The sequence below is a fragment of the Pleuronectes platessa genome, chromosome 6 (genome assembly GCF_947347685.1).
Source record: "Pleuronectes platessa chromosome 6, fPlePla1.1, whole genome shotgun sequence".
NCBI lineage: Eukaryota > Metazoa > Chordata > Actinopteri > Pleuronectiformes > Pleuronectidae > Pleuronectes > Pleuronectes platessa.
The window spans coordinates 2,910,922-3,052,592 of NC_070631.1; the positions used below are offsets into that span (position 1 = coordinate 2,910,922).

Sequence of the window (141,671 nt, forward strand, 5' to 3'; positions counted from 1 at the left end):
CCATTGTTTCCAGCACGTTGAACATTCCCTCATCTTATCAGCCACCCGTCCAGGAGGGAAATGGAACATTCCGCCCGCTCAGACCTGATGTTCCCGACGCAGCCCCTCCTAGGCTAGCTGTTCGTATAATTAGCGGTAATTAATGAACAGAAAGCGAAGACTCGTTTGTATTTTAAATGATCTTAAATGATCCCATTAGCACTTGTCATAGTCCTGTACACCAAACAGCGTGAGTTCAATTAGATTTTTTATATTTTTGTCATATTAAAGTGCTTTTCGAGATGCCACATTTGAAGTCCTCCAGTTAGTTGTGCTTTCCCCTCCCAGTATCTGCAGGACGCCGTGAGCTCTCAGGCCCTGATGTGCACGGGAATTGCAGATATTCATATTTAGTGGCCGTTTTCTTCTCGCACCCTTTTTGCGAGTAGTCTCTCATTTCCGTACCGAAATGGCCAGACTCCACCGCCGGCCGCCTGCCTCTTATCCCTAACTGTGCGTGCCTGACAGCGTGCATACAATAAAATATGTGCCCTGTCTCGTACGTTTCATTTCCCCGGTGCTGAGCGGACAAGGGAGGAGGACGGAGAGGAGGAATAAAGTGCCATAATGAATCTAAAAGGCATAATTCACTCTGATCAAACGCACTCAGGGATGAGTCATGCTCCGGTGAACCCTCCTGACCACTGATGGCTCTGCAGCCGAGAGACGAGGACGAGGCGCGATTGACGAGCGCACATAAATTCTAATTATTCCCAATGTATGCGATTCCTGCAAATGGCCGTCCTCACAGTGGTGGCCGCTGACGGCTTTCTCTAACAAACCTCCCCCCCCCCACCCCACCCCTCCACCTCCTCCTCCTCCTCTTCCCTCTCAAAATGTCCCCTTAGACTTTTTTATGAAGAGCTCAGGCTGTAAACCTGGGACAGGAGCCGTGGAGCAGGAGGGATGGAAGCAGCGGGTCGGGAGGAGAAGCACCCCGGCTCCAGCCCCGGTGCCGGGGAACAGGAAGGCACCGTGATCAATTAATCCCGGCAGTAATTGGATGAGTGTGTATGTAATGCGGTAATGCCGTAATGAAAGTCATCCATTGTGCACGTTCCCCCCTCCCTGGCCGGTGAACCATCCCCCTCATCATCCTCTGGATCTCAGGTGCTTAGCCATGCAAATCTGCCTGACAGCCCAGTACATCTCTGTCTGCCTAATTGGACAGTATAGAGTTGTTTATGGGTATTGCAGACATTTAGGACTCAGTTGGGGGCTGCTCAAAAATCATTAGCGAACGGCCCCTGTTACTGGACTGTCAACTTCACTTCACCGCCGTCAAAGAGCCGCGATGAAATAAAGAAAGAATGTTTATCTCTGTCAACAAGGGGGAGTGGGGGGGGGGGGGGGGGGCGGGGGGGAGGCTCCTTTTTTTTTTAAATGGAGCAGTAGAGTTGCTGAACATTCAAACATGTGACGGAGGGAGAGTGGATTCCAGCAGCTTGTTATATCACCGTGTTGTGATGTGGAAGCTCGGTTAATTAGAAAGAACAAGTCGGTCCGTACGTTAGCTCGGATGAAAGGTGAGAGTTTCTAGATTCTGATATCTAGATTCACTGAGCTACACCCGCTTGTAATCAGGGGTTTAGTGGAGTGAAGACTTAAAGGTGAAGAGATCGATCGTGTTCATATCAACGACCGAGCAAAACATCCGGTTTCCCTTTGTTTTAAAAAGAGATTCAGCCTCTTTGAAGTCATGATATTGAACAATTCTTTATCATCAACTTGACCTATGTGACATATTATCCAAAATATCCTTTAAACCTCTTTTAATTTTATCGGTCACTCGTTAGGGATCATGATTATTCTCTGAAGAAAAGCCCTCAAAGGGAAGTGGACTTACTCTTGTCAGGTGGAAACAAATATGAATATGAATATTGAAGTATAAGCTCACAGTGCAGATGCTAGCATGCGGATGTTCAGGTGTAACCAGGTCAACTGGACGATTCGCACGCTAGCGTTCGCTCACTGGCACTAAAATCTAATTGAAGCCGAGCGTGAGGAGACTTTGCTTCAGGGAAGTCATTTAGAATTTATCCTCTCGGGAGCTTGGATATGTGTTGTTGCATATTTCATAACAATCGGTTATGATGCATCCTCTGAGGACCATGAAGCCACAAAAGGGAGATAAACAGTTGTTGTGGGGCTAATTTCTGTTTGTAGAAAAGTAGCAACAAACTATTATCTCCATATATGAAATAAGCAAACACATGAAAACCGATGACTGACCCTCAGTGTTTATTTATTAACGTTCATCAGCTCTAAGTCATTTCAAAGACAAACAGTCGGTCAGTGGTTGAGTCGTCAGACCCAGTCCTCCCAGTTTGTTTTAACGTTCATCGTCTGGATGCATATGCGCCGGACGATTGATCCGTGCGACCACAGGAGAACTGGTGACAGCACAAGGTTGAATCCAGCTCACTGTAACTCTTCCTTACACCCCCCCCACCTCATTCCCTCTCCCCCTCGTTCTCTCCCCCCCAGCTCCCTTCCATCTTTATAGCTGAGCCAATCAATGGCAAACCAGTGTCTATTGTCTGCTCTGTGCTCAGGTCCCTGCCCTCCCACTGCACCCCCCATTACAGAAATGTTTCTTCCCATCAGTGCCTTTACTTATCACTTCCCGGGTGACATTGAACTTCCTATGCCCCGGCCGCCGAGACACATCTCTGAACTCACACACTTACTCTTCATCCCCACTAACAATTTAGTAATGAAGTATTGATTTCCAGATTCCACTCTTATGGATGATATTAGATTTTGTTTGATAAACTGTGCCGGGGCGTCTAATCTGCACTGTCCCTTTTTTCCCACTGTCGGTAAAACAAAGTGCCACTGGAGAGATAATGACCGGAGAACATCGATGAACTCATTTCATCAATTTGTAACACTTGACAATGAGAAAGGGCAGACATCCCTCACGCTGCAATGTCACAGTTTATTGCTCTGGGTACAGTCTTATTGGAAGCCCGACATCTTGAGCTGCGTTCAGCACTAATTTATGGGCCCCAATGTGCCAGTTACTTTTAAAGGAAATGTTTGGATACTGGGAGGATATTAGTGTTGCACCTGGGTTGTCTGATTCCCGGGGCCACCGGGGATTCACGTGTCACGTTAGAAAATATACGGACGGAGCCAGAGACCGTGAGGCTGTTTGTGAGCGAGGTGAGAAAAATACTGTCGGACATAAATCATATCTGAGATGTTGCACGTGAATCACGTCGGCATGAATCCGTCCGGTTCTTCTTTCTTAATCTGTTTTCTGAGATTATTAAATCCACCATTAAAAAGTAAAGATGAGGAATTAGAATCAGTTGATTTGTTTCTCGCATTAGAAATGAGTGAAAACATCTCTGTTGAATTGGGAGCAAATGATGGTGTTAACCCGTCAGTGGAGATAAACGAGATAACCAGTCAAACCAGTTGATCAGGTTAAACTCTCCTAAAGCCGTTTTGATTAAAGCTACGTCCATACAACTGCGTTTTTCACTTTGACGAAGCACCAACTGTGCAACAGATTCATCCAACTCCACCTGATTTAGTCCCTGGGAGATTTATCCTCAAAGCTGATTGGTTTTCTTGCTCAAGTTAAAAATATTTAAACTCAAACGAGGGAAGAGAAAGAAGCAAATATCGTGTCAATGTGCGTCTTTGCATTGACTTTGAGTGTTTATATTTTGGTATAGATTTTTATCATATACCTGTAAAACTAGAATCTATCTCCAATAGTCCTGTTAAATCAAATCCAGCAAATTAAAGATATGATCCCTTAATTTGTCTGATTTCTTTATTCAAAATCTATAATTTATTCCTGGGAAAATGGTGAAAATGGTTAAATATGTCTCAGACCATGTAAAAGAAAGAGAGGACGTCTTTCTGGGTTTTTCCATAGATATATATATAAAGGCTAGATGTCTCGTCAACCTTGCCGGCCAACGGATTAAATAAAAAAATATATATATTATTGATGTATATTTGTAAAGGGAAATAGATAATGTTCTATTTTAGAAAATAATCCAATTTTTGCATGACACTGCAAAAGGTATGCAGTGTCATAACTACATCTCTGATGTTTATGAGAATCCAAACTGGCTAAAAATCGGTTGAAAATTGAGCAAGTTATGGTTATTTAAAAAGTACATGTACCACTACCAACACAATGTTATGGGTGAGCGAGCCGCCTGATCCAAGATGGCCGCCATGTGCGGACGTTCGACTCCGTTGGCCGAGCGATCTAGCCTTTATATATATATCTATGTCCCTCACATCAGATCCTTCCAACAAGTTTCATATTCACAACAAACCAACAGCGCTGAAAACATAACTTCCCTGATGGAGGAGATAACTGACACATCAGCCTGAGCTTCACTTCATGTTTGGCACTAATTAGAAAGTGTCATTAACCATCTTGTGTCCCACCAGCTGAAGATTAGCATGTTAGCCTCGACGTGCTACATGTCCACCGTGCAGCCTCAGAGCTTCAGCCTCCTTCAGATCACCAGGCCTCCGCTGCCTTTATGAAACCGATTCATCCTGCTTCAGTTTATTAGTCTCGTTCAAGGAAGTCCTGCTGAGGCCCCTTTATGAAGCATGTGCCCCTCTGGTCGTCCACCACACCAGATCCGTCTTTGTTGTTCAATAAAAGTCTCGGTAACACTTTCACCTCCTCACAGCTCGGAACCAGCAGATTACACACGGAGAAGCTTCGCCCGGGTTCCGATGATCGATGCAGAGAAACAACACAATCGTTGCTTTGAGATTACAAAAACAAAATCCCTTTTAAATGCACATATATACGCTGCGTCTCCCGGCTGCTCTTAACTACCGTGTTTCCTCCTGCGCGGACGATTTATCTGCTGCAAAGTCAAATTATTTATTTCCCTCTCATTCATCCTGTTAGAGTGAGGGACCTGAGGAACAACAGCCAATTTAGATTGAAAATCCCAGTTCAGCTCGGGGTAATCTGATTTCTCTGCTCCCCAGAAATCTACATGTATAGTGCTTATCAACTGGGTTACTGGCAGGTAGGAGGAATAACCCAATTTGAGGTTACTTGTTTCTCTGTGTGTAGTATTCAGTGTCACATTGCATTAGAGGAGGAGGGCTATTGCTTTGTGGAATTGATGCGTAGCTTCCTCGCTCCTCCTCTCCCCCAGATGGAGCCGCTCGTTCACTCCCGTGGTTTTAACGTCCCACAACCACATGGAATAACAAAATAATCCAATGTAAATGCACTGCAATCAGATAATGGCTTTAATGGATGCATTTAAAGAAAAGGAAAACCGGCCCCGAGTGCATCACCACTTCTTACTTTCTACATTTCTCTGATCCGAAGGCAGCGGCGTTCAGTCTCCACCAGTGACAGGTCTGAGATGGGTTTACTGGGCCAGGAGGCCACCTCCTCTATGTGCTGCCACAATAACAGGGGCTGCTCCCACACCTCCCACTGCTCCCACCCGCCCCATTTGCAGATATTAAACAGGGTCGAGTACGGGCTGTGGTAACGGATGACCACCATCCACACAGCCCTAATCACCACAGAGGTCAACCCCCCCCCTCCTCAAGGTGATTATTGATAAAGGATGACACGCCAATGGAGTCGCAGGAGGAATCATACTCAGGGGCCAATCACGCAGATACTCCAGAGAGGGGGGGGGGGGGGCCCTCGGTTAATGTATAAATACTGTGGCTGGACACGATGCTCTCACCTACTGAGTGACTATAAAAGAAACGGAGTGGAAACCATCAGGGAGGCAGGGAGCCATGTCAGCTGCCTTTAGACACAGACCTCCTAATATCTTCTAAAGGAAACAATCATCTTTCCTGATGATCCAAAATGTCCTGTAGCAGCCAAGGTCAAACACACACACAGACACACACACACAGACACACACTAGTAAATGCATCATGTGTTAAACTGTGCATTGTGTGTCTTATTTGTCCCTTTTCATCTACTTCAGGGTTCATTGTGGTTTCAAGGTGTTGGTAGAAGAGGTGGATAAATAAGAAACATATCAAACATATAAACATAAACACATAATAATATATGAACATACAACAACATATAATACAGACAGTTCCTTCTTAACTTGCAACTTGTACAACTCATAAATGTATTGATATAATAAAATGTGTAGGTTTATATTGTGTCTTTATTTTAATTGGTGTTTAAACACACACACACACACACATGCAATACAGTCAACACAATAGGATACAGCATTGTGAGTTTAAGAGAATATTGATAAAGCAAAAAACTACTTTATTCAAATCTCACTGGTGTTGAATTTGAAAACGCAATTTACATGACAATAATGTTTGTGTGTTTCAATATTAAGTGTGTAAATAAAAAAAAGCACCATTTGAGTTTTCAGTTGATTATTATCAGATAGCGCAGCACGCATTGAAGATTAAAAAATGTATAAGCATTTAATATATTAGTATTAAAGTATTAAAGTATTAAAACCTACTGTTAAGTTATTATATAGTTTATTAAATGGTTGTTCATAACTTAATTTGAGTTCCCATTTTCAGAGGAATAAATGTCCAACAATGTTTGATATCATTTAAAAAAAACAGTTCACGTCTGTAACACTGAACATATATTATTCTATATATTATGTTACTCTGTAGTATTAATCATAACTGTGGAGCATTTATAAATCAGGGATGAATGCTTCACGATCACTTTAGAGTTGTAAACATTTCAGATTTGTTTTAAATTTAAAGACAGTGATCGAAACCAGAGCGTCCTGCAGATGAGATCCTGTGTGATGTCACGGAAACTCTTATAATTGGAGATAAATTTACTGTTTGACGAGATCAAAGCTTCGTTGGCGTCATTGTCGACATATTTACTGCCCTGTAGCTTGTTGATCGGGGGGGTGGTGGTGGGTGGGGGGGTGGGGGGGACCCGTTGCTTAGGAGGTAGCATGTCCTACCAATCACTCTCCTCTTCTAAAGGGGCTCCAATGGCACCTGAGGGGGAATCTCATGGCTGTCATCCCAGAAAGGCTGCCGCACTGATGCCTGCTCACCATCTGCTCCCCATATGAGCAGGAGCAGGCGATTGTCTCCGGGCCGGCGCCTCCATCACTCCGTCACTGATCTAATACACTTGCACTCCGGCTTCAGGGCCGTGGACGACATTCAGGTGGAATCGGCGCGGCCCCCTCTATTTGCTTTTGCTGCAGATAACACAGTAAGCGATTGTGTGTGTGCGGTGCGGTGGAGGTCGAGTGTGCGTTTGAAAATGTGTATCACAGCCCGGCCCCGTCTCAGCACGGACCTGGCATCAGACAGTGACAGAGGCAGAACAGTGGGACCCTGTCAGTGGTGCACTTCCTGTAAATAACCCCTCCACGCCTTTGGTTTTATCATCCCCTGCAAATGATTCCAGGCCCCTCCAGAGCCCACGAGAAATAGCATTATTTTTATGGGCACGGAGAAGAAGAAGAAGAAGAAGAAGAAGAAGAAGAAGAAGAAGAAGAAGAAGAAGAAGAAGGTGAAGAAGAAAAAAAGAGGAGAGGAGATAAAAAAGAGGAGCCGGGGAGAGAAAAAGGGAGATGGGGCTAAAAAAAGGTCCTTCAGGGAACATGGTGTAAATGAAGTTCCAGGAATGACACAGGCGAGCAATGAGGCGTGGATGGAGAATATACGCCGCACATCATCGGATAGAGATGCCGGTGGAAATGGCTTCATTGAAGTGTCAGCCCTCATCCATCAATCAATCATCCGCGAGAAACAATAACACTGCGGCGATGGGGCAGCTTTTATGGGGCTTACTCATGGGTATCAGAAACAGCACTTAAGTGTGCTTCTGACACTGGGAGAAAAACAGAGGTGAGGCGCTCGGGCTTATTCCACATGCAGGTGCAGAGCAGATAGGGAGGGACTAAGTATACAGTGCCCCCCCCACACCCCCCCCCCCCCCTATTGAAAATAGGCTAGTTCTTACTGCCCTTCCTCAACATAGCCAAGATGGCTACCGTTGAGGGCGTAAGCCGGACATAAAGATGGACGATGCAGCTCGTCTTCCTCCAAATATCCAGAAATGAAGCCAAAATATGCGACCAATTGTGTAGCAGTAATTTTTCATCCCAAATATCTAATTACGACCAAACGACTAAAGCTAAAATGACAGAAACTATCTCTGAAACAGTTGTATTTGATGTGTATTTTGATTTTGTTGTTTGGTCCAATCCGCTAACATGGAGGAGGCGTAGTTAAAGAACTACAGCCACCAGGGGGCGATCAAGACGACTGAAGGACAGCCGTCATGTCGTCCGTCTTTATTTACATCCTGTGGTAAAGGTTTGGGAGTTCAACATTTCATAATCCTCGTCAGGAATCCTGAAGGTATATTTACGGCTCATTTCGAAGCCTCGTACCAGTTAAACCAGTTATTACACATCGTCCAGCTGCCAACGTGCTTTCTCATTGTGGGAACTGTTGTGTTCCTCTGTAATTTCTGAGATAATGTACGTTGTGATTTTATGCCAAACAAATAAAACTGAATTGAATGTTGTGTACTCTTTATTTCAATGTCACTTTAGATCTTTCCTCTAAAAAGTGGCTTTAAAAATCCTCTAGATCAGTAAACAGGTGGTGGATTCACTGATGGTAAAGATTATTCTGGGATATCACCTATTGATCTGTATTTAAAATACATTTAACGTTTTAAGAAAGGATTTTAAAGCAGTAACAGATGACGTGAGTCTAATCTCAGCAGGTGAATCCTTCTAGGGTTTGTGGGCCTGTTATCCTTTGGTCCCCATGAGGCCCTGGGAACCAGCAGAGAGAAACCATCAGCTGATCCCAGTCTCAATGGGAGTCAGTAGATCCTTCACACACAGAGAAGAAAGAAGAGTCATCAATACGGTTTTAGAATCAATGTGGAAATTAACATGAGGCCAGAATGATAATTTTTAATTTTCTAGAACCTGTAATAATCCTATAGAAGCATTTTGGTGCAAGGGAACTGGAGTAATATCTGTAAAGAGGGAATTATAGAAATCTAGATATAATAGAATCTACTCTAGAATCCTACTAGAAACTATATACTAGCTATTTATATATATATGTGTGTTTTAAGGAAGGAGTTTTTAATGCATCACTAAATTAAAAACATGCTGCAACTCACAAACTGCAAAATGGAGTATAAGGGCCATATGCGTATATATATATAATCAGCCAAATGCTAAATGGTACAACAGTCTCTTCCGCCGCACGTGAGCCTTTTGATTTCCCCAAACCAAGTCTCTTGACGGCTTCTCGGCAACATGAAACATGACACGTCATCCATTATTCTGTACATGTGCCTTGCTATCTCCGCCCGCTCCATATGGCCCCTGCTGTCTCCAGACACCCAAATCCCTTTCCTCGGGCCAGGGGCTGTTTTTGTGGGAACCATTACATCGCTCCTCTCCCTCAGAGGACCGGGGTGACGATGATGAGCCATCACAGCCGGAGCAGACGCTCGGCCTCGGATTGTGACGGGATCCTCCACAATTGACCACGTCCGCTTTGTTTGGCCCAATTGCTAATTCATGCAAGTTGACATTCTGGAGGCGACAATTATGAGTGATGAAAAAGAAGGAGAACACGAGAGGGGGGGGGGGGGGGGGCAGTTCAGGGGAAGGAGGAAGCATCAAGTTGAGTTTATCCTGAATTAATCCACAATAGAATCTGCTCTTAAAACCAAACCTCGCTGAACAGGTGAATGGATTTCAGACCAAGCTTGAAATGGAATTTGTTGTATTGAATTGTGATTCCTCTGAATCGTTATCAACATGAAAACTAATGTGATGAAAGACACTTGATAAAGAGACTCGGGTGTTTTGTGCAGAAGTGATTTCGGACAAAAACAAATCCCACGTGAGTTCTTATGAAACCGTGCACAGTTGGAAATAAGGCGAATCAAGGAAAAAGAAATAAGTTTTAAGATAGATAAGAAATCTGTTTTCTCAACTTGTAAACTTCTAAATCTATAACTTCATCTTGATGTTATTGGATTAATCGTTATGTCCATACAACCCAGAGAGAGATGAGGAGGATTCTAACAGCGAGAGGACGAGTCTGCAAAGAACAAAAAACCTAAAGGTAAAAAAGGAAAATACACAAATTAGATGAGCGAGAAAAAGAAAAACACAGAATAAGAAGTGAACATTTCAGAGTGAATCTTCGTCGGGAGCTTTCTGACGTGAGGCCTCCTGGACTCGGGGATCGGGGGGGAAACAGGACGCACGTCATAAGCTGTTGTCGACTTGCGTTCTCTGCCGCGCGTTTGCACTAAGTTTTGCCACAGAGTGGGGGGGAATGTGAGGGTGATGCTAAGTGAAATGCTCATTTTGCGTTTGTGATTACCAAGGCCCATGGGCGATATGCACTAATGTGAGCTAATGCAATAGATTACACAGCGCTGGCCCAGGGGAACAGACAGCAAGCAGATGTGGTCTACTCCGAGACGGGAGGAGGGCCGGGCAAGGAGAGGGGATCTAACTTCATCGTCTTCAATGTGCTGAGGATTGTCCGCTGCAGTTTATTGTTTACAGAATGCTGCGGCCGTGATAGGCTGCGTCAGACTTCTCCTTTTATAGAAACGAGGGGAGTCAGCGTCTCTGCTGAGGTGGAAGCTTTCACCAAACTTCTCCGAGGAGCCTTTGTTATTTCTGTTTCAGGTCCAGGAGCTCGCTGAGTCACTGGAGGAGGAGAAGCTGCTGTTTGAAACTTTCAGCCATGATGAGGTTACAGCAGGTCAACACCTGAGTGACATCATGGATCTGGGTGTGATCAGCAGACTCATCACTGAGCTGAAGAAGATTTGATCACATTGTGCGAGGAGGTGTCTTTTTTTAAATCGTGTAATTGATTGAAATCTGGTTTATTTCTCACCGGAGCTTCATTATTCTGATTTCACTCTGGACACGTGTAGTTCTGATGAAGCTTCACTGCAGCACAGTGAAGTTCTGCTCCTCAGACTGAACACGTGAGGCTGGGATCTACACTTTGTAAATGCTGCCATCTAGTGGCCGACCTGAGTCATCAGTGGGGACAGGAAATATAAAAAATATATATATAGTTGTGTATCATGTTAATTCAAGTTTATACTAATGACAATCTCAGTAATTAAAATACTTTTGTTAAAAATAGATAATAACATTCATGTTGTGATAAAAATACTTTGACGAGATAGACTTGTAAAGAGCATCAATCTGAAACAGTCTGATAAAGTGATGAAGACGCTGAAATCTTGAATAGGAGATGTTGTTAAAAACATAATAATCCTTTAAACCTACATCGTCTCAACACAGTTTGCTTAGATTTGAACATTTTTACATAGAAAGTGTTTTTATAGCTTATTTGGTGAAAACCTGAACTCAGCACATCAGGAAACTTTCTCCCCAACAACCTGAACAGAGCTCAGTTAATCTGCATTTTGCTTTCATGCACCAAGTGCTTGTGATGTATGCTTAAAAACAGTCCTATAAGTTTTTGTAGAATGTCATTGCTTTTAACAAGACCTTCTAATTTTCCAAAAACTATATCATATCCAGATAAGGGGGTGGATCCAAGAATTGTTTTCACTTTCTTTAACAAAGTGATATCGAAAATTTTCGTTGATTCCTCAAGAGAATAATTCATGGATCTTTGTGGGGAAAAACTAATCAGACATGTTTAGGGAACTGATATTTATGAGTGTGAGCTATTAAGTGCAGATCCAAATAAAAATGTGGATGTAGTGAATTTAAATGTGGTTTTAATAAGTTGACTTTTGGACAATTCCAGTGTCTCAAGGTGACCTTCAGGTTAAAACATAAATAAATGAAATAAAAATAAAACACAAAGCGCCACATCACACAAAAAGAAAACCAGTGCACTAACTCATTGTGTGCAGGTAAATAACACATCAAACCACCGAGCTCCTCGCATGTCACTTTATTATTGAAAGGTGTCATACAAATCTCAAACAATATTTTAATTTGAATATAAGTACACATGTAATGTGGATACCAAAACAAAAAAAACAAATAACTTAACCTAAGCCTTTCAAAGTGGCAAAAATACTAAATTACACAACAGATAATAAACCTGAGACTTTTTTTTGTTCACAGTGTTCACATCGAGCCAGCGTCACTGGTTTTGTGTTTTTCCCCCAAAATGCACCAGGTCACATGTAAAAGGCCACGATCAGCCAGAGCCGACACACAACCTCACTTTCCAGACACCGAGGAAACACACAGCACGAGTCTTTAAACACACAAACAGAAATCCACGAGGTCTGGTTCATTTTGCAGCTCATAGATTTGAGGCCAAAGCAGCTGAGAGACATTTGCCATTTCAAAAAAAAAAAGAAGGGGATAAACAATAACCTCGATATCGGTTCTGTGTTTTCAAACCGGGCTCATGAATATCAAGTATATGAAAGAAGCACAGTGTAATGGTTTGTGCCTCAGCAGGAGCTGCTCTTTGTCACCGGACCAGCTCGAGGTCTCGAGTGGTCGACAAATACTGTGACGGACGACAAACTCGTGTCCAGCAGCAAGACACAACAAGAAGAACAGTGTGGAGAGCACAATGTGAGGTAGACCACTCCAGCGAACACAGAAGGACTCGTTACTCTGGCCGGTTTGTAAACCACTGGGCCGAAGCCATCAAGCTATTGGACAGAAGGTCCCCCACCCACCAGTGCTTTGGGAAAGGAAACAGAGAAACAGGACAGTGCTTAACCACCGCTTGGACGTCGACAAACTGAGCAGCAAATACTTCACACAGATCTTTCTTCTTAGGTTTTCACTTCATACAAGTTGTACCGATATACTGACGTCATCCCACGTGACACATTTTACTGTTATGTCATAGACACTTACAGGTACCTGGACTTTAGTGTGGGTCAAAAACAACAGAGGTTCAGAGAAAGAAACTATCACAGTGCACACCAGTGGAAGAATAACTTTAAAGAGAGAGATACTCTGCACTTTTTCATTCAAAAAGTACAACAAAACAACAACAAAACAAGACGTACACTAAACGCCTGAGCCCTGAAATGTCAACACAACATAAATGTTCTGCTATTGAAAGAAATATTAAATTAGAGGAGCCACTTTCTGAGCACAGACGTCTCTTCTTTAAATCTGTACATTGAAAACATTCTCTCCGAAAATAAGGTAGCAGCACAGTTCAATCTAAAGAGAGAGGAAAACAATCTGTTGTTTTCAATCATCACTTGATTCATTCACCAGGTTTAACTTTTCAAAGATCCCCCCCAAAAAAACACAGAGCCCCACTGTGTGCAGATCAATAGATTCTTCTTCAGCCCTGTACCTCGGTGCCACTTCAGCTGCTTTTGTCCGAAGCCCCGTAGCGCTGGTGAGGGAACGGGCCGGCGGGGTCTCTCCTCTGCAGGATGGGCAGAGTGGGTAAGTGTTGGTACAGCACCGTTCTGCCGCCTGAGAAAGAAAACCGCTCAGTTAGTGCCAGAGCCACCCTTAAAAAGTAAAGTGTGGCTTCCTAAAGGAGATCTCAGACTCCTGGATCTCCCCTGAAGCTGCTGATCTAACACATACCTGCTCTCTGGTTGGTCAGGCCCGCGTGATTGGGGTTAGCGGCCGAGCTGTGGTAGAGGGAGGCCAGGTCGCTGGGCGTGTAGGGTCGAAGCAGGTTCATCATGTTCCACTCGGCTTCCAAAGCTCCTCCCATGGCCGACGCCGTGTTCTTCACGTGACCCAGCGTCTCAGGAGCCGTGGACGGGGCCATGGTTCTCACACCTCTCCCTGAGATGATCACTCTGCTGGATCCATCCCCGAGCGGCGCTCTGAAGCCGGGCTTCTCCCCGACGTCAGCCTCCCGGCCGCTGGGTACCGAGTACTTCAGTCTCTTGCTGGAAGATTCTCCAAAATCCATCTGGGGGAGGCTCCCGAACCGGCTGGACAGACACAGCCTGGCGGCTTCCGAGTGCCACATGGCATCACTCCGCACCGGGTAGCTCCTCTCACCGACTCCCACTCGGTCCGGGGGGCCCGGTCGCTCCATCGCGTACTTGCTGCCTGTGGTGGGTTTCCTCATGTGCTCGGGGAACCTGGGGGACTCCTGACTGGGGTGCGGGTCAGAACTCTGTCTGTAGCGCTGAGTCTCCGGGGGGACGTTGCTGAGGGGTGCGAGGGCCGGGGAGAGCTTCACACCTTGAGGCGGGTTAACAGGCGGCGTCTTCTCCTGTGGTTTGGCGGGTTGGGGCGGGGGGGATTTGGTTCGACGGGGGTGGCGCCTGTCAATCATCGGGAGCGGGACGACGTCTTTGCCGTCGAGCGCGGGGGGGCAGCCCGTGTAACGCTTCTGTTTCACGCTGCCTCCGTATCCAGTCTTCTTGGCGGTGTCCGACTTGTCCTTGTGAGTCAGCCTCTTGTGCATGATCAGAACCTCGGGGTACATGGTTCTATACGCACAGAAAGAACAGGCGATTGGATTTAATGCATCTCTGGGTTCTACACCGGCAGGGATGGAGAGAGTCGCTCTTAAGCACAGATTTAATGGAGCCTCGGAGTTTTCCTCTTTTATATCTTCCCTCTCCATCTTCATGTTAACAGGTAGAGGACACTTCACCGGCACGTCTTCAGCCGGCGAGTAAGAAGACTTTGCAATCAGCTTCTCGTACTCGGCGTTCAACTGGGCGAGGGGTTTTCCCAGTTTGCTAACCACGCTATCGTATTTGTCGTCCGGTGTTGCTGCGGCGCTCGGAACCCAGAGTTTGGATTCGTTCCCGTGTTTCCCGTTGGAGGGAGACGGCGCCGAGGGCACGTGTCTGCTGGCGAGCTCCACGTCAGGTTTGTTCTTGTGGCGGCGCTCCAGGTGATACTTCAGAGACGTCTTCTGGGCTGCAGCGTAGTCACAGTAAACACACTTGAAAGGTTTTTCACCTGAAACAAAACAGAAAAGAATCACAGAATTAGAAACACTGGACACAATAAAGTAAATTCTCTTATTTATATTAAAGCCGAATGTGTCTGTACCCGTGTGAGTCCTCAGATGAACTGTGAGGTAATAGCTGGATCGGAATGACTTGCCGCAGTAACTGCATTCTTTAGATCTGACCTTTGATCGATCGAACCCGTCTTCACCTTTGAAAACAGAAAAACACACAAATGACTCCACAGAATAATAAACACAAATCACAGATGTGTTACCATCCTTCATCAGCAGAGGGAGCCCTTGGAACCAGAGCTTTTCTGCATGAAACACTTCAACATCAAATCAATGTGTGTGTGTGTGTGAATTGTTCCTAAAGTTTACCTGCAGCTTCCTCCACGCCCTCCTCGGACCCGTCCTCCACGTGGTCCAGGGAGCCCACCCTCGACAGCTTCCCCTCCAGGGAGGAAGTGGGGCTCTCCTCGCCACCTCGCTCTCGCTTGTGCACCCTGGAGTGGAGAACTAACTGGTGGTACGTCCTGAAGGTTCTCCGACATTCCTCACAAGTGGTCGGCCTCTCTTTGTCCTTATCTTTTTGCATGAGAGACCTCCGGCGAGGCGCTGGGCTTTCTGCTGCAGCTCTTCCAAGGACCTCCTTCGCGGCCTTGTCTCCTTGGCCTTCAGACCAGATACTATTCAACTCCTCCTTATCGGAGTTGCAGTCCTCGTTGTCTGTGCTGGCTTCCTGGCCGATGTCTTTCGTATTATTCGGACCCACTGCTATCTTGCCCTTTGTGGCCAGCTGCCAGGCCTGGTAGGTGTTGAAGGGATCGAGCTGGGGAATCCATTTTGATGATCTCTCATTTCGCAAACCATTTCCTGCAGAATGAGGCCGAAGGTTCAAACTGTGAAGAAATGTTTCCTGTTCGGTGAGGGACTCAGTAGTGGCGTCCACGTCCTCCTTGTCTTTATCTCTGCTGTGCTCCATCTCTCTGTTGTGTACTTTACTATGTTCAACCAAACTGTCGTGGTCGGGGAAGAAAAACCCACAAACCATGCACATTTTGTAAACAGTGACCACGGGGTCTGAAGGGTCCTGGACCACGTCATTGACTGTAGCCGGGGTCTCCAGGTCCTGCTGGGCCTTGCTCTTGGCTCCAGGCTTCGCGTGCATCTTCATGTGGTTCTTCAGGAACCACGGCTCTCGAAAACGCCGGCCGCAGACGTTACAGCAGTAAGTGAAGTAGTCCTTGTGCTTCCTCATATGAGCCTCCAGCTCGCTGGCATCTTGTGACACCTGGCCACACACAATGCAGCTGTGCACCTCCTCCTTTTCGGTGGGGGGGTGGCTGCTCGGCTTGGGTCGGGCTCGCTCTCCTGGGATCCTGAATTCAGCTTCCACTCGGAGCACAGTGGGTTCAGAGAAGGTGGTGGGGTGGCGAGCGAGCACGTGGGGTCCCAGCTCGTCCTGATGAGTGAAGGTCTCCTCACAGAACATGCAGGACAGCGGCGAGCTTCCTGCAGGTTGATACCCAGCCTTCTCTGAGCTGATGGCGTGTGGCGTCATGCTGGAGCCACACCCGGGGATGCTTGCATTGTTACTGATCAGAATATCATGGGCGAGTCCATCTGGGCTCTCCATTAACGGCAGCAGCGAGTGAGTCGGCATCGTCCAGTGGGGGCGGAGCTACAATGCTCTATTCACTGTCCAGACTTTTAGGAACCTGGAAAATATGAGAACATGGGAAAAAGAGTGTTCAGGCTTTGCTCGGTGAGAAACTAGAATCAGGTAGCCGCCACCTGACTGGAGATAAATATCTGTTTGAAATACAGCACACAGAATTGACTTCCCTCATACTGAAACAGGAAATGTGTCTTTTTTAGCAATCAACTACACAGACAAGTCATTTCCTCTATATGCAGATCACTGATAAAACACATAAAAACTGCTTTCTTCCTGCTCACACGGTTTATTCCTCTTAATTCTTAGTATGTACGTGTGTAAGCAGCTATATAATCATATACCTTTAATGTGATTAATATAAATATATAGGTTAAAACTGCTATTCCTCTACATATGTTTGTTAACCACACTCTTTAATACAAGGTGTAGATGGTGATAGTTTTCACTGAATACAAAAAACTGCTGAAATCCATAACATAAAACATAATATCTAGCCTTACAGCTATCTGATTCTAAATTCTAATTAAAACTTTAGAAACATTACATGGATTTGGTTTGGGTGCTGTTTTAAAAGCTTTCAACAACAACCACACACCTTCAGCTTCCTTGTTGACTCACACGTTGCACATTTGCCTGGTATGTTTCAGGTGTTTGATCTTATTCTACTCTTGTTGTGTGACCGGTGGCACTACCTCCTGGTGACTTAGTCTTAGCACAGTTTCAGCAGGTATAATAGACTCTGATATTTCTATTATCTACACATGCACACACACAGGTTACACAACTTATTCAGTTACAGAGAAACAGATGACTCACATTCAGGACTACTAGACATCAATCAGTCTAATTAGTGGTTGATTGAATCATCACTTTAACTCTATTGTTTGTTTGTTTATTGCTTTTACAGTTATACGCTGCACTTGCTCTTGATTACTCTCTTGATGTTGTTGATACTTTTACACAAACAAAGTTCCTCATGCATTAATGAAGTTATTTTAAATTGAATTATGCGGTTGGAGAAATTCTAAATCTCTCTAGTTGTTTGATTGAGTCAGGAGCGGAGGAACTGGACGAGCAGGTTCATGACGAAGCCAAAGTGAAGAGTGTGACACCGACAGAGTCAAGCCCATTAGAACTGCTGTAGTTCATTAAAGGTTCGGTTTTCACTGAAAATAAAAACGTGTTAAGATTGTCCAGTCTGGGCTCCTGTAAAAAAAACAACATGGCGGCCTCCGTATAGACGAGCCGCTCCTCTTGTAAATATAAAGTATTTAAATGTGTAAAGAAAACAATAATTCATATAATTTGGATGAGACACACAATTCATATAAATTTCAGTAGGATTATTCCATAATCAATTAAATCCTTTCATTTAAATCCTAAACACTGAACCTTTAAAAGTCATGAGTATATGTTATTTGGTTACCTCTTTGTTAAAGAGATGGTTCACCCCAAAAATGAAAAGGCTCTCATTACATACATTACATATGCTGATGGTGGGTGGGGGGGGGGTTGAAGTGTTTGAGTCCACAAACAAACTTTTGGAGTTTAAACAATGTTGCTTCCACATCCAATACAATTTAAGTAAATAGTGAAATTCTTCAAACATAAAAACAAAAGATAAAAACATAACATTTCTCCACGCTGTTGTTGTCCAAGTTACTTCAGTTGTATTGGATTTGGCTGCAACGCTGTTTATCACTGAAGCTACAGAAGTGATTTGTGGATTCAACCCCCCCTCCTCTCATAGTGGTGAGTGAATAAGTGATTTTTCATTTTAGGGTGAACCATCCCTTTAAAGGCACCTCTCTTATATATATATAAAAAAAACAATCTTATATCACATGACGTCTCTGACTTTTATTAATTGTTTCTTAATTATTGTGACCTCTTTCCTCTGATTGTGTTTGATTTCCATATTGTTTGTTGTTGCTTGTATTGAAAAGTTATTATTATAATTATGAATATTATCAGATGAGTTGTTTTTCCAGCACTTAACACTTGTTATCACTTTGTTTGCTCGGTGTGTCTTTGTGTTGATTTCACCTGAGTTTAATCAAGGTGAGCACATTCTTCATCAATAACTTTATATATATATATATATATATATATATTTATAATATGTGCGGAGCCACCTTGTTACTGCCATTTACACAATTTATTCTTAAGAGTTTCTACTTAACCTCCATTGAGAGCAGCTATTACGCGTGTACGTGCGCTTAATACGCAAAGCGTCGATACCAATCAATAGAAATTACACAAACACTTTGACGCTTGGAATCACGAACTTTTTACTCTACGTTAACTTTATCAGAAGCGTTCATGACAACACACTGCGTGGACCCACCGTGTGTGTCTGTGTGTGTGTGTGTGTTCAGATTCCACTGATGCCACTTTATAGAAGAAGTTGACACCGTGCTAGCGTTAGCGAGTGAAGTTATCAGGGGAAAAAAACAAACGTACGCTTTTTGTTTGTTTGTTTGTTTGTTTGTGAAATGTTAGAAAACTCACCAAACACCACACAACACACCCGCACAGTTTCCGGGAGTGATACCGAGAGACGCGGAGCTCCGGAGCCGCTAACGCCGATGCTAGCGATGCTAACGCCGCTGATCACTCACCTTGTATCGGATCATTTTTTTTTTGTTCGGACTCTTTTTTCGCTCGTGCAGCTGTTGAATCCGGCCGCGCGCGCTCCCGCTCCCTCTCCCTCTCCCTCTCTCTCTCTCTCTCTCTCTCTCTCACACACACACACACGCACACACTCTTAACAACGAATGGGGCGCGTGCACGTGCAGCAGTTACAAACCCTCCCTTCCCCAAATAACAAAAAAAAAAAGAGGGTCACGTGGTCGCGTGGAACAGAAAGGAAAAAAAAAAAAGGGGTGCACGTTAATCTTAATTAATTAATGAATAAATAAATAAACAACCAACAAGCACATGCCTGTGTTTTGTTTGTGTGGTTATTTACTCCCAAACAAACACGTGTAGTTGTGTTTGAACTTGTTATTTTCCCAGTGATGCTGTTGCACACACAGACACACACACACTTCAGTCCACTGACCTGGTTAAAGTCACTGTGTGTAGTTGGAGGCCTGGGGCTACACAACAGCACTGTCTCACATGTAACGCTGCAGCACCTTTAAAGAGAGGCCCCCTCTTCTTCTTCTTCTTCTTCTCCTTCTTCTTCTTCTTCTTCTTCTTCCTCTTCTTCTCCTCCTGCTCTCACGTCATGCACCAGCTACCATGTGGAGGTGGGGGAGGGGGAGACTCGAACTTTTCACAGATACATGAGGGTTGTGTTTTTTTTGCAGAAACTGAGAGGCCGGGTTGAGTCATGAGGACGTTTTCAGGTTGTTCCTTCACAGCCTCCATGGAGCCTGAATAGAAACAAGCTCGAGGAGATTGTTTTAAAGCTACACACTTTGATTTGCCTACACACACACAGACAAACACACACACAGCTGACGAGCTCTGCTACTTTACAGTGGTGTATGTAAATGTGAGGAGGAAGAGGAGGAGAGGGGGGTCTGGTTAAAAGCCCTTTAATTCAAAGAGAAGAGTCATTCCAAACATTACAAAAACCTTATTATAATAACAGGAATTTATGAGTATGGACTGGATGCCGGCTGTGTAGAGCCGGTGGCCTCTGGTGGAAACTCCACAGATCCGGCAGTGATTCGGTGAGATAGAGATCCACCACCTACAGCCGCCTCCACAGGCCTGTGTGTAATTAAACAGCTGCCCCTCCTCCACCCTCACAGCCCTGCACACAGACACCAGGCAGGGAGGGCAGCAGCAGCAGAAAGCCATGCACGGTTCACTCAATGCAGATATTCAGTGGCTGACACACACACACACACACACACTACACACACTCACACACACGCACACAAACTCCCTCTGAATGGCAGCAATGTCTGGAAGAAAGAAAAAAAAAACTTTATCAGTAACCACTCCCAGTGAAGGAACAGTGAACAAAGACTGGTTTGCCAACACCATCTCTCACATTAGACTCTACAGCCTGAACCCCCCCCCCCCCCCTCCTCTCTCTATCTCAGTAATGGCTGCTTTGTGGTGTTATTAAAATGTGTGTTTGCTTTTATACATTTTCTTTTTTTAAATGTTTAAATCCTTTGTCATTACCAAACAGGTTTAGATCCAGTGCTTTGGGACGGAGACACCAGTAGATGTTTATGTTTCAGCAGCTGGAGGCTGTGCATGTGATCACTGTGCCGCTGCCAGATACTAATAAAAGGATCATGTGTCTTTCACACAGTCAACATGAGAGATGATATTGTACTTATTATAAAAAGAAACTGCCACTGATGTTGACTTCTGTGTTTGTGTGTCCGTCTGTTTGATTGACTGTTTGTCAGCAGGATTTAAAATGTATAAAGGTTTTTTATTATTTTGATAGTTTGTAAATACTGTTATTCTGTTCTCTGTATAAAGTAATTTTCTGATGCTGTTACTTTTTTAAATTTTTATAATAACATATTTCTTTATATCTTTACATGTATGTATAAGATCTTTGAATTATGGAAAACTGGGTCAGAGAGGAATCCATTAAATTAAGTTGTGGATCCAGATCTGGGGGCGGACCCAGGATTTGTTTATCTTTCTTTCATGAGAGAACAACTCATGGATCTTGATGAAAATACATATGTAGGTGACTGATATCGATAAGCGGCTGTAACTTGGTGCAGATCCAAATAAAAATCGGTATCTGGTGAATTTAAATTGATTCTTTTAATCGTTTTTAATTAAATCCTTGTGGTGTTGTTTTTAATTGTTGGTTATTCTCAGGTCTCTCTTGAAATATCCAAATGAGACCGCCTGGTTAAATCAAGATTAAATTGAATTATATGGTATCATCGGGGGGGAAATGATATCTTCTCTCTGAGTGACAGTTTATTTCATCGTGAATCTGTCGGTTCTTTTGTTCCCTACCAAACCGAACCAATCGACTCATCCGCCTCCTTGTGCCGCCTCGAGTTGAAAACACTGTTGTCCTCTATGATTCAGTTTTTGTTTTGTGTTGTTCTGTTCTCTCTCTTCACCCCGAGATCCTGTACCACAAACAAGTGGAGTATGTTAATCAAAAGCACCACGTGTGACACATGGAGGCCTCCCGCTCATTTCCCATTGTTCCGGCTCCACAAAGGCTCAGTGAAGGGCGATCAATCTGCAGCGGCAGGGTGATGAAGAGAGACCTGGAGCCGATCAGAAAGAGAAACAATCCCCCTTTTCACCTGGAGGTGCTTCGGCAGTTTGTGTTTCCACCACACAAACCTGTCTTCACACTCGATGATGATGCTGCTGCAGGTATTTAACGGGGCGGCCATCATGTGCAGGAGAACAAGTGACAGCAACAAGTGGGCAAACATTGTTTTTTCCTCCAACTGATTTAATTAACTTTGTCCTATTGTGGGACTTTATGCTAATTTAATTTCTCTCCCAAAATCCCTCCAAACTCATTGTCTCAGATTGTTTTCCTCTCACAACAAATCCCACGTGTGTGTACTCAGCACTGACCAGGAGATTAAGTTGTGTGTGTTTTTGTGAGTAGTTATGTATTCAGTGGACGGGGAAGAGGCTGCGGCGGCTTGTTTTTGTCTTGACGTGTCAGGAGCAGCTGACTGCATTGTTCTCCTCAGGATTCACAGCCGGGCGTCTTTCACAATCCTGGTGTCGCTCCTGAGGGATAATCTTCTTTCTCACCCGGAGCCGGTAATGTTTATTCAATGCAACCAGCTGTTGTGTTGTGGATCATCACGGAAATGTTGTGCTTCTTGGGAGGAGGAGAAATTGAGAAGAGGAAGAGTCCCTTTGTTCTGATGCTGGGATCATTCTGTCACTGTAACCTTCTTTGACTTATAGATCTTCATCCTCCACACTTTGCTTTTCAGAGACGCACACAGTTAATCTGCACATGTTAACAAAAGATATCAACAATAACAAGTAATCTCAAATAGGATGAGAGCAGCACTTATAATGGACTTTATAAAGATTATAATAGATTAAAAAAAAGACATAACATTTTCATATTATTTAGAGACCGACCAATAAAGATAAAGATAATGAATTGAGCTTATAATATTCATATGTTAAAATACTGGCAATGATTCCTGAGACGTCATTATCAAACTCTAATTAATTGATCTATTAAACCTTATTTTGAATAACTATGAATAAAGAGAAAACACAAGTACAAAGATTGAATTCAGGAACTAACTCAAATGCCTCGGTGAAAAACATAAATGCATCGTTTCTGCATTGTTCAAGTTCTCTTACTGGCAGAGGTTTTTATATTTAACTTTGTCTTTGTTTCCTATTTTTATCTTTCTTATATCTACACTTGCACAAATACACCACAGAAGATTCCTTGTATGGGCGAACCTGCTTGGCAATAAAACCAGATTCTTATTCTAAATAGAAAACTGATTTTTTACCTCATGAATTACAAAGTGTTGAGTAAAGTCAATCCCTCATGTGTCCATCTTTCAGGTGTTGTTAAAACACAATCCTCTCACTAATATGAATATCTGGGTATCACCAAGGTATTTTGAATAAACGCACTAAAAGTTGAAGTCACTATTATTCAGACTACACATGTAAGATTCCTTTAAACATGAATAGAGAGAATCTGCATTAGAATCCCTGCCTCACATCTTTCAGAGGCTCAGGTTCTCTTCACTCTGTGGTCCAGCAGCAGAACGGACCTGTTACCACTGAGCAGTGCCGTGATGCACATTAGTCCTGACAGCAGGCCTCCTGTCGAGCCTCCCTGCACACTGCCCCCCCCCCCCCCCCCCCCCCCTCCCTCCCCGCCCATGCCCCACCCTCTCTGGGCCCTGGGCGTTCACACAGCTTCATGCATTGTCCTGGGATGAACTGCAGCAACACGGCGGTGGAGCCGAGCCGCTCTCGTGCAGTGACACAGTCTGCAGGGTTTAATCCATACCTATAGCTGTGTCCTATTTTACAAGACCCTCAGTTCGTTATCGTCTGTGCAGAGAGGAGGGACCGGACCTCATCCAACTGAACTGCTCTCAACGTTTCACATAAAGAAATGTCTCCCCTTTAAAAAGCTCATAAAGGGAAATGCAGCGTTCAACCTCGTCCGCAACCTCAAATATTAAATAAGAAGACGTCAGGAAGTGATTGTGAGGTTCTCTGTAGATTTCTATCTCAGGTTTCTGTTGTGGGTTCGGTTGAAATATTGTGTGAGCACATGCTGTTCACAGGATGTCGGGATAATTGATCTATAGAATCGATATTTCTGTGTCATTAACCCTCTTTTATAAAACCCCTCCTCTTCCCCGAGCCGTGCACTTTGTGTTTGGTGAGAGAACATGTGCTCTGCATCTTCATGTGAAACAAACCATCAGGGGGAAAATACGGCCGACATGAACCGAGCAGCCTTCTTCAACTTCAGTGCCACGGACATTTCTCAGATCACACCTACTAAAGAGAGTAATACGAGCAGATAACCACTCATTGATGACAAAGGAGCAAATGAGCAGGGGGAGTTTTGCCCTCAGGGGCCATGACTCATCCCTTAATGGGGCGGGGGGCGGGGGGGGTCTCAGACGTGGGTATCTGACACACTTCCTTCCAACACACTGAGCCGTCAATCATAGATATTACATCATAAAAGTGAAAGTAAGAATTGAGGTGTGGCTTTGATTTTAAATATACAAGTTCTTTGATCTTGCGTTATATGTTTTATCCCCAAAACACATCTCAGAGAATATTGATGTCCAGGCATCAACCTTCAGTCTGTCAGAGCTACAAATGAGGGTCGATCAGTTTTCTATATTATTTTGAATATTTTTATCCTTTTTTTTTAACATTGTTGACTATGTCCGCAGGGGTGGATCTACGGGTGGGGCCAGAGGGGCACAGCTGGAATCTGATTGGCCCCTGAAGTGCCCCTCTCCTGTCAGTAGTCTTAAAAAACATCCAGTCTCTTCAGGCTCGGTCACACAGACGCAAATATGTCAGTGATGAACCTCCCATTCACTTTCAAACAGTGAGAGGAAGGAGGCGAATAAAACATAAGCTATTGTAGAGGTCAGTAGAAATTGACTTTGGTGAATTTTAACCAAAAACATGTTGGAATGACTTGGATGTGAACTTTTCTGAATCAGTAATTGTGCACGTCGGTCAGATCTTTGTCTCTTTTCTGTCAGATACACAAATAAACACAGAGGACTCACAGTATTTGTGTCACACCCACTGCTCCGGTGCATTTAAGGATTCTGATGTGAGCGCTGATGAGTTATTGTCATATTTAGCTGCCGAACCCGATGAGCGACATTCTTCTCCAGTCGCTGCGACACCCAGATATTAAGTGTGATCGACTTCCACCGATCCATTGTTGTTCGCGCTCATGAAGAATAAATAGACAAATGCTTACATACATATTTATTGTCTTCGAGAAAACTGAAGTTACACATACACGCACACACGAAGGCAAACAAGAGCACATATCACACAGTGAGACTTCAGTTTAATGACACGACACAAAGTGCTGCTAACAAATTAAAAGCTACTTGTCTGTGATTTATGACGACTATGACGTCTGGAGGCACGACAACAACACACATTTCGCAACGACACCATTTTGCCACCGCGGCTGCATTTGTTAACACAAATACTTAAAAATCAGCTTCCTGCAGACACACTAAAGATTGTGGTTTCCCCTTATGATTCTGCATGTGCTTCAGTGTACACGTAGCTTTCGTGGATTAATAAAGTCTATAAGTGCAGTTTGTTAGACGAAGCTCTTATCACATTAACTCCTCCAGGTATGATTATTTTGTTTCTGCTATGAAGCTAAATGACAATATGTTTTATTTTAAACGTTTCAGACTAAATTAATCGGTAAAGGCAAAGCGTGGTTTTGTGTTTTTCGTAAAGTCCCGGCGCCTCAGGTTGCAGGAATCGGAGCGAAGTCACATTAAATGTCTTTGGAAAAGGTTTCACACTCACCCTGCGATACTTGTCGAGACATTTTATATGACCTAATATATATATATATAGATATACATACACGTTCAACCTGCCACTAGTTCCAACTGTTCACTTGCTTTTATCCATTTGTCCTCTAGTCCCTTCCCTCTCCCGCTGCCACGTTCCAAACCGTAACATAGAGTGTCGTTAAAGTGAATAAAGAGCCTGAAGGGGGGGATGAGAAAGAGAGAGGAAGAGAGAGAGAGAGATGGAGATGGAGATGGAGTGAGAGAAACTGTACAAGGAAACTTCATTGTTGGTTCATTTGGTCTTTTCTGCTGCTGCAGCGACGGCCGGCTCAGCCTGGACTCCGGCGTCTGTCGAGTGACGCTTCACACCCTGAGGTTCAGAGGGAGACAAATCAAAGAGGGGTTTCTTTCATTCACATTCTTCTCTGTCTCATCTCGTCTAGTGAAAAGTGATTTCATCCAAAAGTGCTTTTGCAGTTTCCTCTCTTCTCACGTCACTAAACTTAATCGGTGCATAAAATGTGTGTAATTAAGTTTCCCTCAGGACAAAATCAAGTTTATTAACTGTGAGGTTTTAAAAATCAAATTCCACAGGTTTAATGACTGGGTGAGCTGCTGCTGCCATCTTGTGGTCATGAAGCCACATATTGCAATAACAAGCAATTCAAACATATTATAATGATGAGTGTGTTTATGTGCATGTATGTTGCTGTGAGGATGAATCTCCTTACGAAGCCTTTGAAGAAATGGCCGATGGAGTTCCTCTTCTCCAGTTTCTTGGGAGCGTTGGCTGCATCGTCTGCCGCCGGCACAGAAGCTTGTTTGTTTTCTACGACCACCTCCGCTGACTTGGCCGCTGCTTTGGGCTCCTCCTTGGCTTTGACCGTCTGAGCGGCCTCTGCTGCCGCGGCCGCCGGGGCGGGGGGGTCCTTCTTGGGTTCAGCCTGAAAGGTGGAAGACATCATGAGACACAGAGGTTCAAAACGTCTCATGTGCTGCAGTGGTTCAATGCAGATGTGACTCTGAGATGATATCTGAAGTTGCATTAAGGGATGAGGGACGATGAGAAGCACTGATGGGTCATTATGATTCTCAAATATGAAGAAAGGGACTTTTAATACCAGATATAATTAATGAAATCATCTGGTTAATCATGTTTTCACTGCTTCAGTGCTTCTGCTGTGGAGCTTCCTGCACCTTTGTGCTCATGATTCACACTCAGAGATGTTCAGATATTTCAAAAGGAATGAACCGGTTCTTACTTTGGGTTTGAAGAAAGAGAGGAAAGGTGATTTGGAGCCTGTTTTCTTCTTCTCTTCCTGAACAGGCGGCGGCGGCTCTGGCTTCGCGGCGGCCTCCAGGGTGCCGGCTTTTGAGGGATCCACTTTCTGTTTTCAAAGCGGCAGAGGAGAGGAAATACACAGATCATGAGCTATCGACAGATTGAAGGCACGGCCATCATGGAAGCTGACAGAGCAAGAGAGGGGGGGTGATCTGCCACCTGCACGGGAAAGAAGAGGAGAGAAAATACCCCGAGGTCACAGCAGAGGGGGGGCGGAAACAGAAATCATCAGTTCCAGTCCCTGTAAGAAGAAAGAACTCCAAAACATCATGCACAACCAAACAATGTGAAATTCAGAAAAAGAAAAGGGAGAAGTAAGAGATTCTCTTTCTTTAAAGAGGTGATTTTACATTTTGGGAAATAAGAGAATCAATAAAATATGAAGAGACAGCTGCAGCTTAGCTTAGCGACAGGAAATAGATATTCAGGGTCTTTGAAATTTAAAAATCTAAATTTCAAAGCAAATAAGGATATTTCCCAAAATGTCGAACTCTTTTATTTTACCTCGGCTTCTTCCACTGACTCTGGTTCTCCATCTACCACCTGCAGTAAAGGTTGGGTGTTTAAACTTCAGTAAATTACTAATTACAAACTGCAAAGTGAAGTTTTTACCTAAATTAATAAAGAACTATTTTATCATATATTAAATCAGCATCATATCAGAGGTGTCTGCAGAGAGAAGAAGTAAACATAGTTATAATAATCCCGATCACCTCTCGTTGATTTACCTGCTCCTCTACAACTGGCTGTTCCACCTCCTCGGCTTTCTCCTGATCTTCTACCTTATTTTCACTCTGAGCAAATGCAAATTAATCCAAAAGCAAAAGATCCATTTAATTCACAAGATGTTGATTTGATATAATCATAAAAACCCCGCAACATTAGGAACCCTTCTTTACCTGGACCTCTACACCTGCCTCTGCCGCCTCCTCAGGTGTCTCCTGCAGAGTAGGTTTAAATCTGAGTTAACTGAATATGCTTTATCTCACTGGACAGTGTGTCTGTTGTGCAGCACAGACATGATATGCTCATTATGTGAGGAGTTGCTGGTGAGACACACCAGAGTACATGAACACAGTTTTTCCCTGCAGAGCTGCGATGAGAGAGCAGACTCCCTGTTTTACCTGTTCTTCTACACCTGGCTGCAGCTCTACGTGCACTGCGGCCGGTGGAGTGTCTGGGACAGTCTGCAGGACAGGGGACGGGTTAATATCGTTAGTGGACAGGTCAACGAGACAGACAGGAAGCAACAACGACGATTAACCCAGAGCCTCACAATGCATGAAATATTTACATTGAGAACAGCTTAGTGTGTTAGTATGACGATGAAAGACGACCTGCATGAACTGCTTAAAGGAACAGTTTGACATTTAGATATTTAAATCATTAGCCTTAGATGAGAAAACCAAACTATGACATAAACACGTAGAGAGCATACATCTGCGAAGGCTATTTAAATATTTGAACAGTTCTAAAGCTGTTGAGGATAGAATCTATTACTTCTAGTGAATCCATATTATCTCAGCTACACATCTGTGGGAGTCGCAGGTTTCAAGACGTACTTGTACAGTAGCTGAAATAAACCACATTTCAATCCGCTAGATCCAGATTTGAATCTGAAGGCGCTCAGCTGTGCACGCTCAGATATAAATCTACTAATTTTGTCCGATTTTTGCATCTATCCATTTATGACCTATCTAACAAGAGTGATAAAACATTTATAGATCCACCCCTTTGTCCCGATCCATGTCAAAAGTTAGCAAATTCTCTCTTAGCCAATGTTCCATCTTTCTGTCAAATATTGTGGGAATCCGCTCACTAGTTTTTGCGTAATCCAACTGACAATCAAACAAACAATCGTTTCCAGTATTTATGCTAAGCTAAGCTAACTGCTGCCTGGATTCAGCTCAGACATGAGCTAGACTTCGATCTTCTCATCTAACTCCGGGCAAGTCTGCAAAAATGAATAGATTTGTCAAAATGTCAAAGTTGAAATGAAATGAATCACCACGTCGATAATGGGAATGTGTTTCTTCACTGGGGTAGAAACAAAGATCTGAGTCCATTTTCCAGTGACACCTAGTGGTCGCAAGTTGAACTGAGGAGGCCGATGCTTCTTTGCATAGTGTCTGAAGCACATTGTTCGGTCTCTTCCTCCAGAAAACCATTCAACCAGCTGTGGTTCAGTCAGTAGCAGGCTGAGCCGAGGTCGGGGCCGGGGGTCGGGGCCGGGGCCTCGGCTCCACGTGCTGCAGCAGCCTTGTCTTTGGAAGCCTTGACCCCTAGCTTCACCTCAACTTCACATACAGCACGTTTCACACTACGTCATAACCTCACACCCTCATGCTCTCATCTTGTCATCTCCACTTATTTACCTTTGGACGGAAGAATTTGCCGAAAGCAGATTTGGCAGCTTTTCCTTTCGAGGGCTCGGGTTGCTTGGCAGCCGCCTTCGGTTCGTCTTTGGGTGTCGGCTTCGCAGGTTTGGCAGCTGCTTCTCCCCTGATTTCCATCTTCGGTGGCTCTGGAGGAGGAGGAGGTGGGATGGACATTCCTTTGGGTGCTGCAGGCGGCTCGGAGACTTGTGCAGTCTGTGCAAGATGGAGAGAGAACGTTCAAATAGCATTTTAGTCAATTTCAGGCGACGTATAATATCAAATATCAGCAATTAAAAATGTGATTTAGTGCGTAAACAGACAAATGAGAAAATAAGGTGTCAAACTGAACCCAGTGATGTTTTGGAAGTGTTTCAGGATCTCATATAGAAATAAAAAACCAGTTCAGGGTTCTATGCTCACAGTGGTGGCTGCCGCTGGGTGGGTCTCCTGCTGGGACTATTTGGCAACAGAAAGAGGAAGCAGTTAGCGAGTGAAGTTAAACCAAAGCAAATAAAGATCTGCCCCAAATAAAAAAAAAGAAAGAAGCTTGTGTACATGTCGAGTAAAAGCTTGTCCCTTTAAAATGTCACAGAGATATGGTCCAACAGAAAAGAAAGGCTGGTTACAGGGACTTGCACCTGTAGCAGCTGGTGTTCCATAATCAAATGATCATTAACAATATGGGATTAACTGATAAGGTTTAAGGAAATAAAGCAATTAGAGCAAATGAAATAAAAGCAAGCGATCATGTGGTGTAATGTGATCTGTGATGTCATCGGGTCACCTGGTCTTTTGCGGCGTCTGGAGTGGCCGTTTCCTTTTTGGACGTTTTAGTGGGAGTCACCTGCGCATGAAGAAAAAGTTATAGTATGAAAGTTAAAACCTTTAAGTTCCTCAAGTGTTATTATGAGTGTGTGTCAGCATCATGGAGCGTTGTGTTGCCGCTGGTAGTGAAGCCGGAACACTCAGAAACAGAGGATTCAGTTATAACGGGGACAGAATAATAATTATTTGAATAAAACAGAAGCCTCTCCCGGAGGCAGACATGGGCCTCTGTGCTGCGGCCTGACTCAGGCGCACTGAGGCCACTCTGAGCTCCCTGACAGAGCACATACAGTACATGCGCTGTCATTGTGACGGCCATTGTGCTCCGGCGATGGCGTAGGCCTGCCCTCGCTCCCGTCTTCACAAACCTCCACGTCCGACCGCACAGGCCTCCCTTGTGAGCTCACGCTCCGGGGCCGAACAATAGGCCGCCACATTCCCGCATGTTCAAACCCTCGATTATTAGCATGGGCCCCCGGGGGGGAGATGGGGACTCTTTAAACCCCGCAGCAGTCCCAGAGGCAGCGTGATGAAGAGGAGCACAATCGCTGCTTGTTGTTGTTGTTATTATTGTGTTATTGATACCTTTAAACTGCCACTTTCATAAACCCCAACAAACAGACGAGTACAGATGAAACACTGTCTGACGTCGCCACCGGTTGATTTATTATCTCCCATCTCCAGTTTATCAGACTAGTCACCAAACGTCTCAGCTTTGAAACCTTCAGACAATAATTCCAGCAAAATGAATGAGACCTGTGATGTTCCATTAGCTGTGTGGTTCAGTAATAACCGAAGATAACAAGGTTTTCTTCCCAATTCGATTAAAGCAGTTGAACTACGAATCTTTCCCGTTGATTTCACAAGACAAGCAAATCAGAAAATATCAATCTCTTGTTTCCTGAATCACTTACTAGTGTTTTGAAGAAGTTCATAACTGGGTTGTCGTCCGGGTCGCTCTCCTCAGCTTGACTGGCGTCAGTCTCGGGGGGGTTGTCCTCCTCCGGTCCTGCGTCGGCGCTCACACCACAGTCGGGCTCCGGTGGTGATTGGGCCTCTGGCGTTAGGTCGGCTGTCGCTGTCTCCTATACACCATCACACAAAGAATCGGCCTTTGAGGGTGATGCTGCAGCGGCGGAGCTGATGTGCAAGCACAGTGAGTGTCTTAATCGGCAGCACTGAGAGGGGAGCACAATTCCAACCATGCCTCTGCCTACTCGGGGCATTGTCAACAATCAGCCTTTTATTAATGTGTGTGTCCCACCCCTCACTCATTGATATTCAACAATGTGTGAGAGTTATGTCCTGAGAAATGTCAGAAAACTCAAATACCTTGCTGTGTCCTTATAGCGCACACATGTAGAGTACAACACCGACCGGGTTTATTTCTCTTTTTGATACATTTTCATACGAGCAAAGTTTATTTGTCGAGATAATATCAATAAATTAGGGACAAACACAAGAGGAGTTTTCATTTTTATCATTTTATTGCAAAACATTAAACATAAAGCACAACGTCCTGATGAGGTAGATCGGTATTTGTTCAAAACAAAAAAACGACATTCAAAAAAGAATTCCTTTCATAATTTGTTATTGCTGCTCTGTCTTGGGCGCCACGTGGATGCTGATGGTGAAACTGTTTCCCTGAGTCAGGATCTCTAAACCGCCCAGACTGTACGTGGATGACTCAACGACTGACACACAGGCCGACTGCAGCTTCTCACGTAAAGAGTCCAAGTCCAAACCGTCTCTAGCTTCAGCACTTTGTGAGTCAGCTGATGATTCTGTCGAGTCGCTCTCTGGTGAGACCTCCTCTGAAGTCTCAGTCGCCTCCTCCTCGATGAGTTCTTCTTCGATGGTCTCGAGAACGGCCTCGACGCACTCGGCCACGGCTTCCCTCTCGACTGGAACCTCCGGGGAATTGTTTGTTTGATTTTCCTGTGCAGGTTCCTCTGAGATGCTGATAAATTGTTCTGGTATTTCAGTGCTTTCATTTTGAGCCAGAACATCTACAATTTCCTCGACTGTCTTCTCAGGTGGAGCTTCTTCATCAATCACAACCTTCTCCTCTTCCTCCTCGTGGACTGAGTAACTCGGCTCGGACTCCTCTGTGGCTTCCACTGGCGTCACAGACACATCTTCGGGTTCCTCCACTATGTTTTCCTTGACTTCATGCTTCTCCAAAACAGCTTCTGTAGGTTCCAGTGAGATAAGAAGAATTTGTTCTGGTGTATCGATGCTTTCAGTTTGTGCCAAAACATCTTCAGATTCCTCGACTACCTTTTCCGTGACTTCAAGCTTCTCCAGAACAGCTTCTGCAGGTTCCTCTGAGGTAAGTAGAATTTGTTCTGGTGTTTGGATGCTTTCAGTTTGTGACAGAACATCCTCGGGTACGTCAGGTTTTTCCTCTTCTACGTTGCTTTCTGCTTCAAGTTCTTCCGAAGCGTTAAATACTGAGATTTCTTCCTCAGTGGCTGATTCAGGTGTGATCTCCTGTGCAACTTCATCCTCAGTCGTATCTGAGATTACCACGAGCACTTCGGGTTTTGCCGGTGACCCACTCAAGTCTGCACTCACAGGTGGAGCTTCTTCATCAATCACAACCTTCTCCTCTTCCTCCTCGTGGACTGAATAACTCGGCTCGGACTCCTCTGGGGCTTCCACTGGCGTCACAGACACATCTTCAGATTCCTCGACTATGTTTTCCGTGACTTCAAGCTTCTCCAAATCAGCTTGTGTGGGTTCCACTGAGATTAGAGGAATTTGTTCGGATGTCTCGATGCTTTCAGTTTGTGCCAAAACCTCTTCGGGTTCCTCCACTATGTTTTCCGTGACTTCAAGCTTCTCCAAATCAGCTTGTGTAGGTTCCACTGAGATAAGAGGAATTTGTTCGGATGTCTCGATGCTTTCAGTTTGTGCCAAAACCTCTTCAGATTCCTGGACTAACTTTTCCCTGACTTCAAGCAACTCGGAAACAGCTTCAACGACTGATTCTAGTGTGTTCTCCAACATCTGTGTGGTGGCATCTTCTTCAGATGGTCTTGGATGTTCCTGGGCAGGTTCCTCTGAGATGCTGATAATTTGTTCGGGGGTTTCAATGCTTTCATTTTGAGACAGAACTTCTACAATTTCCTCGACTATCTTCTCTGTGACTTCGAGCTTCTCTAGAACAGCTTCAACCACGGCTTCCAGAGTCTTCTCCAACACCTCGGTGGTGGCTTCTTCCTCACAAGCGCTTGGATCTTCTTCTGCAGGTTCCTCTGAGGTAAGTAGAAGTTGTTCTGGTGTTTGGATGTTTTCAGTTTGTGCCGGAACATCCTCGGGTACGTCAGGTTTTTCCTCTTCTACGTTACTTTCTTCTTCAGGTTCTTCTGAAGCGTTGAAAACTGCGGTTTCCTCCTCTGGACTTTCAGGCACCGCATCGAGTTCCTTGGACAAAGCCTCTATAGCTTCTTCATTCAACTGCTCGGCAGATCTCTCGTCTTTGGTTGGGACACTTATCTCGTCCACAGGCTCTTCTGGAACTGTGAGGCTGACTTCGTGTTCTGCTGAGAGGGGCTTGAAGACTGTTGCAGTGATCACCTCCTCTTCCACCAGGTTTTCATGATCTGCTTCAGGCTCCTGAGGGCTGGTGACAGTGACGGCAAAGAGCTGAGCGAGGAGGTCAATTGCTGCCTCTGGTATCACCTCCTCTTCCACCAGGTTTTCATGATGTGCCGCAGGCTCCTGATGGATGGTAACAGTGACGACAAATTGCCGAGCGAGGAGATCAATTGCTGCCTCTGGTATCACCTCATCACCTCCAGGGACAACAGCAGGACTTGGCTCTGATTCGTCAACTGTTTCTGGTCCTTCACTAATCTCAGCGTTGATGATTTCTGGAGTCTCATCTTCAGGGAGTTCCTCGGTGGGGATGAGCTCACTGGGAGAAACCTCCACGGTGGTGATCTCTTCCTCGCCACACTTCTCTGAGGCTTCATCGTCAATCACGGGGCTCGGTTTGTCTTGGTCGCTTGTTTCTGGTGCAACGGCCTCATCAGATGTGACCACGACATGGGCCGATTCCTCCGTAACCTGAATCGTTGTCTCAGTCAGGACAGGAGGTTCTTCTCCAGATGTGTCTTGGTTTTCAGGATTTGTCTCCTCACAGATGGTTCCCAGCACCGCAGTCAGGATCTCTTCGTACAGGGAGGGGGCGCCATTTTCTTCCTGGGGCTCTGGCGTTCCGATCAGCTCCACACCAGCTGACACGTCTCCAGCTGCTTCAGCGTTTTCTTCAGTTATTGCTTCATCCACTGCAAAGTGGTTGATTGAGACAGAAACAGAAGAGAAAACCAGCTCCATGAAATCTGCCACCACTTTAGGATGCTGCACCTCCAGCGACACAGTTTCATCTTCTTCCTCTTCTGTCACGGATCTGTTTGGGTCTGATTCTGGTTCCGTAGCGATTTCTAGCTCAGTTTCCTCGGGTGCATTGAAACTCTCGTCCTCTGCGGAGCACGGGCCGATCTCTATCACCTCCACCAGATCTGCTCTGAACGTAATATTCTCAAACTCATCGTCCTCCATCACCATCACCTCTTCACAGATGATCCCACATGTCGGATAGTCAGAGGCCTCCTCCTCCACAGCCTCCTCAGCAATGACAACACACTGATCCAGGGACTCTCCCGTCGTCACTGACTCTATCACAACTGTATCATCCGCCGGGTCCTCAGGCGACATCGCAGTCGTGTCTTCATCTTCATCGGTTTGCGTCGCGATATCGACTTCGACTTTAGCGTCGGTTTGTGTAGACGTGTCGGCTGTTCCCGGAGGTTCCACCTCCTCCTGGTTCCTGGTGACGATCACTACAGCAGCTTCTTCTTCTCCGAACGGGTTCAACTCCTTTATCGTAGAAATTTACATTTTTGTTTAGATAAAATACATTTGGTTTTTTTGCTTCCGAGACAAAAAAACAACCACCGTGTTCCTGATCTCACTGTGTGTTTAAAGTGAATGGAAACACAACCGTCTTAAATGGAAATCTTAAAAGTTATAAAGTTTGATTTATTGTGCAAGTTGTTAGTGTTCTCCTCAAATCAAACTGTTCCTGTGTCAGTGAGATGTTGATTTAAATCTCTAGATGTTGGATTACATTTTTTACTTTAATGACTTTCACATGCAGTGTTTACTGTGAATGAATTAAACAAGAATTAATAAATATATTATCAACTAATAAATACCTCTTGGTGTAATTCTGTCTTTAATGCAGAATAAATGTTTTGCAATGCATTTTACATGCGTTCATATTTGTGTGGTCTCTCTGTGATGGAATTATTTTGTGGTTTCTTTTTGCAGTATGTTTTTGTGAGTAATATTTTTGCTTAATGTGAAGGTGTCAAGGAAATCTAAGTGATTTCATGCTGTTTGATCAGTTTGGATTGTTTTTTAGATTATTGCAGAACAAAAACTGTTTTTTTTATAAACTTAATGAGTCAAAATAGAAAGATGAAACCCATAAAGACCATTAGTTCATACTGAAAAGGTAATTTTTAACTAAAAAACATCAAATATAAAAGTTTACTCTAAGATTAATTATTTCCTAAAACCTTTGGGCTCTTTAGGTCAAACAGGAATAAACTGAATTGTGTGAGGATTATTATCAGTTGTAGATTAACACACATTTGTTTCAAGTATTGACTCAAAGCAGACGACAGTGACTGTGAAGACAGAGTCACTCAAGGGATTTTAGTATTGAAGCTATCAATGCTTGAAAGTAGAATCAGTTTATTGGGCTGGTTGACAGTAAGGAAGTAGATATCATGTGTTAAACCAGTAGATCTACTCACCGGCTCTGGATCAGCAGCAGCAGGACTTTGGTCCGTTACGTCTTCGTTTGACTTCTCTGGTTGTTCGACCTTCACGACCTCAGCTGGAGGTTCTGGCTTCTTCTTGAACATTTTGCCAAAAGCTGATTTACTCCTCTTGGCTTCCACCACCTTGACGACGGCCTCGATGATTTCAGGAACCACTTGGGCCTCCGCGGGTTCCGAGTCCACGACCACAAAGTCCGGCTCTGTGGATTCCGTGGCGAGGTCCAGGTTGAAGGCCTCGTTCCTCTGGTTGAACTTGGTCTCAGTATTAACTGCAACAAAAAAACAAGGGATCAGTGTATGAAGAAAAGTTTCATGCAGCATCTTTCAAACTATAGAGTTCGATCTGGTTGAAACAGAGTGACGACTCTTTCAATTCACAAACATTCTGAGAGTTGGCTTAATGACTTCCCCTCCTTTCGTGCTGTGCTGAGGAACTTTTATCTATAAATGTATTTTTTAATTAACTGACAAAAATAATTTCATCATAGCTCCTTTAATGAGACCACACTATTTTGTATGGGAAAAAACTGGAACAAATGTTTATGTAGATGTTTAAAAAATAGGAGAACTTGTTACTGATGATTGTTTTTCTTCCTGAATTTGTATTTTTTGCCTGAATTGCAATATTCAAACTTATTGAATAACAACATATGCAAACACCGATGAACCAATTCACAGTTTTTATTGTTTAACATCTCTATTAATCTCTGCACATCCAATATTATACTTGAGCATGTAAACATGGGCTGGTCAACTGGAGAAAGTAGAATCCATATCTCAGGCGTCAACATGAGCTCTTAGACAAACTCAGGCTCCAGTGGGAATGTGACTGTATTTCAGCACTAATCAAACTGTGACAGGTCAAACAGTGGCTCCATGTCAGTGACTGGGGACAACGCCTTCACTGGAAACCTGACGGGACAATCCAGCTGGGAGTCACTGTGTTTGCAGAGTATTAAGGAGACCAGGGGACTGATCCAACATGGACATGGACACATCTTGTGGTTTCGTCTGTCACACGCTGATAAATTAGTTTTTCCCACGAAACAAGAAGCAATTAAATAGAACCGTTCAAGGTTAATCATAATATTTCAGCCTGAGAATCCCCAAATTTTAAGAAAACACATTTTCAGAGCAGACATTGTTGTTATTTATCACTTTTCCTTTATTTAACTTAATGAGAAAAGAAAAGAAAATGTCTCTCACCATTGATATCAATTCCAGTCGATGTGATGTTTGCAGTGACGCCGTTGGCTGATCCATTTTCATGCTTCTCGGGAACTTTTCCATTCTACACAGAAAGTAATACAGGAAAAGAATAAATAACCAGTACAAGCCGTGCACGACACGACACATCGTGTACAAGCAAGATAAGACTGTAAACAAACAACTTAACACACCACAATTTCAGGAAACTTTGGAAAAGCAGCAGACAAAGACTTTCTGTCCCACGTACAGCAGATTAAGAGGCAGCAGAGTTAAAGGAGTTACAGATGCTTTACAGGTAACATGTCAGGCCTGGTGTGGACTAACCTGGGTTACCCCTTTTTGGGTGGACTGCTCGTTTCCCATTTTTATCCCAGTTCAGTTCAGATTCAACTGAAACACACTGAAACAAATAGAAACACAACTTTGTTATGTTGCATCGATAAGGACACAGATAAAGTATTCATGAAACCCCCTCTCATATTTTTCTTAATTTCAGTATCATTGAGAAGTCTTACCTTGCTACACCTCTGCCAGTCAAGTCCAGTGAAACCCTCCAGCAGAAAAAAAAAAGATCCTGTAAGTGTCTGTGACTGTGTCAGAGAGTCGCTCCAGCTGTTGTCAGCAGGCTGTCTTATGTGTGCTTTAAAAAGGGTGGGACGGTTTTCAGGTGATCAATTGGATTTCCTCCAGTGACGAGCCCATCGCTGCTCACTGGTACAAGCACATGATTAGGTCACAATAATCTTTTATCTGAGAAGACACTCCGACAAGATCACGGTGAAGTTCTGCTCTGATCAAACGCGCAGTTAATAAGCTGCTGCATCTGCGGCTCTGTTGACAAACGTAGCTGGAAGTAGCAGGATGTGTGTTAAGGATACGAGTCTGGCACCTTTCCACACGGCCAAAACCAAAAATAAACACAACCCTGCTCCTTTAATCTGAACACTATGGTTTAAAAAATAACTTTCAGCATTTTATTGTTTAGATCATTACAATCTGGGGGTTGTTGTGGCTCATGATAAATCAAAGAAAGCGAATCAACTCTATTACCTTTGATATTATTTGATAATAGAAAAAAAAGCTGTGTTGCATTTGCAACAAGAGAATCAAGAAACGTCTTTATTATCTCAGTTAATCAAGACAGACAATGAGCTCAGTAATGAAATCACCCGTCTTCAAACTCCTCCACACGGTCACTTGTTGGAAATGTCTTTGAGGGTCTGTCAATGCATCAGTCCACACAGAGGACGTCAGTCATCAAACACAGAGTGACTGTAGCTCATCAAGTCGCCTCTTCCTCCTGTTACCATCCTCATCCTCACGTTTCCTTTGTCTCTGTGGAGATCCAGACTGATTGAAGCTGCTTCACCCTCATTTTCTGTTGTTTTGTTTTACTCGCCTTTAACCCCAAAGATTGTTCATTCAAATAAACCAAAACCACAGATTATTTTATTCTCCCCCCCCCCCCCCCCCTCTGCTGTATTTATTGACTTTATCATGACAAGGCCTGGAATCCTCGCACACAATGCTTGGATTGTGCGGCCTATAGCTTGCACATGGAGGTGGGAGTTGGATTCCCCTGTTTGGGTTGTGCACGTTTGACTTCACGCAGCCGAGGGACCTCAAGCAAACTCTTCATGATGTACCAACGCAGAGCGGCCTACTAGTTTTATTATCTGCACGACGCTGACAAACAGCCCATTGATTTTAAGTCCGGTCGAAGGCAACAGTATTTCAGACTTATCACTTTTCTCGATGGCGCACTAAAGATACTCTGCTGCAGCTCATATCTTTGATGTGGTGCTCTCCCTTAGATTTATTGACATTTTGTGCTGCAGCTCGCCTAAACTGCACGAATGCTGCTCCAGCTTTGCAGATGTATTCGGTAAATATTTGGAATGGGGTGTAGTACTGTTTGCTGGAGGTATATTTACAGAGCTGCAGTTCCGGTTGATATAATAACATGTCTGTTCCATTCAAAGCAAGTGTATACACATATATATTTATACGTCTTTGTATGATAAATGACAAATGGGAACCAAAGTGACTGAGTTGTCACTTTTTAATGAAATTGATTAAAAATGTAATATCTTTACTCTCTGAGTGTTAAGCTGTGAGATAAGGGCCCATTTTCATGCTAAATTAAATCAAAGTTATTTAAACTTTAGCTGTGATGTCAAACTATAACAGGAATTTCATATTTAACTGTAAAAAATGACGAAACTAATCATTTTACTGTTGTTATTGAACTGTGACTCCATATTTTGTGTTCCGCTAGATGGCGGTATACCTGCTCTCTCGCGTTATCTCCTACGCCCTTTGAGCAGACGAGGAAGCAGCGATGGCAGCCGTAGTGAAGGGAACTGTTGTAAGTTTATAATCTTTATTAATAAATATTCTCTCGTCTCGTGATCCGTGTTTTTGTGTATTCAAACTCTCGAGTCTTTAATAAACACGTGTTCACGTGCACGTGGAGAAACACAAACCGTTTCCGGTGTCAGGGTTGTTTTTAAAAACCCAGTCACACCCTCGTGCAGCTACCGTTAGCATGTTAGCATGTAAGCTAATGCTGCAGCTGTATTTAGTTGTAGTTTGTTGACTGTTAGCTTTATAGGCTAACTGGTGGCTTAGCATGCTATTAATGTCAATAATAATAATATTGTTGGTGTCACGAGGCTCATCTGTGACATGACAGTGTCAGAACATCACCACCACTAGCTAGCATGCTAACGTTAGCTGCAGTGACCGTTCATTCTCACAGGTTTGTTTTATTTAGCTCGATAACTCGAGCTTTAGCCTCAGACTGGACTCGATAGAAAGACGGAGGCAAAGTGTTGAACACAAATATTAATACAGATTCAAATATTAATGACTGAAGATATATGAAGTTGTGTATTAGACGAACAGAGCCTGTGAAATATGATGGAGCAGCGGATTTAACTGTGTTTAATCAAAGAGTGAAATCAGTGCCACTTATCAGCTTCACTATATTTACTTATATAATTAAGTACAAACCTGAAGTACTTGTACATGAGTATTTAATTGCAGAGACTCTTGATTCTTCTTCTCAACTGCTTTAAAGGAGATGTCTTCCTTTTCCACTGCTACCTAGTTTATTTATATTTCATATTTCATAAAAATCTCTAAGATCTGATGAGGATATATCAGCTGAAGCGCAAATGATATGAATACTTGAGTTTGTCCCTTACTAACTAATATTTGAAGGTTTACTATCATCATTGTCATGTTTACTTTCATTTTAGGGTAATAAGTAGAAACAACGGTGTCTTTCTATGTTTTCATTTTATTCATCAAGTCCCATGAGGAGAGCAATACACAACAATATATAATTATCCATGTCTTTGTGCTTATTGACTGAAATGTTCTTCACTTATTTTCTCTCAATACAAATGCTCACATATAATTTTGATGCACAAGATATCCTCTTTGTCTGCACAACATGTATTTTATTACTGCTGGCACTTAGATAATTAATTCTGTACATTTAGTTGGAGTATTTTTACTGTGTGGTATTTGTACTTTTATTAGAATAAGGGTCTGAGGACTTTCTTCCACCGCTGCTCATGTTCTCTTGTTCTCAGGCGGTCGAAGACGTTAACGTCACTTTCGACGATCAGCAGAAGATCAATAAATTTGCCCGGAACTCGAGTCGGATGTCAGAGTTCAAAAGTGAAATAGAGGCAAAGAAAGTAAGTAGTGTGTTTGTTGAGGAAACCGTCGAGTCACAGAGTCGAGCTCCACTGTGTAGACCTCATATTATTATATCTGTTAACTTGATCTTTAATACTTGTATTCAGTTTCCAGTTCATCAGAAGGCCTTTCTAGGAATAACTATAGGGTTATAATGTGTTTAATGAAACTATTTAAGAGTCAGTGATTCATCTGTTTGGATAATTTCTTCTTGTGTATTCACTGCTCTGTTAAACTTTATTTACTTACTTCTGATCTGTAGTGTAGCCTCACTTAAAAAGGGATATAATTAATCATCGATGCAAATTGCAGCTTGTGAAGTGACTGTCGAGCTGAATCAACACTGACTGACTCCTCTGAAACTCAGTTTGCTCAGATGAGTCACGATTGAGTGTGTGAAGAGCACAGCAGCTGCTGAATGACTCAAACTGGTGTGTGAGCAGCCGTCACTGAGTCGCTCTGTAATGACCTGCTCGTGTCTCCGTGCAGAAATCGCTGCAGAACCTGCAGGACGCCAGCGACGACCTCATGATGTTAGACGACGACTGTCAGCTGATCCCGTATCAGATCGGGAACGTGTTCATCAGCCACACCCAGGAGGAAACGCAGGAGATGCTGGAGACGGCCAAGGTGGGGGGTGCAAGGCTCATTCATCCTCTTTAGAGCAACAATCATATGTAAAACAGCCCCATTAAACCAGAGTCTTCAAGTGAAAGGACTGTGGGAGATAATTTAATAGACAATGATTCATGAAGAAACTGTTGACGAGCAGTTCACCTCCAGAAAATGATTAAGATCAATTGATTAAGAGAAATTACAATAGAGCCGGAAATGCAGCAGAACAGCTCACACACATATTTTCATGGATCCTTTTTCATTTCTTTGAAGCAAAATTAAATCAGGAAGCAGTTAAGTATAAATGAAACAAACGTTTCTTAGTGACAAATATTTTCAAAGATTTTGATTATTCAAACTTTTTCCGTGCTGGTGTAAGATAACCTGAGCAAAATAGTGTTTTTGAAAATTACTTTTGACCTTGTAGACTTTTTTTAATCTAGTGAATTCCATTAATTACAGATCTGAAGTTGTTTTAAATAAATATTCATGCAATGTTCCTTCAACTGAATGTTTTTAAATGAATCAGCTGCTTTTAAGTTTGAAGTATTTTTTCTTTTATACGTTCCTTCCTTCAGATAAGATTCAGTTTTGTGTTTTATTCGAAAAATGATTCAGCCACAAAAAGCTCTGACATACAAAGTTTAATTGACTTCATACGTCTGTTCACACAACGACATCTTTCCTGGAGTTTTCCATTTGAAAACTGCCACAGTGACCCTAAAGGAATTCTGATCTATACGTTATAAGGAAATGTTTAATCTATACACAAAACTCACAAAACTCTTTCACTTCATGTAGAACCCAACACATTTCCACATCAACGAGAATAGATGTGAAAAATGCACGTCCTTCTCTGCAGTACAAAGAACTGTGATTGGATTTCTGTCCACCAAGGACACACAACCCTTAACAACAACAGAAACCCTTTTAAGAGGAGCACAAAAAAAGCACAACGTTTTTATTGCAGATATTTTGACGAAGACAGTACGGCAGCTTTACGAGTCGTGAAGAGACAGAAATACGTGTTCCAGTATTTCACGATTCACTCGTGTGTTGCTGACTCTTCATTATCAGACTGGATTTTCTGACGGAAGCAGAATGTGTACAAACTGTAGATTTGTCCATAAACAGGTTTAAATGAATCATTCAACGTTTTATGAAAAAGAAATAGCTCATTTGCTTTCTGGAAACCTCTCAGTTAAAAACAACAGGAAGTCTCCAGACATGAGAACAGTGGAGAGAACGATCTTCTCATCGAACTCTCTGCCAAAAAACAAATGAGTGTATTTCACAGATTCATTCATTTGTTGGTGCAGGTGAGATCGAATAGGAAATAAGATTGAACAGAATAAAACAACTCGTGTCAGATCATGCTGTTTAGCCAGATGGCATTTTTCATAAAGGAATGTTGAGCTTCTCCTCAGTGCAGCTGAGAGAGGGGAACCAGGCACTGTCACTGGTCACTGCTCCTCAGCTGCTTGAGCACAGAGAGGGCAGGCGGTGACCCAGAGGGATTTTACATCAGGCCTTGTCCTCAGTTCTGTCTCTTGTCCCTCTTCGTCCTCGTGTTTACGTCTTCATCATCGCAAGACAAAAGCCCTGATTGATGTGGAGCAGTCTGCTGCACACGTTGGATGAGGAATCACTCATTATGTCCGCTGATGATTATCTCTTGCACATTTTTGCACATAGTTCTTTTCTCCCCTTCCCTTCAGAACGTGCTTCTGATGACACAGCTACTAAAAGTCATTGAGTCAAGCTGCTTGATTTGAAAGTCTTCAACATAGACTGTAAATAAAGCTCTGTGAATGTGAAGCCAAAAGCACCTAGATGGCCCCCTGGTGGCTGGCTGCAGCTTAGGTCAAATCTCATCCTCTATAGCAGATGGGACATGAAGGGTGTCCCAAATGTCCTTTTCCTCAGCCACGCTTTCTTTCCTTGGGGATGGTGATGTTGTCCCTCCAGCGAGTTCTGGTTCTGTCCCCAAACAACCAACCTTAAACCACAAATCAAATGAGGCATCATGATTTGATGGTGGAACCACCTCAACTGTCCTCTTTCTACCTGAATCTCCTTTCGGATTTCTAAACTCTTAACCCCTGTCTCTGTAGCTGAGCCCAGACACTCGACAGAGAAAACCAATTTCTTATAGAAGGAAATGTCCTGGTCTCTGAAAAGTTTGGTTACTTGATGTTTTCAAAAATCGGAGAAGCCTCATGATTGTCAGTATCAGGAGAAACTAGTTACCACAGCTCCACACAACAACCAGACACCAGCTCCAAATAACCTCACAGGTGCCAGATGGCAGCATCATTTTGTACAATGACAGGAAGTGAAGAAGGCCTTTTATTGACAGATAGTCTTAAGCCTTTTGTTGCTTCTGTAGAAAAATCTCAGTGTCTGTTATCTGACTGTGTCTCCATCTCCAAACAGAAAGCACTGGAGCAGGAGGTCAGCGGCCTGGAGGAGAAGGTGTCGGGGATACAGCAGGTGTTGGGGGATCTGAAGATCCATCTCTACGCCAAGTTCGGTAACAACATCAACCTGGAGGCGGACGAGAGCTGAGCCGGGAAATGGACTTTGACAGTTTCGCCGACACAGACTTTTTTTTCCTGCAGCTCTCGTATCACATCCGCAGGACGTTTTCCAAACTGAGCACCGACACAAACAGCTTAGGTTCACAAAGTCACAAAGGTAAAAATAAATAAATACACTTCATTTCTTCTGTATTTAATCGGCCTCTTATTTAATGTCCATGGTTTTTTTTTTACTTGTTAAAGAGGCTAAAGTAAAAAAGAGAAAACAAAACGTCTGTTTCAGTTTCTGTTCAACATTCTGCACATCAACCCGTTTCATTCACGAGCCGGCTGCATATTTGATTTCCTGAAAGGTTTGAATTAACTTAATAAAAGTTCCCAGTTTGACAACAGGGCTCCGAGCTTTGTGAGTTTGTGATTTTTCAAATGAAAGAACTTAAAGTGTCCAACCTGCTTTGACCTTATGTAGAATATTGTGGCGTCGACACTTCAAATCAAGTCGGTATTTATTAAATAAGTTTGCTCTGTCACTGAGCCCCCCCCCCATTGATGTTTCATTTTGAAATGAATAATAAATCTGAGCTGCAGTCACACGCTGAGATGAGTCAACATATCTTAAATAAGTCATCTCGTCTAAATCTGTGACCACAATGTTTTAATATAACATAATAAAACACTGAAATCCTCCAAACCGTCTGGATGTAAGAGACGAAAGTGAAGATTTTATTATTTGGAAAGAGAAAATGAATCTCCAACTACACAGATTTCTATAACTGGTCGTGATGGGACAGGGTTTGTGGGACTTTCAGGTATTTTGAAGTTTTAATGCCTCAATGAAACCCAGAATGAAAGTTTCAAATGAGCCTGGTTCTATTTCACCAAAGTCAAAATATATATTTGATATGGACAATAAGATGCAGGATGAAAACAATACTAGACGTAGTATTACACTTGTAAAAAATTATTTTACTGTTTAATACTAATTCTAATTTAAAAAACAGTTGTGTTATTGAACTAAACCGATCAACGGGACGTTTCCTGATTGTTTTCCTGCACATTTCCTTTGTTGACTTATTAATCTGATTTTGATTTTTAAAAGAAGATATCAAAACTTGTAAAAACAAACTTCAAAGTGTTTTTTGGCTGTTAGATAAATAAAATCCCATTTTACAGACTAACAATTTAAATCCATCAAGAAAATATTCAGCAAATTAATCGTTGATGAATCGAAGCTTTAGTTGCAGCCTTGTTGCACAAATGATAATTAATTAGTCTTTCGCTTGTAGCAATAACAAATACAGATTATACACTTTTATACTTTTAATAAGCTTAGGAAAAATTAACAAATTAAATTCAAGTATCTGATAAATGAAAAACCACTGATTCAAAGTCAGCAACTGAACATATTTAGAAAAATCTATAAATACCAACATTTGTTATCAAAAAACACATCTTTGTAGGAAATTGAGTCAGAATAAAGCACAAAGCCCTTTTTAAAGCTTCTCTCACAAATAAAACAACACGATTCACAGTAGATTTTCTTCTGTGAACATCTTCCCTCCATCTTTTCCAGTTAATTGTCTGTATATTCTAAACGATTTGGTGGCTCCCGCAAATATCCACAGGCGCACACACCTCATTAAATTGCGCCCCCTCGAGTGTGGCCTGCTGCAGCTAATAAAATATCCGGAATTAAAAAAAGAGCAAAGGAAATAGAACGTGTGGACCTTGAAGTTCTAGTAAAACCACCTCAGGAGGATCAAGATCTCAATTTACAAGTTTCCTCCTCCCGGTGGGTTTGTGTGATTAAGAGAAACTCCTTCCTCTCAGGCTCGTCTTCAGCTTCTTAAACCCCCGGCTCAGAGGAACACGTGGAAACGACTGCTCTTATTTCCCTCACGTCCTTATTTACTCTCTGTCTTCAGCTGTTTATTTCTATGGGTCCCCCCCCCCCCCCCCCCCCTCTGCTGCTGCCTGACCACACAGATGTTTATTTATCCACGGTGCTGTCGGAGGTTCAGAGCAGAGTCTTCATCACCTCCTCTTCAAATAAGTGGATGTGGTTGACCAGAATCTGATGATCAAAGTATTTTATAAAAGATAAATATGTTCACTGGACACTGAAATTAATAATAAAGATGAGGACCTTTCAAAAACAGCTCCAACAAAGTGCTTTATAATTTATCAATTAAGGTCAGAAAATGATATAATGCATCATTTAAAGTGGAAACAGTTAAAAGTGGCAAAAGCTAATTATGTGTATTTATAAGAAGTGGCTCAAAACAAGTAAAAGTAAGTTTTTAAGGCAATGCTTCAAGTCCTCAGATAAAGTTTTTAACTACTGTGTGGCTACTTTCTATATTTGTATAACAACATTTAGTTTATTACAGGGTATATTTGTGATATTAAAGTATAACCAGAAGAGAAAATGGATGTTTGTGATTCTCTGAGCTCAATGCAGCTGCAGCACCAACAGACCAGAGGGTGTCTCTGTCTCCCCAGTAATTTTGCAGTCCCATTAGAAAGCTTTCAATGGAACCAGCACAAGCTCTGAGGTTATTAGACGAGGCTGCACGTTGTCAATCTTGAACAAACACGTCAAACATCACATCACGGGTCCTGAAGAGGAATCTTCTGAATGAGATCTAGAGAAAATCTGTGAGAAGCTGTTTGAATAAAGTTGAGTCATAACAGTGATTTTAGTGATTTTAGTTTGCATCGTGTTTCCTGGTTCCTGTTCATGTAAGGTAATGAATTCCTCTCCATCACTTCCTGTGCACAGCCACTCTGGACTGGTTCCTGTGCGGAGGCTGAGCTCTTTACTGGGAAATATCCTGTCACTCATTTCATTACTGTCTGTCAAGCTGATCAGCCGAGGCAATAAAAGCTCAATTCCTCTGTGGCTGCTCAGGAATCATCTGAATGATGAGGACACGTCTTTGTGTGGACTGATCCCTGTGTGTGTGTGTGTGTGTGTGTGTGTGTGTGTGTGTCTGTGTGTGTGTGTGTGTGTGCGTATTGCATCAACTCAAACAAATCAAGCCCTAAAAGTGCTTTGAAAACAAAATTGGTTTCTCAGAGCAAAACATCCATTGGTTTATTTAAAGATTTGTTTATCTTTCATTTATGAGTTGCTTGAATTTGAAATTAAAACGTTCTGAAATGTGTGGTAGTCGGTTTCCTGCTTTAATCACAGGCTCATAACATCCCATGAATATTACCTCAGAAAGGTATTTCCATATCCACCAGGGAGCGATGGAGCAAACACCGTCCTGCACGAGGGACAATAAGCTTTCTATGAATATCATTATTGCCAAAAACTGAATTTATGTCGGTTTCTTCACGAAGACCTTGAAGGAACTTGACTCGTCCAAACCGTTCCGGGAGACGAGAAGCTTTTCTTCAGACCTGGACAGATGCTTTAAATCTATCTGCAGCTTTGGTTAGTGATGTCTGAGGGATGTTAAAGAACCAGTTGTGTCAGTAGTGGAAGTTCCGGGGCCACAGCCAGCCCAGTTCAATCTGTAGTGGGCCACCCCAGTAAAACCACTGCATAGAAACATTGTTGGCGAAGTTGTGTTTTAGTAGGATCGGCCTCAGCAGCCGTTTGTTTGACTTCCCCACTCTAACCAGTTCAACCAGGCCAGTGCTGTGACTCAAGGGATCAGTAAGTCAGTGAGTGGGGATTGGGGTGGACACGACTCCCGAGCGCCCCCCTGAGGCCGGCTGGTGCTGTGCGAGTGTGAAGGTTCTTTAAAACCTTCTGAGCGGTCGACACCTTGTGTAGTTATAAATAACCTCAGTGTTCACGAGCTCAGACTCTTTACAAAGGACCCTTGTGTCTCCCTCGCACAATAAGTGCGTGCTCCGCTCGGTGAACTGTGAGTTTTGTGCTGACCCGAAGCCGAAGCACTTAAACTGGGACTCACAGGACATTTTGTATGGGAGGAATGAATGGGACTCTTCTTTTCCACCAGCAGCAGCCACACTCCTCCCATTTAGCTCCCTGATGTCCGCAGTGGGATTTGAACACCACGTCGGGCCTAGTGCACGCTCTCCTCAGGTGCCCCCCCCAATTGTCTGAACATTTCCCAGAGTTCCTATCGAGACCCTGCAGCCGCACGGTGCTGCAGACACTCAGTCTTGTTGCTAATAAGGTGTCAGAGTCACATTTTACTTCTCCAGTAAAATGGGGGGCTGTTGTTTTTAAGTACACATACCACAGGGCCTCCCAGTCCTGGTGGCCAAGTCCCACTTCTTCACTCCAAAGTTCTGTGTAGCAAACAGCTTCCCTCTAATTGCATTGACTGAAGAACGATGGCGTCTCTTCTTTCACTCCAGCAGGACCCCCCCCCCCCCCCAACCCCCACCCCCCCCAAGTAGTAATTCAAACCAATGATCCTTCACTCGTAATAGCTGTCGTCCAATTAGCTTCGATTTATGGAGCAACAGCAGCAAATAACAGCGCAGAACATTTCATCCAGTCGTCCTACAGGGGGACATTTTTCTATAATCCCCCCCCCCCCCCCCCGACTCTCTGAAACACACTCATGGCTTAATCAATGGTGTGAAACAGAAGGAAGGGGGGGGGGGGGGGGGGGGCTGAATTATACGACTTGTGGTTTGTTTTTCATCCAGTTAAATTGGTCATTGGTCACCATGAGGCCGGAGCACAATGTGAATCAGCATGTGCTCTGTGGCCGAGCTGCACCAGAGAGCACGGTCACATGGTCTCCTGGAGCCATGTATGGGTGGGGTCTATGTTTATGCAATGAAAGCATCTGATTATATCATAAACGTCCACAAACATCAACCTTTGTAGATAGTTGACAAACTTTCTGGGGAAACATGGGTCTGATAACTGATTAGTGATAGTGATTTAATTGATTATCACTTTGATTTATTCTCTATAACTGGAATCTGTAGCAGTAAGAATAATTGATCTATAGCCTCTAAATTAACCTTTAACCCAAACTAACAAACAGCTCATTTAAAGCTTCTCACAGTCAAATCTGGAAAACGTACAAAAACCAACTGTACGTCAATAACCTGCCACTCACTCAGATATTTTCTTATCTTAAATCTTAATTATCTGATTCAGTGTACTAATATTTCTGTGAGGATCTGAGGGACTTTACAATGACTTTTTATCATAATCTGGAAATTAAAGAAGGAGGCAGGTGAGTTAAACTAATGTTAAATCAACTGTAGAATGAGATGTTGAGACCTGATGAGCATCGTTTCTGATGCAGCTAATATCAATGTTGTAGAAGAACACGTGTGTGTGGAGCATTTTATTAATCATAAGTCCATGGAGGAAACTGTATTTCCAGGAGCTGGCACAAGGTGTCGCCACTGAGTCCAACTAGCTTTGCTCAAAGGCCTCTTGAGTTATGAGCAGATCTGGGATTGGTTCTTCAGATTGTGTTTAATACTCCATGCGCTGCTAATTTAACTGGGTTTTGGGGTGCACACTGTTAGAAGTGGGTGCTGCCCCCTGTTGGTCAGAGTAAGTAACGCATCAGTAAGCCCATTCCCAGCCAAGGTCTGAAGATATCTACTCAGAATCATGACATCAGGACAGGATGTTACTGACAGATTCTTGTGTTTGTTTATCATTTGGCAGGATTACACAGAACCTGGTGGAAGGATGTGGAATGGGTCGGGGGGGAACTCTTTGAATGGATCTGGTTTGATGGCTTTTTGTATTTTTACACTTGTCAGAACAGAATTCATGGATTTTTATGAAGAAGCATAAATAGGAGACTGATATTTATGAGTGTGCTCATAAAACTCTAAGATCGTGTATGGCCTAAAAGTGGGTCATAAGTGGACTGTTGCTGATTTGATTGTTATTACGCAGGATTCTACTAAATAGATTTTAATATAATTTTTGGTGCATGACCCATTGAAATTGGAGCGAATCTGGATAAATGAAAATTGCGAGATTTTGGGGTGTTTTTGACCTTTTGATAAAATATCAATAACGCAGGTCTTGGCCCAACAGCAAATTAGATTTCTGCTGAGTCGTTGCTCTTAGTTTTAACCATCAGGGATCTGAGGACACGTGATGTTTGTTCAAACACCAGCTGCACACGTGTAACACATGTTCATCACGTTGCACATGGATGTCCCAGCGTCCTTCATCACAGCTGAGCAGCGTCACCGCATTGAAACACACACATTTATTTCTGAGGCTGAAACACATTTGTGTGCCAAAATCATTTATTGTTCAGATCCAGCCTCGTTGCCGGAGAGGAGAGAGAGCGGTCTAACCTCGTTTGCTTTCAGACGCCTTTTCTCCCTTCGGAGTATTTTTCTAAGTGAGATGAAGAAAAACAGCCGAGGTTTATTTCTCCTCTGGATTTTCAGGAAAAGTGGATTTGAATTGATGCTGTGAGCAAAACGCCACAATGTCAGAGCTGTGAAAAGTTGAGATGATTTGAGGACGTGAACACTCGGTTCTGCTGAAGCCACTTGAGGTACAACAAATGATGAAACTGCCCTCGGCTTCAAAGACCCCCAGGGGCCCCGTCCTTCACTGTGTGTATCTTACCCTCTCTTGATAATTTTATTGTGTATTTACATCACAAATGTACACCATTAATATACTGATCTATAAATCCCTCTGTGGTTTGCATATCTGGAGAACCGTTTATCTTATCGGCTTCACACAAACTGATTAGAGAAAGTAAAAAAAACAATGGACATGCAGGAGCATATGTTGTACTAGGAAGTATTTTTCTGCGAGTACATGAAGTGTGAAGACTTCCTCTTCTCTCAAAAACTGAAAAGAGTCGGAGGAAACGTTAGAATTTTGAATTTTGGCAAAAAAGAAAACAATAATTCGTACAAAACAACACTCGGATCATTTTCAATCTTAAATTTGGCACACTGGACCTTTAAGGGTTTCTTCTGCATATTAAGTATTTTCATCCTTAAGGCCATTATTGCAGAGTATGTACTTGTTTAGTTTGAAGACTTTCACTTTAAACTGTTGCATTAACGGATCTGAATCTTTTCTTTCTTCCCAGGCTGCTTGCACCCGGTGATTATGTCGGTGCAGAATAAATACACTCTTAGTTCATTTTAACATTTATTTAACTTTCTTAACTTTTTTTAACACATCCCCCAGTTTCTGGCGCAAAACAGAAATAACCAATATCAGTCTCACAAATTCCTCTTTTCAAGTTCAATTTGTATTCTCACACTGTGCCTCCACCTTTTCAAAGGGAGAGAGGAGTCGTGCCTTTATGTGCACGGTGCATTATGGGATCTGCATTTGAAATACGTTGATATCATATCAAAATGATTTGATGCATGCAAACAGTTTACTCCTGAGTCCTTCTCCACATCGAAATCCAGTTTGAAGAAAACAGTTTGGCAGAATCCACATAAAAATAAATAAAAACAGGAGGATGTTTACTTTTAAATGAAGTCTACCAGGTAATGGAAAGATAAATAACAGAAGGTGCGGTGAACAGACTCTCGGCTGCGTAGAATTAAGAGCTGCACTAAACGGGGCGTTCCATCTCATTAACAGTGGAAATGGAGGAGAAATGAAAATGACAATATCTGGTTTGAGGAGCAGAGGGAGCACGGGATGAACGATCACACAGAAGCTCAGGATTCAGCTGAAGGAGATGTGAGTGAGTGGAGGTGAAATAAAGATGAAGGAGCTCACAGTCCAAATATGTAAAAATAGCAGCAACACACGTTTTTTCTTGAAATTCAACACACATGGATGTGTTTCAATAAATGATTCAGTTCTGTGACAAACCAGCTGTAGAGGCCACAGAGTACAGATGAGTCAGTTAGTCTGCAGACTCGTGTCTGTGCTGATTTCACAGAAACTCTGAAACTGAAAAATGATAAAGAAGGAATGTTGAAAAGATTTCTGCTTCACCTTGACCATTCTTTTTAATTTTAAAGGATTAAATTCTACTCTTGTATCTGTTCCTCGTCTGACACAAACCAGTTGTTTAATTTCCCCACGTCTTTCTCAGCCGCGTTCCCCCCCCCCCCCCCCAGTCAGTGATCAACCTGAAACAATAGCAGCGTTCTCCTTTTATAACCAGAAGAAGCTCGGTGGTTATTCTCCACAGTGACTCGTCAGGGCAGTGACCCCATGAGAGAGGGAGCTGCCTATAACAAACTCTGACAAGCAGCCGGAGACGTGCAGAAGTTCAAATCCCTTCACTGACTTGTTTCCCCATCTCCTGATCCTGGAGGGTTGAGGTTCTCACACTGTTTCTATAAACACTCCATGCTAAATGCTGTCATGTCTCCTAAAGGGTGAATACATTTGATTTAGGAAACAATGCTTTTTCAAAGACTGTATTCTACTGTAAAATCCTCAGTGTTGCACATAAACACAGTCATGTTCATCATCTCTCTTATATCCACACATGGTTTACAACTCATTTATGTGTCTAGATGTGTCTCTATTATTATATCTCTGTTATTTTCAGTGTGATAATGACGTGGGATTCTGACTTTGAGATGAGACAGTCACTTTTGTCCGGGTGGGAGTGACACAGCAGTTTTAAAAGACGGAGGCATTGTGATGAAGACAGATAATCATAAAACAAGAGATGACAGTGGCTCAGTTTGGACTTCAGTGTTTCAGTTCCATAAAAAAATGATAGATCCTTCACTTGTTCCCATTAAATATGATTCAGGAGGTAAAGATTTGTCGGATCAGTCTCTAAAAGAGATTTTTTAGGAGATAGTTCTGGTTGGTCTGTAAATTATGAGCAGAAACTTCCAGGTTTAGGATCCAAAAATGAGAGGAAGAGATTTACATCTTACTTTTATGTTTCCTTTTTGAATTATGATTCACAGAGTATGAGTACAGAGAATCCAGGAGCGAAATTAGATTTTGGTTTTATAGCTTATAAGAATTATCAAACAAACAATATTAACTTTCTGTAATAGATTAGGTAAATAAATGTGTAAATATCCAGATAGAAAAACATATGTGCAATTTCTGGAGAAATAAGATACAAGAAGAAGAAGCACTTTCATTTGTTTTCACATCATCTGTTCAATTATTTCTACATGTATTATACTCTAAGAAACACATTTTATTATTTACTATTTTCTAAATTATTCTAATGTTCTGGATATTTTATTTGTGTAATTTATATAGTGTAAATTATTTATTTCATTCCTTTTCCTTATTTCTCTTATGTAATCACTTTAGTTTGTCCTTGTTGATTTGCTCACATTTATATGACTGATTTATATTGATCTATTCTTTAATGTATTCATTTTTTTTTTGCCCACATCTATCTTCTTATTATTTTAATGGATTTATTCTTTATTCTGGCTGATCTCTGACTACACAGAGTAGATTAACACCTCTGCAGCTGTTCCACTTATCATCACACAAACACCATTAACCTGCTCTGTGCACATCTAACAGACTCTACCCACAAGCTCTGACGCACACATCACATCTTGTTGTGTGATGTGTGATTGTTTTACACAACATAACAACAAAACGTGTGAAAACAACTCCTCACTTTATCGGGGGTTCGTGTGCCAAACCATTTCTGGGCACGAACCAGCGGTGTGGACGCCAGCGGAGGAATCGTGCACAACATAAAATCCCCTGTGAAATGGGAAGTGGTCATTTGAAGGCTTTGACTCGGACGTGTGTGTTCTCACACGCAGCCCCTCCGAGTTTGGTGCGTCCTGATTTTAGTGCATGTCTGAAATCAGTCGTGTTCATTACACTGCAGTGAAACTAAAATGCACCGTGTCTCCCATGATTCCCACCATGAAACATCGACAAATACCATCAAGACACTTTATCATGGCAAACATTTACCTAATCACAGTTGTGTATCGGTGTTGTTTCCTTTTGTGTTTGCACATCCTGCACGTGGGGTGCAGCTCTCTACATATGACACGTTGAGCCACCGGCAACATGAACCTGTTTTCTTTGGGAGCTTTTTTGTTTTCGAGACAATGTGCAATCAGCGATGAAGCACGCGGCCAATTTCATCAAGTGAAATTAATACTGCCCGCGGCCGTGAAGTGTTTTTATTCTGAAGGAACTCACACAATGAGGCGTTTGTGATTCTCAGACTCAACTGGATTAATGCTGGAAGAACAAGTTTGTACTTCAAGTTGAGTTTTAGAAAGTACAGGTATGTGTTTTCCTCAGCGTTTGTTAGTTAGCAATATTAATACTGAGCCCATTTCCATGAAACTTTCCATTTTTGACATTTTCACATGGAGATGGATCTTGATGAAAAGTGTCAGACATGTTTTCAGGACTGAGGTCTATGAGCATCATAGAAACACAGGTCCAGTGAATTTAGATGTGGTTTCTCAAGGCGAAGGTAGGAGCTCTCTACCGAGTGACATTCTAGATTCATTGTGCAAAAACCAGAAGAAAAACATGACATAAATCCAGTAATATCTCTGACACACACACTGGGAGACAGACTTTAAATAAAGATGTGCAAAATGAAGCAAAAATATCTCAAAAACGGAGGGTGTTTTTTAAAACCAAACTTACTGAAACACTTGCACATCAGAGTGATCAGATCTACCCAGAATGACAGGAACCATCTTGGAAAAAAATGTATTTGACATATAATTAAAACTTTTTTGAGTTGGTTCCATGTCCCATCTGCTAACATGGAGGAGGCAGGTTTATGACCCACGCTGCTGCCTGCAGTTTGTTCTTAAGTTCTTTATACAAACTTTTCTTCTCTCAAATGAACATTGGGGGGGGACGTGTTTCCTTATATGACATTGTTTGGGTGTTAATTATGCTAATTAAATATCCTTGTGTACGCCCACTCAAATACACAGAGTTGCTCCTTACTGATACACTTCTCTGGATATGGAAGCGTTGTCATGTTTGTACGACCTTTGGGAAATAACTAAACCATTATCCTAACCAACGGACTTCTGTTGCCCAATAACCACAGACTGGGCCGTGGAAGAGCTCTGGTTGGAGGGCTGTGCTCTTCCTCTTCACCTTCCTCTCCATTGTTGTGCAGTTATTACACTTTATTCAGTCAAAGACACAAGAGAAAACGTTGCTTCTGAATATAGGTCAGAACGTTTCCCACTGCAACAACAGCAGAAAACCACAGCAGGCGACTGGGCTGCACACAGTGGTCATCAGATGTGACCCCAGTGCTCTGAGGAGGTTTCACCCGCTCGCTGCAGAATTCAGAAACCGAGAAACTTCCCGTGTCGTGACCTTCCAGCGCTCCCGGATTCATGAGGCAGCGCTTTTGATTTAAACAGGTGTAAAGGCCCCTTCACCTGCCGGGGGGAATCGAATCACGTCAGAGTCGCCGGTGGGTTATTGCACGAGACACCACATGACACTTTTCTATCAGGGGAGGGGGGGGGTGGGGGGGGGGGACAAAGCTGCGAGGAGAATCCCCAGCACATTTCTGAAAGGAGCTGAAGCACCCAGAAAGAGGTTAATAACATTTTACTCCTGGAGATATCCACCAAGCGCTCGAACGGGCTCTGAATTCACATTCTGCTCGGTCCTCTGACTTAACGTGTTCAGGATCTGTGCTCGTCCTCCCTGAGAAATCCAATGATACACTTCTTTACTCTGTTGAGTCAGCTAATTAAGCTTTTTGGAAAAATACTCAGAGTTCCATAATCACGGCAGCAACGTCTTTAATTTCAACCAAACGTAAAAAAACTGGCTCCGTGAACCTTATCTCAGTCGAGCTGCAGGAGGAGCAGCTACACTTTAATGTAAGTTAAGTTCTGAAAGTTGTCGCAGTGTGTGAGTGTGTGAGTGTGTGTGTGTTTTTTTGTTTATTTAAAAGGATCCCCATTAGCTCTACCCTAAGACAGAGCTACTTTTAGTGGGGTCCATATTTAAAACATACATACAGATATCAAAGATTTAAAACATACATTACCATATCAATATCAAAGATTTAAAACATACGTTACCTTACAAATATCAAAGGTTAAAATACAGAATATGTATATACAAGTGTGCTGTACTCAAGTGTTTCATTATTTGCTTTTCGAACATATATTTACGTGTCACGTTTATAATTTCTGTTGGTAGTAGGTTCCATGACTTCATGGCTCTGTATCCCACAGTGCGTTTATGAAAGTTGTTATTAGTTCTGGGGAGTGAAAACCAACCTTCTGTGTGTGAGTGTGTGTGTGTGTGTGTGAGTGAGTGTGGGGGTGTGTGTTCCCATATGTGAGCATGCCCCGACTTATTTCAATCCCTTTGGTGAATGGCTGATTATCACAATCTGTTGGTGAAGTTCAGGGGGAGCAGCAGCGTGAAGCCCTTTCAGAACCAAACGAGTGGAACAGAGTCGGCATGGCCCAGAAAAGTAACGGTAAGTTCCTGATTATATTCATCTTCATCTTTTTGTTACCTGCTCCTCTCCGAGTAGACTTGATTACAAACGAGAGCTCTGATAAGACACAGCTCGGGTGTGAATGAGTGGCAGCGCTAACTCGCCTCCGTGACACGTTACGCTAAAGCTCGAGATCTTCTCCTTTGTTTCCTCTGGAACTTCTCCTTCCTTTGATTTCTTTTATTCTCATTAGCTCTTTTGAAAAGTGACTCTTGAAATCTTAAGGAAAGAAAAACAAGGGCATAATCATTTTAATTGCAGCCTTCACCTCGGGGCGGGGGGGGGGGGGGGGGGGTCATGTTTTAAATGCCAGGTTTCTTTTATATTCATGTGGAACGGGGAGAATACAAAAATGAAAAAGGGTAAAGAGGTGTATTGATTCACTCTTTCTCTTTTTCTTCCACGACTTCCATGAACCCATTGAGCCTGTTGTGAAATCCTGCAGGAATTTATCATTGCAACAACAGGCAGATTAGTCTCACTGAGCTCCCCTTCTCCCCCCCCCCCCCCTTCTCTCCCTCCACCACACAGCTCAGTTCTCCATCAGGGAGTACAGACCTTCAGATCGACTCGTGGTCACGTCGCTCTTCCGTGACGGGATCCTGGAACACGTGTACCCGGCGTTCTTCAAGGCCCTGAGCCACCCGGACCACGTGGGCGTCGCCCTGAGCATCTCCGTGGCCGGCTACGTGCTCGGCGGCAGCTCCTACTTCCAGGCGTTGCTCTTCGGCGGCGCCTGGGCCGGCCTCCTCTACTACTGCTGCCACGAGATCTGCGAGGGCTACATGGCGAGGCGGCTGAGCACAGACATGGCCGACGTTCAGCTCCACTACCTGGACAACCCGGATAACGGGTTCTGGGTGGCGGAGGCGGACGTAGGCGGCCAGACGAAGGTGGTGGGGATGGCGGCGGTGACGGGGAAGCGGGCGGAGGAGGAGGGCGCGAGGTTTGACGACAGGAATGGAGGAGTGGCGGGCGGGGGGGCGGAGCCCGACCAGGACGCCGGAGGAGACGGGAGCCACGGCGAGGTGTCCCACGTGGTCGTGGCTTTCCCTCATCGCCGGAGCGCCGTGGGCTCGCAGCTGATGCAGAAGTGCCTGGACTTCTGCAAAGAGCAAGGCCACGCCCGCCTCGTCCTGGAGGTCAGCTCGCCGCAGACAGCCGCCATTGCCCTGTGCCAAAAAGTCGGCTTCGTTCAAACGGCCTCGCACGGCAACACGCACGCTAACCGCTGGTTCTCCAAACTGGGCCGAGTCAACGTGCTGCGGATGGAGAAGTTCATTTAGATTTGAACCTCAGCTCCTGATTCAACCTCACATGTACAGCACAATAAGAATATGTCAGTTAATTTATGCTTCCTGTCTCGTTGGCTTCTCTCTGCTGAGTCATACCCCCCCCCCCCCCCCCCCCCCCCACCGTCCCTCTGGCTTGCTCTCATGTTAGTTTGAAACATTAAATTCCATGTTTTTTTTCCACAAAGCGGCATTAATAATGCCAGTTTCCTTGTTTTTCCTCTTGCCTTGATGTATTATGCATACACCTGCACCCCCGACGCGCCGCTGCCCACAACCACAGAGAACAATGGGATTACTCAACTTCCCCCGTTAGCGTCCGAGTGTTATTATTATCATTTCTATTTGCGATGAATATCAATTTGAATTTGTATTGAATTCGTCATTTTGAAGTTATGGAGCACAAACAGAATTCAATTAGCCGTCGTCCTCGTGTCCGTTCAGGGAGAGAATCAGCCTGAATGTGAGGGAGGAGAGAAACTCAGCCGGTTTGGAATCAGGAGAACTTTTCTGTTTAAGCTTCTTTCCACAGAGAAGTGGAATCCCTCTAATGCCAGCCGACTTCTAAGACCTCACAACGCTTCGCTTAAAATACCGATGAAAAATGCCATAGTATGAGGACATTGGGGGGGTTTAGAATTCTTTGGAGCTGAAAGAGCTCTCTGTGTGTGTGTCAGTGTGTGTGTGTCAGTGTGTGTGTGTGTGTGTGTGTGTGTTATAAACAGAGGATAGAGTTCAGTGGCACCCGGGTCATCACACACAAGGCGAATACCGAGATTATCGACGCCAAACAATAGAGAAGCAGCTTAAGAGCCGGGCGTTTGAATCCCTGGTCGCTGTGTGATGGCGAGCGTTCATGAAGTAATGTCCACAAGGAGCTTCCTGTGCCAGGAGTTAACTTCATAACAAAACCAACAAGCTTTGTGCAGCATCAGCTAAACAACGTAGATTTACAGATTTTACCTTTATTGCCTCAGAAATCCCCCGGTGGTGATTAAGGTTTCCAGAATATTATCAGCGCCGCACGGTCGAGGCTTATCTCTGAAGAGTGTGTGTGTGCCCACGGGCAGTGTAAGTGTGTGTAGTGACAGGAATGGGTTTCAAGAGAGAGTGGTGTATGGATAGACACACACAGAAACACACACAGACACACACACACACACACCGTGTCAGAGGCCTCCAGGCATCAATCACTCCTGTTGAGGCTGTCAGAGGGAAATTAGGCCGGTGGCCAGCAGACAGGAGCCGAACCAGCCAGAGGGAGATGAGCCTTAATTCTGCTCAACCTGTTGTCGTCCTCTCACAATCACCGGATTGTGATTCACGGCTCGATTGTGATTCCTCTCACACACTCGCCGCACAAACTCGAGGCAGTTTGACGATTTGAGGGGAAGTTAAAAAGCTTCGCAAATACTCTCACAGAAAAGTCTGAATTGCTGCGGCCCCAGTTTTCAACACAAGAGGCGTTCAGCCACTTAGACGCTTTTTATTTCCTCACAACATCGAGTGCGTGTAGATTTAATTTGGCTGCTTGAACGTTACACGAGCAGCTCCCGCTCTAATCGGGGCTGTTTGTCTGGACTGTGCTGACGCTGGAGGCGGTTTCCTCTCTCCACCCGTTAGAGTGACCGGCAGTAAACGAGCCGCTGAGAGCAAGGGAGTTAGTTTGTGTTAAACATCGGGCGTCAGGGTCAAATGGCCTCGACTAAATTATTAAAAAACATTGCTTGAAATAATCATGATACCTTCCAACTAGCCAGTAGCTAAAGAAGCTGCAGTAAAATGTGGGATTTTCGAGCTGCAAATCAAATTCAATCAATAAAAACATCCACTTTATGATGTTTTATGATAATCATGATTTTTCATTCAGTGCGACACTATGATTATCAGATTGTTTGCTTTGGCTGGTTTGTAAATTAAACCCGAACTGGAGAATCTGTTGTTGTTGTTGCAGCTGTAGTGAACGACTGATGAGTCTCAGCCGCCGCTGCAAAGCACCGGTAGCATGTTTATTCAAAGTTTTATTCAAATTCAACATATTGTGTCCAAATCGCACCAGAATCATTCATACCGAGTGTTGGGATGAAGAGTTCTAGAGATATAAGAGTGACAGACAGACACAGCCAGAAGGTTGCAGGTTTGAGTCCCGGTTCTTCCTATTTGCAGTTTGCATGTTTCTCCAGCTTCCTCCCACCGTCCAAGGAAATGCAGCTTGGGATTAGTTTCATTTAGAATGTGAGAGTGAACGGTTTCTCTCACCCGATCTCAGATGGGATTAGCTCCAGACCCCCGCACACCCCCAAACCCTCAAGAGGTTCCAGACATGCACAGGATGTCTGCCTGAGAACTCACCTGCTCCTGCACAGTCAGTGTTCAGATGCACGTCTGGCAGCTCATCTGGATTTTAATCTTCTAGCTTTCAGACATCTCCATCGACCGCTGCACAATCTCCTGGGTCACTGCTTTAATCTGTTCTGCTCAGTTCAGTGCAGCAGGAACATGTTTGTCTCATAGAGGAATTCAAAACAGACATGACAGCTGCCATCTTGACTTGTCCCGATGACGTGAGGACTCTCAAGTTGACATCACGGGAGTCTTTCCCAGTCGTCCACCTCCCACGTGGCGTGCACGCAGCCTCCGCCTGCAGACAGGAGGCCGACCCGTCCAACATGTCCAAGTGGAACCGGCCCCGGACTCTGCAGGGTTTCATCATCCTCCCCTTTCAGGCGGCTCTGGGTGGCTACACACAGAGATGTGTGATCTCCTGAAACCCTTTAAATCTCCACTTAATGCTTTGTGATAACTTCAGGTGCTTTGTGTCCTAATAAAAACTTTCACACTGGAAAGTAAACGTGTATTTTATGTTTACTACGGAGGTTAACATGTTTGTTTGTTAGTTAGTCGACAGGATTACGACAGATCACCACGAAACTGGATTAAACTTGGGTTATTCATTTAATTGATATACTGATAAAGGACATTTTGCTAAAAATTTAACAATTCTTGCATCTTGATGAAAAAAATCCGACTTGTTTATGAGACAAATATTCATGAGTGTGTGTAATTAGCTGCAGACTCATATAGAAGTCTGGATCTAGTGAATTTATAGTAATTTTCCGTCATGAACTCTGGGAAACACCTTCATGATTGAATCCGGACTTTCTCCTGAGTTTGGAATTCATACAAGAAGAATCACAGAAGAAGAGGAATCACTGGAGCGTTGTGGGAGGCAGCATGTGACAGAGATCGACCTTGGTCCTTATCACCAAAAGGCTCCAGGATCCTGTCAACTTTCTAAAGTTGACATTTTTGTCTGCGTCTTCTACATCCTGAGATATTAGTTTTCTTTTATTTGTTCAGTTTTGCATCTGTTGCGTCTCCTGCTGTGTTCTCACACCGGCTCCTTGTTGTGTGATGTGGATGTTGTAATGTCGAGTTGACATCTGTGTTTATTTGACTTGAGGTTTTTCCATTCGGAGATAACGTGAGCAATCAATGAGGATGAGCTCAAGAAATCCAATTGGAAAACATTTCTTAGTCAACTGCTTTTTAGAACAGGACAGTGTGTGTGTGTGTGTGTGTGTGTGTGTGTCTGTGTGTGTGTAGCAGGGATTACCTTGAGCGTTCTCTCCTGTTATCTCATTAATCTGCTTCACATCGAGATCGAAGCCGCCCTGCTCGTCGTGGGTAAAAGAGTTAACGTAACTTAAGGCCAACTTCAGCGGCTCCTTCAAAGTAAAAGCGTAGCGACTAATCACCATTCTCTTCTTGACTGGGTGAGGAAGTGGAGATTAATTGCCATCAGGATTCCAGTCGCCCATGTGTGTTGCTGTCAGAGAGCCAGAGGCGGATTGGTTTTGGGCTCGTCCATCATCACACACTGTTCTCCACTTCCTCACATCATCACTGGTCGTCTTCGTTGCAGCGCCGCAGGAAGTTGCTTGTCTGAACTTCACCGCGGAACACAAACACCTGGCCGAGTACAGACAGGAGGAGTTACATCACGAGCGGAAGAGACGCACCGAGCTCTGACACCGACACGCAGCTGATCAGCGTGAGGATCCCGACTTCCCTCCCTCTGAACGATCATGGCTCAGGGATGATGAATCTGTTTTTCCATTAGAGGACGACGTTAGAGACGCAAAACAGGTGAAGCATGAGAAACAGGAGGTGTGGTGACTGCAGCTACAACACCGGAACATGCAGGACAGAATAACCAAAGCTCCTCTATCATTCAAGACTGGTCCTGGAATCCTGGGGACACACGTGGGATTAGTTTCAGTGAGTTGTTATGGAATAAATTTGGCGCCCGGTCTACTTTGAGGATGTAGGAGCAGGACTGTGGGGATTTGGTCTAAGAAATAATTGGACACAACAACATCAACTTAGTATTTGGAGGAAATGTGGGACGATAAAAAAAATTTATGATGAGATTCCCACAATAACTGAATTCAGAAGAAAGCTCCTCTTATATCGTATACTACGCTTATAATGATTCTGCTGTATAACGAAACATGGAACACAGATCTCAATCAAAGCATATTGTTGCGTTAGAAATACTGTAAATGCACCAAGGGAATGCAACACTCTATCCTGTTAAATTCCTCTTAAACTCATTTGATTTAAAACTCTATTCTTCTATTTGATACGTTTTTTCCCTGTAACTCTAAAACGAACAGAACATCTGAATCTCCTCCTCCTTACCTCCGCCCCTAATACTTTTAACTCAGTTCCTATAATTAACTTCATCAGATAAGCATAAGTCCGGCTCCGCTATATATTCTAGAAATCATTAAACTCTAATGATATGCGGCACAATTCCATCATATCTCTGACTTTCCAGACATATTGAGGGAAAGGGGGTGAAACTAGTATCCGTTACAAATGGCCGTTATAGACGCTGTTAATAATCCAGCTTTGATTGATCCCTATATTAACTAAAGACGTCTGAATCTATTCCACGAGGAGGTTGGAAGACGGCGCTTTATCACGTCCGTTCAACGAGTCGCGGATTAAGCTGCAGCGAGGATCTGTGGAGCGGTGTTGGAGGGTGGAGAGGATAAAGGACCCGGGCGCTGGGATCCGTGCTCCTCCCAGCAGGAGGCACAGACCTGATAACGGACTTTTGATTTCTCCTGGAGGAGGCACGGCCGCCCCCCCTCCCCCCCCCCCCCGGTTGGAGAGCGTCTTCTGATGCCATCTGCTACACAACCTCACACAGGCCCGGTGTCGTGTGGAGACAGATGACATGTTGGTTTCCCCGAGCTGCTGTTTGTTTCTGCTGCTGCGACAGCACACGTCTCTGCATCACCTCCACGGTTTGTCTCCGAGGCTGCGACCTCACCTCCTGTTCTCGTTTTAGATAATTTAATTCTCACATCTGGTGTCTATTTGTTAAAAGATAAGAAAGCTGTGGTCGAGACTCTGCATCAAACTGCCTTTACAAGCCTAACAGGAGGTTTAATGGAACCTAACACAGGAACAACTTACTTCTGAAGCTTTGTTCTCGTGGGTGTTTAGTGTTTGGACGAGCTGACAAGCCGGTTTGATATTCATATAAAAGAATCCGGTGTGGACGCTGCCTCTGAGGATCATTTCAGTCGGCCTCTTCCCTCTCAAGCAGTCGGCCGATGGACTTCTCTCAGAATGAAACACAGATGAAACCCTCTCAGAGAAAACAGGCTCCACGGTGCAAAAACTATAACTGGATAAATACCTATTGTACAGTTTATCACAGAGAATCTGCAAAAGTGGATCAATCATTACTATAATAAGCAAAGGCAAGACACAGTTAATGCAGATATCAATTATTATTATTATATAATATTGGATATTACCAGGAGCTTGATGGAGGATTCTTGTATTAAGTGGACGGTGGCATTAATGGGCTGAAGGTTTGATGACCCCGTCTCCTAGAAACTAAGTTTATATGCAACTTTATGTTTGCGTTCCTCTTGTGGCAACCTCACCCATCCGGTGGTCTCTCTCTCTCTCTCTCTCTCTCTCTCAGACCGTCTAGACAGACAGACTGTCAGACCGTCTAGACAGTTCAGACAGTCCAGACAGACAGTCCAGACAGTCTAGACAGACAGTCTAGACAGATAGACAGGCAGTCTAGACAGACTGTCTAGACAGAGAGACAGTCAGACCGTCTAGAGAGACTGTCCAGACAGTCTAGAAAGAAAGACTAGACAGACAGTCTAGACAAACAGTCCAGACAGTCCAGACAGACAGACAGTCAGACCGTCTAGAGAGACTGTCCAGACAGTCCAGACAGACAGTCCAGACAGTCTATACAGACAGTCTAGACAGATAGACAGGCAGTCTAGACAGACAGACTAGATAGACAGACAGTCTAGAGAGACAGACTGTCTAGTTAGAAAGACTAGACAGACAGTCTAGACAGACAGTCTATACAGACAGACAGTCTAGATGGCCAGGCAGTCTAGACACATAGTCCAGACCGTCTAGACAGACAGTCTAGATAGACACACAGTCAGACAGCCTAGACAGACAGTCATGATAGACAGACCTTTCAGACAGTCCAGTCAGACAGACAGTCAGACCGTCCAGACAGACAGTCTAGACAGTGTAGACAGACAGACAGTCTAGACAGATACTCCAGACAGTCTAGACACACAGTCTACATAGACAGACAGTCAGACAGTCTAGACAGTGTAGACAGACAGACTGTCTAGACAGAAAGACTAGACAGACAGTCTAGACAGTGTAGACAGACAGACAGTCTAGACAGTCTAGACAGTGTAGACAGACAGACAGTCTAGACAGACAGTCCAGAAAGACAGACAGTCTAGACACTGAGTCAAGACCGGCTAGACAGACAGACTGTCTAGAAAGACAAACCGTCTAGACAGACAGACTGTCTTGACAGACATTCTAGACAGACAGTCTAGACACACAGTGTAGATAGACAGACAGTCAATCAGTCTAGACAGACAGACTGTTTAGACAGAGATACTGTCTGGACTGTCTGTCTGTCTAGACGGTCTGTCTAGACTGTCTGTCTGTCTGTCTGTCTAGACTGTCTGGACTCACTGTCTGTCTGGACTGTCTGTCCAGACAGTCTGTCTCTCTAGACTGTCAGGACTGACTGTCTAGACTGTCTAGACTGTCTGTCTGCACTGTCTGTCTGTCTAGACGGTCTTTCTAGACAGTCTGTCTGTCTGTCTAGACAGTCTGTCTAGACAGTCTGTCTAGCCAGTCTGTCTGTCTAGACGGTCTGACTGTCTGTCTGTCTAGACTGTCTGGACTGTCTGTCTGTCTGTCTAGACTGTCTGACTGTCTGTCTGTCTTGACTGTCTGGACTGTCTGTCTAGACAGTTTGTCTGTCTAGACTGTCTGTCTAGACTGTCTGTCTGTCTGTCTGTCTGTCTGGTCTGTTTAGACTGTCTGTCTCTTTAGACAGTCTGTCTATCTAGTCTGTCTGTCTGTCTATCTAGAAGGTCTTTCTAGACAGTCTGTCTAGACGGTCTGACTGTCTGTCTGGACTCTCCGTCTAGACAGTCTGTCTAGACTGTCTGGACTGTTTGTCTGTTTAGACTGACTGTCTGTCTATAGTCTAGACAGACAGTCCAGACAGTCTAGACAGACAGTCCAGACAGTCTAGGCAGACAGACACAGATTGTTCTCTATCCAAACCGACAGAGATTACCACCCCCCACTCGGAGGCCTATGAGCAAATAAGAGACAATTAAATGACACAATCTCACAAAGGGCTTGATTATTATTCCGGATGGCACGAGCGTAAAGTCCCATTCACACACGGGTCAGCGACGCCCTCGTGAAACACTCGCCTCCATGTTTCCTGCTGCGCTCAGAGGAAGTGCTTTGCGTGGTTTAAAAACTAGATAAAATTGATGAGTTTATATAAATTATACGCTGGAGTCTGCAAGTGAGGGAACCCTGGATGGGACAGAGGACGATAGCACAGCAGCTAGTATTCTTCCTCTCTCCACCCGTCCCTTCACCCAGCTACACCTCAACGTGGAAGCACAGGATTATTACCCAAAACTCAGAAGAGTGTTTCCCAGCAGCTGCAGAAGGCGTCCAGACCGGTGGAAGTTTACTAACTCTGTGCTGAGCAGTGGGATCTCCTGGTTTGTGAAGCGGTCATCTTCTGAATAAGCACATCCCGCCGCTCCCGTCCCTGGAGACCTAATTGTTGCTGGACATCGTTTGTGTTTCCTGCCAAGTTGCCAGAAAGTTCTCCTCTCTTGCAGAGTGCCCCCACAGCAGGGTCCCTGAGCTGTAAGTCTCCTCCCATCACCTGAGTCATGACTATGGAAAGAGCTGATGGGACCAGAAACCCCCCCCCATCCGAGGGGCATCATCACTCACATCATGTCCTCTGGGTCGGACACACAAACTGCAGAGTCCTGACCACGCTTGCATCTTGAATTTCCTCCAATCTGCGCATCAGACTGATGATCTGTGCAGTTCATAAACCGGCAGAAGCTGCTGAACCACCTCCAGAAACACATCATGCTGTTCTTTAGTTCTTTAATGAGGATTTGTTTGATCAGGCTGATTTGCTAAGATGAAAATATCCTTGATATTACTTTTTTTAATTCAAACCTTTGGTTGATTCAATAAGAACAACACGATACAAATATTTATCTGGCAGAGTCTGATCCCAGAGGATCAACAGTTAACCAGATTAAAAAGTCTGCCGCTGAAGTTCAGTGCTTAACACTGTGATGCTCTCAGCTAAATGCTAACGTCAGAGCAGTGACAGGGTTTAGCAGGTGTAGAGTTTATGTTTATTTAATTACGTCCACTAAGGAGGATGTGTTTGTTTGTTTTTGTTTTTCTTTGATTTCCCACGGAATGATTCATGGTTTTTAATGAAATAAAAGCTGTTCAGGGGACTCAGATTTATGAGTTTGTGCAATTTGGTAGAGATCCAAATGAAAAATGATTTAAATTATGGTTTTTATAAGGGCACTGTCGAAACCTACAGAACCAATTTCCATAAAAATGTTTGAGTGGATCCGGATTAATGTCAGATCCAGGATCAGTTTTCACTTTCTTTAGGCCTCTCTGAGATCCTCTCTTGTTTGCATCAATCACAGAGTACAGTCTGGTTCATGCCACGTCAAATGAAAAACTTGTTGCTGGATGAATGTTTGCGGAGATGTTTCATAGTTTAAGATTAATTCTGCAAATATAGAACCTAGAACTGAAAAAATAAAACTTCGTTGCTGTGAAAAAGTTTAAAATATACATGTTTACATAAATGTTGCAGCTCATTCAACCAGAGAAAGAGAGAAACTGCGGCAAAGCACCTGGAAACATTTCTATGACAGATTTTTCTCAATAGTAAAGAACCAAATCAGACCTGCACTGACCTAAATGGTTTAATCCATCTCACCAAGGATTCCATTACTGAACATGAGCTGCGTGGAATGTATGAATTTCCACGTGAGGTTATCACAGCCCCACACATCTGGTAAAAGCCCTGAGAGCTTTTCTTGTTATCTCCTATCGTCGCTTAATGCTGCAGCTCCGTCACCGAGAGCCGAGCCACTCGCCTCCACAGACAAACCACATCATCTTCTGCACCTTTCGAGTCAAATCCTACTCATGTCCTTGATTATTATAATAATAATAATCTGATGAATGTGTTATTGGTCTCAGGGGGGAGGGGGGGGACCCTTCATCAGAGTGCTCATCATGGAGTCTGATTCCCAGGATGGTAGAGTTCAGATCCTTTTCTCTGCTGTTTCCTGCACCTTCAGTAGGAAAATGCTGTGGCTCTTCAGATTTATTTCTTAATTAAATACACAGCATTTGTGTATTCGCACAATTTGAAACTTTGCAAACCCCGTTAACCAGGTGAAAGAAAAAACGTATCGACCCAATTCCAAACGGTTCCAAACTTCTCTTAACGGTCACATGGGCGATATCCTCGTCAGTTCCCCCGAGGGAGAGCTGTCGCTGTGATGAATGAACCGTCCCAGTTAAGGGACCTCATGACGTCCTCATCTTTGCAGAAAACAACTGAGTAAAATAAATGTGGCCCCTGATAATTGATCACGTTCACTTTCATCTTCTGTCAAACACTGAGCGGGAGGATTCCACAGTTTAACGGGACTTTGTGGAACCTGAACAGAGGTTTGGGAAAGTTTACACCCAGCAGGAGCGGCAGTGTAATTAAAGTGAATGTGACGATTGGTCCAAACCACAGGAAACGGTAAAAAACCTTGGGAAGCAGATGAAAGGAGCTAATTGAGAATGAGGAGAAATGTGAAAGTCTTACCTTTGAGAGTAAAGGCCTCGAGCATAAAGGTTTTATAAAGTCACAAACTTTCAGACGATTCCACAACCGCCTTCATCATTATACTCACATTTATTCATTCAGGAGTGTGTCTTTTAAGTTTCTCTGGATTTAATCATGTATTTAATCCCCAGCACCATTTCCATTTTAAAGTTCTAGCGTTCACGACCAAGCTTTATTTTGGGACCTTGTCTTTTAGCCTCTGTGGTTTGAACCTTTCCTGAAGTCTACAGACTGTTTTCTGCAACTTTCCTCGTGTTGGATTGTTACGAACAGTGTTCTTTATGTCCTGTATGTGTACATGTATTGTGTTCTGTTTTGTGTTGTTGTTTTGTCTCCTCCTCCTGGTTGAGTGGTGATGCCTGCAGGGACCGGAAGGGGGAGCTCTCAGGCAGGACTTGTCATTAAAGCGGCAACAGAGGAAGAAGCATCATGGCCGCTCATCTCACCTGGTTCCAATAACAATCACCACACCTGGTCCAGATCTCCAATCAACCCTTCCCCTTTAAATAGTTCTCTGTGCTTTGTTAGCAAGAAGGGAGGCATTTTGGGTGGAGCTGTGGCAGAGCGCTGTTGGGTTTGTTTGATTGATTTAGTTTTACCTCTATTATTTGAGTTGTTAGCCGCCTACTTTTGTTTTGTCTTTGTTAATGTTTGTTTGTTTTGCGCACAGGGACAACGAGGAGAGGTAAGATACTCCGTGGTCTACATATAACACACACGTAGGTTTACTTCTTGTTAATACTCCAGGTTAGAGTGAGCACCACCCGCTGTACTTTTGGGTGCTAAGCACCTGTGAAGGGGGGGGGGGTGGGTTTCTTTGTGTTCTTTTCTTTGGTGCCACTGAGTCCTTGTTGGTCCCTGTGTTGTTTTGTTTAAATAAATACTTTCTTTGCCTTATATCGTGTAATGGTTTCTGTGTGATTGCACCCTCACTTCCCCAGACCTGTTGCATTTATGTTATGTCCCAACCCGAGCCAATAGCATGGATAAACATTCTACTGTACCGACATGAAAAAACACATTTCTGAGTGGAGGGGGATTTGAAAATGCAAATATTTTGTATAGGTTTGTGAGAGAGAGAGTTGAGTGTGACACGTCATCACTCGAGGAAGGAGAGGAGCAGACTATGCTAACCCGAACCCTCCACCCCCTAAAAAACAACTTACAAATTATAGTGTAATTATAGGGCTTCACAGATGAAAAAGCAAAAATACATTAAAACACACGAATAAAAGTATAAAAAACAAACGGATGACAAATGTAATATTTATATTTAATCTTTATTTCAACTTTCAGCTTAACACAATATTTGTATTGCTTTATACATATATAAGAGACTTAAATGTATATAGACATGTATTAGAAACCCATGTGATGAGAGCTGCAGAACAAACCCTCAGAGGGACTCGATCAGGACACTCTCCAATGGACCTGCTAGTTCAGATCAGGAAAATCTGAGAACAGAAACCTACGCAGCAGCAGATCAATATGCTTGTTCACTAAATATGTAAATACAATGAGGACGAGTGGATTCACACTTTACAGTGATGAGCCGTGATAAAAACAAAACAGGTTCAACATTTACAATGTGACCAAACATCCCATAACTCTGATGCTCTGTAAATCCAACCAGAGTGAAGTTGACCTGTTGACGCTCTGAGGTCATTGATCATTTCACCAGTAAAGTCTGTTCAGTGACTCTTGTTCAGTGAGTTCATGGACACACACTCAGTTTGTTTCACCTCCGTCTCACATGTGGAAAAGAAAAGAACAAATAATCATCTGATTGATGAGGATCAGGATCAACACAGGTTCTAAAACATCACACAACCTGATTTCTACTTTGATTTAGAAAACAACAGCAACATTAGTTCTTTAAAACACATTCATGTCAGTGTAATTATAGATTTCTGTCTTTACAAAGTGAGAACTAAATATGTGTGATAAAGGAAGATCAGTGTTTGAAAGAAAGAAGTTAAAGATTCACATACATAATCTAAATCACTGCTTTTAATGACAAGTCTATTTGAGTTTACAGAACTCAGCTGTGGCTCCATAATAAACATTAACTCCAGCATAGAGAGGCTGAGTGAATGTGGTCTGGACTCTGTGGAGGAGAGTCATGGTGTCAGAGACGCTGTAGAAGGACAGAACACCTGCACTGTGATCCAGGTACACTCCTACTCTGGAGGACACAGGACCTGACACTGGAGTGTCCATGCTGTTGTAACAAAAGATATAACTGTTTCCATCACAATATAACGACCAAGATTTATCATTGAATCCAAATCTACATTCACCTGAGTGTCCTGCTCTGCTGATATTCTTGTATGTGACTGCTACATGAACTACTCCTCCCACCTTCACCTCCCAGTAACAACGTCCAGTCAGACTCTCTCTACTCAGGACCTGAAGCCAATAAGTAAATCTGTCTGGATGATCAGAATAAGACTGTTCTTCAAACATACATGTTACTTTTCTTTTTCCCTCAGATAATAACAGATGTTTGTTTGCTGTGTTTGGATCCAGTGTGATTTCCTGTGAATATTTTAAGAAGTCAGCTCTGATCTCTGGCTCTGGTTGTGGCAGTAAAACATCCACTTGAGACATAATCTGTAAAATCTCTGTCTCTGTCTCACTCAGAATGTCCTGTAGTCGACCTCTGACCTTTGAAACAGCTGCTGTCACGTCCTCAAAGTTCCTCAGAGGAGGGAGCCTGAAGCTGGATGAGTGTGTAGATCCACTGAGTGGTGACAGTGAGGGGTAGTTGTGTAGAAACTGGTTGTGATCCTCTGTGTCTGAGAGCTGCTTCAGTTCATGGTCTTTCCTCTTCAGCTCAGTGATCTCCTGCTCCAGTCTCTCCTGAAGCTCTCTGACTTGACTCACTTCAGTTTGCTGCTGGGATCTGATCTGCTGCTTCACATCAGAGCTTCTTTTCTCCAGCAGACGGATCAGCTCAGTGAAGATCTCCTCACTGTCCTCCACTGCTTTATCAGCAGAGCCATTGAGGGCCTCCTCTTCCTGTTGAAGCAGCTTCAGGTCTTTCTCCATGTCCTGGACTCTCTGCTGGATTGTTTGTCTCCTCAGCCCGAGCTCTCTCTGCCTCTCAGTCCTTTCTGCTGCAGCTGACACTGTGTCGTGGTCTTTATGTTCATCCACAGAGCAGAGATAACAGATACACTGCTGATCAGTGCGGCAGAACATCTTCATCACCTCGTCGTGACGAGAGCAGATGTTCTCCTGGAGCTTCCCCGAGGGCTCCACCAGCTTGTGCTTCTTAAATGCAGCTGACTGAAAATGAGGCTGGAGGTGTTTTTCACAATAAGAGGCCAAACAATTCAAACAGGACTTGAGAGCTCTCCGTTTTCTCCCAGTGCAGAAATCACAGGCCACATCTTCAGGTCCAGCATAGCAGTGATCAGCAGGAGCAGCTTGGAGTCCAGTCTTCTTCAGCTCCTCCACTAAATCAGCTAACATGGTGTTTTTCCCCAGGACAGGCCTCGGTGTGAAGGTCTGTCTACACTGAGGGCAGCTGTAGCTTCCTCTCTTCTCCCCTTTATCCCAGTGGGTGTTAATACAGCTCTTACAGTAGCTGTGTCCACAGCCAGTAGTCACCGGATCCTTCAGTAGATCCAGACAGATCGAACAGGAGAATCTTTCTCTGTCCAGTTGAGTTTCATGCTGCGCCATTTCAGCTGCTGCCAGAGACTGAAGATCAGGTTCACTTTCTCTGAACAGAAATAGATCTCTGCTCCTCCCCCTCTCGTTCACTCCCTGCAGTGACTCATCTCTCACAGTTCACAGCTTGTTGTTCACTGGTTCTTAAGGCCTATGTATTCTTCTCCGTTTTGACGGACACGGACAGATGGCAACGCCTTCTTTGCTGTGGAACGCCCCTCTCCGGGCTCCTCGGAGAGCTTTTCGTGCACCTAAGAAGTTTTCTAACTATCTGTCGGCATTTCAGAGAGCCTACGGATAGCCCTTGGCTGTGATTGGTCCGCTAACGTCCGCTAACGACATTTCCGTACCTCAAACTTCCTGTTCCTGAGAGGCGGTGGACTAGTGGCAGAAACCTGGACTATGGGCAGAAAAGGTCTCTGGTTCGACTCTGGTTCAACTCCACGGAGTTAAAACAAAAAGACGAACCTGGATTGATTTGTCCAAAAATCAAAGAGGATTCGCCCTACCCTGTCTGGTGCCCCTGAGCAAGGCACCTTACTCCCTTAACATCTGCTCCCCGGGCGCTGTACATGGCTGCTCACTGCTCGGTGTGTCCTGCACCAGATGGGTTAAAAGCAGAGGCTACATTTCCTAAAACTGCATGACTGTGTCTGTGCATATGTTTGGGATAAATAAATGGATCTTAATCTTAATCTGAATCTTTTCATTCCCTATATCACAATAAACCCAAAACACAACTATGACTCTAGGATTAATGTGACAAGTTTGTTAAGTCAGCGGAGTTGTCCGGCTGACGGTGGCTGGTTAGAGCACTAACAGCATGTGTGTACGGTCACATACGGTTATAACGAACTTTCATAACGGGGCTACCGGGCTAACCACCATGCTAACTGCGTTGGTACCAGCGCAAAAACCTGCTGTCACGACTTTAATTCCACGGCTATCATGACACTGTTTCCCGTTCCCGTCAGGTTAGAAGCAAACACTTGGTTGTAGTTAGTATTGGGAGTCCCTGCTGACTGTGTGTGGAAGCTGGGGGGGGGAAGCTAGCTGCTTCTGTGTAGCTTGAAGCCGTGGAATTAGCAACGCAGTTTGGAAACAAGACCGGGGAACCGCTGCGCTAAGAGACGATAACATCAGCATTTTGATCCACTTGGTGTCACTTTATTTTATTTAGTTGCCATCGTACACTGTGTGTGAGGAGCCGGGAGGAGGTAAATAAACAACGTGGACTTCTTCTGCAGAACTCGTGAGGTAGGCTTCTCTTCCGTTGCGCCACCTACTGTTCTGGCGGTGAATTGTTATCAGCACCAACAGTCTTCGTTGAACCATAAATGAAAAAGTGTCGGTAGGATCCGTCCGTCTGTAACGGATTCGGAGAAGCATACTGGAGCCTTTACTCTGACACACCTGTGAAGGGAGGAGACACAGACATATCCTGACTGGGAGGAACTGGTTGTGAGTTTTTATCTGTGTCATCACATCTCAAAAGTGAATAGTTGCATTGGGAACTTTCACATTCAGCTCACAACAGCACAGGTTGTAAAAGTCACATTTTTAAAAGTTTGCAGAAAAGTTAACGAATCTTTTAAATGGAATAAAAATCTATTTACAAAGGGCTTCACTAATGTACACAAGTAAAAATACATTAAAACACACGTATGAAAGAGTAAACGTATAAAAACACTACAGGTGACAGAAATGTAATCGTGACCACACTTTAAAAACTAGAATTAGATCAAATCGTGTTACCATAACAGCACGTTGGAAGTTTGGATTTAAAGGAAGCTTCTGACTCAGCCTGCTTTATTTCCTCAGGTTGTCTTTGCTCATTTCTCTGTGATGAAGCTGTTTTAGTGCAGAAAAGCTGCAAAGACAGAGACTGAACATGAAAATTGAGGTTTGTGGAGTTTCAGGAGGAAACTGCCTCAGTTCTTCTCTCACAGGAGTTTCACTTTGTCTCCATCAGCTTTGAATGAGATCCTGGAATGAAGACAAAAGAACCGACCGGGTTTATTCTTTATTTCAACTTTCAGCTTCATCGTACATTAGATTTTTTTTTTTCCTTTATACATATATAAGAGATTTAAATGTATATAGACATGTATAAGAAACATATGTGATGAGAGCTGGAGAACAAGTCCTCAGAGGGACTCGATCAGGACACTCTCCAATGGAGCTGCTAGTTCAGATCAGGAAAATCAGAAAGAACAGAAACCTACGCAGCAGCAGATCAATATGCCCGTTCACTAAATATGTAAAAACAATGAGGACGAGTGGATTCACACTTTACAGAGATGAGCTGTGATAAAAACAAACCAGGTTCCATATTTACAATGTGACCAAACATCCCATAACACTGATGCTCTGAGGTCATTGATCATTTCATCAGTAAAGTCTGTTCAGTGACTCTTGTTCAGTGAGTTCATGGACACACACTCACTTTGTTTCACCTCGGTCTCACATGTGGAAAAGAAAAGAACAAAGAATCATCTCATTGATGAGGATCAGGATCAACACAGGTTCTAAAACATCACACAACCTGATTTCTACTTTGATTTAGAAAACAACAGCAACATTAGTTCTTTCAAACACATTCATGTCAGTGTAATTATAGATTTCTGTCTTTACAAAGTGAGAACTAAATATGTGTGATAAAGGAAGGTCGGTGTTTGATTGACAGCTGATCTCTGTGCGGAGCAGAAACGTCACCACGACGAACTTTGATCAACAAACATGGAGACAAAAGAAGTTAAAGATGGAGAGACAACAAAAAGACGAACCTGGATTGATCTGTCCAAAAATCCAAGAGTCTCCCTACCCTGTCTAGTGCCCCTGAGCAAGGCACCTTACTCCCCCAACATCTGCTCCCCGAGCGCCGTACATGGTCGCTCACTGCTCTGTGTGTCCTGCACCAGATCGGTCAAAAGCAGAGATTAAATTTCCCTACCTGCATGAGTGTGCCTTTGCATGTCTGTGCATGTGTTTGGGACTAATAAATGCATCTTAATCTTAAAGATTTACACACAAAATCTAAATCACTGCTTTTCATGACTCAAGTCTATTTGAGTTTACAGAACTCAGCTGTGAATCCATAACCAACCCAAACTCCAGCATAGAGAGGCTGAGTGAATGTGGTCTGGACTCTGTGGAGGAGAGTCATGGTGTCAGAGACGCTGTAGAAGGACAGAACACCTGCACTGTGATCCAGGTACACTCCTACTCTGGAGGACACAGGACCTGACACTGGAGCCTGGATGCTGTTGTAACAAAAGATATATCTAGTTACCTCACAATATAATGACCAAGATTGATCATTTAATCCAAATAAACATTCATGTGAGTTTCCTGCTCTGCTGATATTCTTGTATGTGACTGCTACACAAAATCCTCCTCCCACCTTCACCTCCACCTCCCAGTAACAACGTCCAGTCAGACTCTCTCTACTCAGGACCTGAGGCTTATGAGTGAATCTGTCTGGGTGATCAGAATAGGACTGTTCTTCAAACATACATGTTACTTTTCTGTTTCTCTCATATAATAACAGACGTCTTTGTGCTGTGTTTGGATCAAGTGTGATTTCCTGTGAATATCTTAAGAAGTCAGCTCTGGTCTCTGGCTCTAGTTGTGGCAGTAAAACATCCACTTGAGACACAATCTGTAAAATCTCTGTCTCTGTCTCACTCAGAATGTCCTGTAGTCGACCTCTGACCTGGGACACAGCTGCTGTCACGTCCTCAAAGTTCCTCAGAGGATGGATCCTGATGCTGGATGAGTGTGTAGATCCACTGAGTGGTGACAGTGAGGGGTAGTTGTGTAGAAACTGGTTGTGATCCTCTGTGTCTGAGAGCTGCTTCAGTTCCTGGTCTTTCCTCTTCAGCTCAGTGATCTCCTGCTCCAGTCTCTCCTGAAGCTCTCTGACTCGACTCACTTCAGTTTCCTGCTGGGATCTGATCTGCTGCTTCACATCAGAGCTTCTTTTCTCCAGCAGACGGATCATCTCAGTGAAGATCTCCTCACTGTCCTCCACTGCTTTATCAGCAGAGCCATTGAGGGCCTCCTCCTCCTGTTGAAGCAGCTTCACGTCTTTCTCTGTGTCCTGGACTCTCTGCTGGATTGTTTGTCTCCTCAGCCCGAGCTCTCTCTGCCTCTCAGTCCTTTCTGCTGCAGCTGACACTGTGTCGTGGTCTTTATGTTCATCCACAGAGCAGAGATAACAGATACACTGCTGATCAGTACGGCAGAACATCTTCATCACCTCATCATGACGAGAGCAGATGTTCTCCTGGAGCTTCCCCGAGGGCTCCACCAGCTTGTGCTTCTTAAATGCAGCTGACTGAAAATGAGGCTGGAGGTGTTTTTCACAATAAGAGGCCAAACAATTCAAACAGGACTTGAGAGCTCTCCGTTTTCTCCCAGTGCAGAAATCACAGGTCACATCTTCAGGTCCAGCATAGCAGTGATCAGCAGGAGCAGCTTGGAGTCCAGTCTTCTTCAGCTCCTCCACTAAATCAGCTAACATGGTGTTTTTCCCCAGGACAGGCCTCGGTGTGAAGGTCTGTCTACACTGAGGGCAGCTGTAGCTTCCTCTCTTCTCCCCTTTGTCCCAGTGGGTGTTAATACAGCTCTTACAGTAGCTGTGTCCACAGCCAGTAGTCACCGGATCCTTCAGTAGATCCAGGCAGATCGAACAGGAGAATCTTTCTCTGTCCAGTTGAGTTTCATGCTGCGCCATTTCAGCTGCTGCCAGAGACTGAAGATCAGGTTCACTTTCTCTGAACAGAAATAGATCTCTGCTCCTCCCCCTCTCGTTCACTCCCTGCAGTGACTCATCTCTCACAGTTCACAGCTTGTTGTTCACTGGTTCTTAAGGCCTATGTATTCTTCTCCGTTTTGACGGACACGGACACATGGCAACGCCTTCTTTGCTGTGGAACGCCCCTCTCCGGGCTCCTCGGAGAGCTTTTCGTGCACCTCAGAAGTTTTCTAACTATCTGTCGGCATTTCAGAGAGCCTACGGTTAGCCCTTGGATGTGATTGGTCAGCTAACGTCCGCTAACGACATTTCCATACCTCAAACTTCGTGTTCCTGAGAGGCGGTGGACTAGTGGCAGAAACCTGGACTATGGGCAGAAAAGGTCTCTGGTTAGACTCTGGTTCAACTCCATGGAGTAAAAACAAAAAGACGAACCTGGATTGATTTGTCCACAAATCCAAGAGGATTCTCCCTACCCTGTCTGGTGCCCCTGAGCAAGGCACCTTACTCCCTTAACATCTGCTCCCCGGGCGCTGTACATGGCTGCTCACTGCTCGGTGTGTCCTGCTCCAGATGGGTTAAAAGCAGAGGCTACATTTCCTAAAACTGCATGACTGTGTCTGTGCATGTGTTTGGGATAAATAAATGGATCTTAATCTTAATCTGAATCTTTTCATTCCCTATATCACAATAAACCCAAAACACAACTACGACTCTAGGATTATCGGACAAGTTTGTTAAGTCAGTGGAGTTGTCCGGCTGACGGTGGCTGGTTAGAGCACTAACGGCATGTGTGTACGGTCACATACGGTTATAACAAACTTTCATAACTGCGCTAGCGTGCTAGCCACCACGCTAAGTGTGATGGTAACAGCTTAAAAACCCTCTGTAACGACTTTAATTCCACGGCTATCATGACACTGTCTCCCGTTACCGTCAGGTTAGAAGCAAACACTTGGTTGTAGTTAGTATCGGGAGTCCCTGCTGACTGTGTGTGGAAGCTCGGGGGGGGGGGGGGCGGGGAGCTAGCTGCTTCTGTGTAGCTTGAAGCCGTGGAATTAGCAAAGCAGTTTGGAAACAAGACCGGGGAACCGCTGCACTAAGTAACGATAACATCAGCATTTTGATCCGCTTGGTGTCACTTTATCTTATTTAGTTGCCATCGTACACTGTGTGTGAGGAGCAGGGAGGAGGTAAATAAACAACGTGGACTTCTTCTGCAGAACTCATGAGGTAGGCTTCTCCAAGCTCGTCTTCCGTTGCGCCACCTACTGTTCTGGCGGTGAATTGTTTTCAGCACCAACAGTCTTCGGAGAACCATAAATGAAAAAGTGTCGTTAGGATCCGTCCGTCTATGACGGATTCGGAGTAGCATACTGGAGCCTTTACTCTGACACACCTGTGATGGGAGGAGACACAGACATATCCTGACTGGGAGGAACTGGTTGTGAGTTTTTATCTGTGTCATCACATCTCAAAGTGAATAGTTGCACTGGGAACTGTCACATTCAGCTCACAACAGCACAGGTTGTAAGATTCACATTTTTAAAAGTTTGCAGAAAAGTTAACGAAACTTTTAAATGGAATAAAAATCTATTTACAAAGGGCTTCACTAATGTACACAAGTAAAAATACATTAAAACAAACGTATGAAAGAGTAAAAGTATAAAAACACTACAGGTGACAGAAATGTAATCGTGACCACACTTTAAAAACTAGAATTAGATCAAATCGTGTTACCATAACAGCACGTTGGAAGTTTGGATTTAAAGGAAGCTTCTGACTCAGCCTGCTTTATTTCCTCAGGTTGTCTTTGCTCATTTATCTGTGATGAAGCTGTTTTAGTGCAGAAAAGCTGCAAAGACAGAGACTGAGAATGAAAACTGAGGTTTGTGGAGTTTCAGGAGGAAACTGCCTCAGTTCTTCTCTCACAGGAGTTTCACTTTGTCTCCATCAGCTTTGAATGAGATCCTAGAATGAAGACAAAAGAACCGACTGGATTTATTCTTTATTTCAACTTTCAGCTTCATCGTACATTAGATTTTTTTTTTCTCCTTTATACATATATAAGAGATTCAAATGTATATAGACATGTATTAGAAACCCATGTGATGAGAGCTGCAGAACAAACCCTCAGAGGGACTCGATCAGGACACTCTCCAATGGAACTGCTAGTTCAGATCAGGAAAATCAGAAAGAACAGAAACCTACGCAGCAGCAGATCAATATGCCCTTTCACTAAATATGTAAATACAATGAGGACGAGTGGATTCACACTTTACAGAGATGAGCCGTGATGAAAACAAACCAGGTTCCATATTTACAATGTGATCAAACATCCCATAACTCTGATGCTCTGTAAATCCAACCAGACTCTAGTGGATCTGTTGGACATGTGGACGCTCTGAGGTCATTGATCATTTCATCAGTAAAGTCTGTTCAGTGACTCTTGTTCAGTGAGTTCATGGACACACACTCAGTTTGTTTCACCTTCATCTCACATGTGGAAAGGTAAAGAACAAAGAATCATCTGATTGATGAGGATCAGGATCAACACAGGTTCTAAAACATCACACAACCTGATTTCTACTTTGATTTAGCACACAACAGCAACATCCGTTCTTTAAAACACATTCATGTCAGTGTAATTATAGATTTCTGTCTTTACAAAGTGAGAACTAAATATGTGTGATAAAAGAAGGTCAGTGTTTGAAAGAAAGTAGTTAAAGATTTACACACAGAATCTAAATCACTGCTTTTAATGACTCAAGTCTATTTGAGTTTACAGAACTCAGCTGAGGCTCCAGACCAAACCGCAACTCCAGCATAGAGAGGCTGAGTGAATGTGATCTGGACTCTGTGGTGGAGAGTCATGGTGTCAGAGACGCTGTAGAAGGACAGAACACCTGCACTGTGATCCAGGTACACTCCTACTCTGGAGGACACAGGACCTGACACTGGAGTCTCGATGCTGTTGTAATAAAAGGTATAACTGTTTCCACCACAAGATAACATCCAAGATTTATCATTTGATCCAAATTCACATTCATCTGAGTCTCCTGCTCTGCTGATATTCTTGTATGTGACTGCTACATCAACTCCGCCCCCCCCCATCCCCACCTCCCAGTAACAACGTCCAGTCAGACTCTCTCTACTCAGGACCTGAGGCCAACCAGTGAATCTGTCTGGGTGATTAGAAAAAGACTGTTGTTTACTCATATGTGTTACTTTTCTGTTTCTCTCAGATAATAACAGATGTTTGTTTGCTGTGTTTGGATCCAGTGTGATTTCCTGTGAATATCTTAAGAAGTCAGCTCTGGTCTCTGGCTCTGGTTGTGGCAGTAAAACATCCACTTGAGACATAATCTGTAAAATCTCTGTCTCTGTCTCACTCAGAATGTCCTGTAGTCGACCTCTGACCTGGGACACAGCTGCTGTCACGTTCTCAAAGTACCTCAGAGGACGGATCCTGATGCTGGATGAGTGTGTAGATCCACTGAGTGGTGACAGTGAGGGGTAGTTGTGTAGAAACTGGTTGTGGTCCTCAGTGTCTGAGAGCTTCTTCAGTTCCTGGTCTTTCCTCTTCAGCTCAGTGATCTCCTGCTCCAGTCTCTCCTGAAGCTCTCTGACTCGACTCACTTCAGTTTCCTGCTGGGATCTGATCTGCTGCTTCACATCAGAGCTTCTTTTCTCCAGCAGATGGATCATCTCATTGAAGATCTCCTCACTGTCCTCCACTGCTTTATCAGCAGAGCCATTGACGGCCTCCTCCTCCTGTTGAAGCAGCTTCACGTCTTTCTCTGTGTCCTGGACTCTCTGCTGGATGGTTTGTCTCCTCAGCCCGAGCTCTCTCTGCCTCTCAGTCCTTTCTGCTGCAGCTGTAACTGTGTCGTGGCCTTTATGTTCATCCACAGAGCAGAGATAACAGATACACTGCTGATCAGTGCGGCAGAACATCTTCATCACCTCGTCGTGACGAGAGCAGATGTTCTCCTGGAGCTTCCCAGAGGGCTCCACCAGCTTGTGCTTCTTAAATGCAGCTGACTGAAAATGAGGCTGGAGGTGTTTTTCACAATAAGAGGCCAAACAATTCAAACAGGACTTGAAAGCTTTCAGTTTTTTACCAGTGCAGAAATCACAGGTCACATCTTCAGGTCCAGCATAGCAGTGATCAGCAGGAGCAGCTTGGAGTCCAGTCTTCTTCAGCTCCTCCAGTGAATCAGCTAACATGGTGTTTTTCCCCAGGACAGGCCTCGGTGTGAAGGTCTGTCTACACTGAGGGCAGCTGTAGCTTCCTCTCTCCTCCCCTTTGTCCCAGTGGGTGTTAATACAGCTCTTACAGTAGCTGTGTCCACAGACAGTAGTCACCGGATCCTTCAGTAGATCCAGACAGATCGAACAGCAGAATCTTTCTCTGTCCAGTTGATTTTCCTGCTCCGCCATTTCAGCTGCTGCCAGAGACTGAAGAACAGTTTCACTTTCTCTGAACAGATACAGATCTCTGCTCCTCCCCCTCTCGTTCACTCCCTGCAGTGACTCAGCTCCCACAGTTCACAGCTTGTTGTTCACTGGTTCTAACACTTCCACACCTTTGAAGGGAGGTTACACAGACATGACCTGACTGGGAGGAGCTGGTTGTGAGTTTTTATCTGTTATCACATCTCAAAGTGAACAGCTGCACTGGGAACTGTCACATTCAGCTCACAACAGCTCAGGTTGTAAGATTCACATTCTTCAAAGTTTCCAGTGAAGTTAACAAATCTTTTCAATGTAATAAAACCAGCTTACAAAGGGCTTCACAAATGAAAAACACAAGTTAAAATACATTAAAACACACGTATGAAAGAGTAAAAGTATAAAAACACTACAGGTGACAGAAATGTAATCATGACCACACTTTAAAAACTAGAATTAGATCAAATCGTGGAACAATAACAGCACGTTTGAAGTTTGGATTTAAAGGAAGCTTCTGACTCAGCCTGCTTTATTTCCTCAGGTTGTTTCAGAGTCTCAGACTCTTGTTTCTAAATCTCTGTCCCCATCAGTGTGAAGCTGAACTGTCACAACAGCACATGCAGCCAGAGATGATTCAGACTCACAGCAGAGTGAATGGAGTTCTGAAGAAGAACAATGACAAAGAGCAAAGGAACCATGTCAACAACTGTTCAGCTTCTATCAAAGAAAATGATAAACTGATCAAACTGTTTCTATATAATACAAGTGACACAGAAGTTCTTTCTGTTCTGAATCAGTTGGATGAAGTTTGTCTGTGACGGAGGAAAGAATCCATCCCAGTCGTCAGGAACCTGATCCTGAGAGTTTTCACCGTTTACTGTTTTAACTTAATTCTTAACGCCACTGAAGTCAAACAATCAACATCTCTATCCACATGTTCTTGTTTAGTACCAGAGCACAAAGTTAGAAGCTAAATCCAAGTTTTAAATCAGGATTTCCAACAAATATCAGCTTTGTTTTCTTCATTATGATCCAAATCAATGATAATGTTGCAATACGCTGCGTTTATACATTTTTGAAGACAGATAAAATACCTGATCTTATCTGGATCAACGGCAAAATAGACTGGGTTCTTCCCTCTGGACAGAACATCTAGTGATCCATCTGTAGTTTTTGCATAATCCTGCCAACTGTCAGACAGTCAGACAAACGACAGGTGTCCCAGTTCTCTCTCTCTCTCTCTCTCTCTCTCTCTCTCTCTCTCTCTCTCTCTCTCTCTCTCTCTCTCACGTGTGAACTTGTCTTTCACTGAACAGAAGAGAAGGACGAGTTTGTATCAGGTTGTTATAAACTGTTTAAGAACTCACATCAGACAGGAAAGTCTTAAAGGTCACCGGTCGATTGGTTGATTCTCTACTTGCTCATGGATCCATCACTGTCGGTGTGTTGTTCTGCCTTTTTCAGACTGGAACATGTTTTATATATTCAGCCCCCCCTCCTTCCTTTCACGACCTACATGCCTTTTGTCCGTCGAAGCCACTAATGCATTTTTGATTTGAGTCATTCTTAAGCAGCCATGCCAGTAAGTAGCCCCCCCTGTCTTTTTTTTACTTCCTTCAGACGGATGACGATGAAGAGACAGCGGCCATTCGTCTTCATCGCGCCGTCCTTTTCTTACATAATGCATCTCGTCTCACTCACGGGTGCATTCAGAGGGAAAGTACAATATCCTGAGAGGTGGGCACGTCACTCGTGGTTAATATCATCAAGACGTCGAGGAAGACGAGGGGGGGGGGGGGGGGGGGTTCCTCCACGAATCCTCCACATATGTTTGTTACGCATGAGAACATCTGCAACATCTGCAGGATCATGCTGCAAAAAAAAAACTGATTCAGGAAAACAATTTCAAAAGTAATCTACCTGGATCATGGGCGATGGCGTATTTCTCAGATGTAAAATGTAATAATACAACGTAGAGTATTGATTTCCTCCGCGGGGAAAGCCTCCTGTGACTGATCTATTCCCAGTCTGCTCCAGGTGCTTCCCCTCCACTGCACAGCCTCGAATTCAGAGTCATTAAAAGCACATTTCTTTCTGGAGCAAATTTGTTTTGTATTTTCTCACCATGGTAGTTCTCTCTGAGACGAACTGGGCTCGTCTTGTGTCAGGGATGATCACGTTTAAACACGTATAAACACATGTAAATAAATCCTTCTCTATAAACTCCACTGGCGTCCGGTGGCCATGTCCTGGTTTAACTCGTCCATTCTTTCTTTTCTTAAAAACCCTATCTCCCTCTCCCCAGCTCCGACTCCCTGTGGAGACTCACAACTGCCTGGATTACAGACGTAGCAATGCGAGTAGTGAACCAACTGAAATCTTATCATATAGATTCACTGCGAGTAACACGGAGCAGCCCCTTTGACCCCCCCCCCCCCCCCCAGCCTCAGAGCCTCCAGCCAAATGAGCTTTTCATTCACAGTTCAGAAATCCGAATGAGGCGTGTTGCAGGCACAGAGAGAACTGCACTGCATGCAAACATGGTTTTGAAATCCTTAAGCCCGACAAATCAGCAGTTCTGCTCCAAGCTCATTTGTTATACAATGTGAATGAAAGTGCACATCTCACAGAGTTCCTGTTCGATGCCCGTGAAACTGTTTGGGGAACTTTGTTTAAAGTGAAATCACGATTTTTGGTGCTTTCATGGATTTAAAAAAACAAAAATCTGAATTCACTTGAAGCAAAACATGTTATTATTTAATGACGGACGCCTTGATGTGGCTCATGTATAATGAAGCAGCATTAAAGACCAAATTTTGTCGAGCGGATCAGAGTTGTGAGGAAAACAAACTCAGGCTTGAGAGAAAATATCGTGTATTAATGTAGCAGGGAAGGAAAAGAAGCCAAGTACGATGTTTAACAGCACAGGGTATGATGATGTTTGCAGTTTGAGCCAATGGAAGCTGTTCTGTACCAAGCTCATTTGCATACAGGGGGCATGAAAGTGCACATCTCACAGCGTTCCTGTTCGATGCCCGTGAAACTGTTTAGAGAACTTTGTTTAAAGTGAAATCACGATTTTGGTGCTTTCATGGATATTTTAATTATTTTTTCTGGATTCACTGGAAGCTGATTATTTAATGACAGATCCCTTGATGTGGCTGATATATAATGCAGCAGCATTAAAGGCCAAATTTAGTTGAGAGGATCAGAGTTGTTAGGTTGGAAAAAAAAATATTATATATATTGAAGCAGAACCTCCTGCTGCATTGTTCATATATGAAAGAAGAACATTCTCCTATATTCATGTCAGAAAACATGGGACCCTCTGAAACATCTTGATTATAGTATCTTTAAATCTTACTCTAACTCAATTGAGGAAGAAAATCTATAAATCTTAAAAACCTCAAGTGTCCTTTCATTGCGTCATTGTGTCTCTGCAGCTGCATTGTTATTAGAGACAAACACCTCCAGGGGCCGTTGGAGCAGCGAAGGACGACAGGCAGTGAGGTTAAACCTGTGATTATTGTGTTGTGTTGCATGTTGTGCGACTGAATCATCTTCCCTTGAGCCCGGTGTCCTGCAGGTTGAGGCCAGAACAACAGCTGCCTGGCGGCAGCTTCTTTTCAAACGAGGAAATCTGATTCTTCCTATCTAGAAGCTGGAAGCCCGGCTGCAGCCTATTGAGGTCGAAACCAAGTGATTGCTCATCATGATTCAGATGTTTCTCCCGTGACCTGAACATTAGATGCTTCACTATAGACGTTCACTGCATTACCAGGTGTGGCTGCTTTTGTGTCTTATCACAGAAAACGTTGAGAAATCCTGCTCGTGAGTCACTGAACCCTCATCTTCATCTTCATCGTCATCTACCTGCAGCACGTCGCTGTTTTATCTGCAGACTTGTTTCCTGATTCGAGACCCGTCTGCCGCCTCCAGGCATGCAAAGGAGGAGATTAGGAGGAATTAACAAGTTTTATAGAAACACTTTTGTTGTTTTTTGGGGATTCAGTTGCTGTGAAGATGTAACTTGTGAAGAGGAAGCAGCTGCCACAGTGTGAACATGAGAACGAATTACAGGTCTAAAGAGCCTCTCAGCTGCTGGAAAGCCAAACAACAACGTGCTCTGTCCTATAAAGTGTTGAACTTGGATATGAGGAGTTATTTTTAACGAGCAAACACCTCCGACCCACTTCAGATTTTAAATTAAAAAGCCAATAGCTAACACAAAGACAAAGTCAAACTAGAAACAGAAACCCGAAGAATCCAGAGTCTGTTAAAAGTGATGAAGTTATCATCGGTTGAACTATTTTTAATGTAAAGAAGAATCTCCTCCCTCACCTACGCTGATGCCCTTTCAAAGTAGAATAAAAGTTTTCTTGCTGCTGACGTGAACCTTCTTTCATGCTGACCTTATTTCTCTGGTGCTGTGCAAAGCTGTGAAAGCAGAGTTGCACTCACACAGTTCGCTGCCTCCTCTTAACAAGCTCCTGCAAGAGAACAGCACAAATCAACACTGTGACGCAGCTCATGCAAAATAACGTGTGCCTTTGTTAAAGTGGGTATTGTGAACAATCTTTTATCACCTGGGACAGAAGCTTGTTTAGACAGAGGCGTGTGTGTGAGATTGCTGAGTTGTGATTCAGTTCAGGGGGTTATGTCTCCCACTGGAAGCAATCAAAGGGAACAGTGCTCTGCATATCTCAAACCCGAGTGCTGGAAACAATCGCCGCTGTTTAGAGACAATATATTCAATCACAGCTCGCTGTTGTCCTCTGAAATGCCGAGAGAAAGGTCAGTGTTAGCTTTGAAATTCTACACCTGCCGCCGTGGAGCTGCGAGGACAGTGGGAAACTCAGAATCCTGTTTTCTGCAGCAGAGGTTTGTCCCACAGCTACAGGACCAGAAAAACCACAGAGTGTAAAGTTCTCCAGAAAACCTTCTGTTTGCCGCCGAGGGAAATTCATTCCTTCGGCACCTCACTTCAAATTACTTCTCTGACGACCTGAACACATCTGGAACCAAATCAAAGCTGCAGAGAAAGATCATCTCGCTGCCAAAAGATGTCTGGGGTCTGACTCCTTACCAAAGAGGAATATCGCTTTTCCAAAACAAAACGTGACATCACGAAACAAGATGCAAACACATGAACAGCTGCTTTAATTCCAGAGAAACACAACATGTGGGAGGAAAAGGCCATTTAAAAAACCTAATGGGACAGTGGAGTTGTACACACTGAAGTGGAACCTGCACACGGTCACATGATATTTTGAGTACGTAACCATTATATCTGAACTGGGGTGAAACAATTTCATGGAGAACAGCAAACAGATCATTTCAGTTTTCAGGTTTCTGTGTCATCAAAGTCTCAAAATAGCAGTTTTCTGTTTTTTGATGATCATTCTAGTTTTAATAAGTCACCGCCCCATCGTTTGGGAATCACAACACACAACTCTGACCATTCACTGTGTTTTATGTGTTTTCATTTTTATATATTTATTTACTTCACTTTACATTTTATATTTACAGCGTTCTGCACATTTGAAATAATGAGTTTCATTTTTAAGGCTTCATGATAAATGGTAGCTGATGATATGATTGTCAGCGTTCTTTCATTGTCAATAAAGGACCGCTATTTAAAATGCACGGTTTTTAATCATCATTAAAAGCCAGAATTCTTTGAATATAATTGTAACGTTGAAAGTTCCAGTTATAACATTTTAACCCATAGATTTAAATGTATATACAAAATGAAGTGTCAATATAATTATAGACTAAACCTTCAATCATTTCAGTGGTACTGTCCAATATAAGGTAGAAGGAAAAAACAGATTATTTCACTCCAGCAAAGTAAATAATGTGATAATAGTCATTCAATAAAAACCTCCATTCTTGAGACTTTATTACTATTGAGTTAAATTTCCAATCCTCACGAGGCTTTTTGAGCTGCGCAAAGATTCCACTGCTGTCTTCACCTCTTCATTCACAAAGCTGAACAATCACTTCCCCTCAAAGGTGACAGCAGAGTCAAGGGCAGCTCGTCAATCACTGACAACGCGCGACATCAGGAATCTGACGAGTGAAAGTCAACGCTGGAAAACACTTCAGAGAGGAAGCTGATGACCGTGCAGATAATTTCAAGCTGAAAAGAAAAAAAAGCGGTTTAAAAATAAGCTGTAAAAGAAAAAATCCTCCTCAAGCTTCTCCTGGATTTTAAACAAAGCAACAGCAGCAGCAGCAGCGAGGCCGACTTCAACTCCAAAGGGAACGCCGGTGCACACCGAGCCACACTTAAGGGATTTATGAATTCATCAGTTATTCCTGGCTGCCCGACTGAAAGCTACTTGCGCTCGCCCACTGTGACGGGAACCTGTTTATTATCAGCCTGTTGACCAATTAAGGGTTCTCGTTAAACTTTATTAAGATCCATAAACCACCAGGTGACTTTGTGAAAGATTTATTGCAAAGACACAGGGGTTGGAGATTGCATCTATAGACCACACACGTTCAACAGCGGGTAGGTTTCAAGAGAAATGTAATGCCACCCAAAGGAATTGTGTATTAATCAAAGACAACACACTTGTTGATATCCAGTCTTTACACAGCTTTGTCGACATGTTTTAATGGTTTATGTTGAGGCACAAAGTCAGGGAAGGATTGTGGTGTTGGTTAAATATATAGAAAAAGGCCACAGTGACATAAAACATGATTGACTCTATCTTTATCTACTTAATTTAACATGTGACCAAAGTAAAAGAATCTTCCTCTGACCTCACGCCTCTGACTTTTCTGGCCTCGGCAGCAGAAACATGCTGCAAACACAACACGGAAATATATTTAAGAACCTTTTGAGTAGAATTTCGGAGAACAGTTGCTTATTTACACGTCCAGCAGCTACGGAGTAATATTCACATTTGTTTCTGGTCAACAGATGAATGTAACTCTTCTTTTAGCTCTGTTTTTGGTCTCCACCAGCATGTGGTAGGGAAACATCCAAACAATGAGCTGAAAGACGCTAGAAGCTTCAAGCTGAGTGGAACTGTCTAGCTGTGGGTCACGTGATCAGTGGGCAGGAATTACATCTCCCTTCATGTTGTCTTTGGCCCAAAACAAACTGGTGGAATGAAAATGACACAGTGGACAGGCGGTGACCTCTCCACGATAATCCATCAAAAGGCTAAATAAAAGAATCAGCAGAAGTATAAAGTCTGACCTCTGTCCCAATGGGTCTCTTAGTAGGCACATACATGTAAGAGCCCCCCCGACCTCAACACAGGAGCCGGAGCCACAGACCGAAAGAGACACGAAATGGCTACAAGGTCTTTGTCTCTATTTGGCGTCCCCCCAATAAACCTTTTGTGGTCGTTCGGCATCTCTGTAGCATATTGATAATATTTTGAAGGCTCCTTCAAATGCGTCCTTCCAACCCCGAGAAACGAAGACTTCACCCTCATGTGACACCTTCCCAGTCCAACCTATCCCAGGATTCATTGCGCTCAGGTAATGGCGCCGGGGAAACAATGAGATAATGACGCCTATCATGGAAATTCTCTGTTGACCAAACCTTTTGTGTACCTCTGCAGTGGACACAGCCCAAGAGACCGACAACCTCTGTGGGCCTGGGAGACAGCGTCCCCCAGAGGAGGCGGCCCCTGAATCTAGATCCAGATTTAATAGCCATTTGGTGTCTCTTTGTAGCCATTGAGTGTCTCTTTGTAGCCATTCGGTGTCTCTTTGTAGCCATTCGGTGTCTCTTTGTAGCCATTGAGTGTCTCTTTGTAGCCATTCGGTGTCTCTTTGTAGCCGTTGAGTGTCTCTTTGTAGGCATTGAGTGTCTCTTTGTAGCCATTGAGTGTCTCTTTGTAGCCATTCGGTGTCTCTTTGTAGCCATTGAGTGTCTCTTTGTAGCCGTTGAGTGTCTCTTTGTAGGCATTGAGTGTCTCTTTGTAGCCATTGAGTGTCTCTTTGTAGCCATTCGGTGTCTCTTTGTAGGCATTGAGTATCTCTTTGTAGCCATTGAGTGTCTCTTTGTAGCCATTCGGTGTCTCTTTGTAGCCATTCGGTGTCTCTCTGTGACCCTTTTGCATCGTTCTGTGGTATATTTTTCCCTTTGCAGTTATTTTCCATCTCATTTGTAGCAGCGTCCCTTTGTTGTTCCTCTGCATTTCGTAGTTGTTTGTCGTGTCTTTGCAGTTGTTGTGTATCTCTGTAGTTGTTCTCTGCCTCGGAGGCCCAATCCGTAATCCATCCATCACTTATCACACTTTTACAAATTACATCTCTGTTATCAGTGACATCGGCCCTCTGCTTCGAGCCCTCGCCTGCCGCCCAACAGCACTTTGAGAACGTTGGTGATGACCAGTCGCACAAGGAACGCAGGTATATACAGTTTAAACCCAAAAGTAAATCAGTATGCTAAATGTATTCCGACGAGTCTGAGAAAGTACTTCTTAGATGTTTTAGAGTTCCTCTCCGAGGCTCCTTGAGTGACAGGAGCATGAAGTGGGGAGCGGGAACATTTCAAGTCTCCTTCACGTGGACGGGGACACAGCTCTTCAGAGAATGTGAACCATTTCCCAAAGTCTTATCTCCTCCCTCTGATGTTATCCATTTCCATCCGTCACTTTCAACCACTCGGAAAGATCCGGCCGATGCAGCGGCGATGTTTCGATTAATACGGTGACAACACGTTATGAAGAAGTCAGTGAGCTTAGAGTCGTCCCTTCTTTACAGGGGGAACACGAGAAAGCCAGAAAAGGTCGAGTACTGCCATCCGCCAACTAGATTCCCCTTCTCCAGCTTTAGATAGACCTTGTCCTCCTTTTCTAGATAAAGCAGAACTCCGTTGGTGGCGGCCTCACGAGTCACATCTTTGTCGCCTGCAAAGGCCGAGATCACCGGTTTCCCGTTCAGCATCAGGTTCACCTGAGAGAAACAAATCAAGAAACAAATCAAGAAACAAATCAAGAAACAAATCAAGAAACAAATCAAGAAACAAATCAAGAAACAAATCAAAAAAACAAATCAAGAAACAAACCATGAGCAACAAATAAAGGAAAAGGAACAAAAAATATGTGTTTACTTTGGATTGTTTGGATTAGATTGATTTCCTGTAATGGTAAAATAGTTATAAACTCACAGTGGAACTAATAATGAGAACTAGAAAAGTTTAACCTTGCTGTTTAATTTTGAGAAAAGAGAAAAAGTGAACAAAAAACTCAACATATTCACAAAAAAGGAATTGTATGAAAATGATTAGTGAGGTTGAGAATATTATCTTTTTTAGTTATTTAAAAAACAATTATAATATGTTTTTACAAATTCCAATTGGGTTTATAGATTATTTGGTGATTTAAACTACTTCGATTGCTTATCATTATTGTATCTGTTGTTGTTGTTGTTGTTGTTGCATTCATATATTAATTTCTTCCCATTGTTTGGTTTCAGTTCTTCATTAATGTCTGTTAAAGCACGTTGTAATTGTGCTACTTAAGGTGCTATATAGATTATATTTATTATCATTATGAATATGTTAAGGTCAGTGCTGCCTCTGCTTCAGTTAATAATGGTGAGTTTACTACTACTACTACTCTTATATCATGTGAGGGTATTTCACATATGGCTCCGACGCCCAAACCCCCATTTCAATCATCTCCATACAGTCCCTAGTGTCCCAGTGCAGCACTGACAGAGTTTTGCATCTGAATCGATCCAGTGAGAATAAAGAGAATTTATACCTGTATGGTTTGACTCTGGTACACTTTGATGACGTGGAAGTTGAAGCTGTAGATTCCTTTTCTCGGGGACAAAAACACAGACTCAAATGTGAAGTAGTTTCCTATGTTCACCAGGATCTACGAGAGGGAGACAAATAAAACACACGGTGAGAAAGTGTTAATGGACTTCAGCAAAGGCTTTTATTTGAAATGAAGCTTTGAGATGAAATAGAAATCAGTCCTGCACCAGGCTTCCTCCTCTGTTCACACACAAAAGTGAGTGATTCATCCTTTTCTTCTCAAACCAACTCAACCCAGCGTTTGAATTTCCCATTTCACCAGAAGACAAAATGATGCTTGATGGTGAAAAATAGATTCTAAACAAAAAATCCCCTTTGAGGTAAACTGACGAGGACAGAACCTGAAGAGGAGCTCTCTGCATGCAGCTGTTTGCAGAATGCACATTGCAGACGAACACATCTGCTTACGTTTTGCTTGCGGTAGAGATTATGCAGCCTGAATATGTCCGTCAGAATATTCAGCCACAGCACTTAATGCCGCCCGAGAGTTCCACTAATGGTTTTTAATACTCCACACTCATCATAGATGTACAGTGAGCAGAAAATCCACTTCCCCAGATGATGACTGATGGAGGCAGCGTCTCCTCTCGGTACCTGCAGGGACTCAAGCACTTTGAATCCCACCTGTTCGAGACCCCCCCCCCTGCAGCAGCAGCAGGCCTCACCAAATAAGATGCTGTGACAGTCAGAGATCATGTTGTGTAATTCAGGTGAGAGGATCACAGATATTGTTACCAACACCCCCCCCCCCCCCATGGGTGACTAATCAGATCCTCTGTTGTGTGATGTGCTGTTTGTTTGGGTTGATTATGTAGGTGATGGTGTGTGTGTCCGTGTGTGTGCAGCCCCCCCCCCCCTCCTCACACATAATCCAGACACTTTCAAACCTGCAGGTGATATGTGCACTCGTGCTGCGTCTGCATGCTCCAACCCAAACTCTGCAACCACAAACTGCACTGACACCTTCACGGAGGGTTCATGATAAAAACACACACAACACTCAGCAGTATAGACAAAGTGCAGCTTCAGGGGGAAAAGATGCAAAGTGTCACCATGAGAGGAATTTAACCACTTTTCTTTTCTTTTTCTTTTTTATAATAAAAGATCTGCACTGTTGAATAACAATCACCTGGTCGAAGTAGATGATTCTGGTTTTGTTGCTCATCTCCGACGGCTCGTGGTTGTTGCTCCGGACTGCGGAGAACGCCACCTTGGAGTTGGAGGCGCGCACAGAGATGCCGAGCGGGGAGGACGACGCCTTCCAGTCCGTGGCCGGGTTGGAGTCGCACACCACCAGGCACTTGCCCTCCAGGACGATGGGCTCCGTGTCGTTCTGAGCTCCGGAGATCACCGCCCAGCCGAGCAGCAGCACCAGCGGGCTCACCATGGCTCTCCGCGGGGGGGACATCGAGAGGAGAGAGACCCGTGTGCGCCACGCAACTTCCCCCGGTCCCTCCAGTGCGCGCTGTGCGTTAAACCCTCCTAATGGATCCACTGGTGTTCCATCATATCCGAGTGGGACATTAACGAGGAGAAACCGTCTCACGTGTAAAACCGTATCTCCAAGTCAACGAGGATAAAAGAGAATTCCAGCTTCAGTTAGAACAAGGAGCGTGGACCAGGTGAAACGATCTGGATCCAGTCTGAGAGGCGGATCTGTGGATGAATCGTCCATAGCCTTCACTCCCACTCCGCGTCTGACAGCAGCTGCAGCCGCAGTGATGTGCGGCACGTGTGCGCGCTCAGCCATCCACTTTACGCACGCACGTGGTGAAAGTTATAATTGCCCATCTCTTAATTTCCCCTCTTAAAATCTACATTCCAGCAATTCCCCCTTTTTAAAATAACCTCCAACCATGTGTGGAGCCAATTTATGATTTGGTGATGATTATCTGAACATTTCTGATTCTGTAATCCACACGTATGAAGTGAGTCTACCTCTCAAGCCAGAGTTTCACTGTTTCTCATGAGCTTCCTGTCCACTGGTTCCACTGGTTCCACTGTAACGCAGTGACTCATCACAGTGAGAAGGGTTGGAGATCCTCCAGGTTCCACAGAGCGCTGGTGGTGGTGTCCCTGCAGGAGTCAGTGATGGAGACCTGCTCCTGTTTGGTGACATCATGTCTTCACTCTTTACATTTACAGACTCATTATCTGTGATTTAAAGGTTTAGATGGAAATTGATGCATTTGGATGTTTAGGAGAAATAAAACGGACGTTGAGTGATGGGGAGGAAGTGAAGATGCATCTGGGAGGAGGCACTGATGATGACCGCCCCCCCTGACATGCAAGATGAACCAATAAGAAGAGAATGAGGGAGGGAATAGAGGATAAAGGTATGAGGAAGGGAAGGAGGGAAGGAGGAGGGAATGAGGATGAATAAATGAGGGACAGGGGACGCAGGATAAAGGGATGAGGGAAGGAGGGGGAGGGGATGTGGGTAGGGATGAATCATCTGGTCATCCTCAGTGTCCAGTGACAGTATCGAGCAGGAGATTAGAAATGTGAGGAAATAACCTCCTTCCTTGTGTCACTTCCCCGAATTCACATAAAACACTGGATCAGTTTTAATGTCCTCCCACTGACCGACGTGCACACTGTTATAGAGGAGAGCGAGATAGATAGATAGATAGATGGATGGATGGATGGATGGATGGATAGATAGATAGATAGATAGATAGATAGATAGATAGATAGATAGATAGATAGATAGATAGATGGATGGATGGATGGATGGATGGATGGATGGATGGATGGATGGATGGATGGATAGATAGATAGATGGATGGATGGATGGATGGATGGATGGATGGATGGATGGATGGATGGATGGATGGATAGATAGATAGATAGATAGATAGATAGATAGATAGATAGATAGATAGATAGATAGATAGATAGATAGATAGAGAGAGGGGGATGGATGGATGGATGGATGGATAGCTAGATAGATAGATAGATAGATAGATAGACAGACAGACAGACAGACAGACAGACAGATATATAGATAGATAGACAGATAAATAGATAGATGGATGGATAGATAGATAGATAGATAGATAGATAGATAGATAGACAGACAGACAGACAGACAGACAGACAGATATATAGATAGATAGACAGATAAATAGATAGATGGATGGATAGCTAGATAGCTAGATAGATAGATAGATTGATAGATAGATAGACAGATCCTTGATTGGTACTGTACAGACTCTGACTGCAGGTACCGTCACTAGCACAAGATGGCAGCACCGGTTTCAGGTATATTTTGGTCACTAGTTCTGTTTCCTGTGGTTTGTTTCCTCTGGACTGTTTTGTTTTCCGGGCTTTTCTTCATGTCATTCGATAATTAGTCTTATTAATTAACATAAATACTTCATTAGAAAAGACACTCTCTAACCTTCGCTCATGGAGCCAGTTAAACGTTGCCTCATTTGTACCAATAGTGAAATGATAAGTTCACACAGGGCTCCAGTGCCATGTATTCTACATTGGCAAATTCACCGCTTGCCAATTTAGATGCCGGCATTTCCAGGTCCCTACTGCGCTAACCTCAGTCACGACTAGTCTTACATTCAATGAGCAGAAAGAGTGGAATCAAACTTTCCCTCGTCACTAACGTTTAGTAATCCATCGACGTATAAGAAACAAATCACATCTACATATTGACAATAGATATAAAAGCTCCCAGAGTGGATTTCCTTTTCAAAACGATTCCTACAGGGGATCATTTTTTTCATCTGCAAAGCACAAGTGGAAAAGAAAGGAAGAAGAAATGAAGACCCACGGCAGGGTTTTGATAAAAGAACAAGTCTCTCAGGAAATTAATTAGTAGTCAAAAGCAGCGTCTGTACTCGGCACATAACACACTGACCAAGTCCAGCCGCCTGGTCGCACATAATGAGAGGCTTCACAAAGGCACAGGCTCATTTTAACCTGGTCAGTATCCACACTATTACAATTATTCATTATTTGAATCTTTTAAATGAGAGATGTGGATTTAGAAAGTGGCAGAAAAAATGCCCCTATGATCGTTTCCTTCAGACGAGATTCACGACTCTCAGAAAAGTGTTTTTCCCAAATCTGTTTGATTTGTATGTTCCAGTCAGTCACTCTTTAAATAAATAAATGATGATAATAATACTTTATTTCTACAGCACAGAGCTACAAAGTGCTTTACATAATTACATGAGAATAAAACAACACAGAGCAAAACAAGACGGATCAAAAATAATAAAGATAACAAAAATTAAATATTAAACACAAACCACATCTGTTAAAACCAGTAAAAATCCAGTAACATGTGTTTTAATTAAAAGGGGTTTTGACTGTGGAACTACAAGCAAGTGTTTATTGTATGATCTTAGATTACAGTTTATACCATCATATAACTGTGGTGGACCAGACTTTAAAAGTTATTAAAAGAATCCTAAAAATCAATCCTGAATTTTACTGGCAGCCAAAGAAAGGACGGAAATATGGGCCCTTTGCTTGGTGTGGGTTAAAATAAGAGAAGCTGAGACAATATTATGTCTGAGTCATGGACGACGTGACAACTCCCAAAAGTGAGGCCAAATACTCTGGATTGCCCCCTGGTGGCTGGCTGCAGCATAGGTCAACAGGGGAGGATGGCAGCACCAGTATCCAGGATATCTCAGCTTCACTTCTGGACGAGAGGAGCCATCTTTATTCACCGTCTATGATCTCAGGCTCGGCCCTTTTATTAGTAATGTAAATAATAATAATAAATCCATTTTAGCTGCTGCGGACACTGTCCAGCATTGATGCACCGGTGATTCCCTGAATATCTCTGCTGTGAAAAACATCCACTGCAGCTGAAACAACCGTGTCGGCAGCTGATTGGAAACGAGGATTAAGAGATTTAAAAAGAAAATATGACATAAACAAAGTCAGAGAAGCTGAACAGACGGTTTCACTGTAAAATCAAGATGAAGTGATATTTTAAATCACAGTGATTCAACCGTCGGAGGCAGTTATATGTGAAATGACTGTGGGGGGTGGGTGTGTGTGTGTGTGTGTGTGTGGGGGGGGGGGGGTTCTGCTGCCAAAATGCTGCCAGATTTTGTTCTCCCGACAGGAACAATAATAATGAAGTCAAACACCTTTCGAACCTGCAGCTTCCAGATCCAGCTGCTGGTTAATGAACATTCTCCACTGGAGCACAGAGGTGAGATGTGTCTTGCTCAAACTCCTGATGTCGTGTGTGCGGATCCTAATAATTCTGTGATGAAAAGCTCAAACTGTTGAGGGAGGAAGGGGCTGGAAGCAGTCATTAACACATACATGATAATTAGAGTAATAATAGCTGATACATTACTAGAGAAACTGTAAATGAGGAGACAGAGAATCAGACGTGACTTGAATCAAGAGTGTTCTATAAATAATTCCACGGTGGTTGTTTGCCTCCACCAATCAGAGCAGTTACAGGCTCCATATAATCTGTCTCGACTGTGGTCATCGTGACCTTTGACCTTTGACCACTGAGATGGAATCAGTTCATCTTTGAGTCCAAGTTTGCACCAAATTTGAAGAAATTCCCTCCAGGTGCTCTTGAAAAGTTGCGTTCAAAAGTCTAAACTTAATTTTGGACTTATGCAAGTTCATGGATTCATTAATGTGCATTATCTCTAATGGAAAATGTAAATCGGTATAATATAAAATTACTTTTAGAGTTAACTTTGTTTACATGTCACTATTAATGAAAGATAATAATATAAGAGAGCAACACAAGCTACAGTTTTCATAAAAAATGTCATTTAATAATACAAACAACAAAAGCCATTGTAGTAATAATTATATACAATTATGTAAAAGTTATCATTGAGTTTCATGAAAAAGTTTTACCTGCTAATGAACCACCAGTTTCTCCAGATGTAAAGTTTTAATTAAAATCAATAATTTCTCAATTTTATTATCTGCTGCTCAGTCGGGGGTGCGCTTCATTCCAACACCACACAATTAGAAGTTCAAACAGGGTTTTTTGTTGTGAGCCAATTACGATGTCTGTCACACACACACACACACACACACACACACACACACACACACACACACACACACACACACACACACACACACCCACAGACACACACACCGGCCACAGTCCCTGTCTTTGTTCCTCTGCCAGAAGAGCGTCTCACAACCGAGGGTTCTAATCCTCCACCGGTGATTTGTCTCAGAGTAAATATGGAGTTACAGGGGAATCAAACAAATCACTTTTATATTCTCTACCATGATTTCCGTTCATTAGCATCACTATACACTGTACAAGGAATCTTAAAATAAAGTATTTGTACAACAAAAAATACAGAAAACCACAGAAAATATAAATCCAAGTAACATTTTCCTCCACATCAAGTAGCTTTGTTATTGTTTTTGGACTCTGACTCTGTTTAATAAGCCGTGAGGTCTCAGTGGTCGTGGATAAGTACTTCACACAGATCAGACTCATGAGACTTCGGCGTGCGCCCTCTTGAAGTCGTGGAGGAATTGACAGACCAAGCCGAAGAGCTCCTGAGAGTCTCGGTCCGCCGGCTCCCCGAACTTCACCTGGACAAGAGAGAAACAGGATCGGAAAATTCAAAATATCACAAAACAAACTTCAGCAATTACACCTTCTGACACCTCTGAGCTTCTGAACCTTATTTTCCAATCAACAGCTGCGTGCACCTCCACCAGCCCCCCCCCCCCCCCCCCGCCTGGGACATGCACACACTGCTTAACGATGGACTTTTTGATATAATTACTTCACATCCTGCCTCAGCATGCGATTCATTGTTTGAGTCGAGTGAGGGAGGTGAACATGTGCCTCTGAGGGGGGGGTCAGGGTCAGCAGCAGCCACATGTCACTAATCCTCCAGTCAGACTTTATCAGAGAGGGTCACAGCGGCTAAGTGAACTAATTGGCTTCTTGCTTGCTGCCGACTGCGCAACTTAAAGTTCACCAATCATTTTATTAATCATTATATTTGACAGATTTTAAAGATATATTTATGTAGATATAATGGACACTAATAAGCCGTCTACTATATATTTGATGGAGCTTCTACCAAGTTGTCATGCACCAAAAATACACAACTAAATAAAACTGAATCCCTATAAATGAACGCAGAGATTAAATCATTATAAATGAAGCGTGACACGTGAAGCTCCTGTGAAACGAGTCGTCTCTGCTGCAGCTCGGAGAACGAGGGACGATGTTTAACACCGACAGGTTGACACAGGTGTCAGGAGTCTGTTTGGATTGTGACGGTTGATTAGCAACACCTCCTCGTATCAAACTCTCACATCTGATATCAGAATACTTTTTTTTTTTTCACGCCGAGCCTCCGGAGGAAAGAAACACTTCAGATCTCGCTCCGCATTTTAAGAAGAAGAAAAAACCAAGGCGCGGCTATGTTAGAGGAATCAAAGTGTTTCCTCTTTAACGAGGGAGGATGAGGAGGATAATGAGGATGAGGAGGATAATGAGGAAGATGAGGAGGATAATGAGGATGAGGAGGATAATGAGGATGATGAGGATAATGAGGATGATGAGGATAATGAGGATGAGGAGGATACTAAGATAAACTAAGAGGAGACAACACGGCTTGTTGTGAGTCTGAGCTCCTTTATCTTCAGGCTGGTGTCAGACGCACAAAACACCAATGTCAGACACGCATGATCACACGTTAACACAATACAGTGTTAACATTTATTATAACACAGTTTAGTGAAGCTGTGAGCAGAGTTAAGTTTGTTAATAAAGATAATAATAGAAATTCAACTCGACTAACTAAAGGACAGCTGCAATAATATTATGAAGTGTAGTACAAACACTATAAATTCATATAAAACTACGTTATATTACAGCTTCAGTATTATGTGTTGTAACTTTGCTGATCAGCCAGTGTGAGTCTTAATGTACTGAAACACATTTCTTCTTTTTCAGAACAAATTATCCAGAAATGCTTGTTTACATTTTACATTCATAATTATGTTATTTTTCTCAATTCAAGTTCTATACTTGGTTGTATTTGTGTTTTCTTTAAAATTATTTACAATTTAAACTGTAAAATATCAGTAAAATAATCATATTTAATAAACAGTATATATCAGTCAGACTCTATCTGATAGATGCTGATAATTGATCTAAATTGATGAGGTTAAAACAAAGTAAAAGTATCTGCTGGTGGAATAGAACAGATTTGGTCACATCTCACTCATTTGGCGTCTTAAAGATATGAATTTTATGAACAAAAACCGGTCATGTGACTGTTGATGTTACGATGAATCACATTATGTGAAATAAATAAAATATAAATTAAAAGTCTCTCTCTCTCTTTAGAGCTGTGGATGTTTTTTAAAAATTCACATGTCAAGAGGAACAACTGCAAAAAATTAAAATACCAGCCTCCCTGAACTCAGGCCCCAAAACTTCCACGAGCCTCGTCCATGTTTCATAAATGTGCATGTTGGTTGTTCAAAGGCGTCATTATGAATTCAGCCCTTGACAAGCTGTGACACAACGTGCCCCCCCCCCCCCGTGCTCCTGAAGGGATTGACTGTATATTCAGGAAGTTTCATCCGCCCAATATTAGACCAGGGTCCCAACACAGTCATATCCAGGGACTCAGGGACTACAGATTGAACTGTGTCCCTCTTCAGATGCCACTGGTTTGACTTTGGCTCAACTTTGAGGGACGGCTCCTGGTGTCGGGACCTGAAACGGCCCAGTAGGGATTCTGCAATTCGAAAAAAAGTAACACTTCTACCTTTTATTATTCACTAGAGAGAAAAGAAGTCGCCCGAACTATGTATTTAATATCTCTTCTTTTGGGTTAACTGGTATTTAAACATGCTGGGGATGATGGTTCATTTTGGCAGCGCTGCCTGGTGATTAAAAATATAACTCCTGGCCTGAAGGGGGACACGACAGTTAAAGGTCAAACTGTTAAACTTTCAAAGGCCACGGGCACCACAGCACTTTTTAATGCTCAATACTGGAGGCAGTGATTTATGTTAAGATCAAGACTTTTGAGAATTTAACTTGTGAGGACGTTCAACTTACAACATAAGAGGTTTGACATTTTGGGGCAAAACGGTTGTTTGCTTTCTCACCAAGAGAAAGATGAGAAGCTGAGCTACAGGAAATAAGAATCTACAGGCAGGATAAGGAAGCTCTGCTCGTCAGTATGTGAGACACACGCTTTCATGCTTCTGTGAAAATGTGGCAAAATTTACATTCTGAGTGGTTTTTGTCTGCAGATGCATTCATACATTAGCAGCAGGACTCTTTGCACTTTTGCCACATTCTCCACTCGACTGAAAGCAAAAGAAACCACGAGGCTGCCGCTGCAAATAGTCGCCCTCGAGTGACCTGCATTCCCCGGCACAAATTAGATTAACTGACTGGGAGCCGCTCGAAAAACACTACGGCTCCATCACAGGTAAAATGTTCAATTAAATACATTCTGGATGCGTGAGAACTGAAAGATTTAATCAGAGCTTCACAGCAGAAATTAAATTTTCACGGTCAGACCATTTATAAACAGATTCTACATGTGGAAGTGCAGAATCTGTGGGTGAGGGACACGATTTTTGGAAGATTTCTGGTTTTATCAATGTGCAGATAACTGTGAATAGAGATTAGTCTGTTAAACTGTCAACGCAGCGTAAACTCGCTAATTGTGAGAAAACGTAGCTGTCGTCTTTAAACTCGCATTTCACGATTTCCCACGATTGCTTCCTCGTGTGCAAGTTGCAGAAAAAGCTTCGCACAGGAACCTAATTGTCGAGCGAGTGTAACACAATTCCTCAGCGGGGCCTAAAGCTCGCAGCCTGGTTCTGATATCTCAGCGCTCGGATCCGGGGGGGTTTGGGTGGGGGGTGGGGGGGTAAATCCACTCTATGATGATGGATTGCCCACAGAGATATGGGAAAGGTGAGAGAGAACGGGCTCTACTTCTGTATTGATTGTTTTTGGTGGGGACACCATAAAAAGAGACATAGCACCTGTTAAGATGTCAAATACAGGCTGGAGCTCTATAAACCTCATCTAACCAGGTTACTGAGCAAAGAGAACATTCTCCTTTATCCACCGTGTTAGAAGAGGGAGGGGGCGGGGAAGTCTCTTGATCTGACGTGGAGTCAAATGCTTAAAGGGAAATTCAGCTTTCAACAAAACTCATTAAAGACGTGTCTGGTCTCAGAGATTCCAGTAAAACATCAGATCAAATACTTCAAAATGAACAAGTGCATTGTTTCCTTTTACTGATTTCTTCTATCTGCCAATTCCAGAAACATCTCTCTGTCTGTGTCTGTATTATTAAGTGCACAGTTGAGTTTTGTGCGAGTTGGACATGTGATACGTTCGTCGTCTGTGCAGCAGTTGGGACGGGACATTGAGACGTTAACATCTGCAGACCAAGGTGAACACGTCTTCTTCTACGTCCACCTACAGGAAGACGTCATTTCACTTTCCACGCCGAGTAACGAGAACGATCAGATCAGCTACAGGGACATGAACCTGCTTTACTGTCTTCCTGCACATTCCAGAAATCTGCTGGTCTGTGTGTGTGTGTCTCTTATATCTCGACAACTGTTCATCAACTTCAGACTTGGTTTGTGTATTGTTAAGCCTCCAATGAAGTGCAGTGTTGAATTGTGTGAGATGTAGACACAAACGTTCAATATTAATAAACTTTTTACAAACAAGCAATCAAAGTCTGATTCCCCAGTTCGGAGTCTTTGAACTTTGAATAAATGTCTTTTAGTTAAGTTTCAGAAAGAAACTGCAAGCAGAATCCCCATAGGCCAAGCCCACAACCTCTGGTAGAACAATGATTAACCCTAAACACAAATTACTTCTCCTCAAAACCAACGAACCAGAAATAGAGAAGCTCTGATATGTGTCTGATTCATTTCCTCCTTTTCAAACCACATCACCAACCCAGTGGGGCATCTCGTCCAGCTACTGGTTTTTAATAATCTGTGGATTCGTGGACGAGTCTCTAGATTCTGTATCAGATGCGTTAGGTCCTCAAGGACAACCGGGGTCAAAGGAAGTAACCCTGGTGACTTCCTGTGAGATATATGTAGAGCAGCCTCCCCGTGTTCGTCGGGGAGATAAGATGACAAATAATTGAAAGGGCCCATCTCGACAGGAGGGCCATCCATCTCCGTGGGGCTGTACAGAAGAGATATTGCTGTAATAACTCAGGGATTACCAGGATGACAGAGTAGAGTTTCTTCATCTCCTCACACGTCTTGGTCAGGGCGGCGAGAGTCGAGTCGTACGTCTCAATGGCCGTCTGGGGCGAGAGAGAGAAGCACAGGGAGCTCCAGTTGAGTTTGTTCATTAATTCATTCAAACGTTCACTGAGTCAATCGTTTATAAAGGCCTTACCCACGTTTAGAGGCTGGAAATCAAACTGGGTTTCAACGTTAGAGATTCAGAATAGACACAGATTCATGTTAGAGTACTGTGGCATTGTAGTATTGTATCAAAAGTACTTTTATCAATTAGTACAATTTTGAATCCAGGCGTCTGTTTTCAGTTCATCAGTATTTGTACACGTCTTCTGAAAGTTTACAGATACTGAAGGAACAGATGAAACGTGGCAGTACCACAGTGAATCATCAGGGGGCAGTGTAGCCAATAGTTCGATCAAGGCTACCATAACACACAAGGATGATACGTCTACCACGGCAGAACTTTTTAAGGAGAAACTTTACGAGTTGGTGTCTAAAGGATTTAGCCTCTTTCTCCACCGATCCCATGGTTTCAGAAACTCTGTGCTGCCCTCTAGTGGATGTATTGCTCAACAATCATGGTAATGTATATAAGACATGTAGCAGCATATGGGCGGTTACGTCATTTTAAACCGATTTATCTCTTTTCAAACATAAAGTCAGAGTAAATGAGTCCTAACACTGTTTCAACGACTTTTACTTAAGAACAAGATCTAACACTAAAAATGCAGAATTTGCTTATTTTAGCCATTTGTAATAACAGTGTGTAAATAAGAAGTAAATAACAGCAACGAGCCAATAGGAGACGAGCAGAAGAATGTTGTTGACGGTTAGTTTGGGTCCGAGATGCTGAACGTAGTGAACACGATGTTTCTTTACATGAACAAACCGAGGGTTCGCTAACTCACCTTCAGGTCTTTGGAGAATTGTGGATGATGAGTTTCGGCATTTCTCTTCCTGGAGGTTTTTCTGTACTGGACGACTTTCTGCAGTTCATTCTTCAGGACTGAGGCAACACACACAGACACACACACACACACACACACACAAACACACACACACACACACACACACACACACCTTGGTGATCATCCATCATATTTGACCACTGAAGCAAAAAGTTGCTTTAGATCCGATGCTGTCTCCTGTGCGATAAAGTGAATTGTTGTATTTGTGCTTGTGGCAACTGTTTGTAAGTCATCACACAGACAAGATATTGGATCGAGCCCGTCCAGCCCCTCGACAATGAGATCACGGTGTTTCCCCCCCAAAAAGTATATATATAGATACTGAAACTACAATTACAGAAAGATCTAGTAAATGTTAGCGTTACAACCAACGTCAGCACAAAAGAGGAGAGTCAGATTTACGTCTTTGAGCACAGTAGTAAAATTTGATCTACTCACCATCCACCTCTGCAGTCAGGCCTTTGATGGACGCTATCCAAACAGAAGGGGGGGGGGGGGGGGGGGGGAGTGGGACACACACAGTTTCACCAAACAGACCCTTATTTGAACAGAACCATGCAGATTTTTAGTTTTTAGCTGTGATGAAATCTCGATTAGTGAATACCTCCGGGGACAGTTTCAAATTCCGCCAAGTCTTGGGTAAAAGTGGCGAGGCCTGGTTCATGCAACATGATCTGCTCCACAAGGGCATGGAGCAAGGTGAACGTCTTGTCCCTCCCACGGAGCTGAGAGAGCTGGGGGGGGGGGGGGGGGGGGGGAGAGAGAAATAAATGCAGATTGACAAAAAGGACACGGCGTATTTCAAAAACAGCCCAAGGACGTAAGAGGAAAGAGGACATGTTGTATATCCACGTGTGCAGCTTCCTTACTGAAGGTCAGGGGGAAACACATTTACAGCAGTTTCCATGTTTCAGCTTCTCTCATAGAAACACTCATAGCTGTAGTCGAGAGAGAAGCAGCAACACTTACTGCTGTATTGCACTTGATGGAGTCATTTAATTGAAATGCAAGAGGAGCCTCTCTAATCCTCTGATAGCCGCTCGTAGTCCTTTTCTAGGTTATGTTGTTTTCCAATTTAATGCTCAGATAAACCTCTGAGGGACATGTTTACAAGACATGCACCAAATATTGATGAGCCCCCCCAAAAACATATATCTGAGATAACCTTGACGCAGTCCTCATGGTCAGCCTGCAATTTGACGAGAGTGCGTCTGAAGCAGCGTCGGTTTACGCTTCTCAATTAGACCTGGAAACATCGCTGAGGGAAGAGAGAGGCTTCATGAGACGGAGCAGAGGACGTTTCACTCCGGTGCCGAGAGCTCCGCCCCCTTCAACCCTCAGGTAGAGAGAGAGGGGCGGTTCAATCCAGAGGAACAAAGGAAATACTCTCACAACTAGAGAAATACACCCGTCAGCTTCCGAAGCTTAAAGGAACCATTTGCATGTGATGTCTGTCGGATTATTACAAACTATAGTAACTTCTTATTGCTAGCCATATTTACACGTTATTGTTGGCTAAAGTTATGCTTTACTGCAGCCATAGTATCGCTTAATTGGTAGCCATAAGTAAGCTTATTTGCTAACAATAATTATGCTTTATTGTTAGCCTTAGCTACGCTTTAATTCTAATTGTAGTTACACTATTAAAAACACTTTGTTGGGAGCCATGGACGGGACAAACTAAAACCTGGTGTCTGTCATATCAGGTCATTCTTGATCATTGGTCATTCATAAACTGGTGTATGTTCACGTGTTGATGTTTGTGACAAGTTTGGCTTTAATTTGTTATTTGATGTCATAGAAAAGGAGTAAAATATCTCGATTAACAGCTGAGACCGATTGTGATTGGTCCCCCCCCCCCCCCCCGCCCATTTCCCAACTTTTCAATTAAACCAGAAAACCGACTCAGACTATTTGGCTCAACGACAAGATCCACAATGAGCGAGTGACTGCAGCGAATAAGAGATTCATCCACTTGTGGCCGGACACGGAGCAAACACCTGAGTGAGTCCTGGGCGATCGGACCAGGGAGGCTGAGGCAGAACATGGGAAGAAGAAGCCCAGAAGCCCTGCAGTGTTTATCAATGAGTCGTCTTATTAGCCCCGGCGCTGCCACTCAATCAAAGGTCAGGCAGCAGCGGCAGAGTCTCACTTTAGTTAAGGAGGAGAGGCGGAATCCCTTGGCCTTTTCCTTCCCGGCGTTCTCGTTGAGGTAATTGCCGATGGCGAGGACGAACTCCAGCACGGACACGAAGGACCTGGCGTGGCACAGCTGCATGCACATCCGGATCTTCTGGTTAATCAGCTGGGAGACAAAACACAGAGGCACAGAGCCAAGTCATTTTCATTCTGTGATCCAAACCCACATGAGCCCTGGCATTCCTCTTCAACTAATCCCTGTTGAACTCTGTATTGATTTCTGAATTCCATCGCTCACTCTTAAGGCCTTGAATGTCTTGACAGAGCCGTGATGGCTGCTCTGAGGTCACAACTCATAACAAAGGCTGAGCGAGCTTTTTGCTTCTAGAACCCTGACTTTATGTATCTCAGTAAGACGGACTTTAGTCTCCAGCTCCTTTAAAATCCTTCTTAAAACTTCTGTATCCAATGGTTTGACACTGAGGTTACTATTTACTGTCTCAGCCAAGGAGGTATTCTTTCTATTTAGTTTATTATTTTTTTTATTTCTTTCTTTAAGAGGAAGATTGCGCTGGGAAAAGAAACCAGGCATATTCCGGGGGACTGGTTTCTATAAGTGTGAGTAATCTGGTGCAGTGTTATTGAATTCCAGGCCTTAGTGGAGGGATATGTACACTACTGATTATCAGTCTAGTTTATATATGATTTTATGTATTTAATCATTCCATTTTTTCTGTTTGGGGCTCTGCTACATAGATAAAGTTTATTAATATTGATTTCTCCACTTAGGACGGTAAGTACCAGGTCTGAACAGGTTGTGTCACATGAACATGGAGCTGGGACTCATGTTCAAATTCAGTTGTGAACAAAGTTGAAGAAATTTTAAGTGAAGCGAGTCTGATGCTTGTTTTTTTGGAGCTCTGTAAAAAAATAAATAACTGCAGCTTTGATTATTTTCCATGAGAGGAGTAAACAGCCGTGTCCCAGCACCTCATTTAACCTCATAACATGAATAATCAGGGCCGTGTTGTTTGGCTGGATTATTATTTGGTATGCAATTGTGTCAAGAACAAATATCCCCCCCAGAAATATCGCTCAGTTTCCCTCCTCACCCCGCTCGGAGCAGATCCTGTTGAATATGGATAGGAGACGTATTGAAAACCTGAATAGCAATCAAAGTGGGCTCCAGGGTTTTTTAGCTAGTGCCGTGCTGGAGGTAAAAAGGAGTCGACGCTGTGGGAATCGTGTCCTTGACAAAGAGTTAGCGATTCCAAACGAGCTCCACGCCAACCAACAGCTACACTCCCACCATATGCTCCGGTTTTAAGAATAACCTCCACTGGGACGGAGCCGATAACAAGGAAGAGACGAGAGATAACCAGTTTGTTTCAACTGGTTCCGCTCGGGACCATCTGCACCATCAGGACGAACCATTGTAGCTTGTATGAAAAATGATTGTGTGTAACAACACGTGCTTTGGTGCCGGGGAAGTTCCCAAAAGTACCTCGGTTGTTATTTTATAAACTTAGAAGCATGATGATGTACGTTGCTTGTTAATTATAAGAGAGAAATAAAAACACATTTTCAAAACTTTATCTCCGTGTTCATTGTTCAGCTATAACTCTATGTGCATCCTAAAACCCTTTTTATTTTATTTATATTCCAGTTGAATGTTAAAACTAATAAATTACTATTAAATTAAGAATAAGATTTCACGTTTGTTTGTTAAAACTTCACACACAAATATGTCCCCGTAAACATCCCACACTGTTAATTAAAAAATATGTTTAATCACTTTCTTTGTAAAAATCTAAACTTTACTTTCCCCCATTCTTCATAAAATTTTGTATAAGTTAGTTCATGTCAATTTACACACTAACGATTCACTATAATTAAATATATAATATATATTATGATTTATGAGTAAAAGTGACTAGACCACTACCCGAGTACTTAAAGTACATTAACTACATAACTTTTAGATGAGTAATAGGATTCTTCATGCAGAACCTTTACATGTAATGTAGTATTTGTATATATACCTGTAATCCTCAAGTAAAGGATCTGAGTACTTCCTCACATCACATGGCTCATTTGGGTCTTGAGTAACATCATTGGACGAGAGGTTTGTTGGACATTTCAGCTGGAGACAGATTGTTGTGCTCTAATTAACTTGTTTCTCTCTCCCACACACACACACACACACACACACACACACACACACACACCTCGCTCGCCAATGTTGTGAGGAGTGGGGGAGCCAAAACAAACCAGTTAGTCCTCATCCTCTCAGGCATTTGTCATGTAAAACCAGTAAGATACCGTTTAAAACTGGATTAGGTAAATATAGAAAGTTAAGTTTGATTCATTTCCCCATAATAATTGTGATGTTTTGAGATATGGCTTTTTCCTGATGTGTGTTTTTTATCGTCTGATGCTGGCTGTGACTCTGGTTCATTCTCCTCCCGCCTGATTCACATCCTCATTGTTCGTTCACGTGGCAAACGAATAATCAGATGAATTATGTCATCACATATAAACTAGTTGGCATAATTTCACAATCAGCTTTATAGTAGCATCTACTTTCATGCAGACTTTCAAAGTGCACGTCTATAACTCTCTCAAACCTTTTAGCCAATGCAGACGTTTTAAATCATTAATATATTAATTATCTCTTTTCTTTGCTCGCCCTTACTATGCAAATATTGGAGAGAGGCGTCACCGTGTCACAATACATGTTGTTTAGTCAACAGAGTCCATACACAAACACAGCAAACTCGAATCAACAACTACACAACTCTAGAAATGGGACCTGAGCACACAAATGCAAAGTTTCTTTTCACCACTGCTCTGCCTGAACGTTGTTTCATCTCCTGACTTGTTCTTGAGCCTGTTCTCCTGCTTCCTGAAACCATCTTGTTTATTCTCCTGCCAGAATCCTTCCCTCTCTGCAGTTCATGGTCATGCTCAGCCAGCTCCTCCGTCACACTGGATCCAAACTCCCTGATCCCAAACCCGGACTCTGGACTGTTTCCCATGTACCTCCGTTTTAAAGCTTTCATCATTATGGACCAGTTACCCCTTGCATATTGGGTTACAGTTTGAAATCAGGGATCCTTAAGATGGACACCCATAGGTCCTCAGGTCTGAATCGCTCTGCCGCTCTATTTCTCTCTCTCTATTCGAGTTCACGCTGACGTTTGACTAATTTCAATCTGCAGACGTTGATAAAAATCCCTCGTGCAGCTACAGCCAGAGGCTTAACTTTCTGTTTCACTACCACTGTTATTGGAGGTGCGATCAACACAACCCGCTGAAGCGTCCACTTTTAGTTTTCTGCATCGAGGCTTCGGGGGGGGGGGGACATCTCCGTGTCCACATCTCTTCCTGTCCCCTGCATCACTGGCTCTGGTCTCTGTGTCTCTGACTCTCTTGTTTATATTTGGAAACGGGTTCCGACAGCACAGAAGGAGAGAGGGAGAAAAGGTCCAGAGTGCAAACTGAGAGTCTGTCACACTGGCAGTGAGACGTCCAACCAACAAAGACGCTGGAGGGGACAGACAGACCCCCCCCCCGCCCCCCCCCCAGGAGGAGACGAAATCCTCCTTTAAATGTTGGAGCTTGAATCCAAGCTTTTAAAAAAGGCTGTTGAACTGTAACGCTTCCTTACACTACATTCATATTCTATAAATATAGATTTCAAGGTTTAAAATGTTTTGATTGTAAATGTCATTCGTCTCATTGTCAATGGATTAAAATGAAAATGTATTAAAATAATAATAGTCTGATGAACTAATGTCCTGTGAAAACACCCCAAGACGGAACTAGTTTAATGCACTTGCCATTTTTTAAGTTGGAAGAATTTAGTAAAATTAATATTCCAAATATAATTAACTTTTCTAAGGCTTTATATTTTCTTTATGAGTGAGCTCAACTTGTCAGATTTTACAGAGTGAGACAGTGACACTCTGAACTGTGGATTAGAGATTAGAGACCAACACACTTTTTGTCACAGAAAACCACAAAAACACAAATCTGATCCTTTTCTTAAATAAACCTGGAAGAAACCGCCGGGAGCAAATTGAAACTTAATGAAATTGATAATCTTTCTCGTCGAGTCCCTTCGCCGACACACAACATGTTGGTGTCTGAGTCTGAGACAAAGAGAAATGAGTGTCAGAGTCAATGGATCACGAAGTCATCGCTCTTATCCGGTGTTCCTCCGACAGCAGACGAGAGATTAGGACCGAAGCACTGAGGCTGAAAGAAACCGGAGCCGGAGAGAATCAAATAAAAACTAAAAAGATGTCGGCAGAGGAGCTGGGCCCCCCCCCCCCTGCAGCCCAACAACAACAATCCTGTGAGAGTTAACAATTAGTCTGAGTAATGATGAGGCTAAATACATCTGGTGCTTTGTGTGTGTGTGTGTGTGGGGGGGGGGGGGGGGGGGGTTACAAAACGCACACTGAAAATGTGCATTTTGAATTTGTGTGATTTTCCTCCCTCTTCACTTTACCTTTTATACATTGTCAGTCTTTTTAACAGAATCCAAAACTTCTGCAGAATGAAGGTAAATTCCTCCCTTGAGAGTGTTTTTAATTATTGAGGATAATAACTGTGCATGTTTTACACCTTCCACCGAAAAATGGACCTTGATTTGATTTGATTAGGATTCAGTTTTTTTATTTTGTCTCCATCTAATAAAGACGAGGTGTGTGAGAGTGGCTCTCAAACCTTTTCTGCTTCCAGGACACTTAACTGGCAAATAGAAAAGAAACGACTCCACTCACCACTTCAGACAGAAACTCAGACTGGAGGAGGAAGAAGCTTTCGTGTATTAACACCAGTTTGTTCCATAGATGTTCTTTTCATTGACGTCCCTCTGAACATTAGCGTTTGCATTAAGGAATAAATGTGTTTGGTTTTTACACTTCCTCAGCCTGAGGGAGAGAAACCAGACTCTGAGGTTTGAGGAGGTGGAGGAGTGAACTCACGGGCTGCAGGTCGCTCATGCTGGTCGGGAGCTCCCTCAGAGTCAGCAGCAGGTCCAGCTGTTTGCTCAGGAAGGGGATGTTGCACATCTGCAACAAGGGAAGAAAGATGCAGAGGGTTAGAAGCCCTGTGAATACAAAGGAGGATCATCTCAACAAAGCTTGTCCATGTGAGGATTCAGGATTATCTGAGGCTGCAGGGAGACGCGGTCTGTCGACAGGCTGATTTAACACAGAAACCTAAGGCCTGACACCTTGAAGCGATTGGCTGAGCTGCCTCGTCGACCTCTAATAAATCACTGCACGTTGTCAGAACCCTCTCGCTCCTGCACAGGATCCATCTCCCCAGAGGCCAGGGGGCACTGGGTCTGATGGGAGGTGAAGGGAAGATGCTGGGAGGAGTGTTAGTTACACAGACCCTGTAATAACTTGGCTGTAAAATGATTCCGCTCATCCTGTCACATATTTAAATTTCTAATGAGAGGTTAACAGATTCCAACACCGAGGTAACACTTGTGATTTAATTCCCATCCCGGGTTTAAACTGTGCTCACACGTCAGGCGCTGAGTTTAGAGTCGTCACGGTCTCGTGCTTTCTGCTTTCTCTCCGACTGAGGAGCAGAAAAGTTGAGCTGAATGTGACAAGGCTCTTATTGGATTTATGCTGAGGCAAAGAATTTGATCTCCCAGTGACCTGAGGAATGACATCGTTCAGGAACAATCAAGACTTTCACACAAACGAGGCTGAAAGTGTTTAAATCTTGTTTTTCTTGCGTTTCTGCAGGTTTTGAATTATTGTTTTTATGTTTTTAACGAAGATCTTTTAAAACGGCCTCAACAAAAGTAAGGATGTAAAATCAAATCAGTGAATTCCAGATTTGTCTTCAGTTAATATAACAGGCGGCCATGCTAGCAGCTCTATGATTATGTAATTAGCCACAGCGGAAGCTAAATGCTAAGGTCAGAACAATGAGAATATTGCCTCTACTGGGATGTGGTGAGCTGTACCTCCAGCATGTACTGGTCCACGATGTGCAGCTCCGTCACTGGGCCCTTGTGGGATTTGTACATCTCCACGTCGTCCATGGTGGGAACGTACCTTTGAACATGCAAAACAAACAATCACAGGATTTGAACATGTTTTTCATCGATCGGCTTCTTATTGAAGGTCACAGGCTTGTTTACATCAAAACACAAAGTTTTTTCCACATGAGAGATTTCTAATTTTTCTTTGTCTTTTCTTTGTTTGTTCTCCTCTCTCTATGTTGTACTGGGTGTTTGGAAGCTGCTGCTGACAGCTGTTGGCTTGTTTGATCCCTGTCAATCAAATCTGATCAAGACAGAGTGCAGCGGAGGAGCGGCAGAGATTCCGTGTTGAACGTTGTGCAGAAATATTAGATTTGTTCCTGTTTTAAACCACTGAACACGTTTCCCCCCCGCCTGAGTTATCACTTGTGGTTTGTCTCTCTCTCCTGGACCGAAGCCATGACATTGATTTCCTGTGGCCTGGAGGAACGCAGGTGATTAAAAGACCAAGTGCTGCTGATGGCCTCTCGTCAGCTTCAGGAAAGCAGTGAGACGCTGAGGACAAACGGCCATTTACTCACTCCCACTGAACCTGCACCTGCACCCCCCCCCCCCCCCTGTCGTTTCCACGCGCCCTGACCTCAAACCAAAGGCATTCACTTTTTCATGACCCAGGGAATGAGCCACCGGAGGACCAGCGCTCATTAATACTGCAGCAGTAGGGAGTGGATCTTTCCAGACTGTGTTCCTGAGGCACATTAAAATATATATTACGTTTTCATAGAATAAATACAATCCTGCACAGTCCGTTAGATCACTCTGGTCCTTCCAGGAGGTCAGCTTCCAGGGCCTCTGAGCAAACGGCAGGTACGACCACATGGAGGAGCGTTTCCCCCCCCCCCCCCCCCCGTCGGAGTTAAACTCCCGAGGGCTCGTCCACAGCTTCCATCTCCACGAATAACCAGATATACAATTTTTATTAGTGAGCTGCTCTGGTAAAAGGTTCTGGCATCTGCTCTATGGTATTAGAACTCAGTGAGAACCCCCCCCCCCCCCCCCCCCTGTTTAACTTGGTCCTGACTGAGCCGTGCACTCAATGGATGATTTGCGAAGCTGCCAGTTTCCAGAGGATCTGTCCCAGCAGCCTCCCACAGACTCGGGCTGAAGAGGTTGTTGTGTTCACCCCCCTCAGGTTCAGTTGTGACACAATAGAGAAATCAACACAAAGCAGCGTTTTGTGTGTTTTGTGTGTCTGTGTGTGTTTAGTCGTACCTCCGCAGGGACGTGATGTGCCCGTCAGACAGGCCTCCGTCCTTCTCGTTAACGATGAACAGTTTGTCCTTCAGCTCCCCCGGCTGCACTGGGAAACTTTTCAGGAAAATGTCTGGAAGAACAATGGATCAGATAAAAAAAACAAAAGAGTCAACACACTCAACGGGACGTGAAAGTGTTTCCTGTTGACAGATCGTCTCTTTATCCAGCAATGAAATGACTCAAAAAGCATTGAGAAGACAAAAGGGTCCTCTGCTTAATTACTCCCCCCCCCCCCCCCCTACCCCCCCCCCCCCCCCGAAAGCCTGAGGGGAAATGCACAAATTAGCATTCTATCAAGTCAAAGCTTATGTGACTCTCTCTTCTTTTGTTGTTTTATAGAAAATGTCTCTGCATAATTCAGGAGGGAAAGATTCATCAGGGGTTTTAGACACGTATGTAAAAAGACAACATGAAGCACTTAGAGCCGCTGGCATCGGATTGGTTGACGTATTTTCCTTTTAGCTTTAAAAGCCTCCAACTTTCTCTTTTTTGTTAATTTCCGTGATTGCCAACTTATTTGCATTCAAAACTTTTAATGCAAATAAGCTTTTAAAAATGCAGCATCAATTGTTCTGAACTAAACCAAACAGAACAACTTGAGTCCTTTCTGTCACATTTGAAACTGTCACTCAGGATCAGCAGTTTCCTTAGATTCTGCACAAAATGTTAATTTAAACAGTTTTAAAACCATTAAGATGCAGATGACCTGTTGATTTCATACTGAATCCACATTGTCTCAAACACACATTGGCTGTAGTTGAAGGTTTCTAGCCAATTCTGATATGAGACCACATTAAATCCCGATTTTTAATTTGGATCTGCACTACATTGCATAGATGTAAATCTATTTTTTTTCATCGACTTTAATTATTCTGCATTCCACTTAACTAAAGAGGGAAATATTTGTACTGCAGTACATTTATTTAGAGCCACAGTTTCATAGTTTTTAGTTTACAGATTAACGTTATTCATACAAATACATGTTTGGTTCGTTACATTCTTTGTATTTGTATTTTCTTTTCCTTTATACTACTTTGTACTAAGTGTAACTCCACTACATGTACCTGAAAGCTATAGTAAGTCAGGTTTGAATGGGTTTAATGGGTTCTTTCCTGACCAATACTGCATTGGAGCAGTACTTTCTGCATAATTTCCCTGGGGAAATTGGAGAAAATGTCAAAAATGTGTCCAGATCTGCACCAAAATCGAGAAGTTCTTCCCTGGCCCGTGTCCCCTCCTCCCTCCAGCATTCATGAAAACCTGTTAAGTAGTTTTCCACGTAATCCTGCCGACAAATAACCAAACAAACAAACAACACAGGACCTCGCTGGTTGAGGTAATGAGGGAAATCACCAGGTCAAACACCGGACGGAACGTCAAGCAGAGTCCTGACGAGTTGTGTGTCTGTGGTGTCGCATCTGGACGACAGAAACAAACACAAACACACACGGGTGCAAATCGAGCACCTTTGTTTGACCGGCTCTCAGACAAAGTGAGCAGTGAATTAGAGTATGGTGATGAAGAGTATTGAGATGAAGAGTATGGAGATGAAGAGTATGGAGATGAAGAGTATGAAGATGAAGAGTATGGTGATGAAGAGTATGAAGATGAAGAGTATGGAGATGAAGAGTATGGAGAAGAGAAGAGTGCGTCCCACCGGCTGCACCGAGCCACAGGTGTGCTTTTAATTAGGAGAGCAACATTTCCAGTCATTAAACAGGCAGCGTGCACGGGGGGGGGCTCTCAGGGTAAATAACCACATTAGACCAACACGTCTGCTGAACACAAATGAACTGGGAACTTACAAAACCACAATGAATCTCATCCAGTGGGAATGTTCACTCAAGTTCTGTAGAGTTTATATATATATATTTTTTTAATACAGATGTTTTAGGATTCTACATTAAAATCGCATTTCTATCAGCTTGTTATTGGCTTGGTCTCATCCATAACTATAAATATTCTCTTTCAAATCTCTTCTTTGTTTTAATTATACCTTGTGAAGGATTTAGTCTAATCTGGATTTTCAAAAGTCTATAAATAAAGATTATACTTTTATATTATGAGCTGTTTGCTGTTTCACCAAACAGAAGTTGAAGATGTTTTAATTTAACAACAGTTTGAGACCAAAAGAGGTTAAATCAACCAATAATTCACCAAAAAACTAAATTTAAAAGTCTAAAATATTGCAGTATAACCGTTTTCCACTTCATCATCTCACAAACTCTCTCAGCCCCTCAGATTTATTGTATCACCCTCTGGAGCAGCCAAACTTAGAAACTATAAAACACACAATAAAGCACAGAGTGTAAATAAAGATGGACGACCTGACAGCTCCCTGTAAGTGTCTCCATGGCCTCAGGGTAGCTGCTGTGATAAACTGTGGGTCATATAAGCCGCCTCCTCCATGTTAAAGGACGGGACATGGACCAATCAGCACAGGTAGTTTCTCATCTCATGTTTATTCAAGTGCTCGTTTTTTTATATTAGGTTTCAATCAGTGATTTGATGCTATAGGAACATGATCATGCTTGACGGCTGAGGCTGACTTGTGATTGGTCGAACACGTCCATTTTTATATCTAGTCTCTAAAATGAAGTCTTCAAAGCTTAATGATATATTGATCCATCAGTTGTTAGGTCCCTGGATCAGTCACATTTTACTTCTTATACATTGATTAAATTCTGTGCACATAATACTTCCATTCATAGGATTTTTAATGCAAGGGGTTCCATGGTTATGAAGTACTTTTACACAATATCTTTGGTACTTTTAAACAGTTAAAGGATGTGAGAACTCCCTCTTTACTTTACCTCATTAGATTTATTTGAGGTATTTTTCGCTTTTACTCCACAAATGTCTTGTTATACTGTAAAATCCACTTTCTACTCCATTCTACATTATGTTACATTTTCATATTGTTTAGTTCATGTTTTTAAAAGTCATAATAGCATAATCTTTGCATTAGAGATTAAGAAGTACTTTTACTTTTAATACTTTAAGTACATTTAAAAGCAATAACCTACTGACTGTTACTCAAGTAGAAAAGTTAAAGTAATACTAAAGTAAATTTGTGTCTAGTTATCTGTACTTTTAGTAGTGAAGTATAATGTTGGAGTACTTCCTCCACCACTGAAGTAAAACTGATTTAACGTTGTGTTGTCATGCAGAGAAGAATCCCTCACAGCTCATTGTGCGTCAGAGAATCCCATCACAACACAAACACACAGCCACAAACCATTGTGTTGGTATCTCCCATCTGCTTTGTGGGCATTTCTCAACAGATTGCAATCAAACAGCAGAAAATGAGTTCACGTCTCGTTCCTGCAGACGCTTACGTTTCTACAAATAAGCACAGAGATCATTACAGCGTTTGTCCTCAACGTGCAGCTGATGATCACCAGAGGAAAACACTGGAAAACCACAACACAACAGTAACACAACTCTCTTTCTCTGTGTGTAACAGGGTTTTTTTTTAGAGTCTGTGCGAGTGGCAGCTTTTTTTTTATTCCTGACGCCAATTAACAGCTGTGAGTGTGTTTGTAAATGATTGATCATATAGTTGATGCGTGTGTGTGATATTATCTGATGGAGTCTACACAACGTGAGCATGCACACCGGCTCCCAGTGAATCAGAGGAATGAGAAGGAGTGCGGCACAGAATCAGATATGAGCTGAATAAACAGCTGGAGTTTAGGGAGGTTTGAGGCGATAAACATGCAAACAAGAGCACAGTGGCTGTGTGTGTGTGGGGGGGGGGGGGGCTGTGTGTGTGGGAGGTAAAGAGAGAGAGACACAGAGGAGGAGAGAGACACACAAATCATATTAGCAGCTGATGTTTTCTTATGAGAAACCTGGAAAGTTCCTGTGGTTTTGTTGTTGTTGTTGTTGTAAACAGGTTGAAGTCTCCTCTGCTCTGTTGTTTATTACCAAACAGTGAAAATGCTCTGATTGATTAAAGTGTAATTGAAATGCACTGATGTGATGTGAATCCATTTATTCATCTACTTTAATCCCCAAATTATTCTTTATGCACAAACGCTTTTGATGGAAATATTTCTTATATTGCAGATGAAGATGAAACATCCAAATAGTTGATCCCATTAAATTATATGTATTTTCATTTTATATGACTTTATACTAAGTTTTAATGCGCTGCACATTTCTGACAGCTACAGTAAATCAGGTTCTACTGACAAAATATTATCTAATACTAACTAACTCTGAAAAGAAATATATATATATGGGTTTCATGGAAATCTGTTTTTTTCAAGGCCAAAAAACTAAATTGTCCCTCATTAGAACGCATTAATCTGCCAACAATCATATTTGGATCCTCTCCAGATTTTAACAGAATCCTCCCTGACCCATAAAACATCCTTCCACCAAGTTTAGTGTAAATCCATCCTGTAGTTTTTCTGTAATCTTGTTCACAAACACACCAAACAACCAACAAATGGCCAGGGGGTGAAAACCTTGGTGGATGTAAATATTGAATATTAAATATGAAATGTCCCTTTCTGGTTGTCAGGACCACAACAGGAGAGACAGAAAACACAAAGCACCTCCTCCACCTCTCTTCAAATGTCCTAACCTCCTCCCTAACATTCACAGGAGGAGGATGCTCGGCCCTGAGGCGGCCGTCACTCATCTCCTGCTCCCGACTCGACCTGAGACTCCAGGTCAAGGAGGAGGAGCCCAAACTCTGAGTCCTGGTTGTCGCCTGGATCCCTTATCCATATTTTATATATGCGTGAACTCTAATTATGTTCCCAGCCTGCACTTTCCCTCTGATTCCATTTAGCAGCCCGACCCACCACCAGTGCATCACTGTGTCTGTGGCTCTTGGAGGACACTGGGGGGGGGGGGGGGGGGGGGGCTCCTGAAATGCTCTCCCCTGGCTTTAGGTAATATATGAAAAAGCCACACGCAAGTTAATCAAAAGTGAAAAGTCATTAGATAAGAAATAGAACATGTTCCACTTCACAATGGCTCTGCGCTGCGTGGGCGGACAGGACCCTGCACTGGGGACACACTGCCCCCTGCAGGCACGTTTCAGGAACAGCCATGTCTCTGCTTCTCTTTACAGGCTCAACCTTTACTTTGAAAAAGAGTTATACGAACTGTGAGCTCAGCTTAAGTCTAATTGATAAAAATTTGAAATCCTGCCATTGTTACTGTCTCTGCTGAGAAGCTGGTTCCTCTTTCTAGGTGTTGCCGCCCTCTGGTGGTCGTGAAATTCATTGAAGCAAAGAGCATCTTTATTTTACTCAGATTTAGGTAAAAGGGATTTAATATAAACTAATTCTAGCTAATTCTATGAATAGTTGTTTTATTTACCATAAAAGGGGCCCTTTATATTTAAATACTTTATATTTAAATACTTTACTGGACGATCTAAAGACTTTTTGAGTTTTTATGACAACTGAAGCTACCACAGGTTTGTTGTCATGTTGGGAAGGAGAGGGTGAGTTGAGGGGTATCCAGCTGCAAAATTCAACTTCTCCACTAGGTGTCACTACATTCCACACATTTTATAGAACCACCTTTTTCTGCATGCGTACAGTATTTATAATCATCTTCCACGCAACACTCGTTGAGCCGTACTCACTGAAGTTGTGTGCGATCTTCTGGTTCAGCATGATGTGCGTGTGGGCGTTACTGTGCTCGGCCGCCTCGAACCCCCCCACGTCTTTGACGGCAAACTGCTCGCGTAGCAGCGACGTGTCGATTTCAATCCTCCCGGTGACTCCTCGTACCCAGAGGGATTTTGCAACCTGTCGAGAAACAAACAGATCTGAGACTCTTCCACTTCACGAGGGCATTTCTGTGTTTGCTGAATTAATAGAACCCTGCATGTACATATGATTAATTCTCATGAGAAACTGGATAGATTTAAATGTGGTATTCTGTTAATTTGGTGTTACCTTGTCTGGGCCCACCAGGTCCCAGTGGAACGCCTTGGTGCGATGCTTCTTTAAAGGGAACTTCATTCTGAAGGGTAAAGGTGGAGGGGCCGGGATCCTCGGAGGCGAAGGCACCTTCACATCTGGCCCGTGAGACTCTGGGCCTGGGGGGCAGGGTGAGAGGGGAGTGTGGGGGGGCTGAGGGGAGGCAGGTGGAGATAGGGGAGCGTCCCTGAGGGGGGAGGTCGGGGACGGGACCTGAGGGGAAGTGTCAGGTCCAACGTCTGGAGCAGCAGCTATTCCAGTGATGCAGGGTTCAGGGACATCTGATGATGGATCTCCGCTGCTGGACGTGAGATCTTCAGTGGATTTATCAACTGGAGGACAAGTCCCAGACTGCACATCTGTATCTGGGTCCTCTGGGTCCTCTGGGTCCTCTGGGTTCTCTGTGTCCTCTGGGTCCTCTGGGTCCTCTGTGTCCTCTGGGTCCTCTGTGTCCTCTGGGTCCTCTGGGTCCTCTGTGTCCTCTGTTCCCTCTGTTCCCTCTGTTCCCTCTGTTCCCTCTGCTCCCTCTACGTCCTCGGCGATGCTGATGTTTCGTAGAATCGCTGTTTCCACAAACGTGTGTTCGCCCATGGACCTCCTCTTCCAGTCTACACACAGTCGGTCGATGGCGCTGACCCAAGCATCTCTCTCCTTCTGGACGGCTCCTCGGGCGCCGGTCTGATCCGACACCGGCACTTTGAATCTGCAACGAATCAAAAACATCAAACTCAACTTTTACAAGAGGTGAACAAGAGATGTGTCTGCCCCACAGAGGAGAATGATGGTTAATAGGCGTAATAGTCAAGGTCATACAGCCATTATTGTGGTACTTGGAGGTCAAAGGTCAAGGCTGCAGTGACCTTATGTGACCGATCTTACTCAGGGTTTAGGTCAGAGGATTGTCACACCTTGATTTGTGACTCTGGACCTAACAAACACAATTTGATGGATTGATTGGTTGATTGATCGACTCACTTGTACTCGTTCTTGTGGGTGATCAGGGTGAAGGCGTCCGGGCTGGGAGGCTTCTGCACGCTGGTGCCCCCGTCCGACAGGTGAATCACGGTGGACACGACCGGCGCCACCTCGCCGTCTGCCGGGCCTCGACACCTGAGGGGGACGAGAGTGAGCTGCCCCGGGTGAAGCTGGACCTCATACCTGCCACCAAGGGAAGGAGGAGCAACGTGAACTTTTTACACAGAGAACGTGACATCAACCAAACTGTGAGTTTTAAGATGCCGACCGTACTTCACCCATCTCAGAGACGCCAGGCCTCCTCTGTGCAGCAGCAGGACGCCGTCCCGGAGGCTCCTCGAGGCCTGAGGCTGCTGGTGAGCTTCTGCAGCTCCCTCCTCGTGGTCACCGTATATGTTCCTGTAGATGACCTGATTCACCAGCTGCATCATCTGGTCACAGAGAGAAGAGCGTCAGTCCCAATGAAAAACAACATCATTCCTATGAATTGAACAGAGTCGTATACAGTGTCTTTGGAATCCTCTCACTGAGTCGGACCTGGTGTTTGTCCTCCAGGGACGTGGCCTCCAGCTCGTAGTCGTGATGTCCTCTGAAGGAAATAGAAAACCTGGAGCCCACGCCGTCGTCACAGCTCTTCACGATGGAGAAGGGAAGTTGTCGCTTGATGATTCCTTTCTCTATGCTGCACAGCATCTTGGTGTTGAAGTCAATCTGGACGGTCACAGTATTCAGTTTATTAGGTACACCTGGCTCAGACATAGTGCAGTAACACAATGGTACGGCAACAAATACAACCTTTAGGAAAGTAAATGTTATTACCTCCCCCTTCAGTTGGTGAGGATCACACAAAAACTACTGGACACATTAACACAAAACGTGGTGGAAGGATGTGGTGTGTTACATTAAAGTTGTGGATCAGAAAGTTTGGATCCAGGAGTTTCTTTTCACTTCCTTTGACAATAATTAATGTGAATAATGAATCATTAATATTCAGGGGAGTGATATGGTGTGTAATTTGGACTGTAGGGCCTTGGTGGAGGTGTGTGCAGTTCTACTTTGTTTGTGCGTCTGTAGTTTTTCACTTTCCTGGTTTTGTGTGTGTGTGACTCACCTGGAGAACCCTCTTCTGCCACCTGTAGCGTCCGTGCTTGTGAACACTGAAGTTGTACTGTGACGGTTTCTGTTCCTGTTGAAGGAGAAATGTTAATAAAAAAAAAAACACACTTGAGGGGAAACACCTTCTAATGTATTTCCATCTCTTTTTGTGTCAAACTCCACCTTCTCCATTCCTGCATGTGATGACACCTCATCAGGAATCAAACCATCTCCAGAAACAGATTTGAAACCGGCTGAGCCGCTAATTTAACTCCACAGTGTTTACACAGCAGAAGAAAAGACACGTGAGGAACAGGTTTGTCATTTTGTAGAAGTCCAGTTTCCTCCAGCTTCATTGTACACATCAAAATAATTAACACAGCGATTTAGGACGCTATTAGAATGGGATTCCACGTCAGAGGCTGATGATTAAAGGAAGGAACACAGGCAGCTGGCTCCTCCCTAAAGGTTAAAGGTTAAATATGACATCCACCGACAGCTCTGGAGCTAATTTACATGCTGTTCTTGGTTTTTAAATCACAAACAGGGGCGTTGCAACAAGTTATGCAAAGCAAGGAATGGCCTGGGGCCCTGAGCTGAGAAAAGGCCCCTGATCACATTAAACAACAATTATGTGAGATTCCCCTGAAACTCCAATCACTCCCTAAACCCCCTAACGAGGCTGCTTCTCTACAGTTCCCGATGAAACAATAGAAATCTATTCCACAGTCAAGTCAGAAACTCATTCTGCTGGAGTCATGAGAATGTTAGGGGTCAGGGGTCAGGGGTCAGGGGTTAGGAAGCTCTGTTTAAAATGTGTTTACCTCTTCGCCCAGGCTCCGCTGTTGCAGCAGCTGATCCCGGTCCCTCCTGGCCTGGTCCAGAGCGTCCTCGATGGACAGCTCTCCGTTCTTCACCTTGTTCATGATGCTCAGCTGCATCTCGTTGCTCAGCTGAAATCACAGCAGCACAAATAAGATCAGGTCAGATGTGTTAAGCACGTTGAGAAGGACAGGAGTCGAGCCAAGGTGCTGCTCGGATTAGAGAGATATCATCAGAATCGTAAAACAGAATCAGGCTGAGGCAAGAAGTGAGATCGAGAAGGTAGATTTTGAAATGACCTCAGTGACCTGAGGCAGGATCAGGAGAGCAGTGATATAATGAGGATCAAGACCTTCAAGAGTTTTGAAGACAAATAGAACAGGATCTTAAAATCACTACTGAAGTTAGGGAAGAACAAAGGAGTTGTATGCTGCCTTTACTTGAGAGATAAATTCCTATTTTGCACTAAATAAACTGTATGTGAATGATTTTGAATCATATCTCCCAGAATATGTGTAAAGAATCTAATCATTATGAGTTTTATTGCATTTAATAAACAGTTTTTTCATTTGTGTAGCACTAAATCATAACACACTTTACATATCAAGATTAGATCAAACTTTATTGATCCACCCACCATGGAAATTCAGTTGTTAAAGCAGCAGGCAGCTCAGAACAAGGCAGACAAGAGAATACAAATATGTTTAATTATGAATATTATATAAACCTTTCAATATGGCTTTGTGAAGAAATGTTATAAAGTAAAGTGACTTGACCCTTTTTTTAAAATCTCCAGTCAGTTCTTTACAGACGTGCGTGTGGATTAAACAGGTTTTCTCAGTTTCACAAAGGGAACAACCGGCTGGTGTCAGTCTCAGTTTCAGAGGAACAGTGAAGAGGAACCAGCCGGACGGTCAGTTTGTGAGTCTGTGACACACACACACACACACACACACACACACACACACACACACACACACACACACACACACACACACATGTTGTTACAGGAACACACTGTCAGGTCTCTGTAGATCTCCTCTCGTTGCTGGAAACTTCAAACAGCAGGGAAGTTGAATTGAGGAAGTGAAAAGACACTAACAACATAAAAAAAAAAAAAAATCTGTCTGGCGAGACTGAATCGTGACTCGCTCGACTGAACTGGTGTTACTGGAAGTGAGAGGTTTTCTCTGGAACTCAGAAATCAGTCGAGCTGCAGTCGTCTGCAGAGCCGGTGATTTCAGGCTTTACTATCATCAGAGCCTGGACGTGGGTGTAGCTCGAGGTGAAGTGAAGTCCTACCTTTGGCAAGTCGTCCGTGTATCTCTCCGTTCTGGATGCATTCTCTTTCCTCTTTGATCCTAGATTGGTCATCATGGTTTTCTTAGGTGCTGCGTGAAAATCCATGAAACCAGTGAATCTGCTGCAGCAGAGAAGAAGAAGGGATGAGTGTGTTTTTGTGGTTTTTTCTCACATGCAACTCACACAGAGATCTGCTTCTCTGAAGGGGAAGAAGGAGAGTGGCTGTGATTTGTGTCACTTTCTGCTCCCCGCCCCCCCCCCCCTCACGCAGCTCCGGTTACATTCTTGTTCCAGGTGAAGCTGCCACACCCACAGCAGCACAGCTCTCTGCACAACAGCCAACATCAGGTTAACAGGTCTGCACATGCAGGCCTCATCTGTTCCTCATCTGTTCCTCATCTGTTCCTCATCTGTTCCTCATCTGTTCCTCATCTGTTCCTCATCTGCTCCTCACCTGTTCCTCATCTGTTCCTCATCTGTTCCTCATCTGTTCCTCATCTGTTCCTCAACTGTTCCTCACCTGTTCCTCAGCTCCTCCAGGAGAGAGGGAGGCCTAAGAAGCCTGAAGCCCCTTCCCGTCATACCCACAACACAACACAACACAACACAGTGATATGTTAGAGGTTATATGTTATATGGTATGTTATTTCTTTTTTATTTTGTATAGCCCGTCTGCCTGCCAGGTCACAAGATCACAGGTCAAACTTACTACGTACTTACTACATATATATCAATATTTTTATTTTTATTTTTTAATATTCCCCACTCCTTCACCCTGTCAACTGCTGCTTCATTTGACTGTTATATGTTACGATGTTATATGTTATATTTTGTATGTTATATAGTATTTTATTTTTCTATTTTGTTAAGTCGTATACTGCGTAGAAGTTGCCTGCCACTGCTCCGATGACGCTGTCATTGGTGCATGTGACAATAAACCTTGATTTGATTTGATTTGATTTGATATGGTATCTCATGAAAACACATCAGCCATCATCAGGTTACAGGTGTGCACATGCAGGCCTCATCTGTTCCTCATCTGTTCCTCACCTGTTCCTCAGCTCCTCCAGGAGAGAGAGAGAGGCCTAAGAAGCCTGAAGCCCCTTCCCATCATACCCACAACACAACACAACACAGTGATATGGTTTCTCATGAAAACACATCTTGTCTTCAGGTCTCCTCACATATTCCTACTCGAAAATAATTGACTTCTCATATGAAATGAACTTACTGTATATACATATATCAATGAGAAAATAAGAGCTTTTGCTTTTTTGGGTTGCCCCTGAATACAATCGCAAGAAAATCTGAAAGTCCGTGTGAAGGTGACAACAGAAGTGTCGTCACTTCCAGTCGTCACCATGTGGGAAAACCAGTGTGTGCAAACAGTTTGTGGGGAATCCCTCAGAAGCCTGGAGGAGTCCCAGTGTCGGTTGAACAGTGGTCGAGAACAATGAAAACAATAAATCCCGATCAGTAAAAGATTCCCACGAGCTTTCTACTGTATTCTACTCATTTACATCCACTTTGTGTCGTAAGACTTTGTTGTAATAGTCTCATAACCTGACAGTAAATTAAATCTATTGAGAACTACCTGTAAATCCCCCAATGCAGCCACAGAAAGTAGCTGCTTCAACGTTCATGCATCACTATTAATAAAAATCTATTTTGCTTTTGATACATTAGGTAAATTTCTACACTTAAAAATATATTATTATAAATATTTCAAACACGATAGTAGTGGTTTCTTTCACCTAAACTTGCCTGATCTTAGGAATTCATTCATATTAATTTCATTCAGAGGAGCCTTAAAATAAACTAGTTTCAAAGGTCATACCATTGTGGTATTTTATTATATTTTCATTTATCATTTTATTTTATTTATACATTTACTACTTTAGCTTGTTTTAAATGTTGTATACATAGAGATGTTATCATCTTTACTTATATTAACTCTCTAAATCTCTTTACCTCCTTCATTCCACTTTATTAACTCTTTAATTGAGCTTGAAATGTGTTTTAAACTTTGCTTTTTTCATTTTAAATGGAATTTACATTCATTTATATTTAATGTTGTGTTGTTCTAAACGCCCCTGCACCTCTGTGTGTGAAATGTGACTTTATAAACAACACAACTCTGAGTTAAACTGAATGAACCACGTGTGTTTCTCTGGTCTCCGGGGTCGTGATGTGTGGTTTAAACGTTGTTTTGTGTACTTTGGGTTTTTCAGTGGCCAGAAGATCTCAGCTTCATGGTGGGAGTTACAGGAAATGGTCATGTTAGAATAAGTAAAGTAAAAAAAACCAGGAGCACAGTGGGCGGGGGGGTGGGGGGGGATTCCCTGAGATCAGCTCCTCCCTCTCACCAGTAAAAGCAGAAGGACGTGAAGGCAGCAGCAACACACTGAGACTGTCTGAGCAACGAAACGATGCGACTCACCAGTAACATGCGTCTCTTCGTGGTACTGGTGGCGATGGTGTGCGAGCAGCTGATGGTGAGTAAACTGGTGGAATCTGTTTTTTAAAACTGCTTATTGTGACGTGTGATCACTGTCCTTAGATCAGATTCTATCACATGTGCTGTAAACGTGTACGTGTATGCGAGTGTTTCTTTTATTGTATATCTACATCTACATATTGTGTTTGTGTTTCACTCCCACGTTATTCTTGCTCGTTCCTGTGTTAAAAGTGTTCATATTACTGCACAGTCACGGTTAGGTTCACTTTCACTTTCACTTTCCGACCTGAGCCTGGGAGCTGGAGCTGTTTGACACGAGCGCGCGTGCGTTTGGCTCAAAAGAAGCAACAACGATAACAGTTAAATACATTTTAGAGCAGATTTGTCAGAGAGACTCGCTGAGTTCGAATCCCCCCCCTTCGAGTTCACAGTTGGTAAAAAGTTTGGGACTTTCCACTCTCTCACTGTTTTCTCTGAGGAAGTGAACCAACTGTGCACAGAGAGAAACTCCCCCCCCCCCCCCCCTAACAAACTGAAGTACAGCTCAGTTCAGTTGTGGTTTCATGTAACTTTGTGCTTTTTGTTTTGCAGGTGTTGACCTCTGCCCAGTCCCGGTGTGACCCCCTGACCCAGTATGACCAGGCCGGCCAGTGCTGCACTATGTGTGCTCCAGGTAAAGTCACTCACACCTTTAAGAGAGAGCTGTGATCTGGATTATATGCGACTCTTCTTAGAGGAAACACGTGAATCCTGGTTTCAATATTAGATTTGTTGTCAAATTTCTAAACGCAAATGTAAATTCAACACAAAAATCTCCAGTTTTAACACATTTGAGGGAAATGAATCTGCCTTACCAGGATCAAGGCAGACCTTAACCTTAAGTGGATCAGACGATAACACAGAGAATATGATTCCTTGATGTTTATCTGTCTACGGAAGCGAATCGCTCGATTTGTCTGAATCTTACATTTATCTTTGTGTAAATCTATAAATTCCACTATTTTAAACAAGCATCAAATGAGCATCACATTTCAGGAACACTTTCACCATTGATGCCAACAAAACTTTTCTTTTGCTTTTGGTTTTCATCCTTGTTTTCTTTTCATTCCGTGGTTTCATTTTCAGTCACTTGTGATGAACACAAACAACAAACAACAAACAACAAACACAGTCATTTGTCAGATGAGAGGATTGATGGTGTCTCACAAACAATTGGTTTATAGATTATATCATCAAAAACACATTGTGATGACAAAAAAACTAAACTTTAAGAAATCTGTTCTAGTACAGTTCTAGTACAGTTTTATAACAAAATAAATGTCATTACAGACATAAAGTACTTTTATGTCTGTGAAGCACATGTTTTTTGAAACATGCTCTATAAATAAAGTTTTATATTTATATCTCATAAATAACAGAACTTGTTATCTTTTGGCTTGTCCACTTCTGGTTGGACTTTTTGATGACCACTGTTTAATTTGCTTATCGACATTTAATGACTAATTATCACTTTATAGAAACATGTAAAGGATATTACTGAACCTGGAAAATAATCACTAACATACTTTATAACCTCGTGCTAAACCACAATAGGTCGTTTTCACTCTTTCACTCTTTTACAGCTCAAACAGACCAGATGTGATGTTTTGATAAATCAGGTCAGCTGCTCTGTTTCCGCTGCAGCTCTGAATTTTATGAGACTAAGTTGATCATCAAGAAGATGAAGAACTGTAACTTGGAAGGAAGGGTTTATCCCCCAGAATGTGAAACTATTGCTTTTCATCTTCCCCGTCACACGTTTGCAAACACTGGAGCGTTTCACTGTGTGTTTCAGGAACCAAGATGTCGAGTACCAGCTCGTGTTCCAATCCTCAGTGCACAGAGTGTGGACCCCATGAATATCGGGATACCTACACCAAGGAGCCCCGGTGTAAGGTTCAGCCGTACTGCGACCCGAGTAAGACCACACAACACAACACAACACAAACCTGCTGCAGTCACAACAGCCAGGGACCCTTGTTCAGTGTTTGTTCCTCTTTCAGATAAGAACCTGGAGGATTCCCAGCCAGCGAGCAAGAAGAAGCAAAGCACCTGCAGCTGCCTGACGGGGTTCCACTGCTCCAGTGACACGTGTGTCACCTGTGTGCCGCACACAACCTGCAAACCAGGGCAACAAGCCAAGTCCATAGGTGAGACATCATCGCACAACTCCTGGAGACGTCTGTGTGATTGGGTCGGAGCTTCCTCTGGAGTTTCTCTTTTTATATATTTAAGAACACAGCGACAGAAACATCTCTGGAGGAACATGTTTCTGTTTACGTCTTCTTCAGCTTACTCTAGATATTTGCATTATTTTTAGCTTTTTCATCCGATTAATGAGAAGCTCCAGAGATCGCCCCTCTGGAGGGTTTCAGGAGCTCTGTAAGGAAATGATCAGATCTGTTTTTGAATGTTTGCTGCTGCTCTGCTTTCAGGAAACCACAGCAAGGACACCGTGTGTGAGAGCTGCCCCGAAGGCTCATTCTCCAACAGCCCCTCGTGGAACAGTGTGTGTACGAAGTGGACAGAGTGAGTGACACACTCACACGGCCATGAAACACACAAATGAACACACAACTACTTAAAGAGTAGAATAGAGTAATAGAGTGCAATTTGACATAAGACACAAACTTAAATAATTCATAAATACCTAGGATTACATGTTATTGCCCAGAATGGATATTGCACTTTAAAACAATCTGAATATGTATAGTAAATATGTCAACGAGTCATATTCATGAATGGGTAGACTGAAGAGGAAAAGAAAACGGTTCTTAAGTGTATTCTTTTGACCCTTGATGCTCCTGTAGCGCCCACTAGAGGACATACAAGTGAACATCGTGTGATTTTCCTGTGAGCTGCAGATGTCATCCAGAGAGTTTTGTATTTACATGAAGGAGAAATAAGTTTTTCACAGTTTTAATTTGTGATGGGATCCTCCATTCTCCAGTTTGCCAGTCAAGAGTAAAGCAGTTTGACGTCTGTGTTAGACGAGTGGATTGAAACTTCTCTCATTTGCTTAAATAGTACATAGAGAACACACTTCTGGAAATTCACCACATCTGGCACAAGCATTCACTCTGATTGTTGTGTTACTTCCTCACCAACACTCAACACTTCTTTCATTTCGCACGAGAAAAAAAAAAAACCTACAGGAATTCTCCTTTTAACTGTGTGATGTTTGTTTTGTTTTGCAGATGTGAGAGTGGATACCAGGTCCAGGAGAAGGGAACCCACGTGTCTGACAGTGTTTGTGGTGAGTTGTGTGCAGGAAGATGAACCCTCTCTCTCTCTCCCGTGTGTGTGTGTCTGTGACAGCGCCTGCAGCCGGGTGGTTAGAGGTTTGTGCGTCTGACTCAAAACGAAACCTCACGGGAGACGAGGCGGTGCAGCTCGCTCCTCTGAGTTTGGTTTGTGGTTTTCTAACTGTGGGTTTGACTCAGTTCACCTGCACACAACTTACACTTGATCTGGGTTTGTTTAGGAATCAGAGAGCGCAGACTGAAAACCCTCAAACTACAAATGATAATGATAAAATCAAGTTTCTAAATGAGTATTTAAACATAAAGGTATTTTTTTCAATTTAGTTGTGATTTGTATTTTTAAGTCCAGGATGATGTGTTTAAATAAATCTCATTTGATAAACACCCTAAAACTGTCCGGTGGCACATTTAAACATTTATAAAGATATATGTATATTTTCCTGAAGTATTCCTTCGAGTATCTACACTGAACATGGTTATGTTGTGGTTCTGTTTTCATAGTAACTTAAGGTTTTGTATTATATTTTGTATTAATTCATTTCTCACTGTTTCTGTTCTTGCAGAGGAAACTCTGCGGCACCAAGGAGGTCTGATTGCAGCTGCAGGAGGTCTGATTGCAGCTGCTGTTGTTTTTGGAAGTGCATTGTTTGTCTTTATACTCGCGTGTTGTCTATGCAGAGGTACGGTGGGCTGGAACTCTTATATCATATTTAATGAAGTCACGTTTTCAGTAACTCACCTCATGTTCTCATGTTCTCATGTTCTCTCTCTTTTCTTTTGTGTCGGTTGAAGCAGGAGACACGAAACAACGGGCAAAGGTAAATCTGATTCTCTGTCTTCATTTGGTTGGCTCGTGTATAATCTATAATTAACAGGGTAGTGCAGCTATTAACAAAAACAACAACAGTTATTCATCTTCTTGCAAAGAATAAGTTGAGAAGTTTGATGCCACTTTTATATCTCTATGCTTTTTGAAGAAGCCAGGCCTGTGGGTGGACACAGTTACATGCAGCTAAACTTGCTACTTCCTCTAAAGACCACAAACTATATACACGTTTTATCACCTATTTATTAACCCCTTTTTTAATATGACAAAGCCAAAGCAGCTTTTTCCCCCTGTTTCAAGTCTGTTAAGCTATGAAAATCAAAAACCTGGCTTTGTATTTCTCTCATATTTGGACATATGGACATTAACATGACATTAACAAAGGAAATATGTTTGTTAGAAATGTCAAACTGTTCCTTTAAATGACTTTTAACTGGGGTTTCGTCCACATTACTACGTCTACGCTTGAAAACGCATTATGGCTCAGTATTTCTAGATTCCCCCTGATAAAAAGTAAAGCAGGATTTTTTGTGATCGTAAAATTGTAAACCTTGAATTTATTTACACAACTGAATCTGCAATATTCTTTATTTCCTTTTTCTCTCTCGTGCTCCGGTAGGGCTGTTTGGAATCCTGCCACGGGGACCGGGAGAAGCTGCCGATGGAACCCACCCCGATGTTATTCACTCAGGTCGACGAGACTGAGAGCGACCCTGAGCCGCGGCTGTCCCAGGAGGACGAAGACATGAAGATGCCAGAGGAGAACCTGGAGGATGAGAGGGAGGAGCTGCTGTCGGAGGGCGTCCTCAGTGAGAACGGACAGTTTGTGACACAGGAGAGAGGAAAAGACTCGATCCAGCCCCAGCAGGAGACACAAGTGCAGACGAGCATGGACTGAAAATCCTCATTCTGATCATAATGTAAACGTTACGAGTCATATCTCACTTGCACTTAATTCTCCTTATGTAAATATATACATAGATATATCACTTGGTGTCAGTCATATAATTGAAACAGCTGCAGTAGTGTATAGGATATTAGAGTGTTGCATGCTACGGGACTTTAATGTATTGTTTTTGGAGGTTTTGTAATTTATGGGCTGTTTTTACATTTTGTGTTTCAGTTTGCACGTGTGTTCTCTCCTTCTTGTGTATTATAATGTGTTTCCAAGTATAAAAGTGTCAATAATAAAGTGTATAATGGCGTCTGTTCCCTCCTCTGCTTTGTGTACCACATAAACATCAGTCATGCTGGTCTATGTCTGAACTGTGAAATTTAAATTCCCCGTATCCGAGTTTTCTTTAAAGTCTCAAACTTTAAACTGTGTTTGTTTCAACTTTGGGATATTAGCACCAAAATTGGACCAATTTATTTCCACAATACACAATTTTAAAAAGGTGAATTCTTGTGTTTGTGTTGTGAGATGACGCAAAAACTGATGTCATGTGATTTAAAAGCTTCTGCGTTCAAATCTATTCCATTAAATTATTATAAATCTATTCTATTTTAATAAAGGGGGTGTTTACACTGGCTGCTATTGGTCAATCCATCAGTTCCCATGAAGCTTTTGGGCGATGAAAGCAGGAAGTGTAATGTTGCCCCTAAACTTTCCCCTAGTTTGTATCCATTGTGGAAAAGTGGCACAAAAAGTCAGCCGAATTAATCACAAGCATTTGCTCTTACATTTCCCACCAAAAAGTTATCATAATATTATCGTTGGATTAGTAAAATACCCAAGACAATTTAAAAATACGAGAATTCACGGGCAAATTCCGGATTTGCCGGAGCGTCTTTTTCCCTCTTCATTCCAAGACGATTTATGAACTTTTATTCACGCAGGACATCGAACCTGTGAAAGTGTGAGTGACACTGAATCTAAAAACTATGTGAATCATGTGTGTGCATGTGTTTAAAACGCGAGGGACAGAGTTTATGAGTCGTGCAACTTCCTCCCTGAGCTGTGTTTGGATTAATGGACCAAACCTCTATCACTCTTCCCGCTGTTTTTAGCGCACATGTGTTTTGTTTATCTTCACTTCTCCAATTTAAGCTGGAATCAAATCAGAATGAGTGGAATAACTGTGTAGTTACTCTCGGTGTCCTGCAGGGGTCGCTGCAGCCTCGCATTAACCTGACCCCTGACACTGGAGACATCAGGAGATTTATCAGGCCTCATTTTTACAGTTTCACTCCTCTTTATTCTTTTGTGGCCTGATCTTCTGTTTGTTGTGAGGAAACTAAATCTTCTCTGTGTGTTTTTTCTGTTTGAAGGGATTTGCATGGAGAAGGTTTGGCCGGAGGACAACGGCTCTGCAGGGCCTGCTTCTCCCGGGAGGCCCCGTCATTATCCCCGGATTAATGGAGGTACGGCCCTTTTGAATTTACATGGGAACAACCTGGGTGATTGATGGAGAGGAATCCCTTTGATTACCGCTAAACATCACTAACACCCTGACAGGTCTAATCCGTACCTGTGGAGAGGAACACCTCACTTCAGTTTGCACTCACACAGGATTTAAAACTTTTCTTTTCCCTAAGTTTAATGTCAAGGATCACTCGGCTCAAAATAAACCCCCCCGCAGTTCCTGAACCCGAACCAGAGAGTCAAAAAGGAAGAGAGAAAAATCAGGCCACATAATATTGTTGATATAAAACCATGAAAAGATGAAAAACGTTAATATTTATGCTTTTACATTTGGTGTTTATGGTGAATTTAGTGAATAATGCCCAGATGTGTCGGTTTTGCAGATGTTAGTTTGCACCTGGAACCTTAAACGCACACCAGGATTTAACCTTTGACCGCCAATAATCATTAGAATTAACAGAAGTTTAACTTGAGTCCTTCAGTGAGAACGTTGCTTTGTTTTCGTCTTCAGCTCTTTTTCTTTACCTCTCGTCCCCACATCTGCAAAACGGAGCTTCAGACGGATGTTTTTAGTTTTAGTTTTGGAGTTGTTCTGTTCTGTCTTTGTTTTGAAAGATTAAATAAAGGGTTGGATAAGTTAAAAACTCTCAGTTTAGTTAAGAATTATACTAAAGCAAATATATTAAGCCTTTTTAAATCTATTTTAATTTGCAGCTGCGATATAGCTGAGCTTAGGTTTCCATGCTTTTAAAACATAAACCCTAAATTCATGGAGAACACAGAAACATGTCCGATTATCACCAGAAGCTGGATTTTTATTTAAGCAAAAATATTTCTTCACGTGTAGACAAAGGAAACATAATTTACAGGTCGTCGGTGGAAAAATACATCTACATTTATTTACAGTAACACAACGTGTTCAAAGTCTTTGGTTTCACAAAAAATACAGAATTTCATGTCAAAACTTCAGGAATTCCCTGAGGCCTGAGAGAGTAAAGTGCAAAAGAGCTGTGGAGGAGGTTCGAGTCTGAGGCTCAGAGAATCTCACGAGTGGAGTAACACGCGGGCACGAACATCCCGGTTCGTGAGGCCCAGTCTGCCCACAGTTTCCCTGCTGGGTGGTAAATATGCTCCAGTGGTTTCTTCACAGTCTCTGAAGTCGCCGTCTCCGCCAAAGACCAGATTTTGGGTTTTTGACTGGAGACGTTTTCTTTACTCTCCAGGCCGGACGGCGTGAGGTCAGATTCACTCTGTTCAACTTTCATCACAAGTGCGTGTTCTCTGTCCTCGTGCTGCTGCGGGCTCCGGCTCGGGCTCTCCAGACGCGCTTCCACCGGGGCCGAGCTCTCCAACGCGCCCTGCACGCGCTCCTCCGTGTCTGCGCGCTCGCTTTCAGGCTCTTCCTCATCCCGCTCGTCCAGGGGACATTTCTCCAGGGGACATTTCTCCAGGGGACCGTCGTCCTCGTCGCTCTCTCCCTCCTGCTCCTCATCCTCCTCGTCTGATTTGCCCTTGCACGCCCAGCTGACCCTGTTCTCCTTCTTCAGGCGCCGCCTCGCGTTGGCGAACCAGGTGGAGACCTGCGTGAGGCTCATTTTGGTGATGATAGCGAGCATGATCTTCTCGCCCTTGGTCGGGTACGGGTTCTTCAGGTGCTCGTTCAGCCAGGCCTTCAGCGCCCCGGTGCTCTCTCGTGTGGCCACCTTGGGGACCCTGCTGGGGTCCTCGGTGGCACCCGGACGGTAGGGCGGGTAGAAGGGCCCCCCGCGGGCCAGCAGCGCGTGATGATAGGGAGATGCAGCCTTCAAGTCGAAACCGTTTGTCTGGAAAAATAAAGAGAAGACACGTAAGAAGCGAGCCAGGGAATTTGTGCTTGTGCGCAATTACGCACGGAGTTGGAGACTCACTGCGCAGAACATAGTGAGTGAACTACTGCCCAAAACGGAAAGATAATCAATCTGATAAATTTCTATTAGTTCTGACAAAGTTTGTTTGCAGACATTTCAACACAATCCAGTTTGCGAGAGTCAAATCCTGCAGAGGATGTTGTTGCCTCCTCTAATTGTTCAGCCACTGGAGATTGAAGTCAACAAACATTTTGACCTTGAGATCCTCAAATCAGGTTCTAAACAATTCTGTGATTTAACAACTCACCATGTGCGCGATGTGCCTGTGGTGCGGATATGGGATAAAGTTGTATCCCTGTAGTCCCGAGTATCCTAAGGGAATCCCAGCTGCCATCGCTGCCAGATGCTGAGCCTGCTGCTGGTGCACGCTGCCCAGCATCGGGATCTGATATCCAGTCGGCATGCTGATGTTCCGCTCCAAGAAGAAGTTGCCAAATCCAGTTTGAGATGCAGGCATCTTTCCTGCGTCCCAGCTATTCGTAGGTTTGAGTGAGTGGCGACACAAGCGCCTGGATCCACTTATATATACACCCAGCTGCCAGCGTGGGTGTGTGTGTGTGTGTGTGCAGGGGGAGGAGAGGGAGGAGAAGGGCTGAGAGACGAGGGGGGGGGGGGGGGGGGGGGGGTGGTCCCACTGGTATTGACTGACAGCTACGTTCAAAAGACCCGCAGCTTTCACTGGCAACAAATCCCATCAAAGACGCCCTCCGCTGTTCCTTTTTGCGTTTTCGTGGAGAGGCTAAATATGCGCTACTTATCGCAACTCAGTGATTTCTGCAGAGTTTCAATTCAAATGCGACCTCTTCTGCTGGGAGGCGAATCAAGGGCGCGCAGCTTTTTCCACTTTAAAGTCTGAAACTTTAAAGAAAAGGTTAATATCAGCTCCAGGTTTCGTTTTTTGTTGTTTTCCACGTTGTTGTTTTAATAGTTTTCACTCGGCTCGGTTTCACTGCGGAGGATGAAACCAGACGCTGGTGTGAGATGTGACAACTTCTCATGTCTGGCGCTAATTAAGCGCAGTGATTAGAATAATTCAGGTAACGACGTCCTGCCAGTCGCTGCTGCTCCTTCACCACCTACACATCTGCACTGGGGAGAATTGAATTAAACAATTTGAATAACATTAAATCGCGCTAATAAACAAAGCACACGCTTTTTGTTTTCCCTTTTACGCACGCGTAAAAAGTCACCGAGCGAGATTTGGTTCCACTCCCACTAGTTTCTCTCTCTCTGCGTATTTAATAAGATGGAGAATAAGGGATTGTCATTCAGCTTCACGAGCCTCAGAGCTGCAGCTTTTAATTTTATTTGCTAATTTATCGAGCGAAGCACAACAAACTGTCCTTTTACATGTCGGAAGGTTTTGTTTGGAGCGAGGAGCCGCGTTTCAATGGCCCTAATTAAACGAGGTTAAGTGAAACAGGTGTTGACTAATGTATATGATAATTGTGAGATAACAGATGCTAATGTGTGTGTGTGTGTGTGTGTGTGTGTGTGTGTGTGTGTGTGTGTGTGTGTCTGTGTGGTTGGATGGGGGGTTGTTAGAGATAAGAGGAGAAGATTACACTTCTTATTCCACTACCCCCCCCCCCCCCCCCCCCCCTTCCTCCTCCACCTTCATGTCCTTCAGAGGAGCCCCAGTGGAGCTCAGTGTTCCAGGTCTTTGGGTTCAAAGGAGCTCACCTCTGTTATCTCTCATCATTCTGATCATTATTATATTCACAGCGTGACGCGGCCGCGGTGATGCTGCTGATAGCCGCAGCTTCTCACTGGTAATAGTGGGGAAGGCATTAATGATGAGTGTCAACACAGAAACACAACATTTACAGTTTGAGTTGTTTTTTTGTCTTCTTCTGTTGTTTGTTGTTTTTTATGCAACCCCCCCCCCCCTCTCCCCCCCCAATAAATGAATTATATATTAGCCTAGTAGTATAATATACTCATAGTAGCTCTTTTTATTTACTTTCACTCAGCTTCAATACATTTGTTTTGTAAGAAATTACATATTTCATACTTTTTTGGAAACAGAAGTATTGAGGCTGAAGTTGTGTTGTGTTGATGTACATGGTGAGAAATCCGAGCTGCCAGTTTCATAAGTTTAGCTGAAGTTGATGCAGCACACACACACACACACACACACACACACACACACACACACACACACACACACACAAACACACACATTGCATTTGTGTAGTTCAATGCATCAGTGTGTGAGCTGTAGACACAGAGACATAAGTTATAGATTGATAATGGAATTCAATATCTCAAAGTAATAATTTGATATTAATGATTTGAATCTCTCTTGATAAATTAATGAAGGAGTTGTGCAGACAACAATTTCTACAATGAAACATGAATTCGTTATTTACTTTGAAAAAAAATAGTGAATATGGGAATTTGGAAAACTGCATTTTCTACTATTTTACTATAGGAGTACTTTAAACATCTTTACATTTAAATAGCAATTATAATACTTTTACTTCAACTATAGTTACATTTTCAATTGAACCTGTTACCACTATATAGACTTAAAATACTCTGTGTACACATTTCTACGTAATAAATCATTTATAATAATTCCGTGATTAGTAATGTATGAATAGTTTGATAACATTTTGCTGCTGGTGCATTTACCTGGAATGTTCATGAATTAAACTTGTAATGGAGCCTTTTCACCACGTGGTGATAATAACTTTACTCAAGTAAATGATCTAAATACTTCTAATGTGACAGCTGATGGAAAGTTTACATTAAAATGATTCTCCTCGTCAAAATAAACCAAAAAGATATAATAGATATTGGAGAACTGATCTACTTTATCACCGTGAGGAGTTTTTCTCCTTTAATTTATATTTATATATATATGTCACAGTTTTTTTTGTTGTGTGCATCCTGTTGTATTTATTTTTAATGAGTGGTTAGTTTTGCCTCCCTGGGAAAAGCTGCTGACCAAAGATGAAATGATTTGTCCATTACACTTATTTCAGAAAATAATTTGCAAATATTTTGATATTCAAATGACTGTTTAAGTCAGTTTTCAAAGGGAAACAGTTAAAATAATTCTTCAAATTCTGAGGTTTCAACCTCTAAAAATTTAATTGCTGAGATTTAGTTTCTTGTACTTTTGGTCAAATCAAAACGTAGAGATTTTGTCTTCGGGCTTTGAGAAGCGGTGATTGGAATTTTTATACAATTAAACCTAAGGATTAATTGTTTAACCTGATTTGTTCCTCCGACTTAAGCCTGATAGGATTACTTTTTAAATATTGTGTTGCAGATGGTGAAAAATCAAAGAGAGAGAGAGAGAGAGAGAGAGAGAGAGAGAGAGAGATACCAGCGACAGATAAAAACTGGCAAAAGGTGGAGGGAGGGGAGGAATTCATTTGGGTGGGGTCCACAGAGCCTAAAGCAAATTTGTACAAGAGCAACAATGGGCCCGAGCAGAGAGCAAAGAGAAGGAGGCTTATGGCATCACTGGTCTACATCTCACAACACAAACAGCTCTGGGCGGCAGCTTTTGTCCATCTTGTAGACCCCTTTTCATTCCCTTCCTCTTTTGGCAGCTCCGGCACAATGCAGGTGTTGGTCCTGCTCCGACAGGTCGAGTTCGGGCTGTTTGCTGTGAGGATGTCACTCGTTTACAGGAGAGAGACAAGTGACCAAATGGAAGACGATTGTCCCCGAGCGCCCGGAGGAGATAACGACAGGAGATAGCAGAGGAGGATGAAATTATCTCTGTCTCTGGAAACACCTGAGACATTCTTCTGTCGGGAGAAAGATGGGCTGCACTTTATATCTTCTCTTTAAATCCCCTGAATGTCCCGAGCAGACTGTTTAAATGAAGCAGGAGCCTGGTGTTGGATGTGAAACGAGACATTAGACGAGGACAGTGGACGGGTCGGGACAATGGGTTGAGGTGTGACCGCGGTTGCAGGCCGTCCCCTACCTGCGAGCTGACAAAGGGACTTAACATGCAATTAGAATAGTTCATAGATAGGTGTGAGGAAGACGACAAAAGCCTGAGGAGAATCCACAAAACCCTCAACACCTTTTGCTTGTTAGTTTATTTTATTACAGCACTCGGGGGGGGGAGAACGAGGAGGAAGCTGACAGAGACGTATGAGCTGCAGGAGCAAGTTAGTTTGAAGTCTATACAGCAACATTTTAACTCTGGTTTTATTTATAGTGTTTAAATCGAACTAAAAGGGGGAAATTAACATAATAAAGTTTGAAATTCATCTAAGTGTCCCCAGTGGGATTCCCAGCTGACGACCAGAATGTGATGGTCTCCGTGCAGATCTGTGATTCTCCTCTAATGGGATTTTCCTGGGGCCCCGACACAAATGGGGAGATGTAAGCAAAGTGTGAATGTTATCAAGCGCTCCCACCTCTTTACTATCAGACCCCCCCTCCCCAGACCCCCTTCCACTCTTTGTCCTTTGTCATTACTCTTATCAGCACCACTCTATCATTCTTTCAAAATAGTAGTGGCACTGGAACCGCTTGCAAATGAAAGTATGTCTTTGTTTAGGGCCGGGCAGCGGCCCGCCTCCCAGCTCCCTCCTGGGTGCAGCCTGATTGACAGCCCTCCACAGGGTGAGTGACAGGCGGCGTTGCTGAGGCCGTGATGGGCCCGTGTGACAGCTGCTGGTGTCTCCCTGTGTCGGGTCCCGGTGGGTGGGTGCGGGGGCCCCGGGACCCCTCAGCCAGGGGCCGGGCCCTGTCGGGCTCGTTGCTGCAGAGGAGCTTGTTAGGTTCTGCACCTCAGCTGCAGGTTCTACTCAACAGGAGCAGAGAGGGAGCGTAAGAGGCAGCGAGGCCAGTTCTATCTGGATTCTCTCTTAAAGTTATAATTACAAAGTTTAAATTTAGTTTAATGAATAATTCTCTTGCAAACATTAGAATTGTGTTATTCAGGATTGTTCTGTGCATGTGACCTGTTCATCTGTTGAGGTCGAGGGATCCTCCTCTGTTCCTCCTCCTCTGTTTGGTTCCTTGTTTAATGATTTTTTATTTTAAATTGAGGGGTGGGTTCTAATGTGGCTTAGGGATCCCCGGCCCATGTCAGGCCATATGCACATCATTGACTAATACTCAGGTTTTCTTTGTACCCGGTTCATTTGTTGATTTTCCTGCTGGACCCGGTTTTTCCGCCTCGGTCAGATTTCTCTTAACCAGGAAGCAAAGAGAGATTTTCAACCTAAAGAACAAATCATTTTAATAGAAAATCACTTAATTTCCTCTTCTTAATAAGAGTTTGTTTTTAACTCTTCTACTGTTTCACTTAAAGTCACTGAGCTCTTTCTCCATCAAGTTTCAGGGACGTCAGCTTTTCACAGGAAGTTTCCATTTGGATTTGTTCATATAATGATGGCCACAGATTTAATAAGAAACAATAATATTTTTCATGCATGTTTTGGAACTAGGCCAATATGGATTTTGGGAGGAAGCTACCAATATGTATCCACATTTATGTTTCTTTGACAAACGGTAATGATTCCTAAGAAGTTTGTTATCAAGCCTTTATGTCAAAGAAAGGAAATAATGTATTTTTTCACGATATTCTCCCAATTAACCATTGATTTTATTAGAAATTAAAATATATATAAGTCGAATTGAGAAATAATATACATTTTTATTTCTGCATTGTGTAAAATAGAAGTTTTTATGTCGGCTTATAACTGAGAACTTACATGTCTGTGATATTGTCGAACAACCTACGTTTCTAATAATTTATAACCGACTATCGTGTATTCTTATGCAGCAATAAGGATATTTGAAGTTGTTCTTCATGTTTGATATACAATGAGGACTATATCTTCTCCTATGGAAACCAATCTGTGTTTTTCTCTGATATGTTACAGTAGTTGACAGATATATTAATGCACACATTCTCCTGCTTACAGGTACATCACATTGTCTCTGAGCGTTTATTAAAATACTTTCTACTACTGAGTATTAATCGATGTATTTTTAGTGTTTTACGATGCAGAAAGTGAAGTTCGCCCACGGAACCGTTTTCTCCCCCCCGCCTCACAGAGAGCAGCTAATGAGGTTATTGGGCATCTGTGACGTGACATCTACATTTTGGCCTATTTGTGAAACAATGGTTACAAGGAAGCCCGGGACATTGGGCTCTGTGTTTTCCAACTCAAAATAACAAAGCCGAGCAGCCGCTGGTGGGAGGCTGTGCTCTCATGGAAATGAGCAACCGAACCAACAATGTAGCTCCTAATCTCTTCAGAGAGAGGAATCAGTTACACAGCAGTATGCACCCCTCAATGCTTTTCATTAGAGTCAGCGTGCTATTGAAACAGTCGCTCCACCCCCTATGAGTCACACACAAACATGAGTGCACACACACACAACCCTCGTGTGTAGCCACAGGCCTTGCTCATACATGCACTAGATACAAGGTGTCCCCCCCCCCCCAGCAACAGAAGGGTTGAAATAAGTGGGGCAGAGGGAGGTATGGGGGTGCGAGGCCTCAAAGCATGGGATTAGAGCTAATGTGCCCTCCCTGGGTTATAATCTCTTCAGAGGGGGACTTTGTTTGAGGGGCTTGAGGGCAGTAAGATAAGTATCTATTACAGAAACTCCCTCTTATCCCCCCCCCCTCAAAACATCCCCGCTTCAAAAATGAAGCACAAAAACACTTGCCCCTGTTCCCCTCTGTGTTGTGTGATATCCAGGGCCCGAAAGCAAGTGCTGCCCTTTTCAGCTAATCAGGAATTAAGGTTTAAAGCCGTATGGAGAGTTAGCGGGGCCCATATTTACTCCATCTGCAGCCCGCCAAGTCAGGTAGTTGAGGAAAGATCAAAAGCGGCTTTAGAAGAATTTCCATGGTCATCCCACGGAGAAAAGAGGAAAAGAGAGAAAGAAGCTTTATCACAAGTTGTTGCTCTGCTGGGTTTATGAGGACGAGCAGATAATTCCAGTGCAACAGTGAAGCAGCAACACAACAACAAGTATTAGTTCCAAAAAAACAGTGAACGGTTTGATATAAAATACAGTTTTATACCAAAATATCTTCATTGTATAAATATTGTGCAAATAATGAAACTGAGGCTGGTCCTTTTGGATTACATTACACAATTATCACAACAAATGGAAATGATGAACAGTACAAAAGCCCTTCAAACAAAGTTAATTTCTCTTCATTTTCACCAAGGACATTTAAGAAAATCCTCATAAAAAGAGTTTGGAAGCAGCTACGAGATGAATCGTGACCGTGACACATTTGATTTGCTGCAAAATAATATTTGAAAATGCTAAATAAAAAAAAAAAGGCAACTACTGTGTACATAAGTATTTTAAGGAACTACATATCCCATGAAGCATTGCGACTGATCCCTGCTTCAGAGAAGTCCTGGTGGTTCTGGGCTGTGGAGCCGAACCACTTGATCCTAGCAGACAGGATTCTCGTGGTTGTGGTAAAAGATTTCAGTGTTAACAGCCAAATTCACCAATCAGACACATTGCTCATACACCTGAGGATTGTGGGTAATGTAGTACTTCTTCTCGACGGTGTGAATAAAACACGTTTGTTTTGACTTTTCTCTTTTCCAGGATCTTTAACACATCGTTTCATAGTCTGGTAGATTTTGGTAAGTTGACGTTCGATGGTTGCAATATTGTGGCTGATAAACAAAACAAATCATATGTCCCTCATACTCTCACCTGCTGCTGTAAATAACAACAACATCAAATCTGTGGCGATTGAAAGTACTTTTAAATTTTAACTTTTAAAATGGAGAATAAAACCAGCTTCATCCTGAAGTTCATCGTCAGAACTTCAGCACAAAAAAGCGTGAAGGAAGTTTAAAGAATCACTGTAGCCTGAGGTCATTGGACATTTTAAGGCATAAGTAATATTTAAAAACATGAAGTAAAGTTTAGAGGCTTTAATAAAACTTTTAAAGGCGCAGCATCACGATTCTTAATTCAGAGTTAAAGCTTTGGTGTTCAGTACTTGTTCGAGCTTTTAGGTGCATCAGCGAGTGTGTGAGTGTCTGTGTGTGTGTGTGTGTGTACATACTAAATATACACACACAGTATTAATACTTCATGGTAAATGCAGGGGGGTCAGGGGGTTGTACGTTACGTGTGAATATGAACGTAAAAGCCAGAATGTCTGAGTCAGAAGTCGGAGTTTCTCCTCAGCGTGAGAACTTCCGGGGTCTGAACGGCGGCGGGACGAGCTGATGCGACGCCGTCCTC

General features: G+C 43.2%; 11 protein-coding genes across 14 annotated transcripts in view; 3 read left to right on the plus strand and 8 right to left on the minus strand.

Moving 5' to 3' along the window:
- Window positions 1-11,964: 11,964 nt before the first annotated feature.
- On the minus strand, window positions 11,965-20,012 carry znf217 (zinc finger protein 217). 3 transcript variants are annotated; one of them, XM_053424965.1, is made up of 5 exons: window positions 19,692-20,012; window positions 15,328-16,667; window positions 15,048-15,155; window positions 13,608-14,954; window positions 11,965-13,490 (listed from the first exon to the last, which is right to left on the minus strand). In XM_053424965.1, exons 2-5 carry the CDS (start codon window positions 16,610-16,612, stop codon window positions 13,378-13,380), a joined length of 2,853 nt encoding a protein of 950 aa, XP_053280940.1. In that variant the 5' UTR covers window positions 16,613-16,667; window positions 19,692-20,012; the 3' UTR covers window positions 11,965-13,377. The 3 variants fall into 3 exon arrangements, with proteins under 3 accessions (XP_053280940.1, XP_053280939.1, XP_053280938.1); XM_053424964.1 differs by lacking the exon at window positions 19,692-20,012 and adding an exon at window positions 19,249-19,376; XM_053424963.1 differs by lacking the exon at window positions 19,692-20,012 and adding an exon at window positions 19,139-19,371.
- Window positions 20,013-25,045: 5,033 nt separating this feature from the next.
- Window positions 25,046-38,075, minus strand: bcas1 (brain enriched myelin associated protein 1). Of its 2 annotated transcripts, XM_053424966.1 has the most exons (15): window positions 37,745-38,075; window positions 37,554-37,629; window positions 37,227-37,311; window positions 35,994-36,289; window positions 31,077-31,247; window positions 30,122-30,181; window positions 29,758-29,793; window positions 29,335-29,550; window positions 28,084-28,146; window positions 27,859-27,900; window positions 27,688-27,753; window positions 27,464-27,502; window positions 26,880-27,005; window positions 26,349-26,561; window positions 25,046-25,987 (listed from the first exon to the last, which is right to left on the minus strand). In XM_053424966.1, the coding sequence occupies exons 2-15, from the start codon at window positions 37,590-37,592 to the stop codon at window positions 25,910-25,912; spliced, it is 1,530 nt and encodes a 509-aa protein (XP_053280941.1). In that variant the 5' UTR covers window positions 37,593-37,629; window positions 37,745-38,075; the 3' UTR covers window positions 25,046-25,909. The 2 variants fall into 2 exon arrangements, with proteins under 2 accessions (XP_053280941.1, XP_053280942.1); XM_053424967.1 differs by lacking the exon at window positions 29,758-29,793.
- A 1,426-nt stretch (window positions 38,076-39,501) lies between these two features.
- pfdn4 (prefoldin subunit 4) lies at window positions 39,502-44,496 on the plus strand. The gene is made up of 4 exons (XM_053424968.1): window positions 39,502-39,597; window positions 40,832-40,939; window positions 41,430-41,570; window positions 43,992-44,496. Exons 1-4 carry the CDS (start codon window positions 39,571-39,573, stop codon window positions 44,121-44,123), a joined length of 408 nt encoding a protein of 135 aa, XP_053280943.1. The 5' UTR covers window positions 39,502-39,570; the 3' UTR covers window positions 44,124-44,496.
- Window positions 44,497-56,360: 11,864 nt separating this feature from the next.
- Window positions 56,361-57,758, plus strand: LOC128442494 (N-acetyltransferase family 8 member 3). The gene is made up of 2 exons (XM_053424969.1): window positions 56,361-56,451; window positions 57,004-57,758. Exons 1-2 carry the CDS (start codon window positions 56,433-56,435, stop codon window positions 57,756-57,758), a joined length of 774 nt encoding a protein of 257 aa, XP_053280944.1. The 5' UTR covers window positions 56,361-56,432.
- Window positions 57,759-69,410: 11,652 nt separating this feature from the next.
- LOC128441859 (E3 ubiquitin/ISG15 ligase TRIM25-like) lies at window positions 69,411-81,069 on the minus strand. The gene is given in 3 exon segments (XM_053423972.1): window positions 69,411-71,824; window positions 79,268-79,288; window positions 79,290-81,069. Coding segments are annotated over 3 exon segments (3,414 nt in total). The 5' UTR covers window positions 80,945-81,069; the 3' UTR covers window positions 69,411-70,086.
- LOC128442495 (tripartite motif-containing protein 16-like) lies at window positions 74,787-76,539 on the minus strand. The gene is made up of 2 exons (XM_053424970.1): window positions 75,146-76,539; window positions 74,787-75,005 (listed from the first exon to the last, which is right to left on the minus strand). The coding sequence occupies exons 1-2, from the start codon at window positions 76,478-76,480 to the stop codon at window positions 74,913-74,915; spliced, it is 1,428 nt and encodes a 475-aa protein (XP_053280945.1). The 5' UTR covers window positions 76,481-76,539; the 3' UTR covers window positions 74,787-74,912.
- A 7,810-nt stretch (window positions 81,070-88,879) lies between the features above and the next one.
- cbln4 (cerebellin 4 precursor) lies at window positions 88,880-92,160 on the minus strand. The gene is made up of 3 exons (XM_053424971.1): window positions 91,882-92,160; window positions 90,694-90,810; window positions 88,880-89,881 (listed from the first exon to the last, which is right to left on the minus strand). The coding sequence occupies exons 1-3, from the start codon at window positions 92,158-92,160 to the stop codon at window positions 89,684-89,686; spliced, it is 594 nt and encodes a 197-aa protein (XP_053280946.1). The 3' UTR covers window positions 88,880-89,683.
- A 4,348-nt stretch (window positions 92,161-96,508) lies between these two features.
- Window positions 96,509-122,829, minus strand: LOC128441860 (formin-E). Its single transcript, XM_053423974.1, has 18 exons — window positions 122,591-122,829; window positions 121,291-121,419; window positions 120,483-120,557; window positions 119,909-120,082; window positions 119,645-119,802; window positions 119,372-119,554; window positions 118,928-119,099; window positions 118,373-118,849; window positions 118,057-118,222; window positions 112,404-112,515; window positions 111,114-111,204; window positions 110,110-110,196; window positions 105,129-105,281; window positions 103,581-103,710; window positions 103,415-103,447; window positions 102,917-103,014; window positions 101,984-102,067; window positions 96,509-97,325 (listed from the first exon to the last, which is right to left on the minus strand). Exons 1-18 carry the CDS (start codon window positions 122,693-122,695, stop codon window positions 97,224-97,226), a joined length of 2,529 nt encoding a protein of 842 aa, XP_053279949.1. The 5' UTR covers window positions 122,696-122,829; the 3' UTR covers window positions 96,509-97,223.
- A 2,100-nt stretch (window positions 122,830-124,929) lies between these two features.
- cd40 (CD40 molecule, TNF receptor superfamily member 5) lies at window positions 124,930-130,378 on the plus strand. The gene is made up of 9 exons (XM_053424972.1): window positions 124,930-125,085; window positions 125,640-125,721; window positions 126,883-127,005; window positions 127,091-127,237; window positions 127,523-127,616; window positions 128,285-128,343; window positions 128,914-129,030; window positions 129,143-129,168; window positions 129,796-130,378. Exons 1-9 carry the CDS (start codon window positions 125,020-125,022, stop codon window positions 130,072-130,074), a joined length of 993 nt encoding a protein of 330 aa, XP_053280947.1. The 5' UTR covers window positions 124,930-125,019; the 3' UTR covers window positions 130,075-130,378.
- A 2,038-nt stretch (window positions 130,379-132,416) lies between these two features.
- irx7 (iroquois homeobox 7) lies at window positions 132,417-133,926 on the minus strand. Its single transcript, XM_053423975.1, has 2 exons — window positions 133,696-133,926; window positions 132,417-133,364 (listed from the first exon to the last, which is right to left on the minus strand). Exons 1-2 carry the CDS (start codon window positions 133,903-133,905, stop codon window positions 132,576-132,578), a joined length of 999 nt encoding a protein of 332 aa, XP_053279950.1. The 5' UTR covers window positions 133,906-133,926; the 3' UTR covers window positions 132,417-132,575.
- A 6,521-nt stretch (window positions 133,927-140,447) lies between these two features.
- The window catches only part of LOC128442791 (ankyrin repeat domain-containing protein SOWAHC), a 16,212-nt gene continuing 14,988 nt past the window's right edge, over window positions 140,448-141,671 (minus strand). Inside the window, exon 12 of the mRNA XM_053425365.1 lies at window positions 140,448-141,671. This exon is cut by the window's right edge and continues 115 nt beyond it. Within this exon, the coding sequence (XP_053281340.1) occupies window positions 141,611-141,671 (61 nt within the window). The 3' untranslated portion in view covers window positions 140,448-141,610.

What these genes read in the sequence shown, in the direction of transcription:
- znf217 (XM_053424965.1), bottom strand. Translation starts at nt 16,612, where the DNA reads ATGCCGACTCACTCGCTGCTGCCGTTAATGGAGAGCCCAGATGGACTC. An exon ending in GGGCGTGGAGGAAGCTGCAG is followed by an intron (nt 15,156 to 15,327) that starts GTAAACTTTAGG and finishes CTGTTTTCAAAG; the next exon opens with GTGAAGACGGGTTCGATCGA. An exon ending in TCATCTGAGGACTCACACGG is followed by an intron (nt 14,955 to 15,047) that starts GTACAGACACAT and finishes GTTTTGTTTCAG; the next exon opens with GTGAAAAACCTTTCAAGTGT.
- bcas1 (XM_053424966.1), bottom strand. Translation starts at nt 37,592, where the DNA reads ATGGGAAACGAGCAGTCCACCCAAAAAGGGGTAACCCAG. An exon ending in GACTGGAATTGATATCAATG is followed by an intron (nt 36,290 to 37,226) that starts GTGAGAGACATT and finishes TTTTTGTTGCAG; the next exon opens with TTAATACTGAGACCAAGTTC. An exon ending in ACCCAGCGGCAGCCACCACT is followed by an intron (nt 29,551 to 29,757) that starts GTGAGCATAGAA and finishes CATCTTGCACAG; the next exon opens with ACTGCACAAGTCTCCGAGCC.
- pfdn4 (XM_053424968.1), top strand. Translation starts at nt 39,571, where the DNA reads ATGGCAGCCGTAGTGAAGGGAACTGTT. An exon ending in GTGAAATAGAGGCAAAGAAA is followed by an intron (nt 40,940 to 41,429) that starts GTAAGTAGTGTG and finishes GTCTCCGTGCAG; the next exon opens with AAATCGCTGCAGAACCTGCA. An exon ending in AGATGCTGGAGACGGCCAAG is followed by an intron (nt 41,571 to 43,991) that starts GTGGGGGGTGCA and finishes ATCTCCAAACAG; the next exon opens with AAAGCACTGGAGCAGGAGGT.
- LOC128442495 (XM_053424970.1), bottom strand. Translation starts at nt 76,480, where the DNA reads ATGGCGCAGCATGAAACTCAACTGGACAGAGAAAGATTCTCCTGTTCG. An exon ending in ACTGGGAGGTGGAGGTGAAG is followed by an intron (nt 75,006 to 75,145) that starts GTGGGAGGAGGA and finishes TTGTTACAACAG; the next exon opens with CATCCAGGCTCCAGTGTCAG.
- cbln4 (XM_053424971.1), bottom strand. Translation starts at nt 92,160, where the DNA reads ATGTCCCCCCCGCGGAGAGCCATGGTGAGCCCGCTGGTGCTGCTGCTC. An exon ending in GAATCATCTACTTCGACCAG is followed by an intron (nt 90,811 to 91,881) that starts GTGATTGTTATT and finishes TCCCTCTCGTAG; the next exon opens with ATCCTGGTGAACATAGGAAA. An exon ending in ACCAGAGTCAAACCATACAG is followed by an intron (nt 89,882 to 90,693) that starts GTATAAATTCTC and finishes TGTTTCTCTCAG; the next exon opens with GTGAACCTGATGCTGAACGG.
- LOC128441860 (XM_053423974.1), bottom strand. Translation starts at nt 122,695, where the DNA reads ATGGATTTTCACGCAGCACCTAAGAAAACCATGATGACCAATCTAGGA. An exon ending in CACATCACGTCCCTGCGGAG is followed by an intron (nt 111,205 to 112,403) that starts GTACGACTAAAC and finishes GCATGTTCAAAG; the next exon opens with GTACGTTCCCACCATGGACG. An exon ending in GCCTCTCCTCCTTAACTAAA is followed by an intron (nt 103,711 to 105,128) that starts GTGAGACTCTGC and finishes CCCCCCCCCCAG; the next exon opens with CTCTCTCAGCTCCGTGGGAG.
- cd40 (XM_053424972.1), top strand. Translation starts at nt 125,020, where the DNA reads ATGCGACTCACCAGTAACATGCGTCTCTTCGTGGTACTGGTGGCGATG. An exon ending in GCAACAAGCCAAGTCCATAG is followed by an intron (nt 127,238 to 127,522) that starts GTGAGACATCAT and finishes CTCTGCTTTCAG; the next exon opens with GAAACCACAGCAAGGACACC. An exon ending in CGCGTGTTGTCTATGCAGAG is followed by an intron (nt 129,031 to 129,142) that starts GTACGGTGGGCT and finishes TGTCGGTTGAAG; the next exon opens with CAGGAGACACGAAACAACGG.
- irx7 (XM_053423975.1), bottom strand. Translation starts at nt 133,905, where the DNA reads ATGCCTGCATCTCAAACTGGATTTGGCAACTTCTTCTTGGAGCGGAAC. An exon ending in ACAGGCACATCGCGCACATG is followed by an intron (nt 133,365 to 133,695) that starts GTGAGTTGTTAA and finishes TTATTTTTCCAG; the next exon opens with ACAAACGGTTTCGACTTGAA.